This window comes from Brienomyrus brachyistius, chromosome 11, assembly GCF_023856365.1.
Source record: "Brienomyrus brachyistius isolate T26 chromosome 11, BBRACH_0.4, whole genome shotgun sequence".
NCBI lineage: Eukaryota > Metazoa > Chordata > Actinopteri > Osteoglossiformes > Mormyridae > Brienomyrus > Brienomyrus brachyistius.
Genome location: NC_064543.1, coordinates 9,704,927 through 9,826,958, shown reverse-complemented (window position 1 = coordinate 9,826,958; position 122,032 = coordinate 9,704,927). Strand labels below are relative to the sequence as shown.

Sequence of the window (122,032 nt, the reverse complement as noted above, 5' to 3'; positions counted from 1 at the left end):
TATTAAAAGCTGATATCGGATTCCAAGTGTGTCAGCATCTAATTTGTAATTAATATGAAACTGGAAACCGCCATTCTGCCCGGGCAAACGCACAGCAAACAGAGGGTGCGATGCAGCTCACAGGGAGCGTGTCACACAGTCGGAACTGTGCGGGGGGGGGGGGGGGGAGACACACAACTATCCGTGACCCCAGCCCATGTCGGGGGGGTGGGGGCACAGGGTCAGGAAAGTATGAAGGAGGGGAGTAAATTGCTGTGAATCCCCAAGATCAAGGTTAATTCAACAGACACCGTGTACCCGGCACCCCCCACCCCCACCCCAACCAAGTCCTCTGCAGCTTCGTCACACTACATTACCCCTGACCTGACGGGGGGGCTTGATGCTTGACTTGAAAGACGGGAGACAAGGGGGGCAGGTATGTCACTTAATGAGAGTAGAGACAGGTCCCGGTGCACTGCGTCTTGGAGGGGACAGATCACAGGCGCTAGTTACCATCCTCTATGTGACCCCCCCCCCCCCCTGAATTAAATAACAATATTGGCTTTTTTATAATTGGACAATAGGAAAAAATCTTTGGCTGCGATGAGTTGATGCTTATGATGATATGATGTCCCTCAAAGACCTTTAATGAGCTCCAGCACCTCAATGGCTAACAACCCCCCCCCCAACCAACAACCCCACCCACCGATACCTTCTCTTACATGCACATGAACGTGCATCAGCACACGGACACACACACATACGCACATGTGTACGGAGACACACACAGACACACACGGAGACAGACACACATGCACAAAGACACACACACACACACGGAGACAGACACACATGCACAGAGACACACACAGACACAGACACATGCACGGAGACAGGCAGACACACACATACGCACGGAGACAGACACACAGACAGACACACAGACAGGCAGACACACACACACACACATACGCACGGAGACAGACACACAGACAGACAGACAGACACACACACAGACACATGCACGGAGACAGGCAGACACACACACACACACACACACACACTCTCTCCTCGCTCGGTGAGTGCATGGCCCAGGGCAGTTGTGGCATGAGGCGGATTGTGAGCCTGAGGAGAGCTGCCTGCGAGCGCCGTGCTTCATTAGGAAACAAAATATAAGCTTTCCACTCCATTAACAATGACTTTAGGAGCGAAAGCACATAAGAAGTCGACTCACCTCATCAACAATGCACTGCAATAACTGTAGAGGCTTGAACGGGGGGAGGAGGAAGGGAAAGAGTATTAGCCTACATGCAATATCTTTACAGTAGATTGGCAAGGAAAATCATTAATGTAATAAAATGTAGTCCGATTAATCAAAAGTATCAAACTCTTAGAGAAACATTTTCAGCTGGAATGTTCTATTATTTCTAATGGAGCCGGATCCGAAGCCGGCAGTTAAGGGCTTGTGTATTTTTATTTTTATTTTTTTCAACGTGAAATGCAATTTACGAAGTTTAAAGGGAAGCATCGAAGCGTGGGTTAGATGCAGCCTTCAGGAACGCTGTGGATGATACCCCCCCCCCCTTACCATTAAAGATCCCTGGTTTTTCTGAATCTGAAAAACAGGAGAAAAAAAAGGAAGCAAAAATGTAATTAGCACGTCATAATCAAAACGGCGCAACTTGGACACATTATGATCACTGAGAGAAAATGACTGCATCGCTGGTGGCTGTTTGTGGGCATGTGTTAACACCATTTACATAATGAAAATACACAAATGTTAATAGCCTGGTTCTCATTTTTAAAGGGGTGAAGCTCACAGAATGCTAATTTCTTTTTATTTTTTACTATCCTCCACGTTGAATGAAAACACCCCCATAAAACTCGCTTGGTGTGGAGTTCACAGCCTCAGTCGGAGTAAAAAAAAAAAAATATCCAAATATTTTCATACCATTTCAGCCCAGACCTAGATGTTAATGGACTTAATTGGATTTTAGAAATGGAATCTTAATTTATCTGGAGGCTTCTGTATATGAATCTGTAAACTGGGATCATCTGTGTGATTACACAGTATTTATCATTATATTATTACATTATCATTTATTAATGGATTCTGAACACTGAATAATTAACAGAAAATTAATTCACAGAAAGGATACAGCACAGAGCTAAAAATCACACAGTCAAAGGAAACTGAAGGTCTATCACGAGGAGCTCTGCTTGCGTCCGTTTAGGTCTGTGCTCTGGGGTCCCATCCTGTCCCGGTCAGCGTGCCGCGGCGGAGTGTGGGCACACGCGTGTGAGCGCGAGCCGCATGGGACAGCTACGCGAGGAGCTCCGGGCACCAGGTGCTCGGACCCAATGATGAGATGCTAATTTACTCAAGAGCAGCACATCAATCAGGGACGGCGGGGAAATCGGCGCCGCGGGGCGGGACGGAGGTATAACCACGGGCAGGCTGAGCGCACCGCATGTCCGAGGGCCCGGTCTGCAGACGGGGGTGGGGGGGGGGCAGCCATGCAGTGGCCCCGCTCCTAGAGTGGCGCGGAGACGAGCAGCACACCGCGGCCCGGGAGCCGCTTAGCCCCGTGATGAAGAGCGAGCGCAGGCTGCGTGGGGTTTAAAGATGGCCGACCGAAACGCCTCTGTCTGGTCATGAGAGGCCAGTGAATCTTAATTCAAGCGGCTGCTCTGGGCCCTGGTCGCATCAGCCAAACGAATCGCTCATTTCGCAGCTACTTTTGACAATGCGACTGAAGAGGTATTGATTTATTCCCTCAATTAAATAAAGCTTTGTTCCCCTCCCTACCCCCCATCTCAGGAAATACCCAGAGACCCACCCCAGCACAATACCCATTCTGCCTGAATCAGACTCGTTACCAGCTGCAGCAGAAAATTAAGTCATTCAGCAACGATAAAATAACTCCTTACTGGTGACGCAGAGCAACAGAGTGCCGTGCAAATTCAGCGCCGTAGCATTCCCTACGTTCTCGCATTTATTTCAGTGCCATTCATTCATTCAACAAACACAACAAAATGCTTCTAAAAGCCTGTGTTTCCCCAACATGACAAAGGCTCACCAGCAAACAATCATTGAGTTAAATGGACAGCCGATCAAGGCTGAACGTGACAACCAACCTCATTTTTGGACGATGGAATACAACGGCTTGTTTAATATCTCATGTTACAGAAACAACCTGCAGTAATTTTCTCTGTTTTGAAGGGACGGGCGCCTGGCGTGTGGAGAAGCACTGCAGCACGGTGTCTGGCGTGAGTGACCAATCCAAGCTAAGCAGCAGCATCCAGAGAGAAGCAGCCGGTCAATAACTGCGATCCTGCAACAGGTACGGGATCAGATGCATGAGCCAGAGAGGAGCAAGCAAACAGCTGTCCTGAGCTCACCTGCAGGACTGACAGAAGGACTTTTGGCCACATACAGGCTCATGGCCAGGGCTGGACTGGGGGGGGGGGTGAATGATAAATTAATAATAATAATAATACAATTTTCATCTCTTTGTTGGGTCCTCACACTGACACATTCATACAGTAGACAGAGAAGTACCATATGACAGTATTAGTCCCAGCTGTCAGCTGCTAACCACGGAAAAATCTCTAAATCCTTAACTCTGTCCTCCCCCCGCCCACCCTGACCATTATCACAGCCTCATACATTAACTGGGAAGGCGAGGGGGTAGGAGCCAAGAAAAGAAAAGAATATAAATGGAGATAGATAAAGTATTGACGATGACCTAAAAACAAAGAAATAAAGGAATGAAAGAATGAATGAGTGAATGAATGAGTGAATAAATGAGTGAGTGAATGAATGAGTGAGTGAATGAGTGAGTGAATGAGTGAGTGAGTGAGTGAGTGAATGAATGAATGAATGAGTGAGTGAGTGAATGAATGAATGAGTGGGGTTAGGGTCATGATAAATTTCTCCGGCCCAAACAATTCAACACAGGTCACCATTCCTACAGTAGAGTCTGCCTTAAATGACAGTGATAGCTCTTCAGTTAAGACTTAGTGACATACAGCTTCAGACCAGCACCAGCATGGTGACTGGGGAGCAGCTGAAGTTTGGGAGGGGCTCCACATGGGCAGGAGGCCCCCACCAGGACAAATCCTGCGGAGCCTGACGGGCGGCAGTGGGGGGGATATTCACGCCTTTTGATCAAGGCAGTGAATTAAAGGCAGACTATTAAAAAACTTTCATTAGTGGTACGGGGCACCCCATTCTGGTCTCCATGGAGATATGAGTACAGTATGTAGCGAGAAGAATGTTCCATCGCTGTCCCCTCTTCCTCATTGTTACCAAAATGACAATCCTTGCAGTAAAATGGAATCGCCTTCCGCTGCGCTGACTTTAGCTCTCCGCTCGTCTGTGCTGGAATTACGGTCTTGCACGCCGCCTGAGGCTCACAGATTTAGCAGTGACCCAGGGCATGGCCTCCCCCGGCTGACAAATTTTATCACCACATTTTCCCAACTCCCCCCAGAGCCCCCACCCCCTATCTCATCTCCTCCTTAACTAGAAAATGAGACGTCTGTGTCGTGCCATCTTTTAAGATTCATGGAAAATGAGAGGACGAATGTTACATTCTACGCGCCCCCCCCCCCACCTGTATCCCCGCTCTGTGCTCCCCTTCCCCGTCTCATGATTATTGCGATAGAGCTGAAAGTGGAGGATTATGGGAGGGGTGCCCAGAATTCCCACCACGATCTTGACAATATGGCTGAAGTTGGAGAACACACTCTGCTGACAGCAGAAGGGAAAAACAGAAGCCGTGAGATTTAATGAGAAGGGGATCTGCTATTGTGATTCGCCAAAGTCACACAGGCGGGGTCACCAGAAAATCCCACAGCAGGTCTTACTCTTAAAGTGGACGCTGGGAATACCTAACAAACGATTTCATTTGTTCAGTTACTAAAGAATTGTGTCTCTGAAAACCGCCACAAATGACTGCTGTTATTGCTGCAATCTCTGCCCGTCCAAATAAAAATTCTTGGCTCAACTGTGAACAATCTGTGATGTGTATCACAATCAAATTATAATATGTGACAGTTCTGCATGCTGCATAACTAAATTAGGCTGTAGAACAATAGTCATTAACATTTCTGGACAGCCGTCAAAGCCACAGCAGTGGCCATGAAAACACAAAATCGACGCAATTTGGAATGCAGTTTGGCATCAGCATCCACAAGAATATAAAGTACAGCGTTTTATTATTATTACTATCATTATAACTATTAATAATACTACTAAATAAATAAATACTATTATTATAAATCATACCACCAGAATACAAAAATAACTACTGACTTCAGTTATTCAGCAAGAAATTACAGAAATCTATAACTAAATATTTTTATTATTATTATTTTATATTTATATTATATATATATATATATATATATATATATATATATATATATATTTTTTTTTTTTACTTTTACTATATATATTCATATATATTAATCATCTAGCTTATAAAACAGTGGCTGAAAATGCAGTGGATATGTCTAGAGTGCCTAAAATGATTGTATCCTTTTATGCAGTGTAATTGTTCATGTATTTATGATGTTATTTGGCCCCCATGATGGAGCAGGACCTGGACATCACTGTTCTAACCGCATACATGCAGCCCAGGATCTCGCAAAAAGCCATTTCTCACTAAATTATTATTTTTAAAAGCCCCCTGCATTCCTGCACATTACCTACTACCACCACAGCCCACTGCCCACTGCCATCAGTCACATCAGGGGTTTAGGTGCAGCATTTGCTCCTAACCCGATTCCCAGCCCTGCATCCAAGCTGCTGTCCATTTGAACTTAAAGAGCCCTTTTCAAGGGTACAACAGAAGTGCCTGTCCAGTGATTAATGGACATCTGTTGGTCACAAAGCAGTACTCGCCAGTGAATGAGTCTCATTCGGGAGCCTTTAAAAGTCCAGAGCATTAGCACATAAGAAATTATTATGTGCATAAAAAATGGAACCACTGGAGATTTTAAATCTGTTTTTTAGTGCTTTTGCTCGAGCTGAGAGCAACACGCTCAGCGCTGTTTCGTCACAACTCAAATGTAAAGTGACATCCCGCCTCCACAGCTGAACGTCCCCCTGATGAAGACAGTGACCCTCCGCTGCCCCCTGCCCGCTGGGGCACCACACGCCAGGCCCTGCACACAGGGCTAATAAAATCGAGGACTAATCAGGGGATTATAATACCCCACACCAGTCGGTATGTAGGAGTAAAACTGTCAACACAAACAGATATTATTATAATGTAATATAATATAATATAATAAAATAAATGTTCTTTTTATAATTTCTTTTAATAAATTAAAAAAAAAATTTAAAAGAATATCAAAAAAGAAAAGGAAAAAAAAAACCATGTGAAGCAATTTTCGGTCGAAACGAAAACAAAAACCGTAAAATAAAATCACTCGTTTTATATAAAACGCGGAATATTTGTGCGCGTGTGTCTCTGCATGCCTGCATCTCCAAAGCACAGATGGGTAATGATGTAACTTAATTTTGATCAAATATGTTCCAGAGGCCTCGGAAAGCCCTAATGCGAAAACGAGAGCGAAATCTAATCGAGAGAAATAAAAACAGGCAGCGAACACAAAGGCAGCGTGCAGGCGGAGGGCGTCGAGCTGGAGGCTGCGCGCATCATGGCCGAGCCTGGTGTCTTCAAAGATTTTCAGAGCGAACCGTAAAAAACTCCATTAACTCCTGACAAAGAATGCAAATTAATCACAACATGGGGTGAAATGGAATTAAAGACCCTTTTCTAATCAATGACAAGACAGGATGAAACTCCCCCTCAGCCACCCCTCTGTCACTGTGGCCCCCCCCATCCATCCAAGCCTCAATACTGGCTATTCTAAATCGGCCCCCCAAACGGAAGAAGTGAGTGCCCAGGCTCCCGGCAGGGCCAGGACGGGCGTCCCGGACGCAACGCGCCGCCCGTCTCGCTTCCCGCCGCAAAAAATTCATCCCATTAAGAAAAGAAAAAAAAAAAAACACAATGTGGCAGTCATGCAAATCTCGGGCGCATCCAATTTGTTAGAGGCGCTCGATGGCCCGGCGGACGAGCTGAGCTCGGCGCAGACAGATGCACAGGGCTGCGGAAATGACAGCTCCGGCCCGCGGAAGCCTGCTCGCTGCACCGGGCCCGGTAAAGCCCGCAGGTGAACTGTCTGCAGCACCATATGGAGCAGGGAAAATTAACAGCGAGATGAGAATGGCTGTGGCGATGGGGAGCCTCTCTCTGCTCGCTCCTCTTCCCCTGTCGCTGCTCCAAATGAAATTCAAAAAAAAAAAAAAAAAAAACGAAGTGTGGAAAGAGTGAGGAGGGGGGAGGAAGAAGTCATAAATTAATGGGGTGTGAAAACATTCAACATTTTAACACAACACCGGCGGCACTATTTGCACAGAAAAAAACTTTTTTTTTCCCCTTCCCTTTACACTTCAGGTCATTTTGAGGTAATTTATTAATCATAGTCAGTCTTAAGTATACGAGAAGACAAAGGATTTGTTCGATGCGGGTTTTATAAATATACTTTCATAGCGCACCCCCTGCCAACAGTGCCGCAGGAAACAGCTGATGCTTCCCGACTGTGACTGGGGTGCATCTTGGTGCGTTTATATTGGCGGAGAGGTGGGGCCTGCTGTGCCCCCGCCCCCACGGTTTGGGCTTTTACCAAACAGGGCCTCCTGGATTGTACATAACAGGTGCGATTTATTTGAACATTGTTACCTCACTCTACAACCACGGGGAATGAATAAATAAAAATCGGTAGCTGTGTATTTTCCTAGCTGTCACTGCCTGCCCCCCCCCCAACCACTCACATGCTGGAGGGCCACTAAATGCCCAAACAATGTTTACAAAAGGGGGTTAAGAGGGTACAAGTCCTCTTAGTTACCGGTCATGCCAGTCTTACCGGATTTAAGCAAACCATCAACCACAATAGAATAATTGCTCAGACATTTGTTTTAGCCGGTCCCCTAAACTAGCATGAAAGGAAGGTCAGTTTTGTTTACAGGGATTTCGGCTTATTATTTTCTAACATAGGCAATTCTAAAGTGCCGCCTTGTAGCCATTTAAGCAGCCAGCAGAAAAGAAAAGCAGGACAATGCCGCCATTCTGTGCGGAGTTGGGCTGTCATAGCCAGTCACAGAGACGCAACAAGCAACAAGAACCTGGACAGGCCTTCCCACTCACAATCCCTCTCTCCTCTGGTCACCAGGGCTAAGCACGCGATTTGGAGCAGGACAGGAGAGGATGGGGGTCAGGGGGATCCCCCTTTCCCCCTGAACGTGAACACCCGGACATCCTCACGGTCAGTGGAGGGAGGACGAGGGGGCGGATGGCCTCACCGGCCAATTATTATTCAATAACCGTGTTTGTGTCAGCAGAGCCACGTAATCCGAATGTGCATACATTAGTTTATGTAATAACACAATGAGTATTAGCATGATAATGGCTGGTGTTAATAGATGCTGAGGGAAAAGAGCGACAGCACTTTGAAATGAGAATGCCGCGGGCTCGCAGACACACAAAGCATTAGGGAATATCCACAGAGGCCTCCACGCCATGACAGCACACTTAAATAACAGGGGTGAAAGGCAGCGCGGGGGGTGTGAGTCCCCAGCCGCCTATAGACTGGCATCACCCTATTACCCCTCCCTATTGGACTGTAGCCCTGCAGGACAACGTTATTAATTGCATGCAAAACGTTCACTGCTGGGGTAGGTGCATGAAGTACGGGGGGGGGGGGGGTCATCCTTTCAGAGAGGAGTCCGAAAAAAAAACACACCCCACGTTTATCGCCCCACCGCGCAAACACAGATGCCACACTAAAGAACCAAATTCCCAAAGCTGAAGAAATATATATTTCACATAAATTTTGAATATCAACTTCAGCCACTTAAACTGTACAGAGGGGATCGATTAGCAAGCAAAAGCTACTTCTGTCCAACCTGTTATAAGCAGGACGACGTTAAAACATGAAGTCAACACTGTTTACAGGTCAGTACTAAATAGGCTGGGGGATGTCTGAACGTTCTTCAGTGCTTCTTAGACTAAGAGAACGAATCAAATAAAATAAGAAAAAAACACAATAATAATGAACAGCAATAGCAAAAATGATCCAAAGGAGTAATTTTAAAATAAAATCCTAAATCTGACAGCTATTAGTGTGCAGGACAAATGACAAGAGCAACGATTCCCACATGGCATTAAAAGAAAGTGGTTGGTCTTCCCTGGCCTTCACAACGAAGTCACAAACACAGGACAGATAACGGCCACAATCCACCCACCACGCCTTTTTGGTTACATCAGCACTTACCTGTGGGTAAGGGAAAGTGCCCAGAGCGAGCTGTGGGGGGAGGGGGGGGGGGAGAAAGGGAGAGAGAGGGGTAAGAACACAAGCAAGTATTTCAATGGTGAATGAACGGCATGCGACACCATATTTCCTTTGCCAGGTGTCCCCGGCATAAGCCTCCCTCTAAAGCGCGACATTGTGCAGCTGGGACGGCATATGAGGCGAAGGCCGCTGAAGATGCTGGCTAAGCGAATATTCGCTCTTCTCCCGTTTTAATAATGCATAAATATCAACGATGGTGCACATCCCAGGAGCCGCTGCAGGGCCCTGTCGCGACGCCTCTACCCGGTCATGTCAACAATCTCCATCACCGGAGCCCAGGCAACGATGGCGGACATCTACAGGTAGAAGAGGGAGCGGCAGTGTGCATGGGCGTTACCGTGTACACTCACTTCCTGTCCAATATGCAGAACGGCCAATCAGACGCGTTACATTCATCAGGAAGTCAGAATAATCCTTTGATGAATAATGATCGTATTTCCCTGATATACTTCAATGGGAGCTCGTTTCCAGATAGATACGGAGTGTGTTGTTGACTACATGATGATGTTAAAAACATTAAACGCATTACTATATTTGAAGGAAAAGGAATCTGCCGTCTTTTTGCCATTCTAAATAAACACTGCGGCCACAGATGCAGATAACACCGTTAGCATGGCTGCAACACCAGCGACTTGTTGCCGATTAGATCTAATGCCGACCTAAGCTTCAGTGACACATGCATAACAAAAAGCCATTAAATAATCAACAAGGCATAAATGACAAGTAGAAATGACTAGTAGTCGTCTTGTCTTGTAAAATGGATGAAATGAATCTGAAAACTGGAAAAAATGTGCATTTCCTTGCTGTTCCTATGCTGTTCCTTGGGTAGCCAACATGGATGATCTGATGGCCTCGTATCTCCTTACCGTTGCCCTGAGAAACTGAAGACAGATGAAGCCTGTGCCTCCTCCACCCCTCCCCCAACCGCATGCGGCTGAAAGTGTGGGAGGACAGCGTCGAGGCCCCACGTACCCCCCCAGACCAGCATGCTACTCTGATATTCATATGTGAATTAAGCTCAGTTGCTGTTTCTATGGCTATTCCTCTGAGCCCAACTGAAGGAACAGCCCCCCAGGGGACAAACGGGCTGATGCCCCCAGCCCTCCCCCAAGTAGCCTCGGGCTGGACCCCACTGTTAACCACGTTCGCCATTTAATAAAGACCCTTGTGGGGCTTTTCCTTTTTGACATTTCTGAGGACGGTCTCCGCCGTGGGTGGGGGGGGCTGGGGGGGCGGAGGTGGTTGAGGAGACAAACCACAACTGAGCTGAGTGAACATTCTCAGATGAGGTCAGGGACTTCCTGAGCTTGTGGAAGCAGGTCGGGCGGCACTGGGAGCTCCCAGGATCTGATAACAGTTATAAGTTTGGGTGAGAAGAGACCGACTACCCCCCCACCTCCCATCCAGGATGACCTGTTGCTCTTTGTTTGCGTTGAGATGGAAAACCGAATCCAGCTCATATGTTTAACCAAAGTGTTTTCGAACCCAAACATGGAGAGAGACAGGAGAAGGTCCACTGAGAGCAGGTAAGTTCAGAGGTCACACAGGGGCTGTGCTTGGCCTAGGTACCACTTCCAGGCCCAATACAGGCCTTGGAATTGGGGGGGGGGGCAGTATCCTCTCCCGCTGAGCGCAATCTGCTGGACCATTGAGGTGGGGTGGGGGGTCGCTGCTGGGCAGATGGGATGGAGTGCGAGGGAAGCATGATGGTCCAATCTGCTGATGAGAGGAGTGGCGGCTGAGTCTGGATTAGCTTTGACAGAACCGGCGCGGCTCCCCACCGGACAGCACCGCCCTCAAAGGCTCCCAGCCATTAGTTAATCACCTATAAGAGCCAAGAAGCTTGGGGATTAGGGGCTGCAGCGGAACCGGACAAGGGCGGCCGTCCCAGACACAAGGCCAACGGCAAAATGACACCGAGACGCGGCGATTCACCCAAAGTGCACGGAGACGCTTTCATCTTCAAAAAATGTCACTTGGCAGTAATTCCTCATCAAAAAGCCTGTCTGGGGTGAGCAGGCGAGCCGCTACCTGCAGATTAATCCAAATCAGGAGGAGTGAAGGCTGGACCTCATCATATTAACCCCAATGAGACTTACGGTGCTGGGATTCACTCTTATTAAAATGTCTTGATCCCGGCTTGTGAAGTCAATCTTTATTAAGTGAAGGCGTCTTGAAACAATGAAGCCCGAAAACACTGGCTACGACCTCCCTCCCCCCCATCCCACACAGCCCCACTAGCTCAGCGACCACTCTGATATGCATCGCCGTCGATACCTCAGGTGGAGCGAGGCGCGGAACAATTTGTCAGGGCGGCAGAAAGTCCTTAACGGTAACGGATTGAGAATCGATAATGTTAATCAGAACAAGCTCGGTGCATCGGAATGCAAAATTAAGACGTTACTTTAAGACGTAACCCTGTCTGAGCCCCCCCCCCCCCAAGTGTGTCCGTGCTGAGTGGAGCACGTGCATCTCGGTGGTGGCGGAGAGGTCGAGGGGGCTGTGCTCTAATTACTGGGAGTTCTGGTGGCTGCCTGATTGATGGGCTTCTGCCACACCTCCGCCCAGCCTCGGCTTTTCCTCCGGGTGCCATGACGGCCCGGCCCTTGCGTGGTTCCCCGAGCGGCCGCCCTTCACGCAGCTCCCTTGAAGACCCCTTTCCCACAACTCTTCCCTCTATTCAAAGCCTCCACGCCCGCTGCACGCCCTCGCTGCCTTCCCAGGCGATCCGGCCTTTGCCGAAAGCTTCACTGATCTCCGAGCCGCACCATGAGCTGTGCTATCACCGCGATCGAGGTAATTAAACAGCAGACTGCTTACCTCCATGAACGAGATGCCGACGCTCCACACGTCCGAGTGGATGCCATACTGCTCGCCCGATATCCTCTCAGGCTGCGGAGATAAACGCGGAGGGGAAACGGCCATGACGGCCACTTCAGTGTCACTGGAGAAGCTCAGCGGTTATTTAAACACAGGCTCCGCAGAACATAGAGATGTGAATTGAGTCTGGGTCTCCGGGGGTGTGAGACAAGATCAGAATAGAAAGTTGAGTTCTCTGTATGGGGGGGTGGGAGGGGGGAAGACTGCCGCAGGGAAGAGTGAGGACCCAGCCAGGGTCAGCAGAGAGTGTTTGCAGGCCAATCAGCTTCCTGCGTTACCTGTACGGCACACGCAACAGGTGGATGGCCCTCATGTTTACAAGTGCATTGAATTCTATGGGAGTGATGATTATTTACAGGCACTGGGAAGCAGGTAATGTAACATATGAGCAAAGGAGAGAGCAGATCATTTAATTTTCTTGTTCAAAGGCAGCTGGCAGGCTATGACGAGCCGAGAGACTCGCAGGACCTCCACCTCTGCAGAGCAAACGGCCGCGATCCTGCACAGAAGCAGCATGAGAGCGCGTCACACTTACCGCCATGTACGCGTTGGTCCCCACGTAGGTTTTCGCGATGGAGTTCACCAGCTGCAGAAAAAGACACAGCCGAAAGAGTGATGAGCTTGTATGACGGTGAAGCTGCCCACAGAATTAATGCAACTGAGCCTTTCATGGGGGCAGCATGGTGGTTAGTGCTGTCGCCTCACAGCTCTGGGACTAGGGTTCGAGTCTCCTCCAGGGTACCATGTGTGTGGAGTTTGCATGTTCTCCCCCTGTCATTGGGGGGGGGGGGGGGGGGGGGTTTCCTCTGGGTGCTCCGGTTTCCCCCCACAGTCCAAAAACATGCTGAGGCTAATTGGAGTTGCTAAATTGCCCGTAGGTGTGCATGTGTGAGTGGATGGTGTGTGAGTGTGCCCTGTGATGGACTGGCCCCCCATCATGGGTTGTTCCCCGCCTTGTGCCCGTAGCCTCCAAGGTAGGCTCCGGACCCCCCCGGTTTCAGAATATGAATAACACTTTTATTTCCATGGGAATCTAGGTTCACGGTTCAAGGAAGTGATGTCACAGGATTAAGAGAATAGTTTTGTCCTTCCTGCCTCCCCATTGGCTTTAGCAGGACACTCTCGGAAGCATACCTGTCGCATGCAGCTGATTCCAGAGTTATGAAATCAGACCACGAGACGCCATGCAGCACGTATGAAATGTAAAACACACACCAAAGTCCGCAATTCATGCAGGGAGCTGACTGGCGATTGGTGGCTGTGTCATCTGCTCAGATTCCAGCTAAGCATCCAGAACAGGAACATGTCTCTTTAATACAAAGTGCTCCTGAGGTGGCTAACTGGAGAACAGGAGATGCTAACGGGTCTGCATTGGTGACCCCGCAAGATCCGGCTGGGGGCCGCGGGAAATGCTGGCGCATTCCATTCAGGTACCGGCATTATTGCCGTCGCGAGTAGGAGCGTGTGCTGCCGGGGACGCCCAAGAGACAGGGCACAATGAAGGTGACGTTCACAATGCCAAGCGGCATTAATGATGGGGGCTGGATAATGAGCGTGCTCCCCAACCACCGAGAGAGCCCGGTCTGGTGGGGGGGGGGAGGGGGGCTTTCTGGCTGACACTGACCTTCCTCTAGGCAGAGAGCTGAGCTAACAGCCATTCAAACCCGTATCTGGGGGGTCACCGTCTTTGCTACTCTCAGAGGAGGGAGGGATGAAAATTAATTAAAATTGGTCTGAGTGGTAAATGCCGTAGCTTTGTTGCGCCCCCACCCTCCCCTGCGTTCACTGAGGCGGCAGGGCCTTCCCTGGTGCTATGCCCCCCCCCCACCCCCACCCCCCACCCCAAATGGCCTTGGCTATTGTCTGTCAGCCAAGCTCTCGCCTTGTCATGAGACACATATCAATGAAGTAGCTGCCTTGTTTTCCTGAGTAGTGATTACAACACCAGCAACCCCCCCGCATGCCGAAACAATGCCGCCTGAGACAGGCACCATCCAGACGGCAAAGAAGCCCATCTCTCAGCTCGGCGCGGGAGGGGGGGTTACCTTTGCACAGGTCAGTATCCCTGCAGGTAGACAGAAGACACAGATGCAGGTGGGGTGATGTGCTGGCACGCGCTCAGAACAGCATACCTGGGTGCTGACCCCGAAGTCACACAGCTTCACCTGCCCCCGCGTGTTCACCAGCATGTTAGAGGGCTTCACATCTGGAGGGGCACCGCGGGAACAGTCATGTCAGTATGGGGGGAGGGTAAGAGGGCACGTGGCCTGCCTGTTTGCCTTCAGGTGTTGTGCACTGAGTGGAAGGCAGGGCTATGTCGTGTGTGTGTATGTGTGCATGTGCGTGTGAATGCGTGTCTGTGTGTGAGCGCATGCGTGTATGTCGTTTGTGTGTGCATTGAGACACTCTGAGCTCCTTGCATGGCCACCAATAGCGACAGGCTGCAGACCAGACTCTCACTCATGCACAGACAAGCTGCAGACCAGACTCTCACTCATGCACAGACAAGCTGCAGACCAGACTCTCACTCATGCACAGACAAGCTGCAGACCAGACTCTCACTCATGCACAGACAAGCTGCAGACCAGACTCTCACTCATGCACAGACAAGCTGCGCGCTCCGAGGCGGCGTCCTTGTCTCCAAGCAGGCCCCAGCCACTCCACAGTTTTATTCAAACCCACCAACCCGTACAGACTGACCGACCAATAAGGGGTCAGATGATTAGTCTGTTTGCTTGGCAAGCAGTTCATAAATTCGGTGTGCCAGTGGTAGAACAGAAAATATATGGAAGGTGTTGAGGTTGCAGAGGAGGCCACTGCGCCACACGTGCTGATGTGCTGCACCACTGGCACCAGCCCGCGTGGCTGAACATCTTGTGCCACTCGCCTTGCTTTCTGCACTCACCTCGGTGCAAAATCTTCAAGCTCCAAAGGTATGTCAGACCTTTCACCACCTGGAAGCAACGGGGACATGTAGGGTCATACGAAGGGCGTCGACATCGTTCAATAAAATAACTTTATGCGTCAAAAAATGTTTGAGGGAAAAAAAACACACACAAACACACACACATATATATATATATGGTATAGAAGGACAAAAAACAACCTGCTGTTATACGCACACTGTCAGACTCCAGACTGCACAATCCACGTAATATTTGGTCGAGGATTAGAGATGTGGATGCTGATGCTCAGTAACAGTCGTACAATGTGGGCAAGACCCAGACAGACCCCATGACACAACCGAGAAGCTCCATCAGTCAGGAGCATCACAGGATTCATTTCAGACAAGCAGCCATCGCAGCGACACCTCATTTCCCATCGCGTTTGTTTGTCGGCACCATCAATGAGAGGAAGAAATTGAGTGAAAGGATTTTAATGAAACACTCAACTTCGTTAGATTAATTTTAAAACGATTAAAAAGCAAGGCAACTTATTAAGGTTTAATGCTGGACCAGGGGATCTGTCATACTTGCAAGAGATCAAAGTTGCCATGGGCTGGCTGTGTTGCGTCTTTCGAGGGAGAGAAGAATGCAAAAACAAATCTGCGAGCTTTCCTAGCGGCAGGAGACGTGCACTTAGCGAGGCCAACCTGCATGCCGCATGCGACCTCGGGAGTCCTGGGGGGCTTTTAAGCAGATGATGGTTGGGGATCGTTGTCAGTGAAAGGGAAGGAATTTGGGGGGGAAAGCTGGGATTGAAAGTTGCCTATATGGTCATGTCAGCTTGCTTACAGTGAGGAGGGGGCATCCTGTAAAACACGGGATACGTGAACTGGAAGGCAGAAGGTCAAAAAACCGGGGTGAGTCGTATCAACAGCTGAGTGGGTTGGGCTGGATTGGGTGGACTGGGCTGGACTGGGCTGGACTGGGTTGGACTGGGTTGGACTGGGTTGGACTGGGTTGGACTGGGTTGGACTCACTCCTCCACCTTCGAACACATGACTGCATGTGAAAGTAACAGCAGCATCCATCACAGCAAACGCCGGCGCTGGCAGTGCAGCCGTCTATATTCCAGCGTACTTAGGAGGTCTTCACACAGAGTGAAACACACACGTCTTCACAAGAACATCAGCGGATTTCAGGAGGGAGACACCAGGATGCTGATACACCGGGATAATGTGAGCTTCACATTATGGGACGCTCAGCGCGCCGACGTCTGGATTCAGACTTTCCACAAAAGAGCTCCGATCAGCCAGGTAATCAGAGTCTGTAGGCGTGTGAATGGATGGTGAGTGCGACTGCATGAGGGTGGATGGGCAAGCGGATGACTCACCGCCACGGCGATCCTGCCTAGCACGTGCTCTGGGACTCTCCGGTACACGTCCAGCGAGCCTCCTGCACACAGACACACATGGCAAGGGCAGACCATCACTTGTGGTTAATATCAAACTGAAATAAGACCTTTGGCTGTGTAGGGTGTCTGGCAGAGCTAACAGGAAAACATTTCAGTCTGGCATTTCAGTCTTGTAATGACATTAAAGATGAAGAATTCCTTTATATTCCCCACTGTAAGCATAACAATCAGGCCCGCATTACCAAGGACGCATGAAGAAGGATGAAATATAAAGCTGCAAAACTCTCGTGTTCCTCAGTTCAGAAATAAAACACCAAGCATGTCCATCAACCTGCTCTGGAAAACATTCACTCCCTGCTAAAGAAGGACCTTCTGCCAATAATCACCACTGATTATTTCTTTTACAATGATGCAACAATTGCCAATTATAATTTCCATCCATCCATCCATCCATCCATCCATCCATCCCTTTCCTGAAACTGCTTATCCTATTCAGGGTCGCAGGGGGTCCAGAGCCTATTCCAGAGACTCCGGGGGCAAGGTAGGGAAAAACACAGGATGGGGCGCCAACCCAACACAGGTCACACTCACACACCACACACACACCTACGGGCAATTTGGCAACTCCAATCAGCCTCAGCATGTTTTTGGACTGTGGGGGGGAAACCGGAGAACCCGGAGGAAACCCCACGACGACATGGGGAGAACATGCAAACTCCACACACATGTGACCCAAGCGGAGACTCGAACCTGGGTCCCAGAAATGTGAACTGATATTAATAATAAAACCACTACACTAACCACTGCATAGCCGCACTGTCACTCCAATTGTGATTTGTGATTCCAAATAATAACTTGTGCTTTGTACTCGCAGAAATGCAAGTCAACATTTAACAATGAATGAATGAAAAGAAGCACCTGAAATATTTGTTACAGGGGGAAGAAATGACAAACTGCTTTGTCATTTTACCTGCATGGGGGAAAATCTCATGACATTTGCAAAACTACTGAATTTTGCTAGTGTCCTTAAACTGAGGGATTGTAAATACTACAACAGTAATGTGAAGTACAGGTTCTCCAATCCAAAACTGTCAAGACCTTCGATACACACAAAGAAAAACAGGCACTCCAACACTGAGAGCTTCATCCCTTTTTAAGGGGTAAAGACGACATCGATGAAACGTCATGAATGCCATCAAGCACAATGAAATAAAATATTATTGATATAACATCCAGACAGAATTCCCACGTAAAGGTGCAGAACGGCAAGACCAGTCTTAGGACATAAGAAACATCAGTGTCCTTAAGCATCCTGGCACCTGCAGCCACCTTTCAGTATTAACGTGCTGCACAAATCAAAACAGGTTAAAAAAAATCTACCTCCAACTGCAGCTGAATCAGCTGAATAGGTCATCCTGTTAATTCCGAAAAGCATAAAACGTGCTGTCGCCCCCTAAAAACTTCAAGCGAAGGCATTCGCCTCGCCCCCCCCCCCCCACACACACACACCCCCCCCACCCATTTTCACAAATCAGCCAGAACACCACAGCACAAATAACAGGCCAGGATCAATACCGCCCTGGAGCGGATATGGGGTTTGGACCTCAGAAGCGCGGCACGCTGCCATGTGTGTAGGGTCTGGGGGAGAGGCAAAGCCCCACGTAGCTATAACCCGGCCTGCCTGCCTGCGGCCATGAGGACAGAATGATTAAGAGTCACGTTACCCGTTACCTGCCAGGGTAGTTTAGACAAGGAGAAGAAACTAAAGACTGATTACACAGGACAACTGCGGAGAGAAATATTTAGCTGTAATCCAGGAGGGACTAAGGACAGGAAAACAAACAAACAAAGATCATCTATGGCAGAAAGGCCCCACTCAAAAAGATCAGGTGCTATGCAGGGTCCGTAAGAGGCTGTCAGAGGAACACGGCAGTGCAGTACAGGGTGGTAGAGGAGGGCGGGGTGCAGCATCACAGCTCAGAGCCATCTAGGGTGGACCGATATGCCAACAAAGTATCGCATCGTGATTATGAACATTCATACCGTCATGAGTTTGGATACCGTATCGTGATTATGAACATTCATACCGTCATCAGTTTAGATACCGTATCGTGATTATGAACATTCATACCGTCATCAGTTTAGATACCGTATCGTGATTATGAACATTCATACCGTCATCAGTTTAGATACCGTATCGTGATTATGAACATTCATACCGTCATCAGTTTGGATACCGTATCGTGATAGAGCATAAAAACACGTTTTCTTGCATAATTCACAGTAATGATGCACTATTTATACACAAATTCCATCAAGGTACGAGTATGTTGGCATAATTCATCATTATAGCTGCATGCCGCATACCTCAGTAAAACAATTTAGTCAATCAGAAACGCTCAAAACCATTGATATTCTTAAATAAACATTGATATTCTGAAAATACTTTGATATTGTTTACTGCATATCACCCAGCCCTTGTGTCAACTACCCTTAAGGCACCCCCCACAATCTCCAAGATGAGATTTGCTCTGGGCAGGATGCCCATCTACCGCAAGGCGCACTGACAAAGGACTTCAGGATGCCATGGTCCAGCAGGATTGTGTTTCTGGCTGAAGAGGAAATCCTGGTGTACGGTGGAGAGACTGTACCCTCGGCAAACACTGAGCATGGGCTGGCTTCGGACCCTCAGCCATGGGCTCCACACTGACGCACCCAGCACCTCCCCTAAAAAAAATACTTTAGGATTTTCTTGCCCCATTTTCTATACTGGTATTCTGGTTTCTAAATCACAGGCTTCACTCCCCCGTGCGGGGAGCAGACCCAAAAGCCACTACGGGTTTCAAAGTTCTCTGCCCCGAGACAGAATCAAACCACACCGGCTGAACGATGCTGTACTGACCCAGACCTCCAGGACTGAGTGGGGACCAACACTTAAACCTGTGGTTCCTCGACAATCCACAACATGACCCAGAAGGACAGATGGATGGATGGATGGACGGACTTTAGTAACAGGGCTGCCTTCTAGTTTGTCGAAAATGCCAAAATAGCTACACAGCCAGCTAAACGCGCACAGCTCTTAGACGCCAATGTAACCCTTCAAAATAAGGCAGCGCAGCCATACGATGCAGTGGGAGACGAAGGGATGAGAACAATGTGTCAGAGGGACGGGAGGGAGCAGCTGGGCGGGAAAGAGCGTGAATACAAGGCGCCGGCGGCACTTTGTCACAAGGCCTCACAAGGCCGAGGCTTTTTCTATGAATCCTAACAACTCCGGTATGAAATCTTGAACTTGACCTTCATCATCTATCAAAACATTAAAACATGTTTATGGAAACTTTATTATTAAAGTATATTCGAATCCCATTTGGAAATATGGGGTGAAACAGAAAGTATCATTATAATACTTATTTAATATATGTATACACCAATCAGCCATAAGATTCATTTTGCTCCATGGTTCAGTTCTGACGCTCACAAGCCCTTTGTAGGTGCTTCAGGTGGTGGACTGGGCTCAGTATGGGCAGTCCGGCCGGCCGTGGCTATCCAGCCCCATACGCAGCACTGGGTGCCCTGATACCTTCCTATCACAGCCAGCAGTAACTTTTTCAGCAATTTCTGCTACAGAGGGATCAGACCGAACGGACTAGGCCTCAATTCCCACGCGCATCAGTGAGCCTTTAGAACCGTCGCTGGTTCACCGGTTGGCCTTCCTTGGACCACCATTGGTAGGTACTGACCACTAGATGCCGGGAAGACCCCACAAGACCCGCTGTTTTGGAGATGTTGAGACCCAGTCATATAGTCAGACAGATCTTTTCTCTTGCACATTTTTCCTGCTTCCAACACTTGAAGAACCGGGCGTTTCCTTGCCTAATGTACACTATATAGACACCTGGCCATGACACCTAAAGGAACTTCCATGTCATCACATTGTAAATCCATAGGCATCAATGTGGAGTTGGTCCTTCTTTGGAAATACAACAGTTGTCACTCTTCTGGGAAGATTTTCCACAAGATTTTGGAGCGTTTCTGTGGGGATTTATGTCCATTCATCCAGAAGAGCATCTGTGAGATTTGTGGTGTTTGCGATGTTGGACATGAAGGCCTGGCTCACAATCTCTGTTCTAGTTCATCCCAAAGGTGTTCGATGGAGTTGAGCTCAGGGCTCTGCGCAAGCCAGTCAAGTTCTTCCACACCAAACTCACCCAACCATGTCTTGATTTACCTTGTTTTGTGCACTGGGGCACACAGTCATGCTGGAACAGAAAAGGACCTTCCTTCCCCAAACTGCTCCCACAAAGTTAGAAGCATAGAATTGTGCAAAATGTCTTGGTATGCTGAAGCATTTATGAGTTTTCTTCACTGTCTAGCCCAACCACTGAAAAACAGCCCCACACCATTACCCCTCCTCCACCAAACTACAGTTGGCACAACGTAGTCAGGCAGGTAACGTTCTCTTGGCATCCGCCGAACCCAGACTCATCCATCAGACTGCCAGACAGAGAAGCGTGATTCGTCACTCCACAGAACACGTTTCCACTGCTCCAGAGTCCAGTGACGACGTGCTTTACACCACTGCATCTGACGCTTGGCATTGCTCTTAGCGAAGTGAGGCCTGCATGCAGCTGCTCGGCCATGGAAGCCCATTCCATGAAGCTCCCAGTGCACAGTTGTTGTGCTGGAGTTAATGCCAGTGGAGGTTTGGAATTCTGCAGCTACTGAGTCTACAGACCACTGGCGACTTTCATGTTTTATACGCTTCAGCACTCGGTGACCCTGCTCTGTTACTTTACACGCCACTTCATGGCCGTTTTCTGTTGTCCATAGGAGCTTCCACTTTGCAATAATACTACTTACAGTTGACCACGTAATATCTAGCAGGGAAGAAATTTCATGAACTGACTTATTGCAAAGGCAGCATCCTATGACAGGACCGTGCTTCAATACACTGAGCTCTTCATAACGACCCGTTCCTTCACAAATGGTTGTAAACCTCACTGCATGGCCTGGTGCAGGATTTTATACTGATTTATCTGTGGCAATGAGTCTTAATCAAACACTTGAATTTACTGATTAAGGGGGGGGTGTCACAATACCTTTGTTGTCCATATAATGTATAATGGAACCCTTAACAAGTGCTGTTGTGATAAGATAATCAATGTTATTCAGCAAACCTGTCAGAGGTTTTAATGTTGTGGCTGATGGGTGTATATGTGTATATTATATATCACATAAAGCACAATTGCATACGTTTACACAAGAATAACGATGTAATGTGATGCAGATATTTTTGTTTTGTAGGGATAAATATGATCAAGGTGAAAAATGAAAAAAAACTCACCATCCATGAACTCCGTGCAAATGGAGATCCGATTCTCAACAAAGAATGCACTGTAAAAGGTGATTATGTAGGGGGAATCACACTGTGGAAAAGAACAGGGGTAAAGTCAGATAAATGTAAAAAATGGCTGGATAGACAGATTGCGGATGACTTCACTCCCATTACATCACAGGTAAGCACATTCTGCGTCTGTAACGTTACACATGGCCGAGGTCGGGGGGAAGGAACTGAAGAGGTCTTGGGGCAGAGCAAAGTGTTTAGGTTAGGCTCAAAATGGCAGCCTTGAGATCAGGAAAACACAAGATGGGCGACAGGCCCCAGGGCTGCCATTAGACCCCCCAGTGTATTTGTGTTCATTGTACCCGAACGCTTGAACCCTGCTATTCACCTGTTGGCCGGTCTCCTTTGGGGAGGGGTGGCTCAGCATGAATTATTGAATGGGACACTAAAGAGAGTGAGCAGCAGTCACATGCCTCCGCCTTGTGTTCTGCCAGCCCAGAGCGCGTGTCACTGATCCCCGGCTCGTCCCGAGGGCAGACAGGTGATACGTGCAGCAGATAACAGAGCGGCCCTCGCGAAGGGGAGCCCGTTAACCGCCACGGAATAAAGTCGCCGGCCAACCAAGATAGGCGTCCCATCAACCGGGGGTGGGGGCACGTGGCTGGACAGAGAGGGGAGACCCTGTCCAAAGACCGACCTTGTACAGGATCTCCAGCTCGGACATGATCTGCTTCTGCTGCTCCACTGTGATGTCCAGGGGAATCACCTGCAGGAACCAGGAGAGAAATGTGGCAAGGTCAGGAACAGCGGAGTGGCTCCTGGAGATCAGCCCGGGGGAACATGGAACACCAATGAATGATGAGACCTCAACACAAACACAGCAGGTCAAGCAAAGGTCAAACAAAGGTCAAGCAAAGGTCAAGCAAAGCAATTTGCCAACTTCACAGACCAAACATTTCAGTTTCACTGACATAACCGGCAACATCTTGCATTGCTCATCCCATGTGGAGGTAGAGAAGGAAAAGCAGAGGAGCAGCGTCAGTGTCTGGATCTCACGGAATTTCTGCTTGCTGCTTTTCTGTTAACAAAACTCACTAAGCTCATCTCACCCAGCAGCCTTCATCTGTAAAGAGATCCATTGTTGTTCACGAGATCTCCGGGGGCGAGTGCAGAAACCAAAAGATACTTGAGGGGTGTTGAAAGAAAAAATCCACAGCAGACTGCTAAAAGGGGTCTTATCATGACAAGCGTCAAATCAAGTCACCATCCAGCAGAATCCTCGAGCAGCGAAAACGAGATCGAAGAACCAGCCTTGAGCCGTACGGCAGGAACAAATGTGGTGCTTAACTGCAAACCTGACGTGGCAAAAGGGGCCTTTTGTGAAATTTCTGAGAGCGAAGCCGCACCTTTTAACCCGTGTGGGGGGGCTTCCTCAGCCGGGCCACAGTCAGCAGCCAGGCGGAGTCGGGATATGAAGGGGAACTACAGGAGATGGGAGGTGTTACTCTTAAAAAGAAAATAAAATGTGCTATTCAGCCTTAGGACATAATAGGGCCGGGGGAGGGGGGGGTCTGTCAGGCTTAAAGCCTACAGTGAAGTGCCAGAATTATAAATTTGCTCTTTGTGCCCCCAATTAGTAAGGGGCTATTAAAACCCCCCTCCCAACAAATACAACCATTCATCACTGCGTGTCAGTGACTATTCCATCTGTTTACAGGAACCCGCAAGACTGCGGTGGACGGCGGAGCGCAATAACAGGTCAAATTAAAGCTCCACTCTTTTAAGTCACCTCCCAATCCCAAGAGCAGACCCCAACAGCCCCCAAAAAGGTCCCGCACACATGTGGAAAGAGAGGGGCACGTGTACACACACACACACACACACACACACACACACACACACGCACACACACACACACACACACACACACACACACACACACACGCACACACACACACACACACGCACGCACACACGCACGCACACACACACACACACACACACACACACACACACACGCACACACACACACACACACACACACACACACACACGCACACACGCACACACACACACACACACACACACACACACACACACACACACGCGCACACACGCGCACACACACGCACGCACACACGCACGCACACACACACACACACACACACACACACACACACACGCACACACACACACACACACACACACACACACACACGCACACACGCACACACACACACACACACACACACACACACACACACACACACGCGCACACACGCGCACACACGCGCACACGCACACACACACACACACACACACACACACACACGCACGCACGCACACACGCACACACACACACTTGGCATGGTATATGGACAAAACGTCCCGAAGAGGTGACCTGGCAGCCCAAGAGACATAACAGCCTGTCTCACACCTTCTCCCTTGTGCACCGTGACTCTCCCCACTGCTGCAGCGCACGCAGGAAAAATAGATGCATTTAATTAACACCATGCTGCACAGGGTGAAATAACAGGACATCGCTGCTTCACGTTTGCTTTTAAATTGAAATGCAACGAAACGCTGCATTTTAACACCTTGATACATTATGGTACGATAACTGGTGCGTGTTTGCGCTTGTCTTAATCGGTCCAAATATACTCCTGCATTCTTGGTAAATCCTTTCCGAAGGACTCTGCTGGGAGGCTTTTCTAAACGGGTGTGACAGAGTAATACAGGAACGCGAACAAAGCGAATGGCGGATCAGTACGCCGCCTGTTCCACCAGGCGGGACTCGACCGGAGACCCAGCCACCTGCCAAACAGTTTCATGTCAGTCAGTCTGCCTCAGTGTCATGTAACACAAGGAGAATCACTTTCCATCGCCATTGACACAAGAAATTTGGCTGTATCCCCAGTCAGCAGGGTCCTGGACAGTACCAAAGATCACAGACAATAGTCAAAATGGGTTTCACATTAAAACGTCTGTTGGGGATGGGGGAGGGGGTGCTGGAGACTATGCCTCTCATAATTGATGATGTATTGAGGTATGATGTAATATTCAATATGTTATGTATGATATATGATATCTATTTTCTGCTCTTTTTCTAGATCAGCTAACCCTAACCTCATCTACTAGTTCAGCCCTGGAAAAGGGGACGTCCTTTTTGAAAACCGTCCTTTCAGGCCGGCACTATAACCAGGCAAGGCTTCTTAACGGGTGAAGTGAGCCTAAATTATTTACACATTAGATGATTCAGAGGCGAGACTTAAACAGCCAAGACGTCTCCATGCATGTCAGGGGTCACACGGATGACGGCAGAATAGCAGTGGCCGTGAATGCGATCACCACATCTCACTCACCTTGACGGCTAAGGCCCTCGTGCCCTGGAGATGACAGGCTCTGTTGGGTGGGGAAAAAAAACACAAAATAAACATGTGGTCCAGCTAGGGTGGAGCTGGAGAAGAGGCGGAGACAAACACAGGTGACACTGGTCTAGGGGTGGCTCTCTACTCAACAGAGTCCGTGACCCCAAGCTGCCCTCAAGCGTGTGACTTAAAGAAATCCACATCTGCATGATCCTGCGCGTGATCCGCCGTTGGACAGACGTGCTGCTTTACACACTACGCCTCACTAAAGCCGCTCCCCATCCTAACCAGGTGCTCTGTTAATTAAAACTGGATAATCTACAGGTGAACGTTTGGTCTGCAGTTTGTTTTTCTTTGTCTTAGTCCACCGCGCTTTGGCTCAAACTGCCGGACGAGTACTTCTGAACGATTCTCAGGCGCAACCCAAAGAAGAGTCAGGACTGGGGTGGCCACAGACGCAAAGGGATTAAAGGCCCATGGTGCGACAGCAGTGAAGTGTGTTTACCAGAGAGCTAAGTGAGCTGCTCCGATAAGAGATAACGGGGTGTGAGTCGGCGAGGCTGGGGAGGGCTGCCCCTCCGGCGCCCGTCCATTCACTGTTTTAATTAGCCCATCAGAGGAGGCTGGCTCCCATTTTCCTGGCCTGGTGAGGTTTTGGATTGCAGGTGGATTAGAAGCGAAGCCATGATGATTAAATTATGATGCTCGATAATTCATACCGGCGGATTGGGTTTCTGGCAAAGGGCAAAGCGTCGCGGTCTGGTTCCCGGAAACCCCCGACAATGGCTACCTATCATTTAATCACCCGGACGGGACAGATGCACAACGAGGGTGTGGGGGAGAAATGACAAAGATGCGGCACCCTAAACTGACGAGCAGAGGGCACGGTTTATTCCGGACAGGTCCCTGGCCCCGGAGAGCTAATGACGTCGCTCGGACGGCGGGTCGAGTTTCATCAGTGCTGTGTCTGAACCGGCTGACTGCTTTAATTAATGACCAGCTCCTTTAAGAGCTCGCCCCGTTACCGGTGTCTGACTCACTAGCCATTCCTTAAAATGAACGCAAATCCTTTCGCATTTTTCACGCAGCGCCCAAACCCACGACGCCACCCATCATGTCCGGCTCCTTTCTGTTCCGTCACCGTTATTTGCTTTCCCCCTCACTTCGCATTTCTCTTCTGTTCACTGTACTCAGGAGCCCTCTTTCCACTTTTTAGTTTTGATGGCTTACTCTTCCTTTAACCTCAATCAATACCGGTTAAGCAAGACTGGTATTTCTTAATTAAGACAAGAATGAGATGTTAATTGAAAAAGGAGGCCTTACGGTGTCTGACGTTAAATACTGATCACGCCGCTCCTCATACATCGTCAGGGACGCAATTAGGCTTCTGTTTGCCATCTCAGGATGTTTTCCCACTTCAAATTAACAGGCTCCGAACACAATGGAAAAACAACTGTCCAACTGTCATTTTGACTGTGACATCATCATCATCATCATCATTATCGCTGCTAACGGCTAATGAGCCACGTTTGCAGGGTAGCCGCGGTGCTGGGCAGTGAGAACCCTCCCTGAGAGCGGCCACACAGAGCTGCCAAAGCACACAGACCTCCCACACTTGGCCCCCGGTTGGTTGTTGTCTTCATTTAATCTTCAGGAAAACCAACAGTCCACACCACATGTCATCCATCTCCTAGCAGTTTGTTTAGGTTGGAGGGGTGGTAGGAGCCCAGCGAAGGGCTGAGGGGCACCTTGGATGGGATGTCAGGGCATCTCAGGGCACGTACACACACACACTGACACATTATCATACACTACAGGAAATTTAGAGATGCCAATTAGCCTAACTGCAAGTCTTTGGACTGTGGGAGCAAGTCAGAGCACCCAGAGGGAACCTGTCCGACCCAGAGAGAACCTCAAGCGCACAGAGAGGACGTGGGATTTGATCCCACAACCCAGCGGGCATTCAACAAAAGGCAGCACAGCTAGACAATTTAGAATATCTCCAACTACTGCAGACAGTGCATGACTGCTAGGTGTGATGCTCATTCTGCACCCCCCCCCAAACACACACACACACACGCACACACACACGTTTGTGAGCACCAGCACCCACCAGCATTTATCCAGGAGGGGGACAAGCAGAGGACCAGTCCTTCAACCCTGGATATGGGACCGCTGAATGTAGCCAGGGACTGGCAGATGCAAGCTGACTTGGACCACAGGCTCATCTTCCCCCCAGAGACCCTAACAACTACTCTGTGACCAGACCTCGTCCTTTGGTCTAACTCCCGAAAACTTGCTTACGTCATCGAGCTGACAGTACCGTGGGAGGATGCCATCGAGGAAGCCTTTGAACGTAAGAAGCTGCGGTGTGCTAACTTAGCAGGTGAGGTAGAGGACAGAGGCTGGAAGATCAAGGTGCGTCCGGTGGAGGTGGGGTGCAGGGGGCTTTATTGCCAGTACAACAGCGAAGCTCCTTAGGGAGGTTGGAGTCAGGGGACAGGCTCATCGACAGGCTATCAGAGAACTGGCCAACGTCGCTGAGAGGACCAGTCACTGGCTGTGGCTGAAGAGGGGTGACATCACTTGGGCAGCTAAGGCGATCAGCTAACCGTGAGACACACGCCCAGGCTTGATCAACCTGTGGTGGGTCTGCCTCAGCAGAGGGTGTCTTGTGATAAATGGCCGAAACACCCTGTGAAGTTGATGATGTGTCCCGCTGGTAAAGCCGCCTAGCTGCCATCTCTCAAGACTTCCCCATTAGACGTGATGCAAATATCAAGGATTGTAACACCTAGTCCTTTCATTGAATCTGAATATCTTTGTGGGGACCGCTCATTCATTTCCATGGGAAAAATGCTAATGCTAACTATGACAACGTTAACCCCGAACTGCCCTAACCATAACCATAACTAACCAAACAAAATACAAGAGTTTCTGCATTTTTAGTTTTTTTCATTGCAGTCACAGATTTTTATAAAATAGAGAAATTGGTCCCCATAAGGTAAAAAATCAGGTATTCATCACGTTGTGGGGACATATGCCCCCCACAAGGTAAGGTATAGCTGGACCACACACACACACACATTTGTTATTATATCTTTGTGGGGACTCTCCATTCATTTCTATGGGGGAAACTCTAATCCCAACATGCTGACCGTAACCCTGACCCAGGCCCGACCTTAACCATAAGTAACCTAACAAAATACGAGACTTTTGGCATTTTTAGTTTTTTGATTGCAGTCACAGATCTTTGTTGGGACTTTAAAAATGCCCCCCACAATGTAATATAAACATGATCCACATGCACACACACGCACACACACACACACACACACACACACACACACACACACACACACACAGTCCTCCCTCTGGCCAGTGTGAATGAATTACAGTGACAGGACTACGACTGGGGCAAGGTTAGACCGGCGGTTCTTTCCATGCGCGGCCACGCTGACCCCTCTAAATGTGCCCGAGTCCCCTGTATCTTATTTACACTCAAGCCTGTGGTGTAATGAAAGCTCCTCCATGCACTATTCATGGCTGACTCTGGGCCGGCCGGCGGCTGACAATCATGGCTACATTTAGAAACCGGCCGCTCGGGTTACAGGCTGCGGAGCCCCCCCCCGCCCAGATGCCGGGCGCTCACCTGCAGCGGATGCCCATATCCCTTTCCGTGAGGAGAGACCATGCCCCCCTTTCTCAGAACGCATCATCCGTGCGACATTGAAGGACTCATGGCCACATCTTAAGGTTGCCAGTTCGTGACCTTAATGGCATCGTCCTCCATAAATGACCCTTAATGATGGAACAACATCCAGTGTGAATATCGAACCCCAGCATCTAAAGCACCAAGAACTGATCCCAGGGGCACTCCTGCAATAACGGGACACCTGCTGTCAATATGGGAACATTTCACAACCTAGGAAACTAATGCACAGTTTACAACTGAACTGTAAGCTGACAAAGGTGGGTGCCAGTGTACAGTGAGGAACACCTTTCAGTGTCACAGACCCCTGACATCACCATTTCCCGGAAGACACAGCGGCCATCGAGAAAGCCGGCTCAGGGGTTTGGGAGAGAGGCAGGCAGGTGCGAACCGCAGTGACAGGCTGCTGGGGTACCACAGTAAACTGTAAAAACACCACGCAACCGAGGCGCACTGGCCTGATGCTCTCAAGTGCAGGGCAAAAAAACTAGCATCAAGCAGGCAGCTTTAAATAACTCTGCATTTAATCGGCAGCTAAATGCACTCTTCAATATTGCTTTATACAGTCGTTTGCAAAATTACTGTAACTAACAAGTGGAAATTTATCAGCTTCAAGCCCAAGGATCAATGGGGGGGGGAGAAATCAATGGGAACACAGGTTGCAAAGCTTTAAAAAAAACCCTCGTGGCAATTTAGTGGAAATTACAGAATGTAAATGCATGCACTTTAATTGACCAGGTCCATCAAGCAGGTCTGGTCAGGCTCTTGCAGTGCAGCTTATTTACGTGCTGCCTCTCTGGCCAGGCGTCCTCCCAGATAGCCTGAGTGCAGGAGGGGCCTCCCCCAGCTCCAGTGCCCCCCCCACCCCCAACTACAAGCCGGTGTTGATGTATCACCACTCAGGACAAAAAGAGGTGTCTGTTTTAGCCAATTGAGTCCAGACAGCCCTGGGTCATAAAAGAGGTGAGAGGTTAAGAGGCGTGAATCTAGTGTGAAGCCATTTTCCAGGACAAAGGAGGGGGGGCTGGGGGGGGGCGACGTTCATAAAAGTTCAATCTCATGTTAAATAAAATATTTATGTTTTATATGCTGTATATACAGCCTACTAACTTTAATCATAAACATTTATGCTGTTTATACTACGATGATAGTCACTAGCAAGCAGATTTCCCTAACGTGCATTTTCTACATCCATATGACTGTATACATCAGTTTTAATGAATTTGTGGGGGGAAGGGAGGGTCTGTCATATTTGTCCTTTATATATCATGTGACTAGGCCAGTGTTGGCCACACACTGCTAAGTGTCTAAGTCGCGAGACCCACAGCTCGCTCGCTTTCTCCGAGTGTGGTGTGCTCACGCGCATTTTTCGGAAGGGGTAGAACGGGTCGGCCTAAACCACAAGGCGGCGAGGGACCCCGTGAGAAGCCCCACAAGACCAGCAGGCTGAATTATTTTCCAGGAAAAGCAATTTAAGGCAATACCCCTGGTGCCTCGCTCTACACAAATAACTCCACGCAGGCTTGCCGGTCAAAGCGGTTTGTGTTTTACATTCGAGGAAGTGTTTAGGATGAAAGTGGCGGAGGACAAAACAAATTACCGCAGAGGCAGGCCCCCCCGTTTCCCAGTCAGCCTCGCCCCCCCGCACTGCTATGCACGTACATTTCTCCCAGCTGTTATCCTGTGACCTGGAGACACCTCCAACCCCCACTACCCCAGGCTGCACCCTCAGCCGTCCCACAGCCGAAATCCACGCCACAGGAGCGAACGGCCTATGCTGACGTAAATACAAGTCAGACCAGGACTTCCTCTTCGGGGCTCAGCTGGAGCACAGACTCGGGTGTGTGACGTCACTAGACTTACCCTGACCTGATCCCTAGAGCCAATCGGTTGTATGGCTCTCATTCACCAGACCAGTCAGCCAATCACATTTAACTTACTTAACCTTCTGAGCGGTTATACGGGTCTTTGGTGAGGCCTGAGGTCTACGACGAGACCATTTCCTCATTCTTTGTCAGGCTACATTGTCAGTGCTCTTCTTAAGACTGTTTAGACAAAAGATAGGTGTCCTTGTTCGGAAAAACATTCTATGGCACCCTTTTTGTGTTACGGTGCGAACCCTCGCGTTTAACACAACCTTGATGAAATATTCATGATAAAATGCCCCCTCCCCTCGCTATATGGGACCAGAAGCTCTTCTTTAAGTATACAGCAATCAAATAATAATGATAATAATACAGATAATAAATAATTTAACACGGCGACAAGTTGAGAAATCAGCATGTTGTCATTTGTCACCATAAGAGCGGGAACAAGCGGATTTTCTGCTGGGTTCAATTGACTGAGAAGTTGTCTGCGTTTCAATATCGGCGTCCTCAGCTGTGCGGAACATTTTCCTCGCCGGCAGACTGGGCAGGTGCCTTTCCTCAGCTCTAATTATTTTGTCATAAAAGAAAGAGGCCATTAATGAAACTCCTCTCCGTGGTGAAGGGGCAGACCGACGTTTTTGTTTTTATAGTAATAAATAAATGGCCAATGCATTTCATTTTTAATGACATTTAGCACAGCCTCCTGAAAAAATGACGGCGTCCCCAGTGCGCCAAGGTTAGTCTGAGAAGTGATCAATACTTCAGCCTCAGTAAAGTATTTCAATAATGGCGGCGCGAGGTGGAAACAGAGCCAGGCGTGCGACTGGCAGCCCGGCGACCTGAACGCCCCGTGGTGTTAGCCGAGCGGTGATAATACATCATCCCCGTAACAGAAAGGGGCCGCGGCTTTGCTGTCCGGAGCCGCGCTGCGAATCGCTCTCATTCCTCAACTTCAAAATCGATACTGCATTCCTTTCACAACCTTCGGATCATAATAAATAAATAAAACACCGTACGACGCACAACAAGCAGGAACCCCCACCCAGGACAACAACCAAGTCTCAGAGAGATGGAAGGCAGGCAGTGAGAAGTAGGGGGCGGGGGGCATAACTGCAGGTGTGTGTTTCTGTGCCAGGTCATGTGTTTGTAGTGTGGGGCTAATTGTGCAAGAAGATGCTTAAATAGTAGAGTTTAACATAATTGTATCTTTGTTTCTTGTGCAAGAAATCAGTGAGGACAAACTTTAATCCACACACACACACACACACACACACACACACACACACACACACACTCTTCGGGGGGGGCAAAGCCAAAATGCCACACACCCAAGTCAGAAAGTCCCCGGAAACTCACTTGTAGACGGTCCCGCCGTTCCCGTGGCCAAGGAGCTCTTGGTATCGAATGTTCTGCTCATTCATCTAGACAAATTTTTGAAAAAAAGGAGAAGGGAGAATAAATGAAAACAGAGGGAGCGTGAGGAAGACAGAAAATGTCAAGGAAAGAAAAGACACTTAAGGCCATAAACAACGGCAGCCGTCCAGGTCATTCCAAGTTCAGCTGCAGATCAATACAGCGTTTGCTGTCCAATTTATAGAAAGACAACAGTGGGAGACAGAGTGATGAAAAGTTAAATGCCGTCTTTTTGGCCGGGGTCATTTAATTTAAGTTTGATAAAAGGTGTCAGAGTAGAATGATATAATATGGAGGTTATCCGATGCGGGGGGTGAAAAGTTTGGGGGGGGGGGGGGGGATCACAAGGTAATTTACACCTTTACGATGTTCAAAAAAGATACAGACAGCGGCACACACAGTCCACACTACGCTCTGTGGCTTTTAATAAAAGCATATCACCTAGGGAGTTAAGCATGGCTGTATGACTGTAACTGATCTCCCCCATCAAATACTTTCATTTATCAGCCAAGAAAAGCTTCTTAAGAAGCAAAAAAAAACAACGACCCAGCGCCCAAGTCTGTTTTCCAGCTTCCTAAACATCCAGAGATAATTGCAGATGACTCAATAGCCGCTAAAATACCGGCGCGATTCTTTCGAGTCATGGAAGAAGCGAAATGGAAGCCTCCAGTCGTCTCAACTGTAACTGCACAGAAACGGCCTTTTGGCCATTTGAGAGTCGATGTCATCATGTGATGCCACATCAGCCTGCTGTTAATTATTCAGGGGCTACCTGCCGCTGGGGTCAAATTCAGTATAAAATGGGGCCTGGCGGTGTTGCACATTCATACTCGACCAGGTTAAAAGGGTCTGGCCATGGAGAACACAGGTCACGTGATCATATGGGTCACATGACAGTACTGCCTATCTGGTCTGACGATTCTAAATTCTAACTCAGCTGACTTTGACGGTAATTAAACTACATGTTCATTATATACTTATAACTGACAGTAACAATGAACTTTCTCGCTGTCCCGTTTAGATTATTTAAGGAGATTTTCTACCAGAATTTCAGACGTAGCTTGTGATTTCCAGATCAAATGCCTATGTCAGATGGGACTTATTTTGTTTATGCAGGACCTGCAGCGATTCAGATGAAACACGGAGAAGAGGAAACTTCAACAGACATATCACAGCACTGGTATATATCACAGTCATACTGGTGGAGAGGGGCAGACGGTGTGGTAATAGCATTGAGGCTCTCAATGTTTCTTGGAGAATTGCCAGCTCTGCACACGTAGAACATTGTGACAATGAAATTATGAACTCAGTACTCTTAAGAACCAGGATACAAGCTACATCTCTGTAAAGAATATGAGACTTCCTGAGGGTGGGGGCCAAAGCCCGAGGCAAAGTCAGATAAAGAGAAGGCAAACCGAGAAGCTGATGTCTCAGTTTTAAAAGGCACAACCTACTCAGAATAATCAGAATCCCGCTGTAAGAGGATTTTGGTAAAACCGTTTAATCTGGTCACAGGGAAGAAGACGAAGGGAAAGATGCAGCATAATTGAAGGAAGACCTGAAAATCAAGAAGGTTTAGCAAAAACCTCTTTATAGAGCAGACTAATCTAGACGCATAGCACAAGCCATCAATCCACTGTCGCCACCCTCAGCTCCAGTCCAAAGGTCACCGTTTAAGCTGAGTGACAGATATTAGATAAATATTTATGTCACATGACCTGTATCAATAACGCTGTGGGGAGGAAGGGCGGCTATTCCACAGCTTGTCGATAGCCGATTTTACTGACGGATAATAACTTTTCCTTTATGTGGGTCGATGTGCCGCTGTTGCGGCTCATTTTGGCAGCCGTTCCCCCCCCACCCCATCGATTCGGTTAGAAAACAGGTGGCCCTCTAGGTCATGCCCGGCGTGTCACAAGTGATGCGGCTTGAGGCTCGTGCTGCAGCCAAAAGAGGCGGGGGGGGGGGGGGGGGCTAACACATACATTCAGTCAGGATAAAGATCTCATTCTCCCCAGTGTGAAAAGGGGAAGCAGACAGAGTTTAAGAAAAATCAATGGGGAACCTCTCATTTAGGTGGGTGTGTGGGGGGGGGACACGTGTATCACAGTCAGTAGGACCTAATGGGCTGGGCTGAGCACAGGACTGCTGGGGACAGGGAGCCGCTGCGCACAATGAGACACGCTTCACAAGGGTGTCACTCGCACTGACAGACTGACAGCGGGACGTCAGGGCCTTAGGACTCGGTGGGGGGGCGGGGCTGCAATGACGAGTGGGTGGGGCTAAACACATAAATGCGAACAAAACAGATGGGCATCAAGGCGATATACACAGACATACACATACAGACTCAAAGTGAACTAATAACTCAGGTATTTCTGAAAGTCAAAAATAAATAATTGTTTATAATTGTTTTGGCTGCCATTGATACAGAGCAAGTAAAAGGCTGCTATAAGGCAACATGATCAATTCAGCAGACAAATAGCTTCAGGTTCAGTCATCCATCCTTCTGTTCACTTGGATGGGACACATTTTTAGGCATGTAACTGTAACTATGCTACATCCTGGACGTGTCCCCTGCCTTGAGTTATATACTACATCCCGGGGCTGTCCCCTGCCTTGTGTTATATGCTACATTCCAGTGTTGTCCCCTGCCTTGTGTTATATGCTACATCCCGGGGTTGTCCCCTGCCTTGTGTTATATGCTACATCCCGGGGTTGTCCCCTGCCTTGTGTTATATGCTACATCCCGGGCTGTCCCCTGCCTTGTGTTATATGCTACATCCCGGGGTTGTCCCCTGCCTTGTGTTATATGCTACATCCCGGGGTTGTCCCCTGCCTTGTGTTATATGCTACATCCCGGGGTTGTCCCCTGCCTTGTGTTATATGCCACATCCCGGGGTTGTCCCCTGCCTTGAGTTATATGCTACATCCCGGGCTGTCCCCTGCCTTGTGTTATATGCTACATCCCGGGGCTGTCCCCTGCCTTGTGTTATATGCTACATCCCGGGGTTGTCCCCTGCCTTGTGTTATATGCTACATCCCGGGGTTGTCCCCTGCCTTGTGTTATATGCTACATCCCGGGGTTGTCCCCTGCCTTGTGTTATATGCTACATCCCGGGGTTGTCCCCTGCCTTGTGTTATATGCTACATCCCGGTGTTGTCCCCTGCCTTGTGTTATATGCTACATCCCGGTGTTGTCCCCTGCCTTGTGTTATATGCTACATCCCGGTGTTGTCCCCTGCCTTGTGTTATATGCTACATCCCGGTGTTGTCCCCTGCCTTGTGTTATATGCTACATCCCGGTGTTGTCCCCTGCCTTGTGTTATATGCTACATCCCGGGGTTGTCCCCTGCCTTGTGTTATATGCTACATCCCGGGGTTGTCCCCTGCCTTGTGTTATATGCTACATCCCGGGGTTGTCCCCTGCCTTGTGTTATATGCTACATCCCGGGGTTGTCCCCTGCCTTGTGTTATATGCTACATCCCGGGGTTGTCCCCTGCCTTGTGTTATATGCTACATCCCGGGGTTGTCCCCTGCCTTGTGTTATATGCTACATCCCGGGGTTGTCCCCTGCCTTGAGTTATATGCTACATCCCGGGCTGTCCCCTGCCTTGTGTTATATGCTACATCCCGGGGCTGTCCCCTGCCTTGTGTTATATGCTATATCCTGGGGTTGTCCCCTGCCTTGTGTTATATGCTACATCCCGGGGCTGTCCCCTGCCTTGTGTTATATGCTACATCCCGGGGTTGTCCCCTGCCTTGTGTTATATGCTACATCCCGGGGTTGTCCCCTGCCTTGTGTTATATGCTACATCCCGGGCTGTCCCCTGCCTTGTGTTATATGCTACATCCCGGGGTTGTCCCCTGCCTTGTGTTAATATGCTACATCCCGGGGTTGTCCCCTGCCTTGTGCTAATATGCAAACTCATTATGACCACAGGAACACTTACCTGGCCATTGGACAGAATCTTCTTGAGCTCTGCTGATGACTTCTTCAAGCTGTTACAGGCAAGACAGCATATTCAGAAATCAACCTCTGCTGTGCAGGAATGCTTGAGAACGACACAAACGTGTACAAACTTCACCTCTACGGCTGCTTTGGAAACATCCAAAATAGCCAGCCCAAGCAAAATCACACCGGTAATCACATCAAAGCTCTAAATGGGAAATTTTAACAATTACGTACAAAAGCACTGTTCAGCTACACTCACTATATGCACAAATTATGCAATGAACCTGACAGTTCCAGCTGAGAAAGGAGTTTTAACAAAGGAAATTGAAATATTCTTTATAATCAACCTCATTGAGGTCTGAGTTTCTTGTACGAGGCCTGTGACGTCCACAGACACGACACTCGGGCATCAGGCTCGCCACTGCGGATCCAAAAGGCGAATCGCCTTCAGGTCCAACTCAAATTTTGGGGAGCTCCCATTTCAACACAAGACCCTCTGCTTAAAGACTATAAGAGGGTTCATTCTGAAGCACACGTTTTACAAAATCCAGAGAAAAAGCCTGATGTAGGGTCACAGCTTATATCATTGTCAGGAATTCAGGAAATTCCCCCCCCCCCCCGCACCCCCGGCTCTGACATCCAACGGACCCCACCTCTGCTTCCTCACCTATTGTTGGGCAGCTTCTCCACGGTGCTGGGACCACAGCTATTGGCAGAGCTGGGACGCGTGTTCACCTGCGGGCAAATGGGCACGATCGAACGCAAGGCCTCCACAGTACTAATTAACCTGTGATTTGCCACAGAACTCCTCAGTTCAGCTTGAAGGTTAATTGGCTTTTGTGAGCGAGAAAGGATGGATGGGAGGGGGCCCGTGGGGGGGAGGCACTTAATTTTAAAGGAAAAAATGAAGAGCTTGCAGAAGATGTGTGGAGGGAAACACAAATGTGACAAGAATAAATAAAACTTTCCAAGAGCTCTTAATTCCTCTCAGATTACAGTTCTTGGGTTTAATTGATCCTTATAGCTGTCAGACTCAACAAAGACTCAAGGAAAACACAGGGAATGCAGCTAAAAATAACATGTTTAATTGAGGTCTGCAGGTCATCTCGTTCAGTCCAGTAAAGCAGCGATTCTCTCCTTAATTAGTGCCCATTAAGACCTAATTTAAATGTATATTATTTTATTCCTTGTTTCCAAGCCAATTAATTTTTTTAATCAAAGAAAAGTGGGGGGGAAAGATTACCCAAGGTTTCTTAGCATCTACAGAAACACAATTAGTGAAAAAAATATATATGATCTTTTTTATCAAACGAAAACAGAGAAATAGAGATCAGAGAGGAACATTCAATGAATCAGTCGGTCCACTAACCAATCAAATTCATTTTGCAGGCAGTATGTTCTCCCCCAGCTGATGTCACGAAACGCTTTAAAGCCATTTTTCCAGGCTGATGGGTGTTTAAAAAAATGAAAACCCAATATGATAATTCAAAATAACAAATCAGCAAGTTTAAAGGAAACCAGGCTGATGTTCCAGAACTGGCGGATAATGGCGGATCCTTCTCGAGAAACGCTCGGACCTGTGTCCCGTCCAGCAATGGAGCGCACAAGGACCACAGGCATTCCCCATTTGGGGGGCAGATTACAGAGTAATACCCCACTCAGTGGGCTCAGAGGGCACCTGGGAGAGAAAGGACTGAAGGACAGGGGGGGCAGGGACACGCTGGAGGTGGAGGGAACCAGAGAACAGGAAAAAGCGAACTAGGAAGACTTCAACTAATATTTCAGTAAGTGGAACACAGTGTTACCAATCCATTCCCAACTTTCCTCAAACAATTATTGAAATGGGTACCTTCAGGCCATGTATGTTCCGGATCCCTGGAGTCTTCCCGGCTGAAACAGTAATTGACTAAATTGTAGAACACATCGGAGCCATTTACAAATTTGCTGAAAATGAATCGTTTAAAAAGAAATGAGGGTGACTCTGAAATTAGCAGGGAAAATGACTGAGATGTGGCTCTAGAGACACAGGCCGCGGAATTAGGAGCGGCGAGAGCAGCCGCCTCCGAGCGGGTCCACGGTGCCTATTTACACACGGCGCTGAACATTGGGCACACACAGGACAGGGCCACGCGGCACGATCCGGATTACACCCTCAGTCATTTGCCAGATTTTTTTTAAATCCTATTTGGAGCAATACTCTCATGAGTCACAGAAACGGTTTACCACCAAATTATCCTGAAATGGGCTTTGGCATGCATCATTGTCTGTAATTTCATAATATATATTCAGCACACACTTAATTTAAAGGCTGTAGAGAACAGTGAAGTATAATACATGCATTACTACAATACGACATGAACACAAACAAGCACATGGCCACCAAAGGAAAGCCTTCAACGTGTAGCATATAAACCGTTGTGCGATTTTTTTCGCCCCAAAATACTGTGAATTGTTTAACAAAAGCCAAAGAGCCAAAAAAACGCTCTTTTATCAAGACGGAATAATGCGAGTCAGTGAACTGGCTCTGTCGGAGAGATTCTTTCGGTTATTCAGCAGAGGAGAAAGAGTAACGACAGCGCGCAGAGCCGCGAACACAGAGCCAAATTGCTTTCAGTGCTTAGTGCTGCGGAGTGTTTGAGGATTGCGCGGCGTGTTCATTTCCCAAATACAATACCTACAAATTATATGTTGAAGGGGCTGTCGGTTTTGATTGATTGTACTACGCAGGCAGTCACAGACTGACTGACTGACTGATCCCCCAATGCCCCCCCCCAGCCCTAACTAAGCCACACAGCAGGCCTCTGCTGACCCGCCCCACTGCCGCTTAACCAATGAGCTGTAATTATCACGCCTATCAGCCTCCCTGCGACGATGGGCATCCAGGCGCCATGCCGACGGGCTCAAAAATCGGGCACGGGGTGGGGCAGCCCTGGACCGGGGACCTCAAGTCACTGCAATGATGTCACTGGTAGCCAGCAAGCAACACGCCGCTCCAGCGATAGTGGTGATGCACAGAGACACCGCTCAGTAAAAATGACAGTGGTGAGTTCTGGACACATTGTATCTCGCTTGGCTTTTCAACCCTCAGTAAATGGTAAAGGCAGGTCCGATGCCCCCAACACCTGCCACATGTGTGCCACAGGTCAGCTGACTCAAGGCAGGGTGAAAGGATGCCGTTCTCACATTGGGGTTACCTCTAGGGAAGATGTGGAGTGGTTCGGGCTGGATGCCATTCATGCACTGCTCCATGACGGTGCTGCAGTACTGTGGAGAAAAGCAGAGAGGCACGGTGAGATAGCAGGGGGCGGAGCCAGTAGGGGTGGGGGTGGAGCCAGTAGAGGGTGTGGCCAGCGGGGGCAGGGCCAGCAGCCACCCCATCGCCCTGTCCAGGTGATCTGTCTTTAATGGGAAATTTGCCTTCTATCGATCCACACCTTGTAATGCCTGCCAGCTACAATCCAATCACACAGCTGTCAGGGGCATTAAGAGGCGCTTTTGCTCCTGCGTGACACCGTGGCACCCTGCTGCCTGGCTGGTCACCTGGCTTTAGCCGCCCCCCACCCCCGACATTTTTGCTCATTTTCAGGCAGGTTTATCTAGTAACCTGAATAAACACACAGCAGGAGTCTAAAGGCAAGGACACAAACACAAGGCGGCGTCATTCAACCTACAGCGGCATGTCTGAAATAACCGGGCCATGTCGGCTTCCGAAGCACCTAGATTCTCACTAAAAGCAGCGTCCAGTGGATGCCCCGGTCAGCATAACCATCTGCTGAAAGCTAAATCCCACGCCTATTTTTTCCCCACTAGTTAGACTCTGTTGAGGATAAGGGGATTTAAACACCGCCCGCATGAAGCATTTAGGCAACTGTCTCACAGTTCTAAGCGCAATTTTGTCCCTCCTCTTCCTCGACGTGCTGGGAGGAGGAGTGCAGAGCGGCGCCCGCCGATTGGATACGGATGCGTAAAAGAGGCGAGGAATTAAGGAACGGAGCAGTGCGGATAGGGCCGGCCGGCCAAGTGGTGCAGCTGTTATTAAGAGGGCTATTTATCACTGTCACCCCTCCCTGAGCTTCACCCTCCTCTGCCTGCGAGCTCTGTGAGGAGGCCGCGCCGAAACAATGAGGCTCATCCCCCGCCGGCATGCAAGCGGCCTCACACACACACACACACACGCACACACACACACACACACACACACACACACACACACAAACGTAGGGTATACCTATCCTTATGGGGCCCGCTCATTCATTTCTATGGGAAAAATGCTAACGCTAACTATGACAACCTTAACCCCCACTCTGCCCTAATCATAACCATAAGTACCCAAGCAAAATACGTTTTTGCATTTTTAGTTTTTTCATAGCAGTCACTGATTTTAATAAAGTAGAGTTTTCCCTTATGGGGACCAGGAAACTGGTCCCCAAAGGGGGAAAAAAAACGGATATTTATCACATTATGGGGACATTATGTCTCCATAAGGACAGGTATACCCGCTCGGTCACACACACGCACACACACACACACGCATACACACACAAACATAGACACAAGCACACACAGACACACACACATATATATACATACACATGTATACACACAGACATAGACACACTCACACACACACACACACACACACACAGACACACACACACACACACACAGAATCACTGTGCAAACACCTTTAATTTTCCACTCCGCTACTTTATTGATTAAAGCTGCAATTACCCACTAATGTGCTACAGTGTATTAAAGGGATCTCCCTTTGTTGGACAGTAAGTAAGCGACTGGCAGGTTCACGCAATGCTGTCCCGCAGCCTGGGGGGACGCGCGTCCCCCTCGCCTCATCATCATTAGCGGTTCCAGGATCGGGGGGGGGGGGGTCAGGCGACGCATACCGGCCATCAGAAGGAGTCTTGAGCAAATCCGTGTGTAAAAGTCGCCACGGGGACACGAAATTCTGTTAATGAGCATGCAATTGTAATTTTAATTACAACACAGAGCACAGAGAAAACAGATTAATTAATAGCAGAAATGACCGATAAAGAAAAGGGCAATGACACCAACTAGAGCAAATCACATTAACACCATAACATGAAAAAATAGAGGGATCGATAAAGTGGGGGGGCCTCTCCAACGCTGAATGGGCACAGATGAAGGGTCTGCTAGTCGGTCCTGCTTCCACTGATGCCCGGACAGCGAGTCGGCGTGCCTCTCTGTCAGGCTCCCATCCCAGTTTAAATCTACACGGCTCTTTTTTAAGAGGCCCTATTGTAATTCACATGCTCACCTGTAATTACTGCAGCTCATGTTAATTAAATCGCTGAAAAAAGCAAGAGGAAAAAGCAGAGCCCACAAGTGGGCTGGTCATGTGATCCGTCACATCTGCATATTATACAACTGCAGGTTCCAGACACATTTAAGCAGAGGTCCAACTGCAGCCACCACATAACCGTCTGACCATGGATTTATTCACCTTAACTCAGCCATCAATCTCCAGCCAGCCTTTAATGATCTGAACAGAGTCCCTTTCGCAAAGGGGTATAGAGAGGTATAGGTCATTCGTTCCTTTACAGGCAACACCCTGCCAACCCAGTTTTGAGGAGGCTCCACTCAGTGATGCAAATGAACCTCGATTGTTAATCGGCCAGGGGAACAGTAACGGGATGTCAGACAGAAGTCAGATCAAAGGCTGCATATACGCACCTTTGCTACTCTCGATGATCAGAATGGTAACAAAAATGGCTACCGGATATTAAGAATGGCTGACTGAGAAAGTCCAGAAATACCAGCATTTGTACGATTCCTCGCTACAGGATGATAAGGACTCCCAGATGGCTACAAAGTAAAAGCGTTCATACTGCAGAGCCACGTGCCCATGTGTGTTTTTGTGTCAGTCTTATTATTGCTTTGATTTATTTATTTTTATATTACTGTTTATTTTCATTTGATATCTAGTTTAACTTTAGTTTTCAGTTTTATTTTACATTAGTTTTTATTTTAAAGACGTAAATCTATTTAGTTGTTATATGTTACTTTACGTTTTAGTAATTTTATTTCTAGGGACAGACGGAACTTTGTCTGTCGGACTTTGCTACTACAAAGTGTTACGATGTAGCGCCGCCTCCTATTCAAATGGTTCACGTACATCGCAAGGGAGAGCCAATGATAAAGCTGTGCTTTAGCTACACAGCATAGAAAAACCATAACGAGAAGGATTTGACCTTTTTATTTTATCTCAGTTGGTTTTGATTTATATTTATAACTGTCATAAAACTGTTGTTTTATTTCAGTTCATGGAAATTTTTTCATTAACTGCCTTGCATGCTATAAGTACATGGGGACAGAGTTACTTTTAGTGAAATTCTCATTTATTCTTGTAAGATCCATACCACACTTCATAAACGCGACAGACTTCATGAACATCCAGAACTGCGGACTGGCGAAACGCACCTTTTCACGTGAAATACGAATCGGCCCTGGGCCACGCTTACACCACAGAAAACAAAATCAGCGACGCTGGCTAAAATGTTGGGGGCCGTCATTCGCATGTAAACGCAATTTGCCAATATACACACCAGAATAAAATCTATATCCGTATATTGTGTGATAAGGCGATAACATAATTATTGTGACAGGCCTAACACATTTCACATTTTGGGCCCGAGCATGTCTTCGGCATCATCGTGCGCCTTCCGAGTTAAGAAAACATAGGAAGAAAAACGCCATCGCACAGCACAACAGAGTTCATGATTAATGCTCTTATTTTGTGGTATATTTGGACTTTTGAGCGCAATGACAAACGGTCCTCATAGATTTATCGAGTTTGCAGGGTTGTGATCTTCATTTAGTTGTGCTGCATGTATAAGACGATTTTACCAAATATCTTTTGTTTGTTGCGTAGAGCTATTCCTGCACAGTCTTGTCAGCTCAAATTTCCGGCGAGCATCGCACCTCTGCTATAGACCAAAGTGATCCTCTTTCTACGATGTTTGGTAAATGTTTGATAATATACGCGTCATTTTTTTGTAACATGGTTTTGTGAAGGAAAAAAATAAGACAACCTGTACAGCCTACCCGAGCTGTTCCTACCAGGTTCGGTCGATGTATAGTGTACATGTGCACGTGCGTGTCCCAGTGACATCATTAATGTCATTAACGCCAGAAAGTGTGAAAGCTCGGAACCCTTCAAATCAGAATCGAGCGTTTCTTCTCTCCATCTTCACACATTATTCAATAGCACGAAAAAAAAGAATCTTTACTTAAACAAGGTCTGGAATTCAAAAACTGAGGAAAAAAAACTTTCAACTTTCATCTGCAAAGCATTACACCCTTAGCAATAAAAGAACCTCAGTCTGTTTCAATTCTATTTATTTCTTGCACGCCACGCATAGCTCTGTCACATTACCAACTGCAGAAATATGCTTAGAAAGTGAAAATGAGAGGGCCAGCAAATTCTTTCCTTGTAAGCAAAGTACTTATGATGCAGTCGAGACCCAGCAGCCCTGTCTTGCCTTAACAGCCTCTTAACGGGCCTCTAAAAGCAGGTGTACCTCTAAACACCCAGAAGAATCCTTCTCTAAACCACTTCCCTGTCTTAATTCTTTTTACTTCAAGACAGGGGCGGCCAATCTTACCTGCAAAGGGCCGGTGTGTATTTGGGTTCTTGGGATAACCTTTTGGTCAGCTGTTCACACCCAGGTGTGAGGACTCTTCAGCCAATGAGTCCTCTAATTAGTAATCTAATTAGGGAGTCGCAGCAAAAACCCACACACAGCAGCCCGTTCTGGATAAGATCACCCACCCCTGCTTTACAAAACGACTCTCCACTGAACTGGAATTAAGGACATCCAAGCAATATTTTCTCTTATTAGCTTTAACAGTAATTGACAAAAGGTATAACCTTTGCCAACAATCCTACGAATCGTTGCTTCACACGTGAATCACACTCAAAGCTTTTCAACAAGGACAAATGTCCCTGGGGGGGACCTGCGACTCGGTACTATAACAGGAACCCACAGAACCATCCAGAGAAGGCCGGGCATCACTCCTGTTTTGTATACATCGGGACCGAGTGATTCATGGCACGACTGCCTTGGCTCCACGAGACTCGTCCTTCAGATGAACATTCGGCTTGCAGTGGTTAATCGGCGCGGTTTAACGCGTATTGTTATTTAATACCGGCATACGGAGAAAAGGGTCAGGGCTTCCCGGTGTTCACAAAGGACAGTGTAACAGAAAATCCATATTTGTTGTGAAGATGAGGCCAGTGACCTCCACCTTGACTTATGACTCCTGTTGTAGGCCGCTGACCCCAAGAAGATGAAGCATGGCCTCCGATATTAGCTGTGTGACCTCAGCTGAACCCAGATGATTCCAGATTTACACTAGCCGGTAAACCGGCCAGCTGGAGGCCCAGACGGACTCGGGTGTGGAATTTAATGGAGCTCTGTCCTCTTTAGAACAGTAACGGGCCTGGCAGCCCAGGTCTAAGCAGCGTCACAATCACTGCACCACATCGGGACAGCAGAATTGTCCCACACACATTCACACGTTTTATATATATATATATATATAATGTGATTTTTTTTTTGCCACACCCCTCAAAGCATCACAGGGGAACTGTAGTCAAAGAGTCCCTCGTAAAAACGCGACATGGGACATAAATCAAAGCAAGGTGACTGTCCTCGTGTAGCACTTCATGGACACAGCCAGCGTGACCCCCCCCCCCCCCCCACCCCACCCCACCATCAGCTGCCATCATGCCAGCCTGCAGCCCCAACAAACAAACCCAAAGATTAAAAAACACAAAAGCCCCGCATAAATAAAACCATGTAAGGAAGGAGAGGATATTGAGCCTCTGGCTACAAGAACATCATCGCATGCTCACAGGGGGTAAAAGACATCCCCAGATGAAAGTAGATTTTGAAAAATTTCCCAGCCCAGGGGGTCTGCTTTTTAATGAGCCGAAACTTTAAGTACTGCATAATAAATAATAAAAATTGATAGTTCATTTAGCTTTCACTGTACCTCGTGGAGAAGCCATTACAATCCATTACTCTTAATGTCCACAATGTGAGCAGTAAGTACGGAGGAAGCATATATACTATTAGCACAGAGGGGAATATCGAAACAATAATCAACACTCACAACATCAAAAAACACAAACAAAAACGCACACAGACCCTGACATGCACTTTTTCAAGACATTCCCCAAAAACGCCGCAAACACACAATGTTTTTTAAAGTAGTGTCATTGTACATCACCCAGGCGACAAGTGACAAGAAAATAAATGTGAATGCAAATGAACTTACAATGCTGGCGCCGTGGAATAACCGTCTGAAACGCAAACCTGCCCTGTCTGCGCGTAAACCCTCGCATGGCCTCAACGCGCATGGGAGCCGCTGCGAAAATCACCAACAGGATTGTGTATTGACTCATTCCTTTATTGACCTGTGTTAACACACTGTCAGTTACCAAAACGGGGGGGGGGGGGGGGGCAGGACTATAAAATTATTGACAAATACTTCAACCAGGCGCTGCATGTTGTCATGGCAACGCTGATTGGCGCAGCGGGTCTACAGGCCTTCTCCATTCAGCATTTCCAAAAAAAAAAAAAATATGTATCCACTTGTCATTCCCTCCAATCTGCTTAGTAATGAGAACATTTTCCTCCTGGGTGAAAAGATCTGCTATAATAGATTTTTAATAGCTTTCTCCCCCCAACAAAAAAAAAGAAAAAAAAAAAAAACACTTCCAGCACTCAATAGCATAACTGAAAAAGGCTGTAATTCCAGTTTCATGGGTATGGGGTCAGCAATTATAATTCATTGAAATCGCAAAAAACTTAAAGCCTTTTGCCAATAAGATAAACCCATTTCCCAAGCCCGCGTTTCTTTTTTTCCTTAAAGTCACCCAGCACAAAGACAGAAGTCTCAATTAAAAACACTGACGCGGTCCCCACAGATGCTCTGAGCTGGAATATGCCAGGCTTGGTGGGAGGGGTGGGCAGGGCAGGTGCAGCACCAGGACCCGCGTGCGGGCCAGCCTTTCACAGGGTGAGGCGCTGAGCAGGCCGCAGACCCGCGTACGGGCCAACCTTTCACAGGGGGAGGCGCTGAGCAGGCCGCAGACCCGCGTACAGGCCAGCCTTTCACAGGGGGAGGCGCTGAGCAGGCCGCAGACCCGCGTACGGGCCAACCTTTCACAGGGTGAGGCGCTGAGCAGGCCGCAGACCCGCGTACGGGCCAGCCTTTCACAGGGGGAGGCACTGAGCAGGCCGCAGACCCGCGTACAGGCCAGCCTTTCACAGGGGGAGGCGCTGAGCAGGCCGCAGACCCGCGTACGGGCCAGCCTTTCACAGGGTGAGGCGCTGAGCAGGCCGCAGACCCGCGTACGGGCCAGCCTTTCACAGGGTGAGGCGCTGAGCAGGCCGCAGACCCGCGTACGGGCCAGCCTTTCACAGGGTGAGGCGCTGAGCAGGCCGCAGACCCGCGTGCGGGCCAGCCTTTCACAGGGGGAGGCGCTGAGCAGGCCGCAGACCCGCGTACGGGCCAGCCTTTCACAGGGGGAGGCGCTGAGCAGGCCGCAGACCCGCGTGCGGGCCAACCTTTCACAGGGGGAGGCGCTGAGCAGGCCGCAGACCCGCGTACGGGCCAGCCTTTCACAGGGGGAGGCGCTGAGCAGGCCGCAGACCCGCGTGCGGGCCAACCTTTCACAGGGTGAGGCGCTGAGCAGGCCGCAGACCCGCGTACGGGCCAACCTTTCACAGGGGGAGGCGCTGAGCAGGCCGCAGACCCGCGTGCGGGCCAACCTTTCACAGGGGGAGGCGCTGAGCAGGCCGCAGACCCGCGTACGGGCCAGCCTTTCACAGGGGGAGGCGCTGAGCAGGCCGCAGACCCGCGTGCGGGCCAACCTTTCACAGGGTGAGGCGCTGAGCAGGCCGCAGACCCGCGTACAGGCCAGCCTTTCACAGGGTGAGGCGCTGAGCAGGCCGCAGACCAGCGTACCCAGCGTACTTACGTAGGAGAGCATTGCCTTTAGTTCCTCGTCACTCCTGACCGTGATTCTGTCCCCCACTTCGTCCTCATCTGGAAACCAAATGCTACATGTTACTCCAGGAAATGTCAATCCATAAATACCGGTCAACTTGAATTCTCTGGCATCACTTGCATCATGCTCAACTGAATAATCCCAGAACTTATTGATAACACTCACTCTATAATAGAACGTTTATCAGGTTTTAAGAAAGAGTTACTTTGACTGCGATTGTTTTTCTCTTCTGAGACACAATGACGATGATTTCACTCTGGGATAAATAACGTTTTTCCTGATTCCGATTCTAAAATGATGACCAAACTCGCTCTCATTTATCCTGTGGTACTAATCTATTTGACCTGAGAGTTACATCTTCTTCATACACTTATGATAATGAAAATTATTCACACAAACATTCAAAAAGAATTTAGCTGAAGATAGCAAAAAAAGAAGCTGGGAAACAAAGCAGAACATAGTAACAGTTTGGGGCGTCGACTTGTCATCGGCCACAGAGCTGCATGTCATCGGCCAGCGTCAGCCAACCAAATCAGCTAAAATCACACCATTTCACAGCATATTCTGCTATTCCGCTACTCTATGAAAGATTTTTACAATTCACTTGGTAGGAGTCTGAGAAATTAATTTACTTATTTAACACAATACGTTTATATTACGTGGAAGATGTTTACACATACTGCAATTCAGGACACATGGGAAGGTGGCAAAAGGGCATTTATACACCACTTTAACTACTTGTCGATGCCCATGTCGAGCCATGTCTAGATGAAATATTGTGTCTTGCAGTGCTCTTCTCTCGGGGATAAAAATGAAAATGGAAAGGTGAGGTGTAGGGGAAGCCTTGCCATTATCATTTTTTGCATTTCCATTTCAAGTTCATTTCTTTTGTGAGAAGGAATATGCCCCTTGATAATATCATATTTTCCTTCTCAAAAAGAACCTGATTCCAGGCTATGTAGCTGGTACAGAAACAATATTTTGTATAGACATTAAAATCCACAGATATAGTATCTGGCAAAAATAGCTTGCAGCTTTTGCAGTGTCATTATTATTATTATTATTATTATTATTATTATTATTATTATTTAATATAACAGCTTTCATAATAAAATGTACCTCGTTGAACAATACGGATGAAGTTGAAATGAACGGCCTCATAAAGTCTCAGTCTTAGACCTCAGTTTTTTAACCACCTTGCCACCTGCTAGAGGCAGCAGGAAAACTACTCTGCATCACACAGACAGGTAATGTTTAAGCATGGTTACAAACTTTTTTCTCATTGTTTCAGGCAGTAAAATATTAAAAGAGGCCATCGTTTCCCTCTAGAAAATACACATAAAACGTGTGCAGCTACTTACACTCAAACGCCGTGATTGTCGCTTCCGGCATTACGTCCCTTATCGCGTTCTGGAGAACATAAGTTCAATTACATATCAATAAGCGGCTTTCCGATATATTCACTTTACTTCTAGAAGTTCAAACAGGAACCAATAACATAGATCTAACCGGGGAAAAAACAGCTGAATAAATTGTAACAGTAGTGACCACAGACACGTATGTATTAATGTTAGTATGCGTCTTCTAGCCATTCTAAAATAGATGGCATTGCCACTACACGGGAACACAACAATAAAGTAATAAATAAACGAGGTATCCCCTCACCAATAAGTCACTGAAGCTCAGAAGTGATGGACAGTCAACGGTTGAGTCCATGTCTCCGTCGGGTGTCTTTATTCGAATTACAATTCGCTCGGTGTCCATGGCGCTAATGTTACTTAGAGCAAGTAAAAGCATAACAGACGCATTAAACTAGTCATAGTCAAACCTAATTTATGCTGGAAGAAGACGTGACATTGTCTTATGCTGCCGATTTAAAGGCTTAATTTTGGGGGGGGAAGTTCGGCTGGCTGCATATAATCCATCGAACACTACTCTAAGATAGTCCAGTACGGCGTGTCCAAAAAAACTGATGACTTGATAGACGGCAAACCTGGCTAGATAGGTATTTTGGTTGTTTATATTAACTATACACGGTGAATTTCTCAATATTCAAAATACAGGAAGTACACCGGAAGTTCAAGAAACATAACCCGGAATTACATCATATCACATAGTATTACGTCATTTGTAGGCGGATCGGTCTATGGGGTTGCATTTGTGGTTCATTGTAATCATCTTTTTATTTCATTGTAGTAAAAAGTTTTTAAATCTGTACACATTAATCACTGCATAAATACACACACACACATTAAAAACTAACACAACACTTGTATTTAATTTGGGTACTGGGTAGGGGTTAAGGTTGCCATTGTTGGGACTAGGGTTTTACCTAGAAATGAATGGAGAGTCCCCACAAAGATATGAATACAAGCATGTGTGTATGTATTCATCTGTAGATTTTATTTCTTTTGATACTTGTACTTGACATAAGACAAATGTCCCCTCAGACAAATGTTACTACAATTCAATTTGAACAATATTTTAATATTTATGCCGTAAGACAGACATAGTGGTAAATCTCTCGCTCTGATCAGATCAGTTTATAAACAAGCACCAAAATGGAGTAGGTTCCTTCTCTCACTGCAGTGATTTACACAGCTGGTTATTTACTGATGTAAGTTATTTTACGAACTTCCAGTAATCAATAATCCGTGAGCCCAATTTTCCTTATGTTTTTCAAAACTGGTGAATATCCCATGAAAACATAAGGACAATATACCAACTCCACCCTGGTGCTAGGGTCAGGGTCCAATTTTCTAGATGTGAGGCCACAGTGAGACCCAATGCACCACTGTACTTCATAAAAAATGTTAAGTTGGCCATTTTAAAGAGAATTATATATTATATATAATTATATATATTTATATTTTTTGAGTTGCAGGTGTACTGTACTGTACTGAAGACGGACCAAACCCCAGAGGTCAGTAGCAGTGCCAATGGCGGGTGGGGGCAGTGTAAGTTTTCCTCTTTAGATGACCCTCCCTTTTACTGCTGCCCCCTGTGACTCTCCCCCGGAAAAGGCTATGATTATTGTTAGGGGTATGAAGGTAGGTATTACAAAGGTGGCTATTACCAGTTAAGCTAAAGGCTGATGTTAGGGTTGGCATTAGGGTTACATGTTAAGGTTAGGGTTGGGACTAAACTACCGGTCAAAGTTGGCACTAAGGTTAGAGTTAGAGATAGGGTTGGATCTAATATTTGAAATTGGGTAAAGTCTAGGAATATGGTTTGAATTATACTTCGGGTCAGGTTTTGTATTAGGGTTAGAGATAGGATTGGATTTAATATTAGAATTACGGTTAAGTTGGGTTTTAATATAACAATTTGGGTTTGGGATAGGGTTACGAGCAGAGCTCCAGCTAGAGTTATGATCACAGTATTTGAACTTGCAGGTAAGACGATATCACAAATGTGCCCATCATTAGCACAGAGCGGAATTTAATCACCTTTTCACACATTTGGAAGGCATTTCCCCGGGGAATAAGATACATTTTCAATGCTATGATTCAGCTTGGTCTGCTGACACAGGGTTAAGAATATCGCTGTAAGCAGCTGTTTTACCCAAACAGCATACTGCAATTAAAAGCAGTGTGTGTGTGTGTGTGTGTGGGGTGTGGGGGGGGGGGGAGGGGGGGCTTAAAAAAAGCCTGATCACAAAGCCCCAGCCCACTGCTATTACCTGCTCCCGGCTTACGCTATCACTGCAAAATAGAGTGTTTTAATCTTCAATGGATAATTAAAGAATGCCAACCTGAGCACCTCCCACACTCCACATTCATGGAAGATGAAAGCGGGGTAACGCTGTATGAAGCATTCTCGTTTTCTGAAGAGACCCACAATCGCAAACAAAGAATCATATTTCTCCTTTTTGTTGATTACAGAGAACATCATTGCTGATAATTAACAGTATGATTAATCTGTAATTATGGTGCACAGTTACTTACTCTGACATCATAATATATTTAAGGTTGGGGAGTAGCTTTTTGCTACGAGTCTGGAGATTCTATGTTACCCTCTCCAATTATTAAGATACTCACTTCCCAGAACCAGACAATAACAGCCTGACTGGCCAGCAAATCTGTCAGCACTAAGCCAATGCCCAGAAACATAATCTCTAAAACCAGGCCATAGACTCTTCCTGGCGCTGCCTCATCTCTCACCGCTGTCAACGGCAGAGGAGCAAAAGGTCCATTGATTTCCATGTAATACAAGAAATTATTACTTTGTCTAATTGTTACTGAGATGGAGGAGACAGGGCCGGGAAAATCAACGGCAGTGATTAATGCTCCCAGCAGCACAGCACAGAGGGCATGGCGATCCATAGGCAGTTTGTCAGGCTGCTTCTGTGAAGGAAAAGTCGTAGAAGCTTCTGCTGGAGAGTAACAGGTAAGCCAAGTCAGCAATCCTCAGTATTAGAAATCAAAACCCTAGACGGGCTGGGAGGAGGAGGTGGAGAAGGGAGGCTCCAGACAAAGGCCACATTTGGGGTCTAGTAATTAAAAACCATTTCATCAGACCTCCACTCTCACCATTCCCTGCTGCTCACTATTGACAAGCTGCTTAGCAGTGACTGAAGCACTATTTGACTTTAAACATATGAGCTACAGTTATTTAACTTTGTGCATTAAGAGGGTGAAACCAAATGGAATTGTGAAAAACTGAGAGTATGTTCTGTTCAGGCTTTAAAGATTCTCCACAAAAAGAGTGGCTTTTATTTCCTAAATTAATTTAGAACTGAGTTGGAAATATATTTATATTAGGACAATTCATGAAGCTTAAATACTGTATACTGGATGATTATATAAATGCCTTTTGATTAATTTGGGATTAAGTTTCCTCATCACAATAAATCTAGTATCTAGTTTTTGACAAAAATGCATTTACACTTAACCCTGCAACCGACAATCAAGGTACGTGTATCGTGCAAGTCATACATGTCCGCATTCCGTACATACCAGGTCATATATGTCCGCATTCCGTACATACCAGGTCATACATGTCCACATTCCGTACATGCCAGGTCATACATGTCCGCATTCCGTACATGCCAGGTCATACATGTCCGCATTCCGTACATACCAGGTCATACATGTCCGCATTCCGTACATACCAGGTCATACATGTCCGCATTCCGTACATACCAGGTCATACATGTCCAGATTCTGTACACACCAAAGACCTACATTTGATTGTTGAACGGTGATGAAGACAGCTTAGGGTCCCAGTGAAGTCAAGTACTTTGGTCAACACAACAATGTATTTATAATTCATATTACAGAAAAGTTCTGAAATTTCAAGGGCAGATAAAGCATGATGTAATCAGTACTGTGAAAATGCATTTCAACCCTGTCTGATCCTCACACAGAATTATATCAGGTTTTGTGGGTTTTATTACTGTGTAAACGGAGCCCAAGAGAACAAAAATGACAAACCTAATGCTTCTTTTGTTTTGTCTGCAAGGAAACGAAACATGCCAAACATAAATACAGAGATAATAATAGCATGTCATCTCAATACTCAGGGCTTCATAAATAATAATAATAATGATACATGCACCTTCAAACTGTTGACCCTGGCCAGCCTCTGGGGGGGGGTCTGCAGCGTGTCCCAAGCAGCACAGGCCTGGGGCAGATTCTGGACAGTTTGCCAGTCCAACAAATGGCAGACAAACAGACAACAGGCCATTTATAGAATAAGTAATGTTTATATAGTGCATTTCAATAAGCCATTACAATCCATTACAATCCTCAACAAGCAAAAACTTAAAATGTGGAAAGAAAACACATATATAAATTCAAGCCTGAAAAAAATTCTAAGGGTTTGTATTCTGACACGTTTGTATTCAAATAGGTTAGATATCTACAAAAAATCCCATATGTGTAACAACATGAAAAATAAAAATATTGAAATTTAATATAATTTATAAATAGCAAACATACCTACCATAACTATTACAGTTGTGCAGAAATACGTTATACTTCAAACATTCAAGGAACACTGCATGAAACCTTAAGCAGTAGTTGTTCCCTGTTCCCTGACTGAGATCTGTCATTTTCAAAAAATCTGATGATTATCCCCCACCCCTACTGAATCATCCTCAGCAGCATGTTATTCAGCACTAATACTGGGCCCCCTCCTTCTCTTTATATAGGAAATAGACAGTGACAGGACCACAGCTCGTCTGCACAGTTTCTGATGCTCCAATCATAAGCCAAGAGCCCAGTCCATAGGCCAGCGATGGGATACCTAGGAGAGTGACAGCACATTATAAATCAACAGAGACCAGTTTTCAAAATAGAAGATATTAGGGCAGAATTATACATGATAAAACGAAAGAGTAGATTGAAGAGCCATTCAGCTTATTCCTGTTTTTGAAACTAACCAAGATTGATGACTTTCAGTACGGTAAAGAATTTATTTTCTAGGTCCAAGTCTTGTAAAGGGGCTTTGGTGCAGTGGTACTTGACGAATGGGAAGCACCCGGTCCGGAGGATTTGATAATTTGCTCCTGAAACCTCCCAATTAAAGTTGGACAGTCCAAACTGATCATTGGAGATGTCACTATAGCGCACAGAGAAGGACGTCCAAGGTGGGAGTCTGCGCTGCACCAGGTGACAGGTTAAAACTTCGGAGGCGGTGGGGCGCGGGCCCTTACTCCGGAGCGCGCTGGGGAACAAAAGCACTTTTATAATGACCCCATGGATACGCCGGAGGACCTCAGTCATTGCTAATCAGGGAACAGAAAAAACATTCCTATGGAAACACATTTTCCAAAACCGGTCAAATAAAAAAGAACGACATGAACAGCACCCACTAATACTGTAGTCACCTAGTACGATGATGTGTATCCTTTCCACAAGTACAGAGTAAAACTGCAATCGAAACATAAAAGTTAAAAATGAATGCAATACAGGGAGGTCACAGCTGAACTGCGAATTAGTCTTAAGCTAAGTCATGGGGCCACTATTTAGTTAATGGCCATTTTTACAACCAAAAAGAACTGTACAATAAATTTCATTAACAGCGAGAAACGCCTCCCAACCTTTAAACCTCCGCTGTAAACAAGGGTTATTGCAATCTATCCCTCTCCGGTTCCTACGCGAAAGGTGCGCGTAAGGGATTAAATGTGGACAAAATGCAGGACTAGATCTATCGACAACCATGTAGCTGTAATCTAAAACATCAAGAGAATAAAGTTCCCCAATCGCCAATAAATCCTATTATAACAACTAGCTTATGGGTAAAGCTCACTGTAGGACGTCCTCCTTCGGTTTGTGACCGTGTGGAAACGCAGAACACAGGATTTCAGTTCCTACATAATTTCTGCGTGTCTTCAGTAAATAGTAATACAATAAACTACAAAGCAACAATATGTCGCGGTTTCGATAATGGGGAGAATAGTTGTTATAATTAATTACAGTTTGCATATGAATGCACCGTGTAATATCTTTAGCTACGTTTAAAGCGTGGCCTACTGGTCGATAGTACTGCGGTATAACGGTCCAAAAATGTTCTGTATAGTTTTTGTTATACAGACCGAATGGTAATTACTAAGCAGTAAGCGACACGAAATAACGCCTGAAATACGTAAAAGGCAGTGATTACCTGTCTAGCACAGAACAATATAACATTAACATGCTAAAACAAGTTGAAATATACGGTTTAGATGGCATTAGAAAGTAGGTGTATATATACTGAGTGTGAAAAAATCCAATGCAAATATGAATGCTCGACTATTTACTATTCATTATACATAACAACTAAGCTACACCGCATGAGTTATTGGCTGCATTTGTTAAATCTAACTTCTATAGTTTTTGTCTCTAAATTGATTTATAAAATACTCATGGGGGAATGGTGAGAAAATACATTAAAAGAAACACAGAATATATATGTAATCCTTTCTTCAATATTGCTGTTAAAATTGTTTCAGAGGGAATTTAGTAAGTGACTCCTGTTGATCCTGAGTAGGCTAAGCTGGATGGATGGATGGTAAGATTTACAGAGTAATTACAAGGATACTAATGTAGTAAACATTGGGGAACACATTATTAAAATACGTAGTTAAAATTAACACAAGCATTGTCTCTGTTGAACTGCATATTGTAAGTAATAATAAGTGAATTGCAGGTACGCTTTCAGAGCTCTTCAACGAGAATAAGCTAGCAGGTTCAGGGTTGTATGTTGTCTGTCCTGATGAGCTCAAGTTGGTGCCTGAACATCTGTATTTCGCCCCATCAAAGGAGTCAATAAACACTCACTTTCAAGGCATCCATTTTCCTTTTTATTGCGGAGTTTTCCACTCTATCATTTTGTCTTCAGTGCAAACAGCAGTTCATAACAAAGAAGGAATGCCGTCCCACACTTGACCCTATCAAGCCAACTAGCTCGTAATTTACGGAGTCCGCATTCGCAGCGACGGGTTACAGGAGGACCTTGACACGGGCTCAATGCCGCGGCTGCCAGTGAATGGGGCCCCACCGCGGCAGCCTCTCAAAGCGCATACCTAGTAGGATTCAGCGAATATAGAAATACAGAACTATGCAAAACTGCACCATTAGTCACACCTATGGTCCACTTCCTGTAAAAAAAAAAACGCATTCACTTTTAAATATATACATATTCAAAAACACCTGCAGCAGGTAAACATAGAATAAACAAAGGGGAATGCGCGGGAATTCTGAGTGCATGCTGAAAACAATATAGCGTTATGGTTTATATTTTACTTTCGCTACTGAGAAAGAATCTGCTTACGTTAATGCATAATTTATACCAGTAGTAATTGGTAAAAAAATTAATTACATACATTTGAAAAGTATGAGAATGGTGGGTGGTAGACAGATACAAAAATAAATTATTATTTGGGTCTTTATTTACGTAACAGGACCTAGAGCAGCTAGTTGGAGGTTTAGGTTGTTCAGTATTGCCTTTGGCTAAACGGAATAATTACAGGTGCTTTTCCCTTCATTTAAAAGACCCCTCAAAAAACAACAATCGTTAGTTCATTAACACCTTGTCTTAAAACTGGTCTCTGCAAGCATATTAGTAGCTGATATTTCCTGATGAATGACTGAAGGATTTCGAGCAAAGGTCAGTGGGACTCCTGGGACATCCTGAGCGATTGTTCAGTTAATGATACCGCAAACAAACGAGTTTACTAATGAATCCCTCTGCTTGCTTCAAAAAACACAATCACCTCCGCTTTTGGACGGCGACACCGGGGGCAGCATAATGAATTTTTTCAACCTGAGAGAGCAGAGATCTTTGGGGAGAAATGAAGAGTGAAGAAGTGTTTTAACTTGTCGACCGAAGGATTTGTGCAATAAATTTCTTTTATTAATCAACTAAATACATGCCAGTGGTCTCAGATTCGCCTGAGAGTAGCGTAGAAAAACAATTGACGTTTTCTCCTGCTGCTCTGAGAGTTAATTTTCCATTTGAGCGTCTAGTTTTGAGTGGAGAAAATGCTTTAATAATCCTTCGCCGACTCTTTCTTTTGTTTTTTTTTCCCGTTTGCATAACCGTGACCCGAAGTTCAGCGCTGGCGACCCAATAAGTCAGAAGAAACTGGTGTTTGTTTCAGCTCGAGACGCCGTGTTAAATACGTAAGAGCAGCGGAGCGCTGAAATGCGGATAAACATCACGCGGCTTCCCAGTTTAGAGGAAGCTCACTGGCTGCTCCCTAAGCATTACGATTGGTTTTCGCTTTCACAGTACTGACGAAATATTTATGCAGTCCGTCCATCCATCCATCCATCCATCCAGACAGCCACTCATCTTCCATAACCATTTACAATAGGATTGCGGTGAACTTGGATCTGATCCCAGCAGACACAGGGCGTGATGCGGGTGACACCTTGGAGATACTGCCAGTGTACTTTAGCACCCCTACTTACGTGAATGATTACCCACTAAGGGCAATTTAGATGCACCAGCTCACTTACCCACGTGTGTCTGGATGGCGTACACTACACTACATGTACACTACACAAACAGAACTGGTGCCAGGAATCTGAAGCACGACCCGGAAAGTGCCAGGCTGCAGTGCTACCTGCTCAGCCAATGTACCTCCCAGAAGAGGTCTATCACTCATGTAATGGAAATGTGCAGCAATCCACTCTGAGGAAGTGCACTTGGCAACTGAATAGAGCTTCAAGTTCCATTTTTATGGTCTATGCACCATCGACCTTGAATCAAACAGCATCTTTCAGAAAGATACGCATCACCAAAGTAATGGACAAGCAGTCAGATTATGGCTAAAGTCAAAAAATAATAAGCATGAGTTTATTACTATTGGAATTGCCTGCTGCCATTGGCACAACGCTGACAAAATGTGTGGTAAAAATCCAAAGGGCTGAGAGCACTAGAAGGAAGGGTCACTGCAAAGCAGAGCTCGCCGCTGCTGACACAGAACTGGCAGATGTGGGGGGGGGGGTGTAGGTGGCTATGAGGCAGCGTAGGCCACACACAGGTGTACATTAAATAACGTTACAAGGTGAGAGAGAGATGCACAGGGTCCCAGAGCAGAACTCCACCCAGAATACTGACCAACAGAGACAACAGCACCGGCCTCTGGCAGCAGCCCAAGTTTGATTGGACAGGCTGCCTTTTCAAGTCCGCATCGCTTACTGTCCTCACAGACAATGCGTGCACTGTCCAGTCGGCACATGGGTGCGTATGTGATGTTAATGACAGGCCACTCACAGCCATTCTCCCCGGGGACGGCCGGACAGTTGAAATGCAGGGGTGAGCTATCAGGCCAGGGAATGAATGAACGTTTGATAAAATAACTCAAGTTGCAGCTTAACAAGCGTAAACTCTGGTTTGCCACTAATAATGGAAGTCTATTGTTTAAGGGCTGGCGTTGAGCTGATGAGGTGCTTATTGTGGCTACAAAGTATGCATTCACATGCATAATGAATTGCTGTATGAATTATTAATGTGTTGATTATTTAGGCTCATCTATCAGAATGATAATGTATTCAGCACCTAAGCCACCAACTGTGTTCTGTGCATAATTACAGTAGCTGGTTGTATTTAACAAAAATTAAAAAGACAAACTTTGTACCAATCAATTTTTATAGATGTTGCAGCTAATGAGCTAATCTTTCTCTGCAAGGCTTTTCTTAACTTTATGACTGGGTTTGGGAGGGGAGCGGTGCGGGGGGGGGGGGGGGGGGGTGGTCGCAAACCGTCCTGAGAGTGTCACGCTCTGTGCCGGCATTCAAGTGCACCCTGAACTTAATTACTATTCAAACATGTAAATGAAGGATTCTCTCACCGTGTAATCGCTTTTCCTTGCGCTTGGCATTGGTGTCAGTATTGCAGCCTGATATTCAGCCTTAGCATAATGCCTGTGAAGCCACAGTCAACTCGTACCGATGCGTCTTTGATTACGGTTCGAGATCAATTTAGGCTTTAAGCTGTTTTAAATCATTAATCAAGACTGAAATATTCCTAACGATGGATCTTTTACCTGACGAATAATGGATTCTGGGCCCATTTGACTTTCCATGTTTTTTCATTTAAACTGTTGCCCAAGGCCCAGAAGAAGTCCGGGATAGCAGGACACTTCCGCGCTGACGGATGAGGTCACAGACAGTGATCATGGCAGCTAAATTTTAATGACTAACAACGGGGGTGGCAATAAGGTGCTGCCAATGCGGCCAGTTTATTGCAGAATTTTACAGTAAACTGACTGAATAACCGATTGGTATCCTACAGAAATCCAGCAGACCGGGTGTAATCTCCCCACCATCCTGACCAGCAGCTCAGTTACTGTGGGAGAAATTTGTTGACAAAGATTGGCCTTAATCAATATAGTAAAACTTCATCCATCCATTCATCCATCTTCCAAATGTTCATCCAGCCCAGCACCGCAGAAAACCAGGGCAGATACAGTACACAATAAGAATAATTATTCAGGACGAAAATCGAGTATGACTTGTTTGCAATGGAGCCGCAGCCCAATGCACCGTTCCAACCTGCGGTGGTGGGAGCTGTCTGACGCACAGACAGCCTACTGGAAATTAAACAGCATGCGCATTAAATGCAACAAAGACACAGAGAGTTAAGTGGTCTGGGCCATTATGGGCAGAAGAATCGCACGGTCCGGTCCCACTTTCTCTGCACACAGTGAGAGGCTTGTGTACAAACGCATCTGGATGCAAAAAACCTATTTGCATTGCAATAATAATATCATGTATTTCCCCTGTATTTTCAACAGGAGTAAATTATATATTGCAAGACAAAACTCTTGAGTAGTGATTGAAATAGTATTAATGTGTCCTTTTATTTCTGATTAGTATTTAGTGAGGGAGGTGGGAATGTGTGACTAACACACATCACCCAGGCCGTGAAGAGCGATGCCAAACTGGATGGTGCTGTAAATTTAAAGCATCTAGAAACCTGCCAAGGTGGGTCTGTATGTGCCCCCCCACCCCCAAAGATTTCTATTGAAATTTGGGCCACGTGAAGAATTTTGCTCATGTCTGCTGTTCTTTTCTGGGACCTGCTTCTGATCTATATGGTAAATGGCATCATTATAAGCATATTAAGAGGTCAGACTAGTCAGGGCCTTGTGCTTAAACAGGGCTAATTTTTAGAATTATATTCTAATAGCAAATGGCCCCCTGAAATAAATCACCCCTGAAAGAGTTGTTAATAACTAAATGCCAGGTGGCTGAAGTCTTCCTGCAGATCCTATTTGTCAACTTAAACGCTCCTGCCAGCAGGAGCCAATGGCAGACTGCCTCCTGACCCCGGCCAGCGATGGTGCGGCAGAGCATCACGCCGGCCTGCGACGGCAGCCTAACCGGGAGCACGCTCGGCTCTCTGCGGCCTCGGGTTACAGGGGGGCGCATGAAAATAACAAAGAGTCATTAATTAGGAAAAAAATATACAGGGTGGGGGTGGGAACAGGATTCGTACAGTAGTGCTGTTGGAGAAAACGCAGCAGACAGAGAGCAGTACAGGGTGTTTTACATCATCCTAAATAAATAACATTGTAATGGTATAAATATTTTTTTACGTGATTTCAGGATTGCAATATGTTGAATAAACTGCTGCGGATTCTGATGCATAAAGCAGATTTAGTGCAGTGTAAGAGGTAAAGAAAAACTGATATGTTTTTTTTTTTTAAAAAGAAATCATTCTTGGTGCATTTGCATGCTCTCCTCAGACTGGAAGCACTTTCCTCAGGACAGCTGGACGCATGGTAACCAGCAAGGTGCAGACCCCCTCCAACACAGGCACCAAGCCCGGCACCCCGTCCGCAGGTACACCCCAGGCTCGGAAATCGTCACGCAAACAGCACGAATACGCAGATATCTCAGTCAGCGAGTGAACCGCCCGGCTGCCATATTGACGCCGCTGTGATTCGGGTCTGGATAATAGCAGAGGCTGGGTGATGGGCGGACTCAGGAGAGCCATTTAGCAAGTGTGTAAGAATGAAAGGGCCCCCCCCCTTATTGTCAGGCACAACAAAGGCGCGTGAAATACAAGTGTGCATCGTACCTGCTTTCTATAACGTACGTTTTCATTAAAAGCCGTAATCCCCAGCTGAGCCTCTATTTTACCCCACAATGTGAGCTGCAACACAAGGGCAAACACATGCGACCCAGTCCTTCCCCCGCGTCAAAAGAGAGAGAGAGAGGGAGGGAGGGAGAGAGAGAGAGAGAGAGAGAGAGACGGCTTTTTGCAACAGGTCTCAATGCAAATAGGTGTTCGCATCCAGACGCGTTTGTACACAAGCCTCCTGCTGTGTGCAGAGAAAGTGGGACCGGACCGTGCGATTCTTCTGCCCATAATGGCCCAGACCACTTAGCTCTCTGTGTCTTTGTTGCATTTAATGCGCATGCTGTTTAATTTCCAGTAGACTGTCTGTGCGTCAGACAGCTCCCACCACCGCAGGCTGGAACGGCGCATTGGGCTGCGGCTCCATTGCAAACAGGTCATACTCGATATTCATCCTGAAATTTCAGTTCCATTGGGTTAGCTACTGAACAGGAGTCTGATTTATTGAGGTTTAATGCAATAAATAAATATTTAGTGCGGGAGACACAACTTAATAATTAAAATACAAAGGTTTATCTATTGGTAGGATGAATAAAGCCAAATTAAATACAGGGGGGGTGCATGTCCCCCTCTCTTACTGGTTCCTGTGCCCCTGCTGTTCCACAGCCCCCCCCATCCTACTGGTCCCCTCCCCCTGCTGGTTCCTGTGCCCCTCATACTGTGCATGTCCACCCCTCACCCCCCCCCCCCCCAACTGGTTCCTGTGCCCCTGCCGTTCAACGCCCCCCCCCAATCCCACTGGATCCTGTTCCCTTTCCGCTGCATGTCCCCCCCCCCCCCCCCCCCCGCTGGTTCCTGTGCCACTGCACTCTGGACAGAAAGGCACAGCAATTGCTGCTCTCATCAGCCACCAGATGGAGGCGCTCTGGGCTCCAGGACCCCCCCCCACCTGATAAGCTGCTAACATAGCCATGCATTAGGGCCTATCCCCAGTCTTCTGTACTGAGATCCTGAGGAAATCCATCTTGTGGTACCAGGTCAGGCCAGAAGCCTGGGAGAATTTGTGGCTCCAAGGAGAGCACTGATCCCACTAAGCAGTGCACTGCTGTCTTGCTGATTCTAAATATCTATTCTGAATTAAAACAGCCTAATGGAAACTCCCTGTTTGTGTTCCTCAGCTGAAAAGGGCAATAGATTTGTCACTATTTAAAAGGTGTCATGAGACACATTAAGTGATATATAATTTTTTATATAAATAATGTAGCAATATTGAAAACGCTTCCCCCCAAAAATTACCCTAATTCCACAATTTCATATAATTACCTTAATTTAGATTTATAGCAAGATTTATAAACCTGTAAAAAGCCTAATGCAAGTGCCTTGTCATACTCAATACATATAATGCTGCCCCCTTGTGGCAAAGTTTGAGGAAGCACTCCACAAAGGTGCCACTGGGAACTCCAGCATGAAGCGGTTGCACGAGCCAGAAGGGGGACACCAGATGGAGTCACATACATTTGAAACGATCATCAGGAAGCCAAGGTGGATTCTGTGTCCCACATTAAACACACAGCACCAACTGGGCCTGAAGAACCTAAAAACTCTCTTCTGAAACATCTCCCCTCATTTGGATGCCCAGAAATACTTAGTTGCCGTTTTGACTGCTTTCTCATCTATGCATTTTAGAGTTCTCCATTTCCTATATCGCGACCCAAATTATATCTCCCTCCATTGTAGGGCCAGTAGGCAGCAAAACCGCTCCCTGCCAGGCAGTCCATATTTTTGCTCCCTGGGAGGGAGCAAAAACGTGTACTGTCTGTGGGTCCCCTAGGACTGGATTGGACAACCCTGTTCTAAACTATTAAACAATAACCCATTTTAGGATGTTACAGGACATGAGAGCATCTCCCTGAAGGTGATTGTGTATCTGTTCAACGCCCCCTGTACTTGTGGAGCGACCTGCTATTCTCTGTTATCGCAGACTCACACTCTCACCCCTCTGCAGTGCTCATATATGATCAGATTCACCTTAAGGGGATCGATGCTTTGGACTTGAACTGTTTTTGCTGCTTGGATCTCCAGGCTCTCTGCCCGCTTCTCAGCTTTCTCTCCTGGTCGACATTGATTTGTTCAATAGGTCTTAGTGCCTCGTGACTGGGGAGCCCCTCTGTCACTCTGTGAGGGTCTCTACTCGCTGGAAATCAGCCGGCAGTCCCAGCATCCTGGAAGAAGGGGGCCTCTTATCTTAACCTTTGTGTCCGTCTTCTTTTTGCTTAAATATCGCACTAGCCGTTCCTTAAATGCTAACAGTGGCTATACGGAAATGCATCCTTTGGTAGCGATCTTCCCTCCCACTGAAGGTGTTCTAGGCCTGAAATACGTGGCAGCTCAGCCAACGTGACAGAAAACAATAAGCGTGTTAGACGCCACAAAGAATGAGGTGGAAACGAGGGGAGCGCAGGACGGGGGGGCATGTCATGTCCCGGCCCCGCTCGCGGGATTGTATGTTGCTGGAGTACCGCGAGGTCAGAGAGCGACTCTTAAAAGGTATTAGTTTATTGACGCAATAAGACCTGGCAGTTTATTTGATGGCTGTCTGCATCATCTTCCCCACGCTCTTTTACTTGCTTCTCCATTTCACAGCCCTCCAGGGAGCACTCCGGGGGGGTGGGGGGGTGGGGCTGCTATCTGTTTGTGCTCACGGAGCCTGGCCACGGTGAAGATTAGCGACCTCTAACCGGCACATTTTTAGGGTGCATCGACCACCTGATCGACAGCAGAAGGCAGGGAGGGGTTTACGGCGAGGACAGGGGGGTGGCAGCCGTCGGCGGGAGGCGCCGGCAGTACGGCCTGATGCGCCTTCATACACGGCCCCCTTCCCCCCCCACAACACGTGCATGTCTCTTTTACTTAACCTTTGTGCCCCTGCGAAATGTTTCCTCGCTCCCGCCCTCCAAAATGCCATCAACAGCCACTGGTTAATAATTGAAAGGAACTGCAATGAAGACAATCTTTCCCACCCAATCAGGAGCAGTAACACAAGGGCCGCTGTGACGCTGGGGATCCACTCAATGCAGCTCACACTCACACGTTCATCTATATCAATAGATACAGTCAGCACAAGCAAATGACTTGCCTTGACTTGCTGGTTTGGGCTCAAGCAAACAGATCAGAACCAGAACTGTTAACGGTGAAACAAAGAGGAACCTTTATTTAGCACTGTACTCATTTGGAAAAGATACTGTTTCATGGATTTAGGACTGGAATGAAATCCTGCTGCTTCACTTGAGCTTGTTAAAAACCAGCAGTGAACCCTGATTGATCAAAAAGAGAGATGAAACTTACCTGCTATTAATAGCATGAAAAGAGTAGCCATATTGGGAATGAATTAATTCAACACAGTGGATTTAATTAGTTCAAAGTGTCTGACTCTCACCTGATGAAACCAGGCCACCCTTCCACACTCCGCCTCTGAACAGACGGCGGGCTGCAGCGAACAGCCGCAGGACAGCTGTCGTTATCTGAGGCCCTGACATCGTCCTGAGCCTCTGGAACCGCTGTGTGACGCAGCCGCTGTGGCACGTGACTGCCAGCGTGCAGGAAAGTCAGGCCGGGCCGTGACAGCCCATTATCCCGGTGTCAAACGGCAGCCTAATAGGTTTAACATGCCACGGCGAGGACAGCACCTGACCCCAATTCAGCCTGGCTCCTGTGTTCGCCTCGCTCTCCGCTGCTGATGGCTGCTTATAAGCGCCAGTCGATTGAGCCGATCAATCAGGGCCAACTCCCAAACCGGTGATCGACGAGCCTCTTGTCTCCGCGGCTAGAAAATGCCATAATGGCTTTGGCACTTAATTATGTCGTTAATTGCTGAGTTACACTTTCTGCAGCCGTGCCTGGGAACAGGTTGGTAATTGAGGATGGCTGTACACTCTCTTACCGGGCTGCAGCAATAATTCACAGCTCAGAAATCCAGGAGCCCTATTGAGAGGGCGACAGTCGATACGACACCCAAGCACAGCTGCTACGTTACACCACCCGACGGCCTGAAGCAAGACCGGCAGCATTGTCCTCCGGGAAACAGCGTAGCTGGGTTGGCGTATGTCGACGATTCTTTGTTAGATTTCACAATAAAAGAAAAAAAAAATCATAACTATTTAATTACAGAAATGTTAATGGTATTCAAGAAATAATTTTTTTATACTGCTAACAGAGTGTAGGTGAATGGCTTTTGTATTGAGGTTTGAAACAGCTTTTACATAAATTTCATATGTATCCTCCATCTTTCAGTGAAGAAATGACTATGGACGCATACAGGCATCAGCAGATCAGGGACAGTGTGCTGACAGCTGGAGAGCAAATACAGAAACACAAATAATATGCAGTCAAGTAATGATGCAGTGTAATATACAGAGAAAAACAGGACTTTTTATTTAGCTTCATTCATCGATGAATAAAGTCATTCAAAGACACAAATTAGACTTGAAAGTAGGTGAATCCAATTGATTGTGTTTGTTTTGGCTACTGCTTGGTTCGTGAAGCCCGCGGCATTGAAATTCCAGCCACGAACGTGGCATCATCATATTAAACTGCTGTAAGAGTCCAAGTCAAATACGACACAGTGATTCTGCCTTTTCCTCGAGTCATGAGGTGCACAATGGCGCGAGAAAAAGTGTAAGAAAACTTCTGCCTTTTGCCACGGAAGAGTGACCTCGCTTTGAGGACTTGTCACGGCGCTACACGGTCATCATAACGGGCCAAAAAAGACAAATTTGAAATTATTTATTTCGGCTTAAATCACATGCTTCGCACCATAAGGGCTTTCTTCACTTGGATCTTCATGAAGGACTGCAGTTACGTGGCAATAAGCAGAAAGGACGTGTGTCTGGCCCCTGCACTAGACGTTCAGTGTTATTATTATGTGAGTCAGGGGTAGGATCAGGTCTGACGCATCTCCATCCATATTTACACATCTACCTCAGAACATTTTTGTTCCACTCTTACAGAAACCTCTTAGGAAAAGAAATGAACACAGTGACATTAGGTAACTGGACATTACTGAACACAGTGACATTAAGTAACTGGACAGAACTGAACACAGTTACATTTGGTAAGTGGACAGAACTACACACAGTGACATTAGGGAACTGGACAGGACTGAACACACTGACAATGGGCAACTGGCCAGAGCTGAACACAGTGACATTAGGTAATTGGACAGAACTGAACAGTGACATTAGGTAATTAGACAGAACTGAACACAGTGACATTAGGTAACCGGACAGAACTGAACACACTGACAATGGGCAACTGGCCAGAGCTGAACACAGTGACATTAGGTAATTGGACAGAACTGAACACAGTGACATTAGGTAATTGGACAGAACTGAACACAGTGACATTAGGTAACCGGACAGTAGGACTCACTTTAATTTTTATCACTCAAACTCGACGTGAAAAACACAAAGGAGAGAAAAAGGAGCCACTCCATCTGTTGATGCTATTAAGTGTAATTTTCTCTTGTGCCTAATGACCCGTCGTGTTGGCTGTGACTGTGTGTGTGACTGTGTGTGTGTGTGTGTGTGTGGGTCTGTACCCAGGCGATGAATGGACAGCGCTGTGTGGCCTCCATTCTCACCCCCCCGTCCACAGCCCTGCCTCTCGAACCCTTTCCTCTTTGCCTGAAGTCATAGCCGGGGGGTCCACTGCAGGCTGTGCCAGTGTTGTTTGATATGAGATGCAGAATCCAAACCCCTCCCCCCAACAGACACACACACAGGATGTGTCCTTACTCCTTGCTACTGCATTTATTTTTATTTTCGGAGGACCATATGGGGTCCCTGTATTCTTCTTTCTGAGTTTACAGGCCTTTCCTTTCATGCTGAGCCCCCCAGCAGTCAATAATTAAACAATATGCACACGGGCTGCTGAATAGCAGGAACGCCGTGTGGCCGCCACACACGGGCCTGGGGGCCGGGGGGGTGCCCCAGGGCAAGACCTGGGGAAGTTGCAGCTGGGAATGGGATCCTAATGGCCTCTGCGGCCACATTAGCCCAGGCATCGCGAGGCAGAATTGATGGCTGCGTGTTGAGGTGACATTGTGATAAGTGTCAAAACACGGAGGAGGAAGAGGAGGAGGACGGCTAATTGATCTGTCAGTGGCTAATAAATAAAAAATATATACAGACGCTCCTCTACTTACAAACTTTCAACTTACGAACTTTCAGACATACGGACGAAGAGGACTGTAAATCCAAACTTCTGCCCACTACTCCCGCCGCACAGCAGCGTAGTGTGCGTACTCCCAGCATCCTAGCTCTTTGTACTTGCGTATACCCTTAAAATCATGATGAATAACGACTTACGAACATTTCAAGTTACGACCGGCTGTTCAGAACGTATCTCGTTCGTAAGTATAGGAGCGTCTGTATATACTTACAGCATATCTATGACTGTGTGTCTATTCATATATATAAGTTTGAAGTGATTGCATATGGATACTTCAGCTGACACTTAAGTACTACAATGCTTAATATTTTTATCCCCCCAGGCATACACATGGGGGGGTTAGGGTTAGGGGGTGCAGATACCTCAAACTGTAAGTATGACTGCAGGGGCGGGGTGTGGATACCCTGCATGTAAACACGACCACGGGCACCGGGAGGCGTCGAATAGCTGCGTCGCAGGAAAACAGCAGGGGTGAGGAGAAAAGCCAAATGCATGAGGGGATGTAGGATGCTGGGGGTGGCAGAGAAAAAAGAGAAAGCACGACGACGCTGGGATGCTGGCTGTGTGATGTGAGCCCGGCGAACAGGCTTGCCATTGATTAAAACAGCAAGGTGTACAATAAAATCGAAATGAAGCACTGGGTCCATATGGCCCCCCAGCCCTGAGGGCGGGAGCGGCCGCTTGGCCCCCACTGCTGTTTACCCCAGCTCTCTCCGCTCCCAGGGTCCCCAGATGGTGAAAACACAATTTAAACCCCTCCACTGCCCCCCCACAATAGACTTTGGCCATGCTTCAACCGTTTACTCCAGTAATTAACAGCACCGATACCACAACAATTACACCCCCCCACCCCATCTTAACGGAGCCGCGCTACGATTGAGGAGAGAGCTAATAGCTGGGAGCGATGGCGGCGGCCGCAGATTGTGAGGTGGGTGCGCCCCGGAATGAAATAAAAGGTGAAGAATGCGCTCGCAGTAGTCAATGATTACTTCGCAATTAGTATACACAAAGCCCCCCATTTAATGGCAGAACACAGTAATTAACGCGTGACAGAAAATCAAAGGCTACTTTTGTAAGCATATGAAAAGCTAACGCTGCCGGCCCCAAGGTGTGTGTACTGATTACAGGCATATTAAATCAATGCGCCGCTAACCGCTACACCTATCTGAGCTGTTTCTGAAGGCCGGATAACCGAGCGGCCCGGAGGGCTGCTTATAATCTCTATAAATTACGCCCCAATTGCTGAGTGTGTGCAACGCGGCCGGCATTAGACACGCAAAGCGGCTGCCATTCGCATGGAGTATTTTTCAGTCGTGCGCGATTCATTTCGGAGCGGAAGACGGCGGATCAAAGCCGGCCGGCACTGCCGACGGAGCGACTGTCAGGGCGCCACCTCCTGCTCTCCGCCGACGAACAAGAAGCCCGCTTTTTATCTACAGGCTGGCTGTTTAATTAAAGGAACAGTGTTCTTATATAATGCCTATCACAACGGCGTTCGGGGCGCCTGGACAGAGAACAGCATCTTACAGAGCAGCTTAAGTCAAAAATAACTGACGACAGGGAAGAAAATCGTACGGTGAAGGTGAAAGGTCAAACGGCTCCCCCCCCCCAGGCATACATCATATGTCAGAAATAGGCATGCGTGTTAAAATAATATAAGATTAAAATTAGAAAATGAAAATTAATTCTTTGAGCCAAATGTCCTATTTTTACTCCCAGTGATCTATGTTCATAAGTACCTGCAGGGACGCCTTAAAGGGTGGGGGGAGTTAGGGTAATTCTAAGGGCCCCTGATTGACAGGGACTCCAAAAAAATTGGAACATAATTGGATCGGTCTGGGTTGGGGGCCCAAAATCTCTAGCGATGCCCCTGAGTAGATGGATCTGGAATGTAGGAGCCCTCTTTCTGACATTGATATGCAGTGTGAGGCATCCTGGTCTTTTCTCATAGCCTGCCACTGACCGTGGGTGTCCGTAGGCACACCTTCTGAGATAAATACAGGTGACCGGCCGCTCCCAAAGCTGCAGGATGGCTGATCCTTCTTCAGGGGGCTGTCGCAGTGAAGGTGCTTTTTGATGATGAGGCTGGTGTTTGCGTTTTATTGCACAGTGTCGCGTTTTAGCAGCAGAGATAAGGGGCCCAAACTCCATGCAGCAGGAGCCGGGGAGGGACGAGCTTGTCTCTCTTTGAGAGTAACATGCTGGGGAAGCAGAGGCTCCCCCAGGGTCGCCGGGCGGCGCTCTGTGATCCCGCAAACAACACGACGGCACCCCTGCAGCGGCACCAGCCTGCACCCGCCACTCTGACACACCGGGCTATAGCACCCTAAGAAAGCAGGCTGATACAGATCGCGCCAGTTAATTATTGATGACACTGTGAGGCCATTTTTCTATCTGTGAAAAGCCTCCTTTTACTGTGATATTTCTTGACGGTACCATCCATGCTTGCAAACTGACATCACAGATTGTTTTGCAGCGAAATCGGCGCCGTGTAATGCGTTCTCTCCTGATGCGTGGATCAGCTTCAGGCATCTCGCAATCCCCTCTGAGCATCTCGCCGCCTCCCGTGGCGCTTTGCACCTTGTAATGGCTCCTGGGAGTTAATGACAAAGTGAGGATTAAAGAAACCGACGGGAATCCTCGGCATACATATCAAGATGTGAGCCTGGCTCTGTTACACGGGGAGTTGAACAGCAATGCAGGCAGTAGATGAGGAGACTTAGTACTGCGTTGCAGACTGCACCCCCACACACAATCTCTCTTGTCAGGGCCCTCGAAACCCACACGCCGGGCCTGGCACGTCCCTCACCCCCAGTGAAGGATGCCCTCACCCGTTGACGCAGGTGTGGATTGGATCTGGGCAGCGGGGGTGGCACTGAACAGGTCGCCAAAGAGCGGGACATCAAGCCCACTGCCGTCGCGAGCCTGATCGGGGCACCCAGGTCACCTGGAAACGGCACCATCCAGGTCAGACTTGGACCCAGCTTGGTTCTGGACAGCTTCCCCTGTCAGCACTGAGGAACGGTGTATCTTTGTCGGCCTAGAAGATGAGTGAAGCGAGCAGCGCGGCGAGGAGAATTATCACTGCCTTTTTCAAGAGCCATCCCTGGGCGTAATTTGTTTTGCTGTACACACAACAGATACATTATTAATAGCCAACTGGGTTGTGACCTATCCTGTACTTGAGTAGTTTAAATTGATAAAAGCTGCTCGTGGGAAGCTGCCCAATCCTTCACGTCTTTAGCGTGTTGACAATGGTCTCCTTGGGAATACAACTAATTACTTCACATCTGTATTTATTTGATCCGCACGGAATTATCCTTCTGTCACTCGCAAAAGATGCTGCCAGCATTGGCTGACAGTCATTCATCTCAGTGACACTTCTGGCATAGTTTAACATCAAAGCAGCTAGAAAATCAATAAAACAGAAAAAAACATGAAGAAGGAGAACTTGTGCTTTTCGGCTCGAACAAAGCGGCGCACATGCGAGGCAGGGCCCGTAAATAACACCATCGCCTGCCTGCTAAATCACACCGTCGCCGTCTTGATACGCGGGAGGAAGCACAGGCTTTGCTCGCGGCTGTCGGTTTGGCAAACAGACGACTGACACCTTCTGGGCACGGGTCTCACACCCGATTTGCACTGCCGAAAGAAATCAGCCGGTCTGAGATAATGCATGACATACAAAATAACCAGAATTATTCCAGCATGTTCCATCCAAACTACATGTATAATTGATGGAAGGAAAAAAAAAAACCCCTATTGCAAGATTAATCAACTCTGGTGCCCCCTACAGCACATCTGCTGATTTGCAAGCGGTTTCTTTGAAATATATGGTTGACACATAGAGCGTCAAGCCAAACAGCTTAGCTCAGGAGAAAGTAAAAGTTCCCGCAAGACGGGACTGCAGTCACACACTGCGTGTGGCGCAGTCTGCCTGGTCAGCCAAGACTGGGGCAGCTTAACAGCAAGAAGAGGCTATAAAACACGACAACGTGCAGGCAAACATCCGGGATGTGACTTGCAAGCACTTCTACTGCATACACAGAACTTTATTCATGAGCTGCCCTTCTGCCAGAGATCATAAAACACCATTTTTCCTAATATTAACCTAATCATGATTGATAGCTAAAGGGAAATTAATGTATAGTGTGGGTGATTTATGTAGCAATAAGCTATTACTGATGTATGTTCAGGGATAACTGAATGACATTGCCACTGCAGCAAACTGTGCGTTACTTTCTGAAACACAGCAAACTTGTAGCCTTACTGTTAACCATGTTTCGTAAACAGTGATTCCATCTGACTTACAAGGTATAAAAGCGGAAATGAAAAGTGCTGCTGGCGCAAATCGAGACACCATGAGGCTGGTATGCAGATCTAAGCTCCCCTCGCTTCTACAGTGATGATACTATCGGACCGTGCTCACATGCCACCCGGCACGTTCTCCCGGGGGCCTGGCCCGCCGCCCGCTCTGTTCTCCGTTCTCCCGCCGGCCCGGCCCGCCGCCCGCTCTGTTCTCCGTTCTCCCGCCGGCCCGGCCCGCCGCCCGCTCCGTTCTCCGTTCTCCCGCCGGCACGGCCCGCTGCCCGCTCTGTTCTCCCGCCGGCACGGCCCGCCGCCCGCTCTGTTCTCCGTTCTCCCGCCAGCCCGGCCCGCCGCCCGGTCTGTTCTCCGTTCTCCCGCCAGCCCGGCCCGCTGCCCACTCTGTTCTCCCGACGGCACGGCCCGCCGCCCACTCTGTTCTCCGTTCTCCTGCTGGCCCGGCCCGCCTCCCGCTCCGTTCTCCCGCCGGCCCAGCCACCCGCTTCCTTCTCTGTTCTCCCGCCGGCACGGCCCGCCGCCCACTCTGTTCTCCGTTCTCCTACTGGCCCGGCCCGTCGCCCGCTCCGTTCTCCCGCCGGCCCGGCCCGCCGCCCGCTCTGTTCTCCGTTCTCCCGCTGGCCTGGCCCGCCGCCCGCTCTGTTCTCCGTTCTCCCGCCGGCACGGCCCGCTGCCCGCTCCGTTCTCCCGCCGGCACAGCCCGCCGCCCACTCTGTTCTCCGTTCTCCTACTGGCCCGGCCCGTCGCCCGCTCCGTTCTCCCGCCGGCCCGGCCCGCCGCCCGCTCTGTTCTCCGTTCTCCCGCCGGCCCGGCCCGCCGCCCGCTCTGTTCTCCGTTCTCCCGCCGGCCCGGCCCGCCGCCCGCTCTGTTCTCCGTTCTCCCGCCGGCCCGGCCCGCTGCCCGCTCTGTTCTCCCGCCGGCACGGCCCGCCGCCCGCTCTGTTCTCTGTTCTCCCGCCGGCCCGGCCCGCCGCCTGCTCCGTTCTCCGTTCTCCCGCCGGCACGGCCCGCTGCCCGCTCTGTTCTCCGTTCTCCCGCCGGCCCGGCCCGCCGCCCGCTCTGTTCTCCGTTCTCCCGCCGGCCCGGCCCGCCGCCCGCTCTGTTCTCCGTTCTCCCGCCAGCCCGGCCCACCGCCCGGTCTGTTCTTCGTTCTCCCGCCAGCCCGGCCCGCTGCCCACTCTGTTCTCCCGACGGCACGGCCCGCCGCCCACTCTGTTCTCCGTTCTCCTGCTGGCCCGGCCCGCCTCCCGCTCCGTTCTCCCGCCGGCCCAGCCACCCGCTTCCTTCTCTGTTCTCCCGCCGGCACGGCCCGCCGCCCACTCTGTTCTCCGTTCTCCTACTGGCCCGGCCCGTCGCCCGCTCCGTTCTCCCGCCGGCCCGGCCCGCCGCCCGCTCTGTTCTCCGTTCTCCCGCTGGCCCGGCCCGCCGCCCGCTCTGTTCTCCGTTCTCCCGCCGGCACGGCCCGCTGCCCGCTCCGTTCTCCCGCCGGCACAGCCCGCCGCCCACTCTGTTCTCCGTTCTCCTACTGGCCCGGCCCGTCGCCCGCTCCGTTCTCCCGCCGGCCCGGCCCGCCGCCCGCTCTGTTCTCCGTTCTCCCGCCGGCCCGGCCCGCCGCCCGCTCTGTTCTCCGTTCTCCCGCCAGCCCGGCCCGCCGCCCGGTCTGTTCTCTGTTCTCCCGCCAGCCCGGCCCGCTGCCCGCTCTGTTCTCCTGACGGCACGGCCCGCCGCCCACTCTGTTCTCCGTTCTCCTGCTGGCCCGGCCCGCCTCCCACTCCGTTCTCCCGCCGGCCCGGCCACCCGCTTCCTTCTCGGTTCTCCCGCTGGCCCGGCCTGTCGCCCGCTCTGTTCTCCGTTCTCCCGCCGGCCCGGCCTGTCGCCCGCTCTGTTCTCCGTTCTCCCGCCGGCCCGGCCTGTCGCCCGCTCTGTTCTCCGTTCTCCCGCCGGCCCGGCCTGTCGCCCGCTCTGTTCTCCGTTCTCCCGCCGGCCCGGCCTGTCGCCCGCTCTGTTCTCCGTTCTCCCGCCGGCCCGGCCCGCCGCCCACTCTGTTCTCCGTTCTCCTGCTGGCCCGGCCCGCCTCCCACTCCGTTCTCCCGCCGGCCCGGCCACCCGCTTCCTTCTCGGTTCTCCCGCCGGCCCGGCCTGTCGCCCGCTCTGCTCTCCGTTCTCCCGCCGGCCCGGCCTGTCGCCCGCTCTGTTCTCCGTTCTCCCGCCGGCCCGGCCTGTCGCCCGCTCTGTTCTCCGTTCTCCCGCCGGCCCGGCCTGTCGCCCGCTCTGTTCTCCGTTCTCCCGCCGGCCCGGCCTGCCGCCCGCTCTGTTCTCCGTTCTCCCGACGGCACGGCCCGCCGCCCACTCTGTTCTCCGTTCTCCCGCCGGCTCGGCCTGCCGCCCGCTCTGTTCTCCGTTCTCCCGCTGGCCCGGCCTGTCGCCCGGTCTGTTCTCCGTTCTCCCGCCAGCCCGGCCCGCCTCCCGCTCCGTTCTCCCGCCGGCCCGGCCACCCGCTTCCTTCTCTGTTCTCCCGCTGGCCCGGCCTGTCGCCCGCTCTGTTCTCCGTTCTCCCGCTGGCCCGGCCTGTCGCCCGCTCTGTTCTCCGTTCTCCCGCCGGCCCGGCCTGTCGCCCGCTCTGTTCTCCGTTCTCCCGCCGGCCCGGCCTGTCGCCCGCTCTGTTCTCCGTTCTCCCGCCGGCCCGGCCTGTCGCCCGCTCTGTTCTCCGTTCTCCCGCCACCCGCTTCCTTCTCCATTCTACCGCCAGCCCGACCCGCCACCCGCTCTGTTCTCCTGCTGGCCCGGCCCGGCCCGGCACAGCACTCGCTCCCTGCTTCCGTATCTCTCAGAGACAACCTGGCCTGCAGCAACATCCACACGTGTATCTATGTACCAGCTGTAATTGCATCATAAAGCCTACATCATATCACCATTCTTATTCTTTAAATAGGTAATTTAAGTGAACAAAAAGAGATTGTTTCCAAAATGAGCCAGTGGTACAGCAATGAATAACATACATTTTAAAATATAGGGCAGCGTAACACATGGTCCCAACCGTGTATTTAAATGCTGTATCTCGTGAAAGGACAGGGAAGGAGAGCACTGTGCTTGGGGGTCAAGAACACAGCCTTCTAGCATCACACATCTGAGAATAACTCATATCACCACACTTTTCTGTGTCCCTTTTAATATAGGAGAGAATATATAAATAAAGCAATAAAAATGCTTAAATTAATTCTGCCCTGTAGTGCTTCACTTCAGCTGTAAAGTGAAGACTCGCTTAAATCCCAACGTTCACATATTAGTTTAAGCGAACACAAGGCCCATTAACTGCCTTCGTGGGCCCCTTTCATCCCAATCTGTTTGAGGTGGGCAAACAGGTGGGCAAGTGGCTGGGCAAGCAGTCCTGTGTGCAGGTGGGCAGGCAGGCGGGCGGCTGGGTGGCTGAGTGAGCGGCCAGGCAGACAGGCAGATGGGTGAGCAGGTGGGCAGGTAGACAGGTGTGCGAGCAGGCAGGTGGACAAGCAGGTGTGCCAGCAGGCAGGTGGACAAGCAGGTGGGTGACCAGGTGGGCAGGTAGACAGGTGTGCGAGCAGGCAGGTGGACAAGCAGGTGGGTGACCAGGTGGGCAGGTAGACAGGTGTGCGAGCAGGCAGGTGGACAAGCAGGTGTGCGAGCAGGCAGGTGGACAAGCAGGTGGGTAGGTGTGCGAGCTTGAGTTAGCAGGTGGGCAGGTAGGCAGATGGGTAAGCGGTCGGGTGGGTGTGCAGGCAGGTAGGTGAGCGGGTGGGGAGGTGGGCAAGCAGGCAGGTAGAAGGGCAGGTGGGCACACTGCGGTGAAGTCTCACTTCATTAAAGCTGTTCCAGTAGATGCCAGTCACTGGGCTGCTGAAGGAGCAAATCACTGCTTCACTGGTGACAACTGTCAAGAGAAGAGGTGGCAGGGCCATGTGGGGCCGTGGGAGTGGACACTTTTTATAAGGAGTATCTACAGAGACTGAGGCACCAAAGCTAAATTACAGCGAGCAGCATCCTTCTGTATCCACATCATTTCAATTCACCCCAATTTTTTGCAGCACCTCACACTAAACACTCAGGAGGTTCACTGAGGGCAGCTCAGGGCCGCTGTTGTCACGCTGCAGCCAGAAAATAAATATATAACTAAAGAAATAAACAAAGATGATGGGTGATGAATAATGGATGCATCCTGCTAGCTTCATGACCTCTAAGTGCAGGGAGGACTGGCTGCTTGAAATGCAAGAATGTAATTAAATAAATAAATTGGCACTAATTAACATGAAGGCGTTTGATTATTTAAGCGCAAAAGAAAAAAAAAACTCTCCAACTTCTTAATCATTCTTGTTCACACAGCATTTCCTTTCGCTCAGTCGCCCTAAGTGCAGATAAAACAGCCCCATCTGCTCGTAATTAGCTCTAAATAATTTCAGACTACATAGCTTATCATTTTGACTGCACATTTGATTAAAAGTGGCTCCGGAATCTCGTCCGCTCTGGGTTTCCCCTGAACCCAGACTTCCTGGGTTTCCGAGCCCCTCGACGCTGACACTAAAACAGGGCACAGCTAATCAGACCGGACCGACACCACGGAGCACCCATAAAGCCCCCTGCCCCCCCCCCACAAAGGGAGAAACATACACATAAAAACACGAGGATGTAAAATCTCAATCCTTTCTAGTTCATTTCCTATAAATGCAAGGAAATTACAACAAATCACCGCCGCCTGCATCTAAAGCGCGGCTGCATAATGACTTTTTATTTGCTTAATCTCCAAATTAAATGGCGTCTGAAGCGAAAGGCTCTTTTCCCCGATATTATTACTCTCATCATCTCCAGCACATTTTCCTGCCGAGACCAATTTGAATAAGACAAGAGAGCCTCCCTGAACTCAATCGAGGAGCCGTAATGGGTCTGGTAATAGTGATGTCTGATGGATCTGCGGGCGGTGGAGTGAGATCTCTAATGATGGGAGGAGGGTAATAGTCCTTCTGGAAGACCTGATGTGTTTCCAGTTGGCTGCCAGATGCTGGAAATCAAGACGAACATTGATCAGTGACAGGACAGTGCGCATATTCATCAAGTCGCAGGGAGGGGGGGGGAACAGGATCGAGCTTGTCTCTCTCCTGCTTTAACAGGAACGAACCAAGCATAAATTATATTAATTAAATCAATTACATACTTAAAAACATCTTCACCCAATTAATTCAATTACCCAGTTACATGATGCTACTGGCAGGGGAAGATTAGAGGGTTTAATTAACAGAATATGAATGTTTAAACCAAGAAAACATACACAGAGTGAAGGCACACATAAATGAAGTTGTGATCACTAATTAAAAGGCTGTCTGCATTCATAAAGATGTTACCGGGAGATGACAGCCTTGCCCAGACGGCTTTAAACAAATAAGGACTAACAGCAAGGAAGATCCTCTCTGCCGTATATTAATGATGTTTAAGTCCCCATTTCCCGCATCATGTTTTGAGGACATGGAACCCGACACCACGCATCTCAAGAATTCTGACCCCAACACATTTTCCGCAGAGTGAAATGGAAATAAAATCCATGAGGAATTCTGTAGGATTCCATGTATATTTTAGTCCTGAGAAGATTTCTGGAGTTAAAGGGGAGTGTGTGGGGGGTGGGGGTGTCACTAGGGGGGGGGGGGTGGTGGTGCTTGTGCAGTGGAGCGGGAACGTGAGGACCGGAGTCGGGGACGCGAAATACGCGACAGCTGGCAGACTGCGCTCACCTGCACCCCACTGAGCATGTCCTCCAGGTGTCGGTGCTGCGGTGCCTGGGGGGCATGTGAGATGTGGGCCATCTGAGCGCCCCGGGCCAGCGGGCAGGTAGGCCGGACCGGCACCATATGAGACCCGGCCGCTCCGATTGGGCTGTGTCGCCCTGCCCCACCCGCTAGTGCTGTAGGTGCCGTGCTCTCGGACGGGCGGCAGGCAGTCTACGGGGGGCCACCCTCCTCCGACTCCTCATTTGGCACCGGTTCCACCAGCCCCTTCCTGCTCACCGACACCACCGGCTCTGCAGCGCCTCCTGGTGCCAGCTGCCGGCCGCAGCCTCCACTCAACCATGGCCAGAGGGACTGTGATGATGGGCTATTGGTGACTGCGGAGGGGCTGATGTGTCGGAGAAAGGGGGCCACCATGTGTATCTGTCTGTGAGCCACGCGCCTCATGACCGCTCAGGCTCCAGGCTGACTGCCACCCAGTACTACATGACTTTATACAATGGATGAGAGGAAAACATTGAAGCTGTCTCTGTGCGCTTTGAACCAGAATCAGCTGCTTCAGAAGCGTATTGTAGGAGTTTGTTTGCTGTTCTGTCCCCCAGTTAGCTGGCCTATGAACTCGTATGGACATTAACGTCACTATGGATTGCACTCGTGCATTTTAACGCACCTACGATCACTACGAAACGCACAAGTGGCTGGCAGGAAACAGCGGGGAAAATGGCATGACATCATCGGGGAGGGGGTTTACTTTGGGTGCGTTATATCTCTGCTGCTGTACGCTGGCTCCTCGCAGTGAAGCTTGCATAATACACATATTAACCAGCAAGAGTTGGGCAAACTGTGATTTTTTTCGTTGCTATTTGCATGTTAGTTTTGCTAAAGCAATGCAAAATCCCCAGGCTGATCAGACCGGATCCTCACGCTGCATTGGAAGCTCACACATCGCTGACAATCCAACAGCGTCGTAGTTTTTTTGATTCGATTCACATGACTATTTTTTAGCTTTGTTTCAGGCTAAATGCTAAAGGCTCCTACTGCCCCAACACCTAACGCTGCCCTGCTGCACTGCTTCTCTGAAGTGTGAAGACATTCACCGAAAGCACTTTAGGCATCTCTGCATTTTTCTCTGTGATTAATAATGCTAGGCTGATCTGCTAGCATGCTACTCTACATGTTTTCTATGGGTTATCTGGCTATTATTAATTATTGGTCTCAAATCAGGAAATGTGAATAAAAACCAATTCTTCGATAATCCAAGTCTTGCATTAGCGAATCATGTTTTGGCATCCAGTGAGATGGGAGTTGAGATGAGAAGCGATAGATGGTATCCGAGTTCGTCTCTCTTTGGTCTTGGTACCGATTTATTGTGTTTATATGATTCAGAAATGTAATAATAAATAATGCATATAGTGATGGTCATTATATGTAAAAAAAAACAAAAAGACAAAAATTCTGATATTTTATACTATTACTACTTGAAACACTAAGACACTTGCCCGATATCCCACTAAATATTTGTATTGGCTTCAAGTTCGACTTAGTTCTCAACAAAACTTTTTAAATATCAGGGGAAAAAATTTTATTAATCAGTGCAGCACCGCTTTGTGAATGTCAGATTATTGTTGTGTATTTGGTGCGACTATGATAGCGTGTACGTGTGAATATGTAGTTACAGCTAACAGATTTCCCGCATTCATTACCGAACGTCAGCGCTAAGTCACAGCAGATAATGACATTGTAAACCAGCCAATAAGCTCCTTCCCCGCAGCAATCAATCATGAGTTGGCACTGCTTTGGTCAATTATGGTTGGGGGGGGGGCAATTTCAGCATTTGTGTAATTTATTTATTCCTCCAGTTGGACTGCTTTGGGGTCTGAATTCTGATGGTGTGCCTTCGCACTGAACATGCTCTCTCACAGCAATCATAATTAATCCCCACCCACTTACGCCAGTGATACTGCAATGGTTTCCATAGCTACGGAACTTATGTGTGGCTGCGTGCGATGCCACCTGTATGGGCAGTGGTGCTGGAGGCCCGGTGAGAAGCGGCCGCTGTCACCGCTGCTGCAGACCGACCACTTCCTGTCCCCTCGCTTCCCGCTGGGCAGCTGCACTTATCTGCCTCTTCAGTTTCTTTGCCTCCTGTCAATCTGTAATTCAACCTCGTTCGTCAGTTCACGACACTCTGTAGCATCAAAAACCTTTGGCTTGTCCGCTCCTCATATTCTTTATAGCAGGTATAACTTAACATATAATTTAAAGAATTATTAGTAAACTGGCATGTCATTCAGGATGGACCCTCGCCTTGTGTCTAAGACTGGCAACACAACTACCCTCTGTCCAGGACAATCATGTGTCGGATAAGTGGAGATTATTTGCAATGCTGTGATTTTTTTTTTTTGTTTTATTTCATTCATTCATTCATTCATTCATTCATTCTCTTTCTTTGTCTTTCATTCTTTTTTTCCTATCTGTCTGTTTAGTAAATTCATTTTTATGTAAGAAATACAATGCCATGCATTTCAGGTTTTTCTAACAAATAACCAAGCCGGAAAAGTGGGAGCAAACACAGAACGATCCCTCTTCCATTCTGATCCTGCTCTTTCTCACTGCATTTCAAACGGCAGTATTAAAACTGTGTTCAGGCCAGTGGCTTTTTTAAAGAGCAAAGCCTTACATACTTACATACTGCGAGCACAATCTGTTAGACCAAAGTTGAGCACGAGAAGCAAAGACTTTTAATAGAGTAATGTGCCGTTTCGTGTTGGCCGTCCGATTCTGCTTGCTCAATCGTTTTCGTGCCGCTGGTCTCCTACGGAGCTTAGGCACGCGCCAGGTGCTCACGGTTTTCTTTTGAAAGGCACACATCTGTTTTCACGGCGTCGGGGAAATAAAAAAAAAAAAGCAGGACGACAAAAATGAAGTGTGAGAGCAGCTTTGTCTGCACAGACGGCAGCGGTGGAGGAGTGCTGGAGCTGGGAAGGCAGCGGGCAGGGGGCCAGTGGGCACCATTTGGGAACGCACGCACCCTTCCTATTGGCATGCAGGGCCAGGTACACACTCCTGTCTTGAGACAGCTGTAAACTAGCAGCCCATGGCGCAGCAATCAGGTGCTGGCTCGCGCTGCAGAATGCTGAGGCGTCACAATGCACGGCCCCGTTGGTCACACGCATCACCCTGCATACGGGAGAGTGACAGCTCCGGGCCTATTCCTTATGACAGGATTGGGATGGGGGGGCGGGGGGGGGGGGGGGGGGGGGGCGGAGCGACACCGAGCAGGGCAGGCAAAAAAAAAAAAAAAGTTACTGTGGAACAAATGGCGACCTTTAGAAAGATTAATTTGTTTACCAACAAATGTTCTTGCTGTCATAGTCAGGCTGGGTGACCTTCACTCCCGTGTCTCCTGGTTTGCGAGGATGCTGACTATCGTCATCTGTTAGCAGGAAGCTCTCTATCGCTCTTCCGCCGCCTGCAATGGTGGCGGCCGATTAATCTGCCGGGTCTCGGGCAACGAACGGAGCCTGAAATTCAGTCCATCATCATATAATAACATCCAATTCATCTCAATTAGCTGTAATAATTCCTGTAATAATTCCTAATCAAATTTTTCCCGGAGGATGGACAAGCCCGTATTGATGTGCTGTATTCAGCTAAATGGAAGCAGCAGAAAGTCAATATCCTCAGTGGAAAAATTCATAAAAGCGGGAAGTATGCACAATGGGAACCATGTTCTCATAACAAGAGCATTGGCCTCCAAAACTCAATAATCCCTCATGTGCAGTACTAACTCCATATTTAATTCAGCTGAGAAAGCGCCAAGATCGCTTCATTACACATATTACTCTCTCAGTAATATGTGTACGGGGAGAGGGGGTACCGCTGCAGACGCTCCCCTGGGGTCCAAAGCACACCCTCTACATCTGTGCCTGTGTACTTGCATGTTCTTCTCTGTGTGTATTCAGGATAAGCACCTTGGTTGCCTTCAAAAACACGTGGTTATGAGCAGTGGTGTCTCTGAATTGGCCAGGGTGCATGAATACATGCCCAGCGACGGACTGGCGTCTCCTCGTCATATGTCCTGGACTTCCAGCAGAAGGTTCCAGGCTCACCCTGATGCTGCACTGGATAAACAGCCAAGGAAGATCAAAGAATGGATGGATAGACTGAAAATAGTAGATTATAGCAGGCACAATGCAACCTGCAATTCCTCCAAAGATAGGAAAATTAATCCAATCCTATAAGCTATTTGGCTAATTGCTTTGGGTGGCATTTGGTGAGTCTGCCTCACGCTGACCGTGCCTTAAAGGTTCTGTAGTTAGCGTTCCAGTTTAGACGTTACATTTCCAATGAATATGTCAGATAATTTTGCACTGTTTCATTTCAGTACTCGGTCTAGAACCTGAATCTGGTCATCACATACCTCAGCTACACACATTAAAATGACTAAATCAATCCATGTCTGTACAAGCAAATGTAAGTACCCTGGGCGGAATGCGCCAGTACGCACCCCACTGTAATAGGGATCAGAGCCTATGCCTAGAAGGGCGTAAGTTCACTTCCTGTGGCTGGCAGTGGGACTGCTTCATTACTGGGTCCTTGAACAAGGCCCTCAACCCAAGTACTTCAGGGGGACTGACACTCTGCTCTGACACCAAAACTCTCTCAGAGAGCAAGATGAAAAAAAACGATTGAAAAGGAATTTCAAGTAATAAATAACCACTTAACTAGTTAGAGTCACGGTGAACCGAGGCCATTCCCAAAAGAACAGGAAGAATAGGACGATACACTCCAGGGTGCAAAGCAGAGAGTAAGGCAGTCAGGGGCGACACATGTATTCACCTGCCAACTAATCTCACGTTGTGGAAAAAGAAAAGACGCGAACAGCGGAAGTAGATGGAAACTGCGCAGGTTCCGAGCTGCGTGGAAACCTGCAAATTCGGAAAACGCCCCCGAATTACCGGTTTGCTATGCCGAATTATGCTTTCCAACACTGTCCGTTAAAACGGGTTTCATTCATCTTTTAATCATGCCAAGCGCCAGTATTATTTTCAGTGATAATGCTGCTTCTGAGTAAAGCAATTATTTCAATCAGTATGAGCAATCTTACCTCGGAGCGCTTCGCAGACCGTCTCTGTTTTGATACAGAGAATTTAGCTGATTTATAAAATTGCCTCAATGTTTAAACTAATAATACAGATGATGGATATTTGTATAAGACTTATATATTTAAAAAAGACAAGGCATGCTATTTTCCAGCTTAATATCCTGTTACACGGATTTCAGGTTTAATAGACACTTGTAATAGACAGTTAAACAGTAAACTTAATGGGGGTTATATGAAAATGAATACTTGACATCAGTGACATTACATTTCAGATTAATGTTTCTCTCGATTTTTCATTGAAGATTAGAAAAACCTTCACTGCTGGCAAGAGGCATAACTTTGATTGCTGTCTAAGCAACAGTCATATTTTTGTCAAAACCACTAAATTGCAGAATTTAATTCATCTGAGGTAAAGCCTGCATGGAAGGTGAGATCACAACGCCGCGACAGACATCCGTATTAGATGCAGGTTGTGACAGGTGAAAGTAATTGTATTTCTGGTAGAAATCGATGTATGAGGCGATGCGACATTGGAATATTTTAGCAAAGAATATCAACGTCTTTGCCACGAGATGTATGTATGAAACATGGATACTGAGGGCCTTCCTTTAAATAACGTCACCTGTGAACTGACTTTACCTACGATATATACACAGGCCTATGTTTAAAGCATGTACCAACGCAATAAAAATCATTTTAAATTAATCAGCTTTTTAAATAAGTGCTACGTAAAATAATACTTTTTAATAATAAAATGCTCTTCTTAAACCTTTTTCTATTCCCATTCTATACTTCTGTACAACACCGGCAGAAATTCATTTGCTCTTTAAAGTGTTAGTTAAAATATACAAAAGTGATTTGCATGCCTAGGTTAAACAAATCGGATTTTATAAGGTATTATACCGCCCGGGAAAAAATAAGCTTTAAATTATTATTATTATTCACATTTGGGTCTATTATGGAGTAACTTAATCACCGTTTGAAACTTAAAATGAAGAAATTAAACACGTTTTGTGTATGCGGAGGGTGAACATTCTCGCCGTTCGAGTTATACCCCAGTCCACTAGGTGGCGATATGCATTTTAACAATTAATGTTTATATTCTAAAATGCATTGACATCCACCGAATTAGAATTGTTGAAGTTTATAACATTTTTTTCCTGGCATTTATAACATCTGTATTGTTTTAGTATGATTGTTCAGTGTAACGTTAGTGAAGGTTTTTATACAGGAATGTTGGGTATCCCGGAAGCATTCGGGCCCCTTCCATACACCGTCTGCACCGTGTAGCTGACTTCGTCGGAGTCTATCGTACCGTTTGTCAGCAAAAGCGCTTCCCGGCAGCTTGAGCGCCGCGGCGGCGACGCCGTGTCCGGCCCCCAGCTGGAAGCAGGACCTGCCCCCTCCTCGGCGCTGCCCAGCTGCAGTGCTCCGCCTCGCCGTGCGGCCGAGTTTCTGCAGCCGGCTCCCGGTGCAAACATGTCCGCCGCGCAGGATGGCGGCCCGGCGGCGCTGCCCTGCGTCCTCGTTACCAGCTGCGACCCGGGCTTCAAGGAGGAGGACTTGGTTAAGCGTAAGTGGCCGACGCGCACAGCTTAGCCGGCTAGCTGGGCTGCTAAACCGGTCACATTACCCGAAAAGGACACGGGAGCCCCGATGACATGCGGATGAAGGTGACAGCGAGTCGGGGCCGGCCGGCTGCCGCCGCTTTCCCCGCGATCATCCTGGGTGTCCAGGCGGCTTGGTTAGCGGCGTGCGGCTCTTTGGCTCCCTGCATTAACACCGCCGGCCTGTTCCACCCGAGGCCTGTCGGCTGCGGCGCGGTGCAAGTTTCCACGCCGCGCCTGTTTCCTAAAGAAACATCATCGTCATTTATTCTGCGCGAACGTCCGTGAGAAGTAAATGGCGACACATTGCAGTTAATTTTTTATACCTTTCCTGGAAAACTGATATTAAATCGTTAAATGTGTCCCATGGCTCGTGCGAGCAGTGCTCGCTTTCCAGTGTCCAGTGTTACGGGAAAGTATTTATTTTTTCTGTATTCGTCCTAAGCATGTATCGTTAATTCTAAAAGTATTGCATTACAGTGGTACAGTATTCGAAAATACTTAATTTTTGTGTCAATGAAGAATTATTTTGGTAGCCATGGAAAGTGTGAATGGAGCTGTCTGTCATTTCAAACGGCCTGCAGCTTCGGTAATAATTTACAGAGCCTGGTGTCGGCTGCCTTCTCATGAATTAAAAAGCAGACACATGCAGCATAATACATGTATGTTACAACTGCTCGGGCTACATGTTACTTCCGTCTTGGTGTTAAAGGCCTCGACGCTGCATCTGGCTGCTTTCCGCCAGGTGGCAGTGTTTAGCTGGCAATCCGCAGTCAAACGTACTGAGCAGCAACAGCCATAGGCGTCGTTAGGTCCGATCACTCGGGGCCACGTGCAAACCTACTCTTCTGGTAGAAATTTCTGGGCATTAGTACCTTAGGTGAGTCTGCATTTGGATAAATAGTTTCAGGAAGTTGTCAGCCTGTTAATGACGACGGGCCTCTGGTTTAATGAATTGAGCAGTTCCTGCTTGAATCAAGCATGACATCACGGTCACCAGGTGACAGTGACCCTCCAGTCACTCATCCTCTCTTCTCGAAGAAAACCAGATGTCAGCCGCATGCACCCAAAAGCTGACCACCTTCGGTCAGACTTCTGTTCTCCTTTCCACTGAGCTGGGGCTGCGGCTGGGGCCGGGGGACACCCAGGTTTGGGAATGAATGGAGTTTATGACAAAACCAGATGTGACCCATATTTAGTTCTGACTTGTGGCGTTTGCGTTAAAAATCAGACCTATTACCGCTGGTGCTGAAGCTTCTCTGTAGCAGTGGGGAGAAGGTTAAGGTCATGGCATGACTGACGCCTCACGCTCAGGGAGCATGCAAACGCTCCTTTTGGAAATAAATGCAATTTTTATAGACTGTATGATCCCTCTTGGAATGTAGAGGAGAATCTATATGGTTCAAGTAGTGAGATACTGAAAGGACACTTTCTTCACAAGCTTTAGTTTAGATCTGTAAGGATTCGGGATGGACCAGCGGTGTTTTCCATGGCCAACCCTGATTGCCAGCTTCATTTTAAGCCTGATCTGTCCAAACCTTTCCCGGCTAATTCCGATATAATTAGCAAACTAAACATTTTTCACACTTCCTTGCTGAACTTGGGCTTTCTGCAAGCAAAATATTTTGAATGACCCTTTTTAAAAAAAAAAAAAAAAAAACTGCTTACGCAAGTTTCAAATTTAATTGGTCGTTCTAAATATTTTAGGGATACTTCCTCCAGGGACGACTCATGACTTACACACTGCAAATTGAATGTGAATTGAATCCCACACTGTAAAGCTATCACGGAATAATAGTGGGGGCCGGAAATGTGAGGGGTGAGCGATGCAACCTGTGGACGGAGACGGAGACCGGGGGGGGGGGGGGGGAGCAGTATGGCCAGAATGTCATCATGATACTTACAGTTTTAAGCACAATCCACAGTATGGATCGGAATATTTTGTTTGTTGTAATGTTTAACGTTCAAAAAGACTACAAAATATGGTACGTTGGTCCGTGACAGATTTTGCAAATACAAACCATTTCCACACAATCAAAGTAGAACCTTTTTTGAAGCCATTTCCATCTCATCAGCCAAGCCGCACTTCCTTCGACAGCGTAGCCGATCCGCATGTAAACCGCGTGCTGTTTACAGTATTTTTTAGCAGTCCCATGGTATATACTTTTTTTTCACAAGCTCGCTAACTGGATAAAAAATATCAATTAAGTTTTTAATTCGAGATCTAGTCACTAAATCGAGATCGACTGAGACAAAGAAGTGAGATGTACAAACGGCGCTGAGATGTTATTCAGGCTGAAATAGTTTTGTTTCGCATCAGTTGCACTGTACTGTTGCGGCCATTTCCGGTCACGAGCCGATCGATCGTTACATTTATACCAGGGATGCAACCGGTGAACCATAATTAAATGGAGAGATTGTAAATCGGTAACCTGGTTTGTACTGTAGCGGAAATCCGACATGCAGCCCGTTTACCAGATGTGGTAAATCCTTGTTTTCAGAGATCCTTGGCGTATCGATATTGCCAGCTCCTTCACAACAGCAGGGGGCAGTGTGCTGGTATCCATGGACCATCAACAATAAGTACTACACGGCCGATGTCAGCCTGTGTGTGGTGCCCAGCACGTTTCAGATGACGGGGGACATTGCCAAGGCGGTACAGGCTTTCATTGTCTACTTTGACAGCAGAGAGGTGAGAGCGAGGGAGGGACTGATGCAGGAGACAGGTTTTCCTCTGTGTCGTGTCTTAATTTCCCTGACCTTGTTTGGTGTGGACACAGAGTGGGGGTCTGAGCGGCGTAGCACCCTGGCTGACTGTGGTGGAGGAGCTGACCCCGGAGATACTGATCCTGGTTTGTGACCACGTACTGGATAGTGGTGGGTCCCTTCTCTCTGGTCTGGTCTTGGTGGAGGGGGAGCGAGTGCTGGGGTGCACGGGCGTGAGCCGGTGTGTTTCCCTCGCAGGAGTGAGCCGACACCAGGCGCAGCAGTGGTGTCTGTCGCATACCTTCGAGCTGGTGGAGCTGAACCCTCAGGAGCTGCCGGACGAGGACGGTGAGCCCCGGAGACACTGCTGCCAGTGGCCGTGCCGCAGTGCCGCAGTGCCGGCCTGCTCTCACACTCCTGTCCTCCGCTGTTTCCTTTTTAGACGACTTTCCAGAATCCACAGGAGTGCAGAGGATCGTCCAGGCACTCAATGCCAATGTTTGGTCGACCGTCGAGATGAAGGAAGGTAGGGTGGTGGTGTTTATTGCAATGAGTCATTTATCGCTTATGGTTGAGCATCCTTCTGTGTTAATGGCTGCTTTCTGTAGTAGTGACGTCTTTGAATGGAATTTAGTGATTAGTTGTCGTTGGCACGACACGGCAAACAACGAGATGTTGTGATGTTTAAAGGCTGAGAGGTGGTCTTGCTGGAAAAATTAGGTCCCTTTTTCTTAATTAAAACACTTCTACCCAGCAGACGGACAGCACTGAGTGACCTAAGCTGTTGTGGGCGCGTCTGTCGTTCACGTTGGGCTCCTGATCGGCGCCCCTTTATCTCGCTGTCCTTTGAGCCTTTACATTTTGTCCTCCCCAACATCCTATGAGATGTATAAACCTGTTTCATTCTCAAGTGTCCAGTTGCTTTGAGCGCACGGCTTTTAACGCGCCATCTCACCCTCTCGCAGAGCACAGCCAAGGTATTGGCTTGATGAGTAGCCTGGTAGCATCTCGAAACAGCAACCACCACGCAAGCCAGGAGTCTCATGTCAGTGGCAGTATTCTCCTGTTTAAATATACGTATACTTTAAAAATAAATGAATTATGTGTGTTCAGTATGATTAAGGATTTCTACCTTTTTAATTTCTTTAAATGACACATCAACTCCTTAAACATGTCCTGCCTGACAGTCCCCCCGCCCGTCAGCAGAGGGCGCCAGTGGTAAAGCTGAAGAGAAGACCGAAATGGCTGCCAAGGCTGAGCCAGGGAATAACATACTGGGTGAGTGGACAGTGAAGCCCAACAGTGATATTATGTAGTATCTGTATTACTACTTATCGTATGTTCAACTTTCTCAGACCCCACAATAGACGTAGACATCCAGGAACTAGCAAGTCTCACAACCGGGGATGCAGATGTTGAAAATTTTGAACGCTTATTTACCAAGCTCAAAGAGATGAAAGGTAAAAACACACACTGGGTCACAGGTTACGCATCACAGAGGGATCTCATTATTTTTAAGGATTAACAATTTCATGAAATGGAAACACTGCGTTTCCACAATGTTGTAGCACGATTTATTATCAGAGAAACATTGTAAATAAATTTGCCCAGTAAAACGTTTTGCTGCATGTGAGGATTTTAAAACAGTCCTATGCCAGTCCTGCATCTCTCATCCACAGTGGAATCTTAAGTCTTTCTCCTGATCTCTTTGAATAACAGATAAGGCGTCCTCGTTACCCCATGAGGAGAGGAAGGTCCATGCGGAGAAGGTAGGTGTCCCCGCACTGACCTATGGCGTCTCCTGCATGACCGCACTGTGGCAGGCAGCAGTGACTGTACAGGACGGTGTGCAAAACCTGCGGCTGCGAACGGTCTGCGTCAGTGTGTTGTTGTAATTTCGCAGGCGTGGTGTCTGCAGCTGCAGGAACAGGATGCAGATTGTTTGCTATGGTTTACTGTGTTTGTTCAATGACGGACGTGGGGTGGGGGGGGTGCTTTAGAGCCTTAACTGTTACTGTACCTACTGATGTTTTTCAGATTTGTGCACTTAGTGGGACAGCTGAGACAGATCAGTATCTCTTATAAGGATGTATATATATTTATATGAAAGTTTCACGTTGTTCAGTGAGTACTTAGGTATCTTCATGTGCGGTTTTGATAATTCGGATAGATTTATTAGTCTTCATTTTAGATTTAACATTTTTGCTTCGTAGCGGCATTTAAATCCCCGATTCGCTGCAGCTGTAAGTCCTGACAGACACTGACGGTACATCCCTTAGGTCGCCAAAGCCTTCTGGATGGCCATTGGAGGAGAACAGGATGAGATTGAAGGTCTGTCATCTGGAGAGGACAGCTAGTACTTGGCTGGCAGATGCTCCATCCTGTCGTCTGCTTGCCTGGACTCTCTCTTGGCCCATAAAGTCCAGGACCCAGGATTTTGTGGTGGGGGGGGGGGGGCTGAGAATGACCACCTCTCTCTTGGCTTGTAGTGTCCTGTGTTGCCAGGACACGAGGCAGTAACAGTGCACGTTACTTAGCAGTGATCATGCTGGAGGGTCTGAGATGGCCTTGCGTCTTACCCCACTGCAGAAGACTGCAACCTGCTCTCAGCTCATCCTTCAAGACCGTCTTCAACTGATGTCATGAAGTGACCCCCCTCCAAAAAAAAAAACTATAATCCACAAGGTTTGTGTACAAGCATGTCCCTGGATTTTTTTTTTTTTACCATAATTATGTGAAGTAGACTCAACAAAAGCAAACCACTTTTGATGCATCTTCAGTGTAGATGTTCAGCAACTCCTCTCAGATTTCTTCAGAACAGATTGTTTTGTTACATAAGACGGGAACCGGAGGGTAATTTCAGTGATTATAGTATTTTAAGAGTTGTATTAAAGATTGTACACCAATATAAACAATTCTCTGAGCAGATGTTTCTGTTTCCAAAGTTATTCTCTGCATCGGAAATCTCAGCTGCAGAGAGTGAAATGCATTCTTTGCCTGCCTGCTCTCCCTCCCACCCGGCCAGTAATGTCGGTGACTGCAGATTTTACATCAAACCACTAAGGGCGGGGGGTCATTGTCTATGTGACCCGTAACCCCGCAGCTGAAGGGGCTGCCGGCTGCAGGTGGCAGGCCTGTAATTATGCGAAAACATCTGTCGGGGGGGTGGGGGGTGGCCACATTACCGCTCATTATCTCAGCCGGAAAGAAACTGGCCCGACTGCGTAAGGCGTTGCCCACTTGGGGGAGGGTCCGCCGTTTGCCAGTAAGGCACGCCCATGGTCGAAAAACACCCCGGCCAGGCAGCGGGGGCTAGAACTGCCAGGAGGAAAAGCCCGGATCTGCTGTCGGTGCAGCTGGAACTAATGGAGGAAGCTTTAAAAAAAAGAAAAATAATTCTCTGGACTGGCTTGCTGGAAAGAGGCACGCAAGTTGACCTTATTTAGGAAGGCGTGTGTGCATCAGCGTCAATGAACATTTCCAGAGTGAAGAGCGTACAGCATAAGCTCACTCACTGGAGGAGGGATATGACCCAGATCTAAAGCATTAAGAGCAGCGAGACCCTGCTGGACCCAGTTTGTAGTATTTTTGGGCTGAGTCTTTCACCGTAATTATAGTACACTACTTAGTCACTGTGACACACGGAGACATTGTTCACTTTTGTAGATGAAAAATGCTTAATTCACTTTCAGTATTTATTAAAAGACCAACAAAATACAAAGCAATATTTTAAGTGGAAAGGATATATATTTTTTTATACAAAAAGGACACCTAAGACTGAAAAAAGCACACACACACACACACACACGACTAAGCACCAATTAAAGGCTACATTGGGAAATCAAAAACAAGTACTGAAACAGAGGATGAGTACATTTTTTTTTTTAAATACAATTTTAAATATCCAAAGGACATTTTATAATAGTCAGGCTGGCTGATGATGGGGGAGCAGGTGTGGAAGGAACACCTCCAGGCCCTGATGACAGGAAGGGGTCACAGCAGAGAGGCCTGGGACTCGCTTCTGTACCAGTTGCTTGGGGAGGGGGGGGACACAAGCTGCCTCGAAAGGAAATAACTTCAAACCCACCAGTATCCACTTAGACCATCTCTAAACAAGACAACTGCTAAACAAAGCGCTGAGTAACGCGCTGGATTTAATAACCGCTGCGCGTCACGCGCATCATTGCGCTAAGCAGTGGGCGTGTGCCTGCTTTCCGTCCACGTACACGGCTGGCCCCTGCAGACGGGGCCCCCGGCCTGGCACCTGCCCACCCATCATGTGAGACTCCTGTCGTGGCTGGGGGCCATCAGCTCTGTCCCACCCTGCACCCGAACACGCCACCGGGTCTGAGGGCTGTGGGGAAGGAAAAAACCAGCTCTTCAAATAAAATTTTTTTTTAAAAAATTCACTGGAAATTTTTAGCAAATCAGGAAGGGAAAGGGGGCTTATCTGGGGGGGGGGAAATTTCGTTTTTAAAAACCAGCCTCTGCAAACTGCTGGTTCTGTTAGAAAAATAGCAGGACATGAGGAGCAAGCCACTCCATCTGCCCCTCTCCTATTACATTACAGAGGATTATTTGTGTTGAACCACATTACAATAAATACCTTTCTAAAAATCTACTTGGTACGAAAGTCTACAGTACAGAGTGGAAACTTCAGAAAATGTATCTTTATAGACATAAAGATTCATTCTTTCCTCAAGCTAGTTCAAAACCCAGGATGGTCCTGTGTTCGACACGCACTGCTCTGGTGTTGTCACACGCACGGTAAAGAGCAGAAATGGCGGGTCTCAAGGGGCCCTCCCTGGGGGGCCGCTCCCACGTTAGCTGGCCTTATGGCCAGGTAGCTACGCCAGCTGAAGGTATGTGCGCGTCTTGCCGACACACTCGCTCCTATATGCCGTGTCTTGGAGGTCAGGACAAGCACCACACAACTCTGTCAAGGGAGGGCAGTCTAGACCTCCCTTCTCCATTAGTTTTAATGCCACAGAGCCCTTTACATCACACTTCATCGCTACGCACTACCACCTCCATATGGCAAAAAAGAAAGCGAATAGCAATACGCTCCTGTATTTTCAATACAGGACTTTTTTTTTCATGCAAAAAATATTATATATAATAAACTGGTTCAGTTTCTCTCTTCATAAAGTTTTGTTCAAATATTTAGCTTTGTCAAAATGCGCATCTAAAAAAAGACCCAGACACCATGACACTTTGGCAGAGCTGGAATAAACGTAGCTGCGTTTTGTCCAAGAGACACCGAGAAGTGAATATACTGATTGGCTTAAGCACTACAGCGTAAACTACTGAATGAACGCATTTTACAGTCCCAATAGAAAAGTACTGCCATAAAGCACTTAACATACGCACACGCGGCCCCGCGCTGGGAAAGCGTCCAGCCTGCACCAGAGGCTCCGCGTAAAGGTGGGGTGGCGCCCCCAGCAGGCAGAGATGGGGACTGGCTGCCGGTTTAGCGCCTGCTGGGCTGGCCGCCGACATGGCGACACCCCAGGACAGAAGAGGTCCTCGGGGCTGCAGCGCAGCCCTAAGCATTGTACAGAAGCCAAAGAGCAACGACACTCAGGATACCTGAGCGACTCTGCAGCCTTAGCGGGGCATTCAAGGCGGATACGAAGCAGACGAGGGGCAGCATGCAGGCCGCGATGCAAGGAGCCGGGTGTGATCACTCACACACACACACATCTCTGCCCCTGCTCTAAACTACTACTAACACTATGACTAATAATAAAAAAATACTGGGGGGGGGGTGTTTACAAAACATGATGCATAAAAGCATCTTACTGGGCATCCCTTTAAGAGCTGCTCTGAGGCGAAAATGGCGGAATACCTCTCATGGAAACTATACATACTATACATTTAGCATATTTATGATTAACCTCCAGCAATCTTTATTCTTCTGGCCTATGAATAAAACTAAAACCGTAGAATTTCAGTGAAATCTGTATTCTTTTGTTCTATACAAAAAAGCGTAGCATGGTTCATTATCTAACACTAGATATATGTACAACTGAAATGTGCAGATTATTCTGCTGACATTTAAAAGTCACTCTCACTGCTTACATGCTACAGCTGTTTGCAACTAAATGGCAATTTTCCCTCCCCAAAGGGCCCGAGTGCTGGGGACGCACCATAGTAGCTGTACTGTCTGTAATGCACTCATCCCCTTTGCCAACACGTGGATTACAAAAAAAATAAAATAAAAAGTGCTAAGGTCGTTGCCTGAAGCAAAGCCGGCGCGCGCCCCCGCTGGCTGGCGGGGGGAGGGTAGGCCCTTCGCGGTACTTTCACGTCTCGGGTTTTGGTCTGTGCTTTCGTTGGTATGTGCCGAGGAAGCTCCCCCCCCCCCCCCCCCCAGTGTTTTTAGGACACGCTGGAACATCGGATGCTGGGGGAGCCCATCTGGGTGAGGACCTTGTCCAGCCACTGCAGGGGTCCGTTTAGGTGCAGCTCAATCCAGCAGGGGGTGCTGGTCACGGTCTGCCGCCTGGAGGGGGAGAGATGGCACGCCCACAATGATGTTAAGTGTCTTCCCTGCAATTTTCACCTCTCGTGGAGCTGATGTTGCACTTTCCTATCTTGGTGTTCTGCAGGCCTCTGACGGCACGACAAGCTAACAGATAAAACGCATGAAGCTGGTAGGAGCCTGACATCCAGGTAGTAAGTCAGTCCTTGGCTGTCTCTCACACAGGTAGAGCTCCAGCCTTCAGAGAGAGAGAGAGACCCCTGCACTTAACTTTCCTTCAGCTTCTGAAAGTCTATAGAGATGCTGTTGTATTCCTGCCCCCAGAGACTGAACTTTGCATTTCGAAGGCTTCTTAAATGCAGGCCTACACAGAGCAGGCAGGAGGTATCCATCGTCACGGCCTCTGTGAGGCCCTCTCGCTCCAGACGACGCCCAGGTGCCAGAGCGAAGGCACAGAGCTCTGCCAAGCTCATCACAGTCCGCATGAAGCCCATTCACCACCTCCCGCCTTATTACCGTGACGACGGAGGAGGAGGCAGAACACACTGCGCTGCAGAAGCTGACGCTGAAAGGCTTCTACGCTAAAGCGGCGAAGACTGTTTATGTCCCACCACACACCCAGCAGCCAGATATTCTCATATTCTAGCTTCAAAAGTCACACAGCTTCATTCCCTCCTTTTAACAAGCTTCACTTATAATAAAAAGGGCATGAAGGTTGTTTGTCTTAAATAGGGCACGTACCAACTCCTGGCTCTGCAGCCCCTAAGTCAGGGCAGCACGGTTCTGTCCGTAGCTGTAACAGACTTGAGATTTCACATCTCTACTCGGGACATGCAGAAACTCGTCAGGACCTCACAGGCGGGGCTAAGACACCTGTGATGACGCTGTTAAACCGTTATCCTCCTCCCTAGGTAACCGTGTGCGAGAAAGAGCTCTAACATGACCAAGCTCCAAAATCAGTTCATAAGCTGGGCTCCCCAGGAGATCTCCCTGGTCAGGAACGTACAAATGGCTCCAATTACAGCTAGATTTCACCCCCCCCCCCCCCCCCCCCAAACACTGAATTTACTCATGATGGCATAATGCTGGGATGGGGGTTACACGTGCTTAATGACGCAGCACAGTTAAAAACTTGGCATGGAAGGGCAGCAGAGTCCCATCTAGATCAGACGAGCCAGACTCATGTGGTGATTCACCTCCAGCCCCCCTCTCCTCTCGTCACCCTCTTCCTTTCCCAAGCCCTGGAGGATAAGCGCAGTGCTGTGAGTCACGCAATCGCAAGCCCTGCCTGTTGCTGTGCACGCTCCGCCGGGCTGCGGACCCACGCTTCAGCTCTCTACCGCGTGACTCACTGGGAACCCATGGCCAGCTGAACGGCATCTGAATCACTGCCACGCTACAGGCTTGGGAACTTCAAACTCCAACGGCTCATTTTTATCTCTCGAGTCTTTCGTGAGCTTTAAAAATTGTTTGCCAGTAAAGAAGACAGTTAGTGGGAGAGCAGGGGAGGGCCAGCATTCGTGGACACCCCAGTAAAAAGTTCCCCTTTACTTAGGAGCCCCAGAGTGGTGCGCGTGTGTTTGGGGGGGTGATCGTTAGCGTCTCACCTGTATTCGGCTCCCCAGCCCTTTACAAAGCTCATGCGGATGGTGCACATGCGCGTCAGCTGGTACACGGCCTCGAACCCCTGATTCACAGACTGCGCCAGCAAGGCGGCGAACTCCTGGTTATTGAAGATCTTCAGGTTGCAGCCTGAACGGCAAACAAGCAGAAGTGTCTCGTTGGCGGAGGAAGGAGCTGCGATGACAGACACGCGGGCAGTGGGGCGGAAGGGTGTCGGGTCTCGCCCTGCCCCCGTGGGTGAGGCTCACCGGGCGGGATTTTACACACGGTGGCCGGGTGCCATCCGTAGCGCTGGTTGCAGTTGGGACTCTGGACAAAGATGGCGCTGTCGCTGAGACACTCGGCAAAGACCTCGCCTCCGATGTAGTACAGCCGCACTCCCCTACCTGGAAGGGCGGGACGAGTCTGCGCTAAGCGATCATGCCTCTAAGGCCGGACCAGTTCTCTTCAGCCTGTTATTCGCGTAAAGGAACCCGATACATCCGATTTAAAAACATCATTATATCACATTGGCGCATCAACCCAAGGCTGAAGTCAACCACAGGGATGCATAAACAAGGCTTATATTACAATTAAAGGGCAGCAGGCCCAGCTATCACTATGATTATGGCATTAATACCTTTCATTTCAGATTCCTCTGACTGATGCAGGTCCTCATAACCATTAAAGTATCCAGACTACCGTGTTCCCTCAACACTTACTGCTGTTTATCAGTTTGAAGGCTGGATTCCGGGTGCCTGATCCCGCCATTTATACACTTCTACTGGGCTAAAATGTGACACATCCCAGAGGGACCCGGGCGGCAGGGGTACCGATGTGCCGGCGCGTTAGCTCCACGGCGGCGTTGCGGTTCACGTTGGACAGCAGGCCCAGGCAGAAGCGCTCCGAGTTGGAGGGGTCAGTGAAGCCGTCCACGGTGAGCGAGGGCTGCGACGCGTGGAAGGTCTCCCCAACGCGCTGGTTCAGCTCGTAGTACGATATGGAGCACCAGAAGGCTGGTTCACAGTAGGTCACTGGCTGCAGGTCTGGCAGAGGAGACAAGCCGGGGCGGTGTGGTTTAGGGAACGAGGGAGGTCAGAGGGAGGCGGCGGGGGATGAACGATACTCTGACGTCAACCTTTGCGTAAGATCCCAGAAACCCACGGCAGGCATGCGGAAACATGGCCGCCACTGGAACGCTGGGGCAAAAGTGGTAAATTACAGGGTGAAGAGGAGCTTCTCTATGGGCTGCCAATCCTTTCATTTTAAGACAGGCTCAGAACATCAGAAGTCACTGGGCCGGCCATGTAAATCCTGACATATGTGACAGATGTATTTGGAAGGCACTCATTATTATAATGCTGCGATGGTCTGCTCAGCAGGCGGCTGCCATCTTGCCGATAACGTGAAATGTAAAACAAAGGCTCCTATCGCCAGCGGCTTCCTGCTGCCCTCAAAGGCGTCACATAAGAGCCGCCGGTGCGGAGCGCTGGTCGTCTCCCTGCACCCGCTGTCACTTTGATGATTCAACCAATGACAGCCAACCAAGTAACTGATGCAAGCGAGTCAAAGCAGTCAGAGAATGACGGCGTGTGCCGGGGATCTCAAGGCCAACATTACTGCAGATATTGCAGAGAAAGGCGCACTGTAAGAACTGCTTCCAATATGGTGTCTGTCCTGTTGTTGCTTATGCTCAAACATGGGCATTAGAGTATCTGTCAGGGGTCTCTCACTGCCAGTGAGGCTGATTGGGGGGGGGGGGGTCATTCAAAGTACTCTCAAAAATAGACTTGATGTACATCTAGAAAACTGTCAGCCCTTCCTCACTGGGAGATGCTGATATCATCTGAAGGGGTATTTTTAGGAACGAGGATGCTGGCAGCCATCACCTCTGCACTGCTCTGTGTAGTTTGCAGTATACAGTGTGAAGTGCGTTACCCCTCCACTGTAGCGGAAATGCAGAGGAGGCACTGATCTGGGGTCTGAGCGGTCAAGTACCTAATTGCAGATAGCATCTAGTCCTCCTGTTTTCCCAACGCTGAGGCATTGATTTCTTTTACAGAGACAGAGAGACATGCTTGCCGGGGTGAGAGTGAGGGTTTAAAATTTAACGGGATTTCATCTGAAGGCCTTCCTGACAGCAGAAGTGAACATGCGCTGCACATAGATCTGCGGAGGATGACGCCACAGTCGGCAACACTGCTCACCTAGGTTGCTGTGTGCAGGAGACACTGGGTTCGGCGACAAGTTAGGAGAACCTGTCGAAAGACGAGAAGCGCATGAGCCGGCGGGTGCGGGGCGGCCGGCGGAGGCCGCGGCGAGAAGCCCTCGCTGCTCACCCGCATCCATGCTGTGGTTCATCTGGTGATCGCTGGTCTCTCCATCCTCGCTGAGGTACCCCGGAGGTGGTGTTTCTGGGACACGGGAAGAGCATCATAGACAAGGCCTTCGCGTTACAGCACAGCGCCAGCTAATCCCTCCGCAGCTAGCCAACCGGGCAGCGTGCCCCTCTGAGCCAGGCTGGCGCCATGCTGTGTCTAAAGCCAGTTAATTAAGCTTAGGTAAGAAGTGTTCTTGGGGGGGGGAGCATATATGCTCATGACAGATGGCAAATAAAGAAAGTCCACTTTAAGGTCTGGTTAAGGCCTCGGCCGCCCTTTGCTGTGTGTGCCGTAGCACGCTCAGCTCCGAGGCTGACAGCTTTGCATTGCTCCAGCGAGGCGGGTCCCTGCCAACCCCCCCCCCACCTCAGGGCTGGACACGCTCCGACAAGTGTGCCAAGAGCCCCGGCTCGAGCCGGCGACTTCCTGGCTTCTCCCACATTTCCTCTCCTGACACACTTCTGCAAAGCCTCTCAGGCGGAGTGGGGCCAGCGGCCGCCACCCAAAAACCCGCAGCGAGGAGAAAGAGTGACTCTGCTAGACACTGGGGGCCCCTGTCTGCCCGCCTGTCTCACCCACTCACCTGGGATGTAGTTACCCTGGGGCTCGATGCCAGCTGGAAAGTTGGTGTTCTCTGGGATGGAGTGACTGTAGTCGTCCAGCGGCGGAAATTCGCTCGGGATATCCGTGTGGCGCGGCACGAGGACCGGAGGGAGCACTGCCGAGGAACGGGGGGAACATCTCCGTGGTGATTAAAGCCGGTCAGCAAGGACTGCGCAGGCGGCACCAGCGCTGCGCTCCTCATAACCCCAAACTTACTAAAGAAACTGTCAGCTGCTCAGACTGACTGCATCAGACACACTGCTAAATAAGCGCAGTCGATGATTCACCATATTCCACAACAGACAGTAACAGGAGAACAGAGGCCTCTGACCACAGCAGGTGAGAATACAGCTCTGATTCCGCCGGCGACTCTGCTGGAGCCCACTGCCCTGCCGGCTTTACCTGGTGTCTCCACGCGCTGGTAGTGGTAGGGGTTGACGCAGACCTCGTCTTTCTTCATGTGGAAGGCAAAGTCACAGAGCTCCACAGCGCGCAGCTCGTGGTGGCTCTGCAGGTCTGGCCAGCGCCACAGGCGGCAGTAGATAACGTGGGGCAGACCCTTCCTGTGGGACACCTGCAGCCGGCCGTCCAGGGACCTGGGGGGGGACACAGACGCCTTCAGCCTGGTTGCCCACAAAACACCTGCCCGACCCACACTGTTTAATCTGCTTTTTTCTGCAGAATTTCAGGAGTCAATGAATATTCGATTTCTTTTTCTACAGCACCCTTCACACTCTGCTCGTCCGCGCACGTGGGGGGGGGGGGGGAGGAGGGGGGGTATGCGGCCTCCCCTTCTCCCTCCCAGGCCAACCATGGTCTACGCAGATGCTGCCGCTGGGGATCCATGTTCCTGCCTGAGAGAGAGACTGGCCCTTTCACCCAGATCCGAGAGGCACCACTGGGAAGGAGCCCGTCCCCAGCTGCATCACACGCCGCGGGTCATGTGTGCAGCCACAGAAACCAGCTCTATATTCTGCATTTCATTTCATGTGAAATAATATACAAAGCGAGACTGCATGGGACACCAATGGAGCATTCCACAAAAACATTCAGGGGCACTAAAAAAAAAAATCCTAAAATTACTGCTCACAGAGCAGAATAACCACGACCCTATAACTTAGACGTTTCAAATCAGAAGTCACTCCAACATGCTGACATCTAACACAGTTATTGTGCCAAAGCCCGAAGATCACAGGCTGACAATTCGGTGAAGCAAATGTTGTTTCACCACCAGGGAAAACAGAGATCAGATTTGCCCACAGCTTTTAAAAAGTCAACTAGAGGACCCCGAGCTGCATCAAACATGACTCTATGCAGGTACTGTCCAAAAGGACAGGGCTTTTTACAGCGACTGTCACTCTGCCAAGTTAACAGGAAGCAGGAAACTCACCCTACTGTTAATTCTCAGTCATTAGACAGGCAGCTGTTAGGCCACTTAAAAGCCAGAGACCACCTTAAACTGAAACACTGACAGTAATGTTTCTTAACACCCTGCAGACTCCCTGTTTTATGCTATTAAAAGTGTAAAAAACTACAATAAAAGCTTTAAAGAGAGAGCAGAGGAGTGGCACGAAATCCATAAACTGGTCATTTCCTCCAGCTTCACACATCAATGACCCAGTAGTCATGGTAAAGAGCGAAGGTTAACGAGCGGGACACCAGCAGGCAGAGGGCATGGAGATGAAGAGGACAATGTCAGCCCTGCCCTCCAGAGGGCGCCCACTGGTCAACTTGGAGGGGGAGGGGCTGTTAGTAACATCGTGTTTGGGATTGGTAAGGCGGCCTCGTGTGCTTCTGGCGTCTGTATTTTTGAACACGTCTGTGGAGCAACACAGCAGTAAGATACATGTCAACAACGCAGTGTGCTGCCCAAGTACAGCATCGGGGGGGGGGCCCAAGCCGTTAAAGCCGCCCTCGGTCACAGGCCTTAAGGACTTTTAGGGAATGGGGGGTGGTCGAGTGCCGAGCTGAGTGACAGTTTAATCCTTCCCTGCTCTTAACCCCCCTTCACAGGCATGTCTGTGAGGAGTTCAGCCTCAAGCCACTTCGACCAGATACAGTGTGAGGAACAGACCCCATAAAGGCCTGGATCGAGGTGCAAAAGGAATGCAGGGGTGCGGCAGAAAGTACTCCCATATGCAGAGAGGAGAACCATCCACCCAACGATAAATAACCCCCCCCCCCCCAAGCAAAGGCCTGCTGTCACCATTGAGGGGACCGGATTTGTGCGGTGGGGGGAATGGAGAGCTTTGCTCTCGCTCTCAGTCCAGCCTTGCCGGTTTAATCTGAAGAGCAGCACAAATACCTGAAACGCCCACAGTGAGCATGTCTGAGCTGGCTGCAGTCTGAGCCCAAGTCACACCCCTCCCCCAACAGATCCCTCCCCAGTGCTATTCCTAGACCCTCCAGCATCTACATGGTTTTAACACTTGACATTTTTACTACGGTTGCTTGACAAACACTGATACACATGGGTGGACGACACCAACCTCGACGCCCACCCCCCTCCCCCAGCGAACCCCGTACCCTTAAACCTGTGACACTCGCATTACATGTGACGTGGGCAGCTTTGACCCTACCTGGGGCTGCGAGAGACTCAGGGTATGAAGACGTGACCAGGAAAAAAACAAACTGATAAATAAATAAAAAACCAACTGCGGTGGGCGGGGGAGGGTTGGTCAGGCAGAACTTGTACTCGGTAGAGAGGGAGAGAGATGAGTAACCATTCACCACAAAAACAAAAAGGGAAAAGAAAAGCGGCAGGAAAAGGGAACAAAGACACCACGGTGGCAGAACCTCTTTTAGTGTTTTACTGCGGCCCGTAGGGTTCACCCAGCTGGTCCCTCTCCCCTCTCCTACCCTCCCCCAGTCACCCTTTCACCAACACAAACACATGTCCAGTTCCCTGGCCTTCTGAGATGGCAGCAAACACCGTCTCACTTGCCTGGACGCCACAATCTCCTCGCTGGCTGGCGCGTGCCCCCCCCCCACACACGCTGGGGACTGGCACACGCCTGTGGCTAGCTGTCATACCAGCATTCTGACCGACACCGAAGCCGTGTGAAACCAGACCTGTTATCTGCGATATTTAAGGGCCTTGCATTACCTGGCAGCCAATCCCTCGCTGCCACTGGCATTTAAAAACAACCGTCTGCATTTTAGTACCAAACTCACACAGGCGAATTCGATGCACTGAAAGGCCTGTCACTAACCTAAGCCAAGCTGGTGAAGTTCCCATACGCAAGAAACCACACTCCCTACGCTGTTATAGCAATCAAGCTCAAGCCTGAAAAAGTGCATCTGTCAACGGCCCACTGGTGATGTCACGGCCGAAATTCATAAAGCAGTTAGGGGGCCCAAATTCCTGGGGGGCAAGAGCGAAGCAGACTGAGACGACGGCTGCCTCTGTGCTCAACTGGCCGGGGACGGTTTGGATTTGTCATGGACTGCAGGACCCCCCCCACGCCACCCCCATGTCAGAAATGAGGAAATGTCTCTACTGGTAAAGCCATGCTGCCCTAATGGAAACCTTAACCCAGAGAGTCCTCGTTAGCTCATACCGCTTATAATCTGCTCCTGATGTCTCACCATGAACACAGTGCAGATGTGGCGGCTAATAAATGGCATTAATTAGCAGCTGCAAAGACTGCACTCACACAGGAGAGACACATGAAGAAGAATGCACTGCAAGACACGGGAAAGGAACAATGAATGCAAGGAAATACCGACCCAATATATTACTTACACAATTCATACATTTAATACAGCTGAAGGGGTAAGAGCCATTCCTGTAGCTTGAACCATTAGACTTACAAGCTAGATGCGAATCGGCCATAATTAAAACCTACTAAAGCTTCTGGAGATGAAAGAAACAACAAACACTAGACAAATACACCATCATGTCAGCTTTCGAAGACCATCCAGACTACACCCTGACGGTCTGCGTTACTCGGGTAACACAAGGGGTCTACTCTCGCCAATCACAACACATGCACCTACATTAGTGGCTAACTTCATATTCAGACAGTGCACAAGAGAGACCAATCCTCTTGCATTTTGTCAGTCAAAACATACTGTTAATGACATTTTTTCCTTTTGAGAAGCTACACCAGTTTACCAAAATAGGAAATTTGTGACTGACGAGCCACTGAAATCCTTCTCAGAAGTGTGCTGTGCACACAGCATTTTTCCGACACACATTTCTTCATTCCAGTGTTCTGAGTGATTCTCATTAACACTCAAGGAAGAAAAGCCCCATGTTCTACACCACCTGCCAGGAGATGCCCCACTGGCTACTGTTAAGTTGGGCACGACAAGGAGAAACAACATACTTCACAAAGGTCACCTTTAACTGTTTTCCTGGCTCAGGGCCGACTGATCTGCATGAAAATGTGTTGTTGTTGGCGGTGTTGGAAAACAGGCAGATTTATGCGCGGTGATAGAGCGCGTTTTGACCTGCATTGCCCTCATGTTCTTCCGTGTCACTGAGCCTCTCTATTACCATTTTAGAAAGCTCTAAGAGGTTTCCCCTTCTGAGCTGTTGGACCAAATGTGTAAGGAGGACAGCTTCGCAAGCGCTACAGGATATGCATTACAGCCCCTTCCTGTGCAGATCTCTCTCTTTGCAACATGGAATGGGGAGATGAGATGCGGGGAGCTGCCTTGACAACCGGCTAGCTTGACATCAGCTAGCCAAGAGCAAGCTCAACACGCCTGTACTTCCTGAGCCGTCCTTATCTACCGCCCGCGCTGCTTGCTGGTATCTCTTTTTTCTGGTAGAGTAAGGAGTAGCAGCAGCAGCGGTGGAGCACAATGCAGGCTTATTGTCAGTGTACAGGGTGCCCTTTCTCCCCCGCAGATACTGTGGCAGCCACTGCTTTCTAAACCTTCCACCCCGGCGAGAACCGCAAACAAAACAGCCCACGCCCTCCCTGGGGGCCCGGCAGAGCATTCCTTAGAGCTGACTAAGTGAACCTCAAGCTGTGCAACACACACACACACACACACACACACACGCACACACGCACACACGCACACACGCACACACGCACACACGCACACACGCACACACGCACACACGCGCGCACACAGACCGAGACAGGCAGGCGCTGCAAATTACTCCATGTTGCTCCAGCTGAGACTCCTCCTTGACTGTCACTGGCGGGCACTGGCACGGCCTCCATGACGACGGCCCACTGCGGTGTGGCCAACTCAGCCACGCCTATGGAGAGTCGCTGCCGCACCAGAGAACCGATTTGCCATCGGCCTGTTTCACAGCCATTACGCCCCAGAGAGCCCAATACAGACAGGGACGAGGAGCCAACCCACCACCTTCAGTGCTGAACTTCCCAGCACACACTCGCAGCTTTGGATGACACTGTTCAGACTATCAGACCAAGAGAGTGGTGGCGGGGGGACCAACATATAAACAAAGTAATAACTATACAAGAATCAGAGCATTTTTCAAGTCACTCCCAGTAACTGGGGTGGTTATCACGATTACCAATCACAGTGAAGTGTTCATGTCTCCTTTTAAGTCTTATGGTCTTTTATGTCATTGTTTACTAAAAATAAATGTGTTGAACAGCAGGGCACCGGCACAGCAGACTTGAAGAGCCTTCCGCTCACTGCGTTCCTCCTCTGAGGGACAGGATGTCTGAGTGGCTACTGCACCGAGCTCGCCTGGTGGGCGGTGTGCAAGTGTGTGTGCGTGTATTCCTCCACCTGTGTCTCTCGGAGTGCAGACAAGTGAACAGGAGTCTGTTCAGCAACTCAAAGCCTTTGTGTGCTTCACCCTACTGCTGCATGCTGACAGACACTCATTACACACAAAAAAAATAAAAAATCACCCTTCAACAAAAAGTTATTTTTTTTTCTTAAAGCCTGACTTTGCCCTAAACCCAAAACTCCCCACCATCGGTACCATCTGCCGACATTCATAAACAGCTGATGTCTCAAGCCATGGCGGAGGACATCATACTGGCGTGGTGTGACCGGCATTTTCAGGAAAAGGAAATCTTGATTTACAGAAACTCCTCCCTGAATCTCTCCACAAAAGGCTTCAGCTTATTACCAGCATGATCAACGACGATCAGACTCCAAAGTCAGACTTCAGCTAGTTAAATGCATAAATAAATGCAGAGGTGGTGAGGGAAGAGGAGATGGGAGAAAATGAATGTGAGCCCATGTCTATGCTAAACTTAAGACCAGCAGGAACTCTGCCATTTGTTTTTTTATGGGGGGGGGGGGGGGGGGGCGGCATGCTGAAGCATATCTCCAGCATAAATACCAGAGGAATACCATTTTTAAGCAAGACAGCATCTTCGTTTCAACCCCCCAGAGGCTGTAAACTTAATCACGGTCAACAAGGTCGCACACAACTGCCCACAATCTTTAAAGGAGGAAAGAAAAGTACCAAGCTGAGCTATTAAAAGAAAACTGAAGACCAGTGTATTTTACACCACAACTCACTTTAGGGTGCTGGTTTAAAGTTTCCCTTTTTTGCCTTCGGTAAATGTCAGGCAGAGTTGCCTTCAGTGACCATCAACAATTACTTAAGTTCCAGAATGCTTCTATAAGCGGTGAGCCTGCGTGGACATGTGACTTGCTACCTCAGTGCCGTTTGTGTGGTTTAATAAGCCCTTCGCAGTCAGGGGCACTGGGAATCCCCTCCCCTCCACCCCGCCTAAACAACAGCTCAGCTCCCCAGTGAATCAGCACACCCACTCTTGTGTAGCCAACCTCAGACGTGTGCAGACATGACCCGATCCTGGTACTGGAACCTGGCCAACTCCTTCCTGAAAGAATTCCTGACAATAAAGCCGTTGTAAGGAATCTAGCGCCTAGGGCGGCGGTCTGCTTGCACTGATGGAGAGGCAGCAGTCTGCAAACAAGCATTCTACGCCATTAGAGAGCTCCGATATTCCTAAACGAAAAAGCCAGCTTTTAAGGGAGAACCCATCCAAATAGCCTACAAACAGCTAAAAGTGGCCCAGCAACACAGAAGATCGGATACCTCAATTCAGAGACGAAGTTCAATTAGTGATGAAAGTATGATTAGTCATCTCTCCCACACAAGAGAAAAATGAAAAACAAGCTTTAAAAAAAAACCCTTTCAACTGCCTCAGCATTCACTCAGAGGTGCTCTTTAATTATATGACACACTTTGCACCTTTAAACTGTTTATTTTATGGCTTTACAGGTCCACTGTGGTTGTTCTTTGTTCTAGAGAGAGAAACACTTCCCCAACATCACCTCCCTGGATAAGGGGCCACACCGTGACTCCACAAGTGCTCTGCAGAAGAGCCAGGGCTGAGGAGTCAGCTGAAGCCGCCCGCCGTTATCACACAAACAACCGTCGTTTCATAAAAAGGCCTCGGCAGCTCGTGCTGAAACCGCAGAGGCCTTCAAACACAGCCAGGCTGGGCATGTAATCCAGCAGACGCTAAACACCGAGGCCAGTCGTGAAAGTAGTTTACAGATGACTGCCGATGACTGCGCCACCTTGGCCAAAGTCATATTAGATTCTACACGACCGGCATAAATAAGGACCGTGCTGCTAAGTGCCATTCAGGCCACGACTCTTGTCTGAGTGTGCCAGGCTGGCGAAGGGCAAACACGGCAGCTGCTGCCTGAAGCTCATGCCTTAGAGGCTGCAAGTCTGTCCAGACAGATTTAACATCTATGTGGAAGATCCAGGGAGATTAAATAATGTGCTGATAATTAAGTAAAACAAACAAAAATAATAATAATATTGAGAGCCACTATATAAACAATCACAGCATAATTACAAGTACGACGAGCATGATGCTTCTCCCGGTTTGTTAGTCACACAAACACACAAGCTGCCCCTGGTCAAACATTATTCATGCTACACAATTTTGTTCTCCAAAACCCCATTCAACCTACAGCTACCTCCGCTGGCACACTGTGATTACATGTTGTGTATTAGCTATACAACATAAGACAAAAAGGACAGGCGAGCACAAGAAAGCAAGTATATTTTAACGTAGTGGATTGTGTATCAATTATTAGTCGGGGGGTACAAAGTAGCACAATGTAAAGCTAAGAATAATTTATGATCTTTAATTTCATATTCTTGCAATTAAGGTCTAGATTTAGATATTAATACAACAGGCTAAGTGATTGCGTTAGGAAATACATTAATACATTTGGGCTTTCAAGTCTTCAGTTGTACCGTCTAAAAGGACTACATGCTTTCCTATCTACAAAAACAAAAGAGTGAGTTCAGCATACCATTCTGAGAACAGAACCTGGCAACATGTTTCGGCATAGAACTGACCTTCGGCAAAAGGTTTGGTTTCTTCTCAAAAGTGAGACTATCTTGAATTCAACATTAAAGACATACGACAAGGTCTTGCAAGTAATCACCCACTAGCAGAAGGCAGTATCATCTGCTCCATGAATATAAAGAAGGTTAAAGTTAGCAGACTGCACAAATACTGCAGGTTTAACGATAACTCATACATAACATGAATATAAAAAATAAAATAAAAAAAAGCAGAACCACCTGGAAAATACTGGGAACTAAATGATTATATCAGCTGAAACTGCAGCCTTAAGCTAACTCGTTACAAGCTATATAGCTGATGATCGCTATCCCCCTTTCAGTCATGTTTTCACCCGTATTACATACGGAGAATAAATCACTCCATTCATACTGGACATGCATCATTTTAGTCCCCATTGAAGCTACAGACCATTTACATTAATGCAAAGATAAAAGTTCAGGGGACACCATATACATGTCCCACAGCATAAACAACATGACACTGGGCAATATACAGTACATCTACCATTATACTGCAATGTAACTATAAAGGCGAAGACCTATTCTTACCATAAGAATTCCATTTTGGAAACATCCCCGTTTCCAATGCCTTGTGGGTTAAAAGCTTAACTTAAAAACACACCAGTTACGCAATCATTTCAGTACCCCTGGAAAAAATCCATACTGTGTCAAAGTACAGTAATCCCTCGTCATACAGGAAAACACCCAACTGGATTTCATCTATAGATTAAAGAAATGCATGATATTCTGTGAACTGATGATCATAGGTCTTAAGACTTCCTTCCTCTTAGAAAATGATCAATCAATTTCTTTAGATGTCATTGCACAAAAAAAAAAAAAAAAAAAAAAAAAACAGTACAACGACCCCAAGCACTTTCAAGATCTCGGCTGCTGTAAAGTGTGGTCATTTCAGAAAATCTTCATCAGCGGTGTCAAAGGGGCCAGGCAGCACTGAATGTGGATAATTCGCATCTTCACACTTCAAAAACACCCAGCACTGTCTGAATGTGAACCTGAGGTATTTGCGGTATAATGCTGGACATCTGGAACCAATTAAAATTATAACATAGCAAACAACAGTACATTATTTTCATTAGACAAGCTCTCACTTAACAAGCAATGTTCGCGGAACACAGTGGGCTCTGATATAAAGAAGCAGTTCATTCTAAAGCATATGCAGGACCAGAAATGTTATGCATAAATGATTTCAAATGGGGGGGGGGCACACATTTTATTCCAAAAAGTCCGCACATTTCAACAGCTGGAAATGTCTGTACTTCCAGAGAAATTTTCCCCACTCCACCCCCAAGATCCAGTTCTGCTGCTGCACCAGGCTGCTATCTGTTGGTATGTGCTTGTCGCCACTTGTTGTGCCTGCGACTGCTGTTGTTGTCATTGCACAGTACTATACCTGTACAGCTGCCATAGGACCACGCCAGTGAATTGGAAGTACATTTGGTAACAGGAGTGCCTAGGTGATCAGGTTACAGAGATCTGGAGATGCACGCAAACATTTTAAACACAGGAACAGGAGCAGGATTTGAGTAGTTTAAGCAAGGCACTCACAAAGATGGCACAAAATTGTTAAAAGACACAAGAGCCTGCAACTCATTAGTGATCCTAACCGGTGAACGAAAATAACTGGTCCCACTAAGCAGCACTAGTTAAGTAGAACCCCACTAAAAACTAAATTTGTGGGACAACCCAAGGGAGTCTCCACAGTAGGGTAAGGAAAGCAGATTTACATTTTGCTGATTTGAAACACCAGTCTTTCAAAAAAAAAAAAAAAAATTAGCAGCAGTAATTAGTTTTTTTTCTTTCACATATTGTACTGCGTATTAATCCCAGTGAATAGAGCCCTCTAACCATCTAGTTTGGCCAGAAGGACAGTTTGTTTTTACATGCAGAAATTTCAGTAATATATTTTGAAGTTTTGTGACAACATTGATAAAGAAGTTAGCAGAGCAAACTATGCTGACCACCTTGACATTTCAAAATAAATGTCCATTAATTGACCAAAATGGCATTTAATTTAAATGGCCTTTTCAAATTAATGATTATGTGAAAATGAAAAGTACCTGAACGCAGACAAACCATTATGCACAGGAAAAGCATGCTGATATCTGCACCAAAAACAAAAATAACCCCCCCCCCATTACTTGCCAATAAAAGAACAATTCAACTGATGAAAACACAGCACAATGTGACAGGAAACAACCCTTATTATTTGTGATGTCTTGCACCTGTGTGACGGTTTTCAGTTGGTGCTGTGAGATAGAATGTTGCTGCTGTGTTAATCAGCTTTGCTGTTTGGTGTAACTGATCCCTGAACATTAGAGGATTGACCCAGCTGTGCACCTCTCTTTCAATGCACAAAAAAATAAATATCTATATTGTTATTCTGCTGTACATCTTCTGTAAAACCTTTGTGGGTTTCAGATTTGACATGTGACATCTGAGCATTTTGCGCGCGCGTGTGCATGTGTGTGTGTGTGTGTGTGTGTGTGTGTGTGTGTGGGAGAGAGAGAGAGGGACCATTTCCCCTGCTCTAACGTGCTGTCAAACCAAAATGAAATTAAATCATCTCAGTCCATACTTGAAACCAGGAACCCCACCTGGCCGGAAAACCGTCGGCCAGCCAAGAGAGAAGAGACTTGAAAATGATTTGTTAAAATTAGTCAGCTCCATAAGATAGGCCTTAACTGGAAGATCTTGACCTGCTGTTTAAGTAGCAAGCGATCAGCTGGGCTCGCGGCAAACACACAGGAATACAGCTCTGATGTCAGACAGGTGTGACTGATTTCAAGAATATAAATGGAGCAAATTTAATGGCATTAAAAACATACACGTTTATAAAAGTAGAGAATGAAACTGAAAATATGTGACCCGTTGCCACGAAATGAGTCTTAAGTCACACTGGTAGAATTTCACCCATAAGACTCATTTAGTGGTGATAGGTCACATATATGATAGAGCTGTCAAGAAAAGCTATATTGTTCGTTCAGTTATTCAGACATTATTAGCTATTAATCTCTTTATTGCATTGTGTTGATTCAATGAACTGTGAACAGCAGTGAATCAACATTAAATCAGCACATCGAAAAACTTCATATTCAACATCCTAACAGGAACTATGGATACAGCAAAACAATGCTTTTAAGACCCAGACAAAGCTGAAACTGTAAAAATGAGCAGCCCATCCTGCCACAGTGGCTTATCGAGGCGGCCGTTTGTGGTTAAAGCCACAAGTGTAATATGCCGGTGAAGCCCTCAAAGTATCAGCTCAGCCAGCAGGGAAAAACGCGAGACTACAAACGGTCTCTGTGGGGGCTCCGCCACGGGCCGTTCATTTCTCCCGGGGGTATAATTCGGTTTGAGTCAGGTCGAGGTCTTATGGCTACTTTTTGGGCAAGTGTCGCTCGCGGTTTAAGCAAGACGAACAATTTCGCGCAGTCAAGCCAAGTGCCACTTACGCCGGACTGAGTCACACTGTCGCCATCGGCGGCCCGTTCAGACACATTAAGCGCGTATAACTATAACGAGAAACGGTTCGGAGACGGAGAGGGAATCACGGAGCGCGAGCCTTTTCTCGAGATCGAGGCCGGGCTGCAGTGATTAGTCTCGCGTTACATAAACGGCTTACAGTGATAACTTCACACGGAGCCGAAACTGGGTTATGTGGAAGCAGCGACTGGAGAAATTAAAATAACATTAAAATTACTCCACTGGGCCACCAAATTATATGAGCTCCCGGTGCGGGCGGTGGCAGACAGTGTCACAGATGAAAGTTAATGTTCCAGCCAAATTGCAAAACAAAACAGCCGTGAATGAGTGTGCTATTAGGATTAGCGTATTATATTTTAAGCTCTGGTTCCTAACATGGCAGAAGTACTCTGGGGGACCAAACACACACACACACACACACACACACACACACACACACGATCCTCATTACACGCCTACGCAGCTCGCCATACAGCCTAAGCTACCGTCCCACATAAGAGGCGCATTATATAACTTCACAGACAGCGTCAGATTCCGCAGTTTTCCTTCAGGGGGTCGGTTTCAATCTGGAAAAGCCCAGGGCACTGCGTTACTCGCTGCCCGCGTAGGCCACCCGGCCGCCCTCAAGGCAACAAGTTGCATTGAAAAAATGTGCAGAATCGAGTTAGGCGGCGGAGAGCCCGCGCGCACGGGCGCCTTTAAAGGGGGGGGGGGTTCAGAGAAGCAGCAGCCCGACCCGCAGTGGGCTCGCTAGGCCGGCCGTGGCTGCCCGAGCCCCTCCATGCCCTTAGACAGGAAAGCCGGCGTAACGGGCGCACGCTCCGGCTTCAGAGGGGGGTCCGTCCGGCCGCTCGGCGCCCCCCCCCCAACTCCACTCTGCTATTTATTCCCACAACTAAACATAGTATTTTCTCTCAAAACCCGAAACAAAATGAATCCTAAGCCCCCCTCAACTCACAGGCGCAGCCTAAGCGTTAGTAACCTTCAGCAGAAAGAGAAAGATGGAGGCGCCGCTGTCAAAAAGTTAGAGTCCCTCCAGCAGCAGCTGGCGGCGGCGCCCCGGCTCGGCGCCCTACCTCGGTATGGTGATGCATTTCGTGCTGACGCTCTGGGTCGTGATGGCTTTCTCCAGCTCATCCAGCTGGCCCGTCTTCTTCAGCTTCTTCACCAGGCTCTTCACCGCCTTCTCGCACCACTTCTCCTCCTGTCCGTTCTGTTCCCCTTTTTTCCAGCCCAAGAGCCTTTTCACGATCGGGGGGGGTAAACGGCAAAATTGACATCTTGAGCTCGCCGATGTCCTCCCCCAATTACGAGCCGCTTTTCTGGGATCGAGCACAGGGGCCGCTTCCTAAGACGTCGTGACCGCGATGGTTGGGTTTGTTTTTTTTCTCGCAAAAACCTACATAAAGTCGGACGGAACAGCCGCAATCCGGACTGAAACTTCGATTGTTCCGATTCTTCGGCAAGACAGAATACGTCCGCCACACAACTCCTCTCTGCACTAGTGAAACTAGTAATAATCCGCCACGAAATGTAGTCCCTTGCCGTGCGCTTTATTTTCCCATCCAGCTTAATATAACCCAAACGTTTTCCGTACGAGTCTGCACGGGAAATCAATTTTAAAATTACGACTACGAGAGAATAAGCACGGACCCTGTATTTTTCGTCGCGAGTTGTAGTTGCAAAGTTGGTCTTTTAGTTGCCTGTGCTGCGAAGCGTACTCATCCGCGCTGCTCACTGCATGGCTGTGCAGCGGAAAGCTCGCTGGAGTTCAGGCTGGTCTGATAGTAATGCAAATGTGCGCCAAGCCCCGAGCTCTTGCGGAATCCTAGCGGACTGGCTGCCGCGAATTGGTAAAATAATAAATCTGTACGGTCTGCACTGGATGGCAATCTCGGTCAAAGTACTGGAAGCCCTGGATTCCCCGTGTTCTCACTAGACTGCGACTATTTCTACAAAAGCGTGTCTGATTTCTTCGTGTTATCAGCACACATGCTCTAGTTTGATAGAATATAGTTAGATGCTGATGAGTACACCAGAATGACTTTGTTTACTCTTAGATGAGCATAAGAGCCGTAGTTTAATGAGCATAGTTACGTGGACGGCTGAATTTAACCTTATAACCGGTTATTCAGGAGGCTGCAGGGACCGCTACACCATGTATCTCGCACGCAGTACACTCACGCTCCGTGGGTAACAAAATACACCAATTTACCTAAGTGCATTTCCTCGGGCTGTGGGAGGGAGACCCCCACCCAACACGCGGGCGCAACAGTGATACACACGGTACCACATTATTCGTTTATTACGTGTATGTTTATATAATGGCGTATGGCACGAAAATTGTGCACGTTATTTTGAGAAAGAAGAATCAAATTCAGCTATTAGTGAGTGGAATTGGAAAATATTTAATATAAACGTACTGAAAGATCGATGCAAATGTGAGATTTCAGTCCTTCTATGTGATGCTATACAGACTTAAAACTATGTCAGTGTGCACTTTGTGCTGGGGGAGGGGCACTTCGCAATATGCAATCAGGCTAGCCCTAGCTTGTCCAGTCCATGAAAAACGGGCTCGTTGCCCGGGGAATATCCTGAATCAGTGTGCGTATTTCTGTCAGCAATATGCCCCTCGCAGCTCTCAGTCTGGTGGGGGTGGGTGGCACATTGGGAGCCTCCACTGTACCACCCAGATGTTACCGTCTGAGGACAGATACCCAGCTGGGGCAACATTTTCGAAGTCTGCATTTCATTTTTGTGTGTGTTTTTAAGTACAAAGCTTTGTTTTATTTATTAATTAAAAGTTGGTGAAACTCTTAAAATAATAAACAGTTCAGTAAAAATGTGTGTATTACAAGGTCAGATAGAAACAAAAACACAATAAAGAATTAATGCTGAGCAAACATTTTCTATGACGTTTTTACTGTTCTCCTCATATGCAGACTGCGCACTTTGATCGTGCCCTTACAGACCCACTGTATTCTTGTGGGTGTTGGTTTAAGGCTCCTAGAGGGATCCGATTGTAAGACCCGTGTGTAAAGTACTTAACCTGTTACAGTAATGTTGTTGTTGCCAGAATATCACTTTCTGTTGTTTTTTTTTATCACTGCATGATTGCCGAGCCAGAACTAACCATGTGGATTTTGGTCCTGCATGCTACATAAAGCAATTTCAGAACAGAAATATACTGTCGTTGACTGTATGTACGTGCCATCAAGACATTTTTTACGGCATCCTGTACTATTGAATGTGTGTGATATCTATGGTGCTACTGGTAAGGTCCGTACCACCAAAACCAACTTACTGCCTTGTGCTAAAAATATCGGAAAATGTCGATTGACAAACCCAGCGTTGCATCCAAGCTTCCCTTTCATCTATTTTAGACATACGCGTCTGTATAGTTTTACATTTGTTCTTGGCAGGGGTCTGTATTTCCTGTCTTGGACAAGAGTCATGGACGATAGTACTTTAAAGACGTTTATTAACAAAGTTTCCGTATGAACTTCACAATGCACCCCACTCCTTGAGGTAGAGTGACCCCACCCGCTTGTAGTTACTTATTATACACTCAGCAGTCAGTGAAAGAAATCTCACAGACAGCAACACAGGAAATTAAAAATCTGCCACATATTCGTTCCTCTGAATTGAGAAGCAGAAAATGAAACTTACAGCTTTTAGGAAAAAGTACTGCAGCACAGACATACGCATATATACACACACAGACAGGTACATGTTTTCTTAAAGTGTAATTCAGCTGAGCATTGTAAAGTGTTTCATTTACAAAGCTGATGAAATTCACTAAACACTGAAATTAAAGTTGTGAACAACAACTTAGTGTCAGACTACAGTGTTCCCACGTGCAAATAATCTGCGGTCATCTTAGGTCTGACAGGTTCTGGTACCCAGGATGCATGGCTGTTTTAAGAAGAAACACAAAGTCATTGTTGATGAGTGGTACAGACTTGCACCTCTGTTTGCTCGTCTTCTACCTTCAGAACAAACAAGTGGCTGCACTGTGGCATCTATTCAGGCAACTGGATCAAGTATGAGAACAATTACCATGCATCCTCTTCCGGAGTCGTGCTGGCAGGTTTGAGAGGTGCTGTGTCCTGCTGAGTACCTCCTGCACCTGTTTGCATCCCAGGGGATTGGGCAGCATGGCCAGCTGGTGGTATGCGTGTGCGTGTGTGTGTGTGTAGGGGGAGGGGGCGGATAGGGGGCAGATGGACTGCAGCAGACAGAGAGGGCAGAGGGGACGGACTGGGGGGGGCCCAGGGTGAGGAATTGCTTCAGACAAAAGGCAAGACGGCAGCCCCCAATGGGTAATGGGCAAACACAATCCGATGGATGATAATGGCATTGTGGCGGCCCCCCCAGGGGAATGCACAGGGGGTCTGGACTGCACTGACAGCCCAGAAAGTAACACAAGTGCTGTGAGAAAGAGGGACTGCAGCAGAGCACACATGGCCATGTGTGTGACCCCCCCATGAACCAGATATGCGGCCTACGACCTTCTTACTGCAACATTTGACTTCACTCTTGCTTAATATATTCCCCAGTATGGCCAGATTTTCAGACCCTGCAGTCTATGTGCACAGAGCTGTAATCCAACCGTGTTTACATGCAGCTTCACCCCCGAGCCTGGTGGCCATTCGGATTGTGGCCGGTCGGAATGCGGCCGTTCAGATTGTAGCCGTTCAGAATGCAGCCGTTCAGATTGCAGCCATTCAGAATGCAGCCGTTCAGATTGTGGCCGCTTGAAATGCGGCCATGCGGATAATGGCCGTTCGGATTGCAGCCATTCAGAATGCAGCCGTTTGGAGTGCGGCCATTCAGAATGCGGCCGATTGGATTGTGGCCGCTCGAAATGTGGCCGTTCGGATTGTGGCCATTCAGAATGTGGCCGTTCGGATTGTGGCCGCTTGAAATGCGGCCATGCGGATAATGGCCGTTCAGAATGCGGCCGTTCGGATTGCAGCCATTCAGAATGCGGCCATTCGGAGTGCGGCCATTCAGAATGCGGCCGATTGGATTGTGGCTGCTCGAAATGTGGCCGTTCGGATTGTAGCCGTTCAGAATGCGGCCATTCAGATTGTAGCCGTTCAGAATGCAGCCGTTCAGATTGCAGCCATTCAGAATGTGGCCGTTCAAAATGCGGCCATGCGGATTGTGGCCATTCAGAATGCGGCCGTTCGGAGTGCGGCCATTCAGAATGCGGCCGATTGGATTGTGGCCGCTCGAAATGTGGCCGTGCGGATTGTGGCCATTCAGAATGTGGCCATTCGGATTGCAGCCATTCAGAATGCGGCCATTCAGAATGCGGCCGTTCAGAATGCGGCCGATTGGATTGGGGCCACAGCTGTACTAATCTCTCACCACTGTCAGCATGCAACCATAAAACTACAGCATAGTAGCCCATGGTGCAAAACGCTAAGGGGACAGAGTGGCACGGTCATCAAAATGAGACATTCGAATGGGACCCCCCTCACAACTTTGTAAAGCCCACAATTTCCACAGCAGCCGTCCAGGGGCCAGCTTAGATAACAGAGGCACCCAAGGCTGTTATTAAAGCAGATTTTGTCGCTCTGACGCAGCTGGAGTGAGAGTGGTGTGGGGCGTGGAGCCATGTGCCATGAAATATCCGTAGCTGCATCTGGCAAAGTGCTGCAGGCTGTTTTCTCCTCCGTACAGCCATCAATCTCTCGGCAGCCCTGACAGCTCCAAGTCTGTGCCGGCACATGGCGTTCCTGCCCATCCCCCATCCCCTGTGCCCTTCAACCCCCAGCCCCCGCTGCCTCAAAAAAAAAACTTCCCCCAAGTTACTTCCCTATCTTGTGCACCCCCCCCCCCCCCCCCCCCCCGCGTATCCGGCCTATAGGGACGGGGGGTCCAAAGAGGCAATAAAGGGCAGGTGTGCCTCATACCCTTTTCACAGGCACTGTTTCCATGTGACCGGGAGAGCTGCCTTTCCACAGACTGACGGAAGCCTTGGAAACTTCAAAAAGAAGGAAAAGCACTCTGCCTTTCGGAGTGTTTGGCTTGGAAAAACGGGACATTTTCCTTCTCCTTGATCCACATCAGAAGACAGACTAGTTAGACTGTACCGGCTCCAGCCAGCCCCATCCCACGCAAACTTCAGTGCAATTCGTGCACAAACATTCTGCCACAAATTGCAGGCAGTAAGCAACTATATAAATTGCACGAACATGCATAAAAAATTAGTTGAGGGTGGATGTTGTGGGGGGGGGGGGGGAGTGACCTACGGTAAATTATTTTTAAATGTCAGAATTATGTCTGAATGCAGTAGCGCATCCGTTTCCTAATCTAAAAGGTTGTTTTTCTTTAGCGTCATAGGTCTCCAGTGAAAAATGCCCACACAACACATTGCCGGGACGAGCGGACGGTTCATCTTTGCATAAAGGCCCATTCGACGAGGATCTCTTTGTTTTCTCTGTTTTTTGTGTTTGCCCACGCACATGTGCCTGCTCTGACTAAGAATAGGCAATAGAAAGCCACTCCCCCCCCCCCCCGCTCAGACCGCGCACGTCACCAGCGCATGCCACTGCCATGTGGCGTCACACTTCTGTTTGACTGCTGAACAAAGTCTACAGATGTGATTGTCCCGTTGTGACATGGGTGATGCCGGCAAGCCTTGGCTGATGGTTGAGCAGCAGACACTGGAGCAGCAGACACTGGAGCTGCACACACTGGAGCAGCAGACACTGGAGCAGCACACACTGGAGTAGCACACACTGGAGTAGCACACACTGGAGCAGCACACACCGGCTGGCTCCATCAGCAAAGGTACAAAGTTGTACAAAGGTACAACAATTATTGTCACAAACATCTCATGAAAGCCTCGTTCTCGTTTGCTGGTATCAGGTACCTGTGCTATACTGGGCTGATTTGGTTTCCTTCAATAAGGTTAATAAACCACAATAATTATTCATCAAATGACCCCCCCCCCATGATTTTTATAAGGGGATCAGTTGATCAAACCCAAAGCAGCGTTTGTACATCAGTCTGATCTGGCTCCTTAAATTCGTGACCAGCTTAATTGCCTACGATTAACAAACAGATAAATCTAACGCCATAAAGAAGCTGCAACTCATCCGGCTTCCTAGGTCCAGGGTTGGCCAGTCAGTCACTGCTGGAGCGCCAGCCAATCAGGTGCTCCGGGGTGCTTTGTCCTCATAAAAAGATCTCAAGCAGTCATATCCAATGTCATGTCTAATATTAGCAGACAGCATTTACCTTATATGAACCAACACAATTATCAGGCAGAAAAATGACACATGAAAGGCAGACGTGCATCATAATAAAAATGACCATTATATTTGTATATTCAAAAGGCACAGTCTGCAGTGAGGGAATGGGACTGAATTTGCCGTTAGGCACAGTCTGCAGTGAGGGAATGGGACTGAATTTGCCGTTAGGCACAGTCTGCAGTGAGGGAATGGGACTGAATTTGCCGTTAGGCACAGTCTGCAGTGAGGGAATGGGACTGAATTTGCCGTTAGGCACAGTCTGCAGTGAGGGAATGGGACTGAATTTGCCGTTAGGCACAGTCTGCAGTGAGGGTCACAGCATTGAACTGACATTGACATAAAACCGTGTTAATTATACAGGCTGCAAATGAACAACAATCCCTATTATCAACACACTGATGACTGAGCACTCAGGCAGCTGCTAATGACTTACTTATCAAATATTTAATTTAAACATTTTAAAAATAATTTAACAATAATTTTCTAAATTAATGTGCATTCAGAGTGGTTCAAAGATTTGTGTGGGGGACATACACATTAATACCACTGAAAATTAACTGCTACTGAATGATCTGTTAGAGTGATCATCTTATACCATCTTATACCATCTTATACCATCTTATACGCCAGCTTACACCCAGAGCAGATCTAGAGACAGTCTGACACCTTGAACCTATAGTGGCTATCTGACATGTCTGGTCACTGTTCAGCCATTCATAATATTATGATGCTTTGTTCACCCTGTTATTTAAACATTAAATAAATATTGTCTTCGTCAGCCACAAACAATTCTATTTGATGTAAATTTCTTGAATGACTTTTCTTGTGTTTATATTTCCTAAGTATCTTTGTACATAGAATTTTATCTTAAAAATAAAATATATATACACATACATACATATATTTATTTATATACACATACACATATAGATGTCTCGTTGAGTATATCGTTGAGTAAATTCAATTTATGATCTATTTGTCCGTTTGTCTTGATTTATTTATATTTTTATATACCACAAGGAATTTCTTTTCATGAGGTAAAAAATTACACTATAGTCAGGTACGTTTTAAAATATTTAAAAAATTTGCTTGCCGGAATATAATGTCGTTAGGTAGAGAAAAAAACTTGTAGATTTTGGGTTTTGGCTATTTTAAGGTTTCTCGCTCCCTCTAGTGGTTATTTTCAAGCACTGCAATGGACTCGAGTTGGAAGGTTTCCAGAGGAGAGATACCGCGGAGGTAACTTCAGTGATACGGACCGCAGGCCGCACTTAGTCAACACTTTCTTCGGGTGTTATTCAATAGAAAATTACATATTGTGTAACGCATATGGGGCTACGTCATACATAAATAACAGCTTTATACTGCACTCAATCAGCTCAGCATAGATTGTAACGCAGAGGTAGCCAAATTTAATAATAATATAATAATAATATTATTAATTGTGTGCCTGTACAAGTATGGCGATTATATAATTAATATACATTGTAGTATAGATATATTGTACATAAAATAAAGACAATACCCTGAATTTTTTTTTTGAGTACGATGAAACTTTTTGGCAGCTAAATGTTACAAATAAAACTATAAATCTGTGTGTGTATGTGTGTGTGTGTGTGTGTGTGTGTGTGTGTGTGTGCGTGCGTGTGTGTGTATGAAAGAGAGTGGGGACCACCATCCATTCTGGAATGTACCCTGCACAAAAACCTCTGCTTCGCATAAATCGTATTGGCCAATGTACATTCACAGATGAACTGATGGATTAAACATCACGTGTCAGTAACGTGGCATAATTTTCGAGAGACTCGGGATTCGAAGAAAATGACTTGGACACATGTAGACCTGAACAGAAAAAGTAAACGGAGAATCGCCAGAATATTAAATAATTCAGTACAGATGTCGTTTGAAGTCAGTTGCCACTAATGTAGAAGTCAGTCCCCTAGATGAAAGTGGCATTCTGGCAGCCTTAAAACCACGTAATGAATAACTACTCTTCCAGATAGAAAATAAGAAGAAGAATTTAAACCGTTCGTTCAATTAACGATTCAGGCCTAATATAATCAAACTATAACTATTTTGGTATCTTAGACGTAATCCGAACCATTCGGTATGAATTAATTTCTTTCTTGAGTTTTAATATCATTCATTTGTCAGATTAAGGGAATTTCTCTTACTTAAGTGTCGAACGATCATTCTCACGTGTGTCTCATTCGCTCATCTGAAATTCCAGACCCCAACCGCAACATCTTGTCTATAAACACTAATCAAATGTTGATTATTAACAGCGTTTTAGCCCAGATATTATTACCTAATATTTTAAAACCGGATAATATTACCTACATTTACCATTGCGTGTTATGTCACGGCTGATAAATCATCTCTTGGGGCAAAATAATTATGGTTATACTCGGACCTTAACCGTCTCCCTTCATTGTACACCGGCAACGTCTCCTCGCTTTCTCGTTTTAAAGAGGGAAGGGTTTTGTCGCCGGAGATAATCGATCTGACAACATAGCAACATATGGTGGGGATTTCTTTAACTGGGAACAATGGGTACGGGCCATGTCGGCCGACACGACTGTGATAACGGTAACTCTTTATTCTCTGCCAAAGATCTTCAGATAAACCTACACCCATCACGCTAAAATGAGTTCCACCAGACCATGAATATTATTAAAACGAAAACACATTCAGTATGAGTAATTTATTATTTTAGCGCTTAGGTGATTATTTTATTCAAACAGACTTTCAATTTCACGAAGTGTTCTGGAGCACATTAGCTTATAACTGAGGGTATAAAAGCGGAACGCCTTCCAGAAACTACAAATCTCATTCTCCCCTCACGAGCCAACGTGCACATCTGCAGCTTGCACTTTTATTTTAGCTCACTACAAACAACCTGCCCGTCCGTCCGTATCACACTCGCGATCAGTTCTAACTTGTAGGCCTCTTACCTACCCTGACTAAGCTGCCATCACGTTAAACGCCCCCGCAGAATGGACACGGGACTGTGATGCCGGCTGTACTTGGAGACCACACCAGCCCACCCCGCCATAGGGAAGTCAACACCGAGGAGATGAGCAGATGCTGGGCGGACTCCACAGGAACTCCAAACTCTCAATTACCCCGCGAAGGAGGGGGGGGGGCGTGGTGCGAGGTGACAGTTCTGTTTGCTTAGACTCCGCGTTGCTCAGAGCCCGAGTCCTGCGCGCCGGGTAGACGCGCGCGCTGTGCCTCTGCCGCACTCTGGGGACCTTTAAATCCAAAAAAGCTACGCTGGGAAATTAATTGCCACTCTGATCTGCTCATCCATCTTTAAAAGTGCCTACGTCGGACTGCGGAACACATTCATGTTTTTTAAGTGTGAGATGAGCACTTATAAAGATGGGGTTCATGCAAATGAGTATGTTAGCTATTCATTTCCTTTGTGGCAGGTGAGCGGGTATGTAAACAGCCCAGAGCGATGGAGGAGAAGAGAGGGTGTGTGTGTGTGTGTGTGTGTGTGAGAGAGAGAGAGAGAGAGAGAGAGAGACCGAGACCGGGGGGACTGTGCAGGCTAAACGGTGACACGCACGGCCTCCCGTCCTCCTCCTCTCCCCAGACCCAATGCACAGACCTGTAATGTAAATACGCACCAAGACTCAGATCACACCCAGACATTACATTTCCCAGCCCACCATACGAACTAATCATGATGAAATTAGATTCAGCACGATCCATATTCATATGCATGAAATTGCCCACGTTAATGCAGCATACGAATTGCAGGCGATGCAATGAATAGTTCAGATTGCATCCAGTAATGTATTTTTACCCTATTCAGTTGGGGACCATTTTCTCTTTTCAGAAACCAGGCCCCTAAAGCGATACGTGGCAAATTGCCATGTATGGATAAATTAAACAGTATTCAACATTAAAAAGGCTCTGTTTCGGTAGCTGCAGGCTGGGCGGATCTCTGACGGGATGACGGCGCTGCGGCTCCGCTTCTCTTTACCGCCAGATCATGTGACAAATCTCCTTCGCAATTCGCTTTGCATTGCTAATCATCAACCTTACTGAAAAATGTACCAAACAATCTAAAGTAATTAATATTTTATTCGTGACATACTATATTCCTCTATATTAGAGAGCTACTTGAGGGTTAAATAGCAAACACATTATACCACCGTCATTAGTAATTAGATTAATAAACTAAAAATGACGATGCTTAGATTGCTACGGGTTGCTTCAAAGTTTTCAAAAATTAAACGTATGACAAAACATTAAATCACAAGAACAAAGTCCATCTGCAAATCACGATTCTTTATTATTATTAATAATAATACTAGAAAGACACATTATTATCAACAATAATAATAGTAATAATAATAATGTTTCTGGACTGGAGAATGATACGTAAAATCTGAATACGGATTCCTTATGAAAATCATCATTATGTCATTTAAAAAAACACAAAACAAATAAAATGGAAAAAAAGTGTATTAAAAGTCAATGATGAAATATCAACGAACCACAAACGGAATTAATTCGCAAAATGTCGGTCCCATTTGCTTTAGATTGCTCCATAACTGATGATCTTAGCCATATAATTAAATCGAGTACTTATTTTCTCGGTAAAAGCCAGTTATTATTTTATGGCATAATAAACATTATGAATTTCAATAGCTTTTGCTGTCGTGAGATACATACTTACTGTTATTTTATCATTAGCTCTGGAAATGCTCTTGAATCTATTTTAATTCCTTTCGTACTACACAGTGAGGACCTCTGAAATTGAGTAATTTGTGTTTAAAGATTGATTCAAAGACATTCCTTTTTGACTAGGATAAGAACCTCGTTATATCTATGGACTTATCCTCCATTTTGCCGCCAAGTGGAGAATAAACATCTTCTTTTGGTTGAGAGAACCAGAGGGGTTTTGCAGGCCTCAGAAGACATGAAAATTTCTACTGGGAAGGCTGACCTAGGATACTAATTATAATAAAAGCATTTAACTGAATTTACAATAACTGAGTGGTCAATACTTTCCTAAGTACAGTTTTTATTTGTTTACATTTCAGATTGTGACTGAACTGCAAACCAACAGCAGGTGACATCATTCAAAAAGCCTTGCTTCTTCACAGGTGCATTGTGGGAGTGGTTACATATGCATCCCTTAAGACTCTGGTGCCTTCATTGTGCTGCTACGCCCTGCTGCCCAGTATGTGCACACAACAGTGTGTGGAAACATTTGCCGTACGAAGCAGGGGACTTTCAAAGTGAGTTTTTGGCCCTCTGAGGCTCTGATCTAAATAAGTAATCTGTGTCATTAAAAGGTGATGCCAGGGGTAGTGAAATGTAAACAAA

At 47.9% G+C, this 122,032-nt stretch overlaps 5 protein-coding genes across 6 annotated transcripts; 1 reads left to right on the top strand and 4 right to left on the bottom strand.

Moving 5' to 3' along the window:
• Positions 1–669: 669 nt before the first annotated feature.
• Positions 670–49,398, bottom strand: map2k5 (mitogen-activated protein kinase kinase 5). The gene is made up of 19 exons (XM_048969346.1): positions 48,967–49,398; positions 48,663–48,711; positions 47,272–47,339; positions 39,440–39,509; positions 38,095–38,135; positions 36,913–36,980; positions 36,244–36,292; positions 32,233–32,297; positions 25,291–25,330; positions 22,626–22,694; positions 21,929–22,010; positions 16,564–16,625; positions 15,194–15,242; positions 14,421–14,494; positions 12,824–12,874; positions 12,229–12,300; positions 9,331–9,360; positions 1,568–1,594; positions 670–1,246 (listed from the first exon to the last, which is right to left on the bottom strand). The coding sequence occupies exons 1-19, from the start codon at positions 49,096–49,098 to the stop codon at positions 1,181–1,183; spliced, it is 1,164 nt and encodes a 387-aa protein (XP_048825303.1). The 5' UTR covers positions 49,099–49,398; the 3' UTR covers positions 670–1,180.
• Positions 49,399–52,988: 3,590 nt separating this feature from the next.
• c11h15orf61 (chromosome 11 C15orf61 homolog) lies at positions 52,989–54,489 on the bottom strand. Of its 2 annotated transcripts, XM_048969352.1 has the most exons (3): positions 54,347–54,452; positions 53,687–54,176; positions 52,989–53,550 (listed from the first exon to the last, which is right to left on the bottom strand). In XM_048969352.1, exons 2-3 carry the CDS (start codon positions 54,027–54,029, stop codon positions 53,423–53,425), a joined length of 471 nt encoding a protein of 156 aa, XP_048825309.1. In that variant the 5' UTR covers positions 54,030–54,176; positions 54,347–54,452; the 3' UTR covers positions 52,989–53,422. The 2 variants fall into 2 exon arrangements, with proteins under 2 accessions (XP_048825309.1, XP_048825308.1); XM_048969351.1 differs by having other exon boundaries at positions 53,687–54,489.
• A 16,955-nt stretch (positions 54,490–71,444) lies between these two features.
• On the bottom strand, positions 71,445–77,560 carry LOC125704112 (collagen alpha-2(I) chain-like). The gene is made up of 3 exons (XM_048969441.1): positions 77,393–77,560; positions 77,120–77,164; positions 71,445–74,108 (listed from the first exon to the last, which is right to left on the bottom strand). Exons 1-3 carry the CDS (start codon positions 77,558–77,560, stop codon positions 71,445–71,447), a joined length of 2,877 nt encoding a protein of 958 aa, XP_048825398.1.
• A 5,764-nt stretch (positions 77,561–83,324) lies between these two features.
• On the top strand, positions 83,325–89,461 carry aagab (alpha and gamma adaptin binding protein). The gene is made up of 10 exons (XM_048969347.1): positions 83,325–83,793; positions 86,329–86,519; positions 86,608–86,704; positions 86,792–86,881; positions 86,976–87,059; positions 87,499–87,578; positions 87,721–87,811; positions 87,889–87,993; positions 88,253–88,302; positions 88,813–89,461. Exons 1-10 carry the CDS (start codon positions 83,700–83,702, stop codon positions 88,888–88,890), a joined length of 960 nt encoding a protein of 319 aa, XP_048825304.1. The 5' UTR covers positions 83,325–83,699; the 3' UTR covers positions 88,891–89,461.
• Positions 89,462–90,214: 753 nt separating this feature from the next.
• LOC125704055 (mothers against decapentaplegic homolog 3-like) lies at positions 90,215–111,400 on the bottom strand. Its single transcript, XM_048969345.1, is given in 10 exon segments — positions 90,215–93,038; positions 94,625–94,769; positions 94,889–95,026; positions 95,453–95,665; positions 96,827–96,877; positions 96,959–97,033; positions 97,584–97,718; positions 98,006–98,199; positions 110,495–110,676; positions 110,678–111,400. Coding segments are annotated over 10 exon segments (1,278 nt in total). The 5' UTR covers positions 110,699–111,400; the 3' UTR covers positions 90,215–92,914.
• Between the last annotated feature and the right edge of the window lie 10,632 nt (positions 111,401–122,032).

What these genes read in the sequence shown, in the direction of transcription:
- LOC125704112 (XM_048969441.1), bottom strand. Translation starts at nt 77,560, where the DNA reads ATGAGGCGCGTGGCTCACAGACAGATACACATGGTGGCCCCCTTTCTC. An exon ending in CTGCAGAGCCGGTGGTGTCG is followed by an intron (nt 77,165 to 77,392) that starts GTGAGCAGGAAG and finishes CATGCCCCCCAG; the next exon opens with GCACCGCAGCACCGACACCT. An exon ending in ACATGCTCAGTGGGGTGCAG is followed by an intron (nt 74,109 to 77,119) that starts GTGAGCGCAGTC and finishes GGCTGGCGGTAG; the next exon opens with AATGGAGAAGGAAGCGGGTG.
- aagab (XM_048969347.1), top strand. Translation starts at nt 83,700, where the DNA reads ATGTCCGCCGCGCAGGATGGCGGCCCGGCGGCGCTGCCCTGCGTCCTC. An exon ending in TCTACTTTGACAGCAGAGAG is followed by an intron (nt 86,520 to 86,607) that starts GTGAGAGCGAGG and finishes GTGTGGACACAG; the next exon opens with AGTGGGGGTCTGAGCGGCGT. An exon ending in GACCGTCGAGATGAAGGAAG is followed by an intron (nt 87,060 to 87,498) that starts GTAGGGTGGTGG and finishes ACCCTCTCGCAG; the next exon opens with AGCACAGCCAAGGTATTGGC.
- map2k5 (XM_048969346.1), bottom strand. Translation starts at nt 49,098, where the DNA reads ATGCTTTTACTTGCTCTAAGTAACATTAGCGCCATGGACACCGAGCGA. An exon ending in AACGGCGGGACCGTCTACAA is followed by an intron (nt 25,331 to 32,232) that starts GTGAGTTTCCGG and finishes CCCACCCAACAG; the next exon opens with AGCCTGTCATCTCCAGGGCA. An exon ending in TCGGCATCTCGTTCATGGAG is followed by an intron (nt 9,361 to 12,228) that starts GTAAGCAGTCTG and finishes CTCCCCCCACAG; the next exon opens with CTCGCTCTGGGCACTTTCCC.
- c11h15orf61 (XM_048969351.1), bottom strand. Translation starts at nt 54,029, where the DNA reads ATGACTGAGGTCCTCCGGCGTATCCATGGGGTCATTATAAAAGTGCTT. An exon ending in ACTGAAAGTCATCAATCTTG is followed by an intron (nt 53,551 to 53,686) that starts GTTAGTTTCAAA and finishes TCACTCTCCTAG; the next exon opens with GTATCCCATCGCTGGCCTAT.